Below are 137,748 nucleotides of genomic sequence, written 5' to 3'. Positions count from 1 at the left end.
GATGGAAGAAAAACCACTCACATCTGAGGAAAAACTATTTGCATCTGAGGAACAGATGGGGAGAAAGGATGGATGGACATTTCAGGAGGTAGAAAGGCTGATATAATGATTTTTTGTTCCATTTTTGTTTCATTCTGTTTCGGTTTTGTTTGGTGTTATCTTGTTGGGTTGTGTTATAGTTATAGTAGAAATATGGGATCAGAAATTAGTAAAAAACAAACCAAAAGAGTGTTAAGTAAATTGTTAGAGGAAGGAGGTATCCCAGTAAAATCAAGAGCAGTCAGGGCATACGTTGATACAATACAAAAATGTAGCCCATGGCTTTTTAAGGAGGAGTTGTTAAATATATCACAATGGAACCATCATGGTGAAGATTTAAAAAGAATAGAAAAGAAAAGCCCAGGAACTCTGCCAGTTGGCACATTGCCATTGTGTATGTTGGTATCTTGTTTGCTTAGTCCAAAACCTTCAGTTCAGACAATGGTAGAGGAAGGAGAAGACATATCAATTCAAGTAAAAGAGAAGGTCTCTAAAGTTAGTCAGACAGAGGAAAAGATTCAAGTAAAAGAGAAGGTTTCTTGAGCTAGTCAGAGGAAGAAAGTTTAGAGCAGAAAAAGCCATCAGGGGAAAAGTTACAACAGGAGACTGCTACTAACACCTTTCTATCACCAGAGGGTGTAAGTGTCCAACCAACAGTGCCAACTCCATATGCTGGGAGGCCCCCATCCCCTGTAGTTGATAGATGGGATCCTGAGACAGGACCTCAAATATTAGCATGCTCTGTATTTGAGCAGGCAGGAGGGCAGAAAATTAACCATGCTTTAAATTTCAAAACAGTGAAGCAGCTAAAAGAGGCTGTAACAATCTATGGTCCTCAAGCAACCTTCACTGTAAGCATGGTTGAATCCATTACCAACTTGAACATGACGCCAGCATATTGGACTAGTATGTGTAAAGCTGTGCCAAATGGAGGACAATACCTGTTATGGAAGGTTGCCAATGAGGAATTTTGCAAGGAGACGGCTAGGTGAAATGCAGCAGCTGGTTATCCTCAAAGAAATCTAGATATGTTGTTAGGAAAGGGACCTTATGAGGGTCAACAGCAACAAACTGCATATGATCCTGCCATATACTTACAAATTGCTCTAGATGCGGTTAGAGCATAGAAGACTTTACAAGGACATGGAGGTTTACAAGGTCAATTATCTAAGGTAATACTAGGAGCTAATGAATCTTACGCTAAATTTGTAGATAGGCTTATTCAAACAGCTACCAGAGTTTTTGGGAATACAGAACAAGAAATGCCATTAATAAAACAACTGGCTTATGAGCAAGCGAATCGTTGGTGCAGAGAAGTCATTAGACCATGGAAACATGAAGATTTAAATACATATATTAAATTATGTAGAGACATTAATGAACAAGGGCAAGTCTTGGCAGCTGCAGTACAACAGGCTTTAGATGCCAGGCCAAAAACATGCTACAATTATGAACAAACAGGATATTTTAAAAAGAATTGTCCCATAGGAGGAGGGTTTAACAAAACTAGGTATCAAAGGAGTAGAATACCGGGTATTTGCCCATGATGCCATAGAGGGAGACATTGGGCTAATGAATCCCGTTCTCAAACCACCATAGAGGGTACTCCATTATCAGAAAATGAACAAGGACCAGGTGTCTATCCATGATATCATGGAGAAAGGCATCAGGCTCCATTGCCAAAAAATGGACAAGGGGGCCCAATGCTCCGGGGCCCACGACCACAAATATACGGGGCACTGGAGGAACCCAGCAACACCCTCAGTGTAGTGCCCAGGACACATTATCCATTAGATCCCTCACTAGACAAACCAGAGGAAGCACAGGATTGGACATCTGCGCCTCCGCCAGAACAGAACTAACTCCAGAGATGGGAGTTCAAATCATTCCCACAGGGGTAAAAGGACCTCTTCCCAAAGGAACAGTAGGCTTATTATTGGGATGCAGTTCTTCTAGTCTAAAAGGACTTATGATAAGTCCTGGAGTAATTGATCCCGATTATGAAGGTGAAATAAAAATTATAGCCAGTTCTCCAAAGGGTATATCAGTAATTTCACCAGGAGATAGAATAGCACAGTTATTAATAATACCCAGCCTACATGATAAATTTTCCAGTCATACTGTAGAAAGAGGTTCCAGGGTATTAGGCTCCACAGGTGTAGATTGGGCTATGCTTTCTTTAAATTTAGATTCTCGCCCAATGCTAAAACTAAATATTCAATGACATGAATTTAATGGGCTACTGGATACAGGTGCAGACCTTAGCATCATCTCTCGTTGAGAATGGCCAAAACATTGGCTGTTACAACAAGCCACTCAAAAATTTCGAGGCCTAGGAGTGGCGACTAATCCACATAGAAGTGCAATGGTATTAGATTGGAAGGATCCTGAAGGATGTGAAGGAACTATACAGCCATATGTATTGGATCATCTTCCCATAAATTTATGGGAACAAGATGTCCTAGATCAATTAGGACTAACATTAACAAATAACATCAATTCAAATGTGTCCACTATTATGGCTAGACAAGGTTTTAGGAAAGGAAAAAGATTAGGAGAACAAGAACAAGGTATAGCAGCACCAATACAAATAGATCAAGGAACAGACAGACATGGATTGGATTTTCAGGAGGGGTCACTGAGACAATCAAAATTACTTGGAAATCAGAAAGACCAGTATGGTTTCCTCAGTGGCCCTTGACTAAAGAAAAGATACAAGCAGCCCATGACCTGGTCAAACAACAATTAGCAGAGGGACATATACAACTTTCTGTATCTCCCCATAATACACCCATTTTTGTCATTAAAAAGAAATCTGGTAAATGGAGATTATTGCAAGATTTAAGAGCCATTAATAATGAGATGGTTATTATGGGACCTGCTCAATCGGGGATTCCCCAATTGTCTGCTTTGCCAAAAACCTGGTATGTTTTAGTTATAGATATTAAAGATTGTTTTTTTTTTCAATTCCAATTCATCCTGAGGATAGTCCACGTTTTGCATTTACTATCCATGCACTGAATCATGAAGGTCCTGATCAGAGATATGAATGGAAAGTACTCCATCAAGGATGGCTAACAGCCCAACTATGTGTCAAATTTATGTTAACAAAGTAATCCAGCCACTTAGAAATCAAAATCCTGAACTACAAATATTTCACTATATGGATGATGTATTATTAGCACACAAAGATAAAGACACATTGCTAGAATGTTATGCCACACTTACAAACTTATTTAAAAATTATAATATAGAGATAGCAAATGATAAAGTACAATTAAATTTTCCAATTAATTATTTAGGAGTTCTATTATCCTCAATAATCATCCATCCACCAAAAATTCAAATACAAGTAGATCAACTTAAATCACTTAATGACTTTCAAAAGTTATTAGGAGACATAAATTGGATAAGGCCTTATCTAGGTATACCAACATGAGAGTTGGGACCTTTATTTGATATCCTAAAAGGTCCATCAGATCCAAATTCACCCCGAATGTTAACGCCTGAAGCAAGAAAGACATTAAAAATCATTGAAACATATATGGAAATATGCATTTGGATAGAATTGATATAAGTTTGCCTTTATTATTTATTGTACTACCAACAAAAAATATTCCTACAGGAGTATTTTGGCAAGAAGGTCCATTAGCATGGATACATTTATCTTATTCTCCTAACACTATTCTTACTAGGTATCCTGAGGCTGTAGGACAATTAATACTCAAAGGAATAAAAGCATCAAAGGGAGTGTTTGGAATTTCTCCCAATAAAATTATTACTCCATATACTGTGGATCAATTTGATGAGTTAGCTAATGAGTTAAATACTTGGGAAATAATCATGTGCAAATCTAATGTTTCATTTGATAATCACTTACCATCTAATCCTTTATTGTCTTTTTGGTCGTTGCATCCTGTAATTTTTCCAAAAATGACAAGAAAAACCCCTATCATGAATGCTGCAAATATATTCACTGATGGGTCAAATAATGGTACAGCAGCAGTAGTTACACCCGATCAAACTTTTACATTTTTAGTACCTAAACAATCAGCTCAAAAGGTAGAGCTTAATGCTGTATTGCAAGCTTTTGTGATGTTTAAAGATTCTGTATTTAATTTATTTTCTGATAGTCAGTATATAGTTAATGCTATAGTATCCCTTGAAGATGCTGGTAGGATTTCCCCTTCCTCTACTGTTTTCTCTTTGTTTTCCACTATACAAAGTCTAATCTGGGACATAAAAAATCCATTCTTTATAGGACATATCAGGGCACATACAGGATTGCCTGGAGCCCTTAGTTTGGGCAATAATTTAGCAGATAATACTACACATGACATACATATTTTCTCTACACTAGAAGAAGCTACAAATTTTCATAAAAGTTCCATGTCAATGCTAATACTTTACAAAAGCATTTTAAAATAACTAAGGAACCAGCTAGATAAATAATAAAATAATGTCAGAATTGTGTGACCTTTTTACCACAAGTTAATCTTGGAGTCAATCCTAGAGGACTGATACCTAACCATATTTGGCAGATGGATGTCACACAATTGCCAGAATTTGGAAAATTAAAATATTTGCATGTTATAGTTGATACTTCTTCCAGATTTTTGATGGGCTCCCTTCATGCTGGAGAAAAAACTAAAGATATTATAGCTCATTGCTTACAAAATTTTGCCACTGTGGGTGTTCCAAAACAGTTAAAAACAGATAATGCCCCTGGTTATACTTCTACCTCTTTTAAACAATTTTGCTCATCATTTGGCATTACTCATATAACAGGAATCCCATACAATCCACAGGGACGAGGCATAGTTGAAAGAGCTCATCAAACTATTAAAATGTACTTATTAAAGCAAAAAGAGGGAATTGGGAAGGGGTATATATTCCCCAAAGATAAACTTAAAATAACCCTTTTTACTCTAAACTTTTAAAATTTGGATTCATCAGGGATTAGTGCTGCGGAAAGGCATATGCACCCAAAAAATGTACATAAGCCCAAGGTACTTTGGAAAGATATTCTAACAGGACAATGGAAAGGTCCTGACCCAGTAATTGTCTGGAGTTGGGGGTCTGTTTGTGTGTTTCCACAGGGAGAACAGCAGCTGATTTGGATTCCAGAGAGATTAACTAAAGCGATTTCTACAGACGAAAAAGAAGATGATTTGGCTCAAATCCGTAACAGCTGATATCCAGAACTCCAGTATGACTATCCTTACATCTGCAACAGTGGTTCTCCCACCCCTGGAGGCTGATGAAACTAAAATGCTTTTTTCAATATCTATTTTATTAAAGCCCTTTCCCACATCATGAAGTTCTATTTTGTTTTTTGAGCTCAAACAGACCTAGGTTAATGTTTTGCTGATCAGTTCTATTTTTTGATTATGGAGTTTTTAAACATTGCATTGGAGATTTCATCTGTAAAAAGTTAGAAGGCCTTTACTATTATGTTATGTGTTGTATGTATTATATTATGTGTGCACACTTGTGTTTTGTTTTGTATGTTTATATGTGCGTATGTCCATATATCATATACGAGCGCTCATGAAAAATGGATCCAAATTTTTTTTTCTTATTCACGTGATTTAAATGGTTTAATTTAAATTGTGTAAACAGCTGTTGAGGATTGTTTTAATATGTGAACAAAAATGGAAGTTAACAGATCTGTTTGTTTACTTTCACCTTTCCTTTTCATTATATTTAATAATTCTGTTCAGGATAATGTAAATTGTTCAGAAAATTGTTTTCTTTTAGTGACTGCTGGAATGTTACATAATTTTTTCTTTAGCCATTATTGCCAGAATTCCTATCTTCATCCCAGTGCCAGTGAAGACAATGGTAAAACCAAACTACAGCTTCTGCAATAGCTATCACTGAACTGCTTGCAGAACTTGTCTCAACTATGTATCACTTGTATGCATTGTGAACTATCTGTTGGTGCAGCGACTTGTGGTAGTGCTGGGGTATTTTTGCTGATGGTGTCATTGGTGGTACAATTTTTCCAAAAGGAGCCATCAATTGGCTTGGTGTATCCTCCTCCCTTCTGCTTGTGATGGTTGTTCAGCTAAAATTTGGGGGCCAACAGAGGTGAGGCCAAGAACCTCACCCCCCCCACACTGGTACAAAGGCCTTTCCACAGGTGTGGCTGTATGCTGGACTGGTAGTCAATAATGGGTAAGATCCAATTGCAATGGTACCAACCTAAGACAGGAGGCTGACGCCTTGAGGTCAGCTCATCCGATGACAGGTAAGGACCATATTTAGTATTGGACAACCTAAGACAGGCACGGTCCCTAAGCCACAATGCTTGTTGTTTAATTAAACAGAAGGGGGGAGATGCTAAGGGCCATAGCTGAGTTGGGATGACACATGGCATTTTTGCCAGAAGTAGTGGTTGAGAGGTGACGCCAGCGAGCCATTAAGATGATGACATTTGAGTTCTTGTGGAGTTCCCATTGAGTTCTGGTTGAGCTCTTGCGGGGATTCCTGAAGAGTTCACATTGTTTGGTGAAGTTCGGGTGGTGGGAGTTCTGGTTGGTGTATGGTGTGTTCCTGGAGGAGCGGCATGGGTGGCGTTCGGGAGAGTACCCGGGGAGCATGTGTGGAGTGTGCTGGTGGAGTTCAGAAATAAAGTTTGTTCCTGCTTGAGTGGCTCATGATTTGTGCCCAGCCAGACTGCGGCAACACTTCTCAGTCCCTTTCCTTTCTCTCTACCCCTCCCCCAGGGTTAAAGGAGCATCTAAATTTAGCAACTTTCCTTAGTCTATAAATGTATCTATCTGTCCCTCCTGAAGGTCTTCTGAGCTCCCACCAGACTCATTCTACCACACTCTGAAGCTTTTCCAGCCTGTATCTATAAACTATCCCAAACTCCTGTGAACCAGTTCTGAAGGCTTCTGACCACATGGTCATGCTGGTTACAGCGACAACCTCACTTCTTGGTAATAATTTCTGTCTTAGTCAGCGTTGTGTCACTGTGCTCAAAATACTTGGTCAGAACAACTCAGAGGAGGGAAAGTTTGCTGCGGCTCATGGTTCAGTGGTTTTGCCCTGGGTGGGCTGACTCCTCTGCTCTGGAACCATGAAGAGGAGAATGCTAAGGCAGAGGGCATGGGGAAGATCTTTGCTCCATTCATGGCAGCCAGGAGGCCTAGAGAGAGAGGAAGGACGGGCCACAGGGAAGAAGAACCCTTCCAGCACATGACTCCAGTGACCCACCCTCTCCAGCCTCACCCCTCCTGCCTACGGCTACAACACAGTCCATCCACTCATACTGGTATGGTGGGAAGAAGTGACAGCTTTCACAATCTAATCATTTTTCCTCCAAACTTCCCTGCATTGACACAGGAGCTTTGGGGTGGGAGCATTTCTTATCCAGACTATACCAACATCTGTTCACCATATGTTTTTCTAGTTAGTAAATTGAATGTTTGAGATGGACTTAGAAAAATTAAGGACTCAATACACAGCACAGTTGGAGGTTGGAAATCACCTCCCTCTCCCAGGTGAAATTACTTCTAGTTATAAGATGTGAATTGGCTAGAATATTGTAGAGACTCTACCCAGCTTTGAGGTGACGCAACATGAGGCAGGCCTTTGGAGCCTGTGCCTTTGGGACTGGCACATGAATGCACTTGGTGTGGCCAGCCTCTGGTTGGATTTCCAGTTGCTCAATGCTGATTTGGAAGACAGCATCTTGCACTGAGTGAAGCTTTCATGTAAGGTATGGATACAGCACCCAGAAGGAGAGAGAATTGTGTCCTCATTCAACTTTCAGGACAGGATGCATGAGTGGCCCAGTGACTCCTTGGTGATCACCTGCTTAATAAATGTGTGATGTGTGTGTGTGTGTGTGTGTGTGTGTGTGTGTGATGTAAATTGCTCTAAAAGATGGTTTTACTAATAACTCAGTAGCAGAGTGCTTGCTTAGCATGTGAAAGGCCCTGGATTCAACCCCCAGAACTGCAGAAAAAGAAGAAAAAAATGACAGAACTGGTTCTGCAAACACAGTAGTCACAGGAGCTGGTCTCCTTTCCCCCACACCAGAGGCACAGACAGAGGAGTCTGGCCATGGGAGATGGGCTGGAAAGGACATAGCACTTTTGCTACTTGCTGCCCAATCCTGATACCTGTTAAGAAAATGGGCAATTTATCCATGAAAAAATTAGTAAAAGGTTTGATTTACACATTTTTAAATTTTACAAATAACAGTGTTATATTGGGGAATCAGATCTTATGAGTAATGTGAGCTCCAGTTGCTAATTCCAGACAATGGATCTCCTCTGGTGCAAGATCCAAGCTCTCTGCAGTTCTTGAAGGGCCAAAGTTGGAGCCAGGTTTGCCCCCACATATCATTCTCCACTGCACCTGAACCAGAACCTTCATTCACGGACCTGGCCTGACCTGCAATCCTCTGCAAGTGAAACTGCTTCGTGGCCATGTGGGAATTATGTGATGGACCCCATTGGGCAGAGCCGATTGGCCCAGTGGGCCATGTGATGAAAGGGCAGCCAATGGGTAGGCCAAGCTGTGTGTTGCACTTAGCCAAACAGATACTCCCAGGAACTAGTGTGGGAGCAGGTAGCAGAGAACAGTGGTGTTGAACTGAGGGAGAAAGCAGAGCAGAGGGGAATATGGGATCAGAGATGAGAGGCAGTGCCAAGCAGATGTGGTGAGGAAGCTGGAACTCTGAGGAGGTGGAAGAGACAGGCAGAAATAAGACATGGAGAGCAGAGGGAAGGAATGATTCAAATCACTGTTTGCATCAAGAGTGGCCAGAGGAAGGCAGGTGGGCACTAGTGACAGGTTCACACTCAAGGTCAAGACTCTTCCACACAACTCAAACCAATGAGATAACAGCCCTGGCTGACCCGGTGGTTTCCCTTCTTACCCGTCATTCAGGTCAGTCTCCTTGCTGTCCTGTGTGTGTCCTCACACCACTTAAATAAAAATAACCTTGAAGAGGAAGGAAGCAGAAAAGTTGAAGGTCCAGGAGTCTGTGTGTGCCAGCACAGGCAGTGACAGCAGGCTGCAGTTGGTGTGGCTTAAACCACAGACTTCTACTGTGCATAGTTTAGCTCTGGAGGCTGGTATCTTAGTCTGTTTTCTGTTGCTAAAAATGAAACACCACAGACTGGGTAAGTGATAAAGAAAAGAAGTTTTGGCTCATGGTGTGGTCCAAGGTCAACAGGCCAAACCTGGAGAGGGATTTCTTGCTGGCAGAGTCTTGAGGCATTGCAGGAATCACAGAAAGAAGGAACACCTAAGACATGGAGCCAAGGTGCTTTTTATAGGAAACCCATCCTGAGAGAACCCACTAGAACACCAACCCACTAATCTAGTAATTATCTAACCACATGAATGGATTAATCCTTGTCCTGCCTCTTAAAATTAACCCTGGTCCCACATCTTTAGGGGAATTGTGTTACAACATGGATTTCTAAGGGACAAATTAAATTGAAACCACAGCAGTTGGAATATCTGAGTTCCTGACATGGTGTAGAGAGGTTCTTCCTGGCAGGCAGTGGGCCCTGTTCTCAGTAGGGCTGCACATGGCAGAGGGAGGGAAAGAGAGCTCTGCTCACTCTTTTTCTTCTTATAACCCCACATTAGGGGTCCTACCATCCTTACCTCCTCTAAACCTAGTGACCGCCCTATGCCACCACCTCTGAACACCACACATTATTGGTTAGGGAATCAACATATGAATCTGGGGTGGGATGGGACACAAACATTGAGACATAACATTGTGCAACCAGGTCTTTAATACCATTTGTGCTGTGAAGTGTTTCCCTCAGATGAAGGCTTCCTGTGCTTTGATTCAGCTCCACTAACCCAAGTGCTCATGATTACAAAAGAGAGTGAAATCTGTAAACCAGCTTGCTCAAATTCCCCGGTTAACTGGTGCTGCCAACATAAGGCCTTGGACTTATTGGTTGTTCTGTGGTGTTCTGGCCCACATCTCAGAGAAGAATTCTGTAATAGCAGATAAATCCTTAGTAATAATTGTGTTGATTCCATTAAGCACCTGTAACAGAAGAGAAGAGGGCGGGGTGTTACACTCGACCTCAGGAGTCTGAGCAGAGATACTGGTACAAGGAACCTGCAGCTCAGGAAAGACTCATGATCCCTGTCCTTGTCCTCTTCACCACATCCCAGAGGGAAACACTATGGGCAGGGAGGTGAGGGGTGTTTCGAAGGGAGATGGGGAGCCGGTGGGGGGAGGGGGGCAAGTGGGTGTCTCTAGAGTCAGGGAGGTAAAAAATGCTGAAGGGTGATCCAGTAAATGCAATGAGGCAGCTTAGTGTTCTCCCTGGCAACTATTGAAGTTCAGATCATACTATTCTGTGGAAATGGCAGGAGGCCCTGGTTTTCTGATGAGTACATTCCAAAGGCATCACTCTCAGACTTGGAGAAAGACCCTTCTGAGTCGTAAGGCCACTATCTGTGTCTGTGTGAGCTTCCTATCTTCCATTCCGTGTCTCATAGTCAGAGGAAGGATTCCTAGTTAAAGCTTGTTTCAACAAATGTACTAAGACAGGGAGGTCTTGCAACTATCATCTGCTTGGAAAATATAAACATGCCAGGCAATTCTTGACCTTAAGTGTGATCCTGTCACTAATTAATGCCCATCTGCTTGGAAAAAAATAGAACTTTCCTAAACAGGGATTTGAAAGGGGATTGGGAACTTTTTCAGACAGAGCTTCATGTTCCAGGGGCCATGCTAGAGGTTAGTGGTCTATCAGAGCAAAGTGTGGGCAGAGTCACTAGGGGCCCAGAGTTCTGTAGTGCCCACAGCACACTGTGTACAGAGAGAGAAGGAGAAAGAGCTGGAGACAGGCAGAGGGGGAGCTTCCTATGGAGACAGGGCAGAAGACAAGGAAGGAGGGAGAGGGAGAGGAGGTGAGTCATTGAGATACCTACAGAAGAGGTTCCCAAAGGGGAACCCCAGGCCAGGGAGAAACTAAACAGCACAGCCATCACTGAGTGCCCCAGTCTTGCTTGAATTGAACCCTTAGAAGCACAGCAGAGAGCCAACCACCCCTAAAACACCTGTGGGTGGGACGTGATCCTTGAGGCTTTTGTACAACCTTTAGGAATGGGTTTAGATGCACAATGAGGCAGTCCCACCCAACCCCCAGAACACCATCCCTGGGTCCAGACACATGTTTACCCTCCCAGTTTATAGGATGGGGACTGACTCAGTCACAGCAAAAAGCAGGTCTCACTCACCCCAGTGCCCCATGCTGACTGGCAGTTCCCAGTTATTAGCCTGAGGCCCTCACATCCAGGAGGCATGGATTTTTCCTGCCCGTCTTTCCCCTCTTCACCACAGCCCTTCTCCTACCTTACCAAAGAAGAGACAGTGCCTCCCCTGTCCTGAACCTGTGGGGCACAGGCCAAGGTACAAACATCCCTGGACACCAAGGAGCGGGGATTCAAGAACACATACCCTCAACAGAGAGGGCTCAGTGGGGCATGGTGGCACCTGCCTGTACTCCCAGTGGCTATGGAGGTTTAAGTTCAGCCTCAGTAACTTAGTAAGGTCCTAGAGTAACTTAGAGAGACCTCATCTTTAAATTAAAAAAAAAAAAAAAGAGCTGGGAATGTGGCTCAGTGTTTAAGTACCCTTGGTTCAATCTCTGGTACCAAAAAAAAGAAACAACCCAAAGCCCAAACACAAAAAACAACCCAACCCAACCCAACAGAGAGGCCTCCTGAAACAATGTGAGGTGATGTTATGGTGATGGGCATTAACACCTTCAATGTGAACTGAAAAATTGTCAGTTTTTGACTAGAAAAATTTGTCTGATTTGATTGACAGTTTTAAAATAACACTGGGAAGATCCAACATGGCGGCGGGTGTGGAGAGATCAAGTCTCTGACCTCTTCAGCTGTGTGGGCATAGGGAGTCGTAAACCATCTAAATGCTGTTTGCTCAGGATTACTAGGCAATGCTGAGCTGATGTGGATCTGGGGCGAACAGTCTGCGCCTCTTAGAACTCACACCGAGCCCAGATCGGCTGAATTGAAGCTCCCGTTCACCTGCGTCTCGCAGACAAACTGCTGTGACAAAGCACTAAATGATCCTGCTGAAACAACTGGTCGGCCCTTCTGAACCTGCGGAGATTAATACCAACCGAGCCTTCATAGGCAGTGGCCACAGGATTGAGACGGGGCATGGGAGAGCCAGTCAGGACCCACCTGTTGCATTGTTCACCCGACAAAGGGAATGAACTGTCGCCATTTGCATGGGATACCACCATGGCAGAGAACTGACGTCACCAGAATGCAGCAGAGGAGATAACTTCATTCCGGCAGCGACAGGTGTGTAACCCCCTACCCCTTCCTCTCCACACAGCGGGGAAAGCTTAAGGGCCCCCCCAGTTCTCCCGTAAGGGCCCCTCCCAGCTCTCCCATGAGCGTGATAGTCAGACCAAGGGAATCAGGAGTGGTGCAGGACCCGCGGCGCGGAACCCCTGGATACCGCTCCCACCAGTGCTGACAACTGAGGTCTCTTGCACTAGCTACTGGGGGCGTGGCTACTGGAGGGCAAGCAAAATTCGCTGAGGGTTCTCAGCCCCAAGCTCCACAAACTTAGGGTCTGAGGGAATGGCAAACGGGGAGAGTGTGCCCAGTCATTCATGAAAATAGGGCTCCCGGGAGCAGCATACCTGGCGTGTAGCCAGTATTGTGGTGAGCATCACCAATGAGCGGGGCCTGGCTTGAGGAAAAGTGGGGAAGTGACTAGACACAAGAGAAGGCCCTACGCACCCAGGATTGGAGACCCGCCCAGACTGGGAGGAGGAGCTGCTGCACAGTGATTGGTTCCTGCATATTGAGAGGAGAAGCATGGCCCAGTGGGCACAGCTCCACCTACTGGAAGAGAAGTTAATCAAACTCTAAGACTGCATTTATTAAATTTTTTTTCTTTTAATTTGTTTTTTTTTTCATTTTCATTTTTAAATATTTTTAAATTTTTTAAAAATATTTTTTATTATTTTTTATAATTTTTATTTTTTTGATTTTTTAAAAATTTTTTTCTATTTTCTTTTCTATTTTTTTCCTTTGTCTTTTCAATTTCCTTATTCCCCCTTCCTTGAATTCTATCTGCTTACTTTCATTCTTTTTAGTGACTTCTTCCCTTCCCTTCTAATACCTTTCCTCCCAAGCATCAAATAAATTTATAGGAGTAAACAGTAACTCAGCAGTTAAACAGAACAAGAAGTAACATGAGAAGCATGAAGAAGCAAGGAAGAAAAGGAGTACAAACAATGCAGGACAGCCTAAATATTCAGGAGGACCTGGAGTCATCAGAAAAATGGCCAAATAAAGAACTCAAGGAATACCTTAGACAGATGGAATGGAATCTTAAAGAGGATATGAGACAACAAATTCAAACAGTGAAAGAACTCATTGGAAATGAATTACATAAACAGATAAAAGAAGCAAATAAGCATCTTTATCAGGAGACAGAGATTATAAAAAAATCAAACAATAATTCTAGAAATGAAGGAAACTATAAACCAAATTAAAAACTCAAATGAGAGTATCACTAACAGAGTGGAGCAAATAGAAGCCAGAACGTCAGATAATGAAGACAAAATATATCATCTTGAAAAGAGTCTAGCCAACTCAGAAAGGCTGGTAAAAAATCACGAGAAAAACATCTAAGAGATATGGGATAACATAAAAAAACCAAACTTAAGAGTCATCAGGATAGAGGAAGGTATAGAGGTTCAAACCAAGGGAATGAGCAACCTACTGAATGACAACTGAGGTCTCTTGCACTAGCTACTGGGGGCGTTATATACTTATAGAAAACTTTCCAGAAATAAAAAAAGGAAATGGATATACAAATTGTCAATGCATACAGGACACCGAGCATACAAAATCACAGTAGACCAACACCAAGACACATTGTTATGAAGATATCCAATATACAGAACAAAGAGAAAATATTAAAAGCTACAAGAGAAAGGAGGCAGATTACATTCAGGGGTAAACCAATAAGGTTAATGGCTGATTTTTCATCACAGACGCTGAAAGCAAGAAGATCCTGGAACAACGTATTTCAAACACTGAAAGACAATGGATGCCAACCAAGAATTTTGTATCCAGCAAAATTAAGCTTCAGGTATGACAATGAAATAAAAATCTTTCATGATAAACAAAAGTTAAAAGAATTTGCAGCCAGAAAACCAGCACTGCAAAGCATCTTGAGCAAAACACTACACGAGGAAGAAATGAAAAACAATAACCAAAACCAACAGTGGGAAGTACCTCAGTAAAGACAGAGGGAAGGGGGAAAGCTAATCATGGAGAAACAAACTAAATTAAAAAAAGATAAATAATCAAACATGGCTGGAAGTACAAACCATATATCAATAGTAACTCTAAATGTTAATGGTTTAAACTCTCCAATAAAGCGACATAGGCAGGTAACATGGATTAAAAAAACAAATCCAACAATAAGCTGCCTCCAGGAGACACATCTGATTGGAAAAGACATACACAGGCTGAAGGTGAAAGGTTGGGAAAAAATATACCATGCACACGGTCCTTGTAAGCAAGGAGGGGTGGCCATTCTCATATCGAATAAAATCGACTTCAAGACTAAGTTAATCAAAAGGGATAAGGAAGGACATTATATACTGTGAAAAGGAACCATTCACCAACAAGAAATAACAATTATCAATATTTATGCACCAAATACGGGTGCTGCAACGTTCATAAAACAAACTCTCCTCAAGTTCAAGAATCAAATAGAACACAACACAATAATTATGGGTGACTTCAACACACTACTCTCTCCATTGGACAGATCCTCCAGACAAAAGCTGAATAAAGAAACTATACAACTCAATATCACAATCAATAACCTAGACTTAACTGACATATATAGAATATATCAACCATCATCAAGTGGATATACTTTTTTCTCAGTAGCACATGGATCCTTCTCAAAAATAGTCCATCTATTATGCCATAGGGCAACCTTCAGTAAATATAAAGGGGTGGAGACAATACCATGCATTTTATCTGATCATAATGGAATGAAACTGGAAATCAATGATAAAAGAAGGAAGGAAAAATCCTACATCACATGGAAAATGAACAATATGTTACTGAATGATCAATGGGTTACAGAAGACATAACGGAGGAAATCAAAAAATTCTTAGAGGTAAATGAAAATACAGACACAACATATCGGAATCTATGGGACACAATGAAAGCAGTTTTAAGAGGGAAATTCACCACCTGGAGGTCATTCCTCAAAAAAAGAAAAATCCAACAAATAAATGAGCTCACACTTCATCTCAAAGCCCTAGAAAAGGAAGAGAAAAACAACAGCAAATGTAGCAAAAGGCAAGAAATAATTAATATCAGAGCGGAAATCAACAAAATTGAACCAAAAGAAACTATTGAAAAAATTGACAAAACTAAAAGTTGGTTCTTCAAAAAAATAAATAAGATCGACAGACCCTTAGCCATGTTAACGAAGAGAAGAAGAGAGAGAACTCAAATTACTAACATACGGGATGAAAAAGGCAACATCACAACAGATACTACAGAAATACAAAAGATAATTAGAAATTATTTTGAAAACCTATTTTCCAATAAAATAGAAGATAGTGAAGACATCGATTAATTTCTTAAGTCATGATTTGCCCAGACTGAGTCAGGAGGATACACACAATTTGAACAGACTAATATCAATGGATGAAATATAAGAAACAATCAAAAGACTACCAACCAAGAAAAGCCCAGGACCAGATGGGTATACAGCGGAGTTTTACAAAACCTTTAAAGAAGATTTAATACCAATACTTTTCAAGTTATTTCAGGAAATAGAAAAAGAGGGAGCTCTTCCAAATTCATTCTATGAGGCCAACATCACCCTGATTCCGAAACCAGACAAAGACACCTCAAAGAAAGAAAATTACAGACCAATATCTCTAATGCACCTAGATGCAAAAATCCTCAATAAAATTCTGGAGAATTGGATACAAAAACACATCAAAAAATTGTGCACCATGATCAAGTAGGATTCATCCCTGGGATGCAAGGATGGTTCAATATATGGAAATCAATAAATGTTATTCACCACATCAATTGACTCAAAGATAAGAACCATATGATCATCCCGATAGATGCAGAAAAAGCATTCGACAAAGTACAGCATTCCTTTATGTTCAAAACATTAGAAAAACTAGGGATAACAGGAACTTACCTCAACATTGTAAAAGCTATCTATGCTAAGCCTCAGGCTAGCATCATTCTGAATGGAGAAAAATTGAAGGCATTCCCTCTAAAATCTGGAACAAGACAGGGATGCCCTCTATCACCACTTCTATTCAATATAGTTCTCGAAACACTGGCCAGAGCAATCAGACAGACGAAAGAGATTAAAGGCATAAAAATAGGAAAAGAAGAACTTAAATTATCACTATTTGTGGAAGACAAGATTCTATACCTAGAAGACCCAAAAGGGTCTACAAAGAAACTACTAGAACTAATAAATGAATTCAGCAAAGTGGTAGGATATAAAATCAACATGAATAAATCAAAGGCATTTCTGTATATCAGCGACAAATCTTCTGAAATGGAAATGAGGAAAAACACCCCATTCACAATATACTCAAAAAAAATAAAATACTTGGGAATCAACCTAACAAAAGAGGTGAAAGATTTATACAATGAAAACTACAGAACCCTAAAGAGAGAAATAGAAGAAGATCTTAGAAGATGGAAAAATATATCCTGTTCATGGATAGGCAGAACTAACATCATCAAAATGGCGATATTACCAAAAGTTCTCTATAGGTTTAATGCAATGCCAATCAAAATCCCAATGGCATTTGTTGTAGAAATAGATAAAGCAATTATGAAATTCATATGGAAAAATAAAAGACCCAGAATAGCAAAAGCAACTCTAAGCAGGAAGTGTGACTCAGGTGGCATAGCGATACCAGATTTCAAACTATACTACAGAGCAATAGTAACAAAAACAGCATGGTACTGGTACCAAAACAGGCGGGTGGACCAATGGTACAGAATAGAAGACACAGAGACTAATCCACAAAGTTACAACTATCTTATATTTGATTAAGGGGCTAAAAGCATGCAATGGAGAAAAGATAGCATCTTCAACAAATGGTGCTGGGAAAACTGGAAATCCATATGCAACAAAATGAAACTGAATCCCCTTCTCTCGCCACATACAAAAGTTAACTCAAAAATGGACCAAGGAGCTTGATATCAAATCAGAGACTCTGCATCTGATAGAAGAAAAAGTTGGCTCTGATCTACAGATTGTGGGGTCGGGCTCCAAATTCCTTAATAGGACACCCATAGCACAAGAGTTAATAACAAGAATCAACAAATGGGACTTACTCAAACTAAAAAGTTTTTTCTCAGCAAGAGAAACAATAAGAGAGGTAAATAGGGAACCTACATCCTGGGAACAAATTTTTACTCCTCACACTTCAGATAGAGCCCTAATATCCAGAGTATACAAAGAACTCAAAAAATTAAACAACAAGAAAACAAATAACCCAATCAAAAATGGGCCAAGGACCTGAACAGACACTTCTCAGAGGAGTACATACAATCAATCAACAAGTACATGAAAAAATGCTCACCATCTCTAGCAGTCAGAGAAATGCAAATCAAAACCACCCTAAGATACCATCTCACTCCAGTAAGATTGGCAGCCATTATGAAGTCAAACAACAAGTGCTGGCGAGGATGTGGGGAAAAGGGTACACTTGTACATTGCTGGTGGGACTGCAAATTGGTGCGGCCAATTTGGAAAGCAGTATGGAGATTCCTGGGAAAGCTAAGAATGGAACCACCATTTGACCCAGCTATTGCCCTTCTCAGACTATTCCCTGAAGACCTTAAAAGAGTGTACTACAGGGATACTGCCACATCGATGTTCATAGCAGCACAATTCCCAATAGCTAGACTGTGGAACCAACCCAGATGCCCTTCAATAGATTAATGGATAAAAAATGTGGCATTTATACACAATGGAGTATTACTCTGCACTAAAAAATGACAAAATCATGGCATTTGCAGGGAAATGGATGGCATTAGAGCAGATTATGCTAAGTGAAGCTAGCCAATCCCTAAAAAACAAATGCCAAATGTCTTCTTTGATATAATGAGAGAAACTAAGAACAGAGCAGGGAGGAAGAGCAGGAGGAAATGATTAACATTAAATAGAGACATGAGGTGGGAGGGAAAGGGAGAGAAAAGGGAAATTTCATGGAAATGGAAAGAGACCCTCATTGTTATACAAAATTACATATAAGAGGTTGTGAGGGGAATGAGAAAAAAACAAGGAGAGACATGAATTACAGTAGATGGGGTAGAGAGAGAAGATGGGAAGGGAGGGGAGAGGGAATAGTAGAGGATAGGAAAGATTGCAGAATACAACAGTTACTAATATGGCATTATGTAAAAATGTGGATGTGTAACCGATGTGATTCTGCAATCTCTATTTGGGGTAAAAATGGGAGTTCATAACCCACTTGAATCTAATGTATGAAATATGATATGTCAAGAGCTTTGTAATGTTTTGAACAACCAATAAAAAAAAATAAAAAAACCCTCAAAATCATAGATGACATGTATTCAGCTCCATGCACCCTGATAAAAATGTGTCAAACGTGAAAAAAAATAGCACTGGACTTAGCTATTTGAATTATGTAGAAGACATTTTTTTCACACATTAAATAAGCTAGTTGTGTAACTCCAAGATTGTTAAGAAAATTTGGAATGAAATCATGGATGAAAATTCACAAAATTACATCATCTGTAAATATTTTACATTTATGATTTTTGAAATGTTTGTCACGTAAAAATGTATAATGTAATATTTCATAGTTTTTTTTTTTGTGTGTGTGTGTGGTGTTGGCAATAGAACTCTGAGTCTCATGCACACCAGGCAAGTGCCCTGCCACTGAGCTACAGCTCCAGTACTTCAAGTTCTTTTAAACCAAGACTTGTTATCCAATGTCCCATTGGTCAAATCTTGCCTGTCACCTATTTCTACAAAAGTAAATAAATGTAAACAATCAAGCTTTATTGGAACACAGCCTCGACTGTTGGTTTACAGAGTCTATGGCTGCTCTCAGGCTACAGAGTGACCCTGGCAGATTAAGGAGAGGGACGAGCTGGCCCACAAAAGCTGAATTGTTTCCTGTTAACCCTGTGCAGGAAAAATGGGTGCCAAATGACCAGGGTCCCCTTCTCCTGGACCCTACTGATCTCTCTGCCAGCTTCCCTGACCCCCGATCACAGGTAATGTCCAACTCAGATTGCACTGCCAGCCCTCAGCAGGTTCCCAGCCCCTATGAGCTGTGAGAAGGGGACACAGGCTGAGGGCACACCTGGTCACTGCGGGAAACTCCATAGTGCAGCTTGTTCGCAAAGTGCTCACAGTTGTTGATGATCAATGAAAAGAGCATGTATTTCCCCACCATTTTCTCTGCCTGATGGACAATTTCGTTGGGTGGCAGTGGCTCATACTTGTCATCATTCTTGTTATTGACCCAGTATGTGTCTACTCCTGCCACCACCGACAGCAGCTCCTTCTTCACTATGGCTCTGTTACCCAGGACGGAACTGAAGAAGCTCATGCTAGGTCCTGACACTTCACCTGTGGAAACAGTGGACCCAGGCCTGGGCAGGGCCATAGAGGCACAGAGTGTCCCTAATCAAGACAGCCTCACTGCAAATTGGGACAGAACTGGTTTCCAGAAAGTTTTGTCCTCCTCCCCTGGACAGCGTCCTCCCCCAGCGCTCATTCCCAGCTGGAGCAGTGCTGTAAGCAGCCCTCCACCCAGGGGTGGCTCAGGACGGCTGCAATATTTTCACTGCCTCCCTCTACCTGGGAAATCTTCATGTCCTGGGGCCTGACTTGGGCATGGACATTTACTCTATTATTAATTCCTTTCATATGGGAGATTCTGGAGTCCAGTGTTGAAGGAATCAGAACTAAAATGAGAAAGTGAAAATGATACCTTCAAATGTGCTCTTAAGAAACTCACTGGAACCATAGTTGAAATCAGTGGAAACTCTGTGAGTACATGGAGTGTTTGTGTAGTAGCAGACCAATACTCAGGGCATGTCTGCAGAAGGAATCAATCATATTTAATTGGGGGTATAACTTGTGGAAATTTCTATCAAATTGGTAAGAATGTGTTATACTTTTACCCTGGTTTAAAGCCCAGTCATTCAACCTAGCATCATGCCAATGCCAAGGTGCCAAAAATAATCATTGTATTCATAAATACACTTGGTGGTGGGTAATGAGATCTACCTGCAAACACGCACACTTTCTCTCTGTCTCTTTCACATTGGATTATTCATTATTTGTAGTAAAAAGATATACAAAGATTTCCAATCTAAGGGAGCTGTATGCTGCAGCCTGGGATATCTCTCACCCCCAATAACCACATATGACTTTTGAAATGCCAATCAAATTCTCACCTTGAGATCATTATGCATAAAATAGTCCTCCATAATTGAATTTTTCAAGAATTTCCAAAGCCGATCATGAAGAGAAACTGGGTATTATTTTTTTTTTTTAGCATGCTTCTTATTTAAGTGGAAATCTCTGAACTAGAAAACACCATGACCAATATTTCTACAAGGCCTGAAAAAGGTTCTAACAATGCATTAAATTCTCTTTTGTATAAAAAAACTTTAATTTTAGTTTTAAGTGGATACAATATCTTTATTTTACATTTATGTGTTGCTGAGGATCGAACCCAGTGCCTCATGCATGGTAGGAGAGCACTCTACCACTGAGCACAACCCCAGCCCATCACTAAATTCTCTTTAGGCAGCCTGACATAGAAGTTTAGCTTCAAACCTCCACAGGAAAAAGGTTTTCAATAGCCTAACTGCTCCACAGAAGGAACTGAAGTTCTTACTGTGGAAAATGCTGCTTCTAAGACAATGAAATTGGGGCAGTAACCCAGGCTCTGAAAGATCTAAAGGATGGATCCAGGTACTTCATGGGACCAAGAAGACCTGATCAGGAGACATGCCTCCCAAATCAACTGATTAAGTCTGGGCTCCTGGAGACCTGGCTTTGGAAGGTTCCCAAGCACCTAGTATTCTTCTTCACCAGTTGCACTAACAACATTCTGTACATGTGGTGTACTCTCAAGGGAGGTGAAGTTTGTTAGAAGACACACCCTTACAGATGACCTCTATGAGCACTAAGCCACCAAAACTTCATTCACATAACCCTGTGAAGGATCTGCTGAGTCCTCGTTTACCATCTACGAGGTCCCCTGAAGGACAAACATTTGGTGACCAAGAGTAATCTTGGGGATTTTTAAACAGATATGGAAATGAGGCCACAGACTGAATGTAGCCCCAAACCCCATAACTAGGCATGGTGTGGAGGCACCTTCCAGTATTCTCAGACACCCCGGAGACTGAGGCAGGAGGAGGCCATACTGTGGCCAGCTTAAGTAACTCAGTGAGAGTCTGACTCAAAATAAAATTTTAAAAGGGCTGGGGTATACCTCATGGTTAGAGCACCCTGGGATCAATCCCCAGGGCTTCAACCAAACAAACAAACCAACAAGAACAAAGGGCCCACCACATGCAGCCCTAACTGGACACTGTCCTGATTTCCCCAGAGCCAGCTCTAACCCAGACAGACCTCCCTCTCCTGCTGTGAGCAGGACCTTGCTGCTGTCCCAGGGGTTGGACACCAACCAGGGAGCACCCGCAGCAGCACAGCCTAAGGAGGGCAGGTTCCTAGTGGCCAGGCTCAGGGACAAATGCACTCCCTTAATGACGCTTTAACAGCTGAGTGTGAGCACTGCTGTGAGCTGAGCTCTTTGTCATTTTCTGTTCAAAGTCTCTGAGTTTGTGAGCTGCCGTAGGTGCCACAGAAGGTCTCAATGTCTCTCACTCGACTGACTTATGTGCACACAGGTGCATGTCCACACCAGCTCTACTAGTGACTTGAAGGACTGGACAGTGTTCCTCTGTGTGCAGGTGAGTGGAGTTTCCAGCATGTCAGCGTGTCCCTTAAAGCTATGGTGCTGGGACAGAGAGGGAGGAGGCCCCACACCTGGCCAGGCCCTGCACAGGCTCTCCCTGCCCTCCTTCATTTCTCTCCCTCACGGCCTGGGAGACAGGAATCCCTATCCCTGCTCTTCTGAGGTAGAGCTCAACTGACTGAGGTGAAGCCACAAGCTCAGGTCACACAGTCAGGAGGCAGAGGAGCAGGATTCCAGACTGGTCCTGGGGAGGTTGGAGGCCCACACCTGTCCATTGCACTCTGCAGCCAGGTATAAACTCTTGGAAGGATCAACTCCTTCTACTGTTGTTTGACCTTGCAGAACTCCACAGACACAGGGTACTGGACCTTTGGAGGGATGCTCATCAACTACAGGGATCAACTGGGATTGAACCTGCTCTAAAATGGAAATAGGTCAACAATTTCTCCCTGAACTCACTGATAATGAGGACTAGCAGAGATACAGCCAGAGAAAAAGAGTAAGTGCTGATTGAGAGACTGCTCTGCCAGGCAGTGTGAGGACCAACACATAATTGTGCCTGCGTTCTTACCCTTGTTCTCAGCCCTTGTGTTTAATAGAGAAACCATGCTTACTTGGTGAGCTCAGATGCACCACATAGCCCTTTCCCACATAGACTGCCCAGTGCTGATAGCCGAAGCGAAAAATTTCAATAAGGTCTCCAGGTTTTGCTCTTGTTCTCTCCTGCAACAGAAAAATCAGACACAGATAAAGGGGGCCTTTGTATGGCATGTTTTAAAATCTGATCTGCAAGAAGTCACAACCCAGTCCTACAGAATCCCTGTGCTCATGACCTGAGGAATCAGAGAGGAGAGACTGCTCCATACACAGGTGGGAAGCCTCTCCCCTCCATTTACCATGTGCATGCTAGCCTGGAAAGGTCTCGGGACAAGGAGGAGATGGGAAGGGGTGTCTCTGAGGGACCATGGCAGTAGGTCTGCAGCATAGGTGTGTGGGGCAGTGATGTGCACCAGCTGTAGAGAGCACATATTTTGCACAGAGAATGTTTGTATCAGCAAATTATGATATGATTCCCAAGAAGGTTCAAAATGTATCTTAAGGACCACCACCAGCCATGCTCCTGGGCTTCAGTGATACTTATGAGGTACAGAGTGCCCATGTTCAGAGCCCAATGTGCCAAACACTGCAGAACAGTTGACCCCACTCTCCATCATCCTAAGAAGTACCATCACCGTCTTCCACAGATGAGAAGACTGGGTCTTAGGATGGTTAGGTGACTTTCCTAGAGAGCAGAAGATCCAGAAGAAACTGAGTCTCAGGGTTTCCAACATTTATGCCTGAACAATCCCAGATAGTCCCAGACAAACTGGGGCAGCTGGAGCCCAGACTCCAGGCCAAAATTAAGAGAGAGAAAGACAGGATGTGTTTGGGAGTCAGAGGTGGAGGGGTTTTCTTTGAAGTTCACATGAATGAGTTGTACCTCTGGAGTACACTGAGGCAACCAGCTGCCCTCCCCAACTCAGCTGAGCCCGGCATCTGGCCCAGTGCACCCTGCCAGGGAGCTGAGCTGCTGCACAGAGAAGTGAGGGTGCAGCTGCCTGGAGGAGGTGGGAGATCTCCTGGGAGTTCAAGTCCTTGGCAGCAAGGATCAGGAGTCAGCTTGACCCAAGGGGGGCTGATTTTAGCATCAGAAGGGTAATACCTGCTGGCAGTGGTCAGGCATGCCTGTAGTCCCAGTGACTTGGGAGCCTATGGCAGGAAGATCACATGTTTGAAGCCAGCCTGGGCCACTAGGAGACCTGGCCTCATAATGAAGATTAAAAAGAGCTGGGAAGTAGCTCATTTATAGAGAGCACTTGCCTAGCTTGCACAAGGTCCTGGTTTCAATCCCTAGTACTGGAAAAAAAATCAGCATACATGTTACTGAAATATAACAGATTGGTTCTAGGAAACACGTTTAAGTAATGAGAAAGATTCAAGTATATCTAGATGAACTGTACTCAGGGAACCCAGTTAAAAACCACCATAAAACATAAAGCCATGGGGCTGGGGATGTGGCTCAAGTGGTAGCTATGCTTGCCTGGCATGCGCAGGGCGCTGGGTTCGATCCTCAGCACCACATAAAAATAAAAAAATAAAAGATGTTGTGTCCACTAAAAACTAAAAAAAAATATTAAAAAAAATTCTCTCTCTCTCTCTTTAAAAAAACAAAACAAAACATAAAGCTACAAGTCAGCACTTATAAGGTAGCTATATACATGTAAATAGAACCATCTGGCAGAGTGCACCCCAAGTTGCTTCAGGGGGAAAAGAGAACACAGGGAGTCTGGGAGAAGGGCTGATTCTTCATATTCAGGGCTTTGACTTTGATTTTGGTTTCTTTCTTTTTAAAAATTCTCTTTCAACATCCTTTTATGAGTGCATTATATTTGTACATAATGATGAGTGTTCTGTTGTCTATACACACCTGCATCAATATAGCAATATAATTTGCAGTGTCACTCCCTAACACCTCCCCCTCACTTCCCTCTTTCCACCCCATCCCTTTCCTCTATCGATGTCCCTTGGACTTTCTGCTTTTTGTTTCTTAAACAAGGCAAATACATCCACATATTACTGTGAATAAATTAGAAAACATAATTAAATTAAAAAACAGAACTAAATGCTTTGGAATATAAATGCCCTTCTATCATTTGAGAATTCCTCTGATCTCAAGTAGAAGATCATTGCCCATTTTCTTCTACTTCTTTTTATTTTATTTTTAGTCAGAGATGGACACAATACCTTTATTTTATTAATTTATTTTTATGTGGTGCTGGGGATGGAACCCAGTGCCTCACGTGTGCTAGGCATGCTCTCTACCACTGAGTCACAACCCCGTCCCAATTAGGTGTTTCCTGAAACCTGGTTTGGGTAAAGTAAAGCCTTCAGCGAGATGCCAGGAGGCAGCCAGCACTCAGGAGACCAAACCCTACACAGCAGCTGAGGCAGGGAAGCCTCTGGGCCCTTGGACCCAACCATGGTTCCTTTCCTGCTGTGTGAGATCCCCAGACCTGCAGCCCACCTGCCCCTCCTCTCCCCTGTCCCCTCTACACCTGAGCTGGAGCCAACAAGGACAATACACATATTTCTGATAATAGACTGTCACTGTTGCTTTGAAAATCAAAGGTTCAAAACCCTTTCTGGGGACTCACCAAAGACATGCTTCTGTCCAGAAATGCTGTGTGCTGCTGGCTGGATGTCCAGACTTCTTTTATTTAGCTTTTTGTCTTCCTGTAACTCCACCTACCCAAGCCTTCAGTTAGGTGAAAACAAAGGTCAAAGTTCACATTAAATTTTTATCTTCCAACCAGTGCAGGGCACACTTCCAGGAGATGATTAGACATGGAAATCAGTTGGAAGGGTGAGAGATTCAAGCCCAATGTGCATTCAGGAGGATTTGATGGCCCAGGGAACATTCCAATGTCCCCAAGTTTCAGAGAGAGAAGAGAGAAAGTGAAACAAGCAAATATGCTGATACTGGAAAAAATAATAACCACCCATGTCTTGGTGGGTGTGGGGAAGGCAGGAGGGAGGGGCATAGCCAGAGGGAAGAGTTTCAAGGAATGGGGCTCTGAGGACACAGACACACCTCCCAATGAGGAGCGAACATCTCCAGAACAGGCAAATATTTCCACCAATTTCCAAACAACCACACCACCTGGAACAGGCCACCAGAGGCATTTCCACACCCTGGGAACCCAGGGAGCCTGCGTGGCCAGAAGGATGGAAAGAAACCCTCCCCTTCCTCTCACCCCCAGGTCCGAAGCGCATTCATTGTAGCCCAACAGGAAACCCAAACCCCTACTCCCTGGTGTGAAGAGGCTGCTGCTTTGAGACACCAGTGTGCTACCCCACCCAAGCCCCTAATTAGTCTCTCTTCTGACACCAACTTCTTAACATCAAGGGGCAGGAGAGAGTGGGAGCAGCTCAGCACCCTCACTGTGGGGTTGTGGAGGAAGCAAGGACCAGCCGGATGCCCTCTTCTGGCTCTCAGGAAGACAGGGCTGTGGGTGAGCACACAGGGGGACTGGAACCACAGCTAGGAGACTCCAACTTAAGGGTCCACAGCGTCCCTGTAAACGTGCTATTCCACAGCCCATGCTGCTCCTGTGGACACAGGGCCTCTCTCAGCATCTCCATGCCAATGTCCTCGGGGATGCGTGGGACCCTCCTTATGGACTTTCCCAACCTTATTCTGGAGGGAGAGAGTGGGGGTAGGTTCAGCTGATTCCCTCAGGTCAGGGGAACGTTCAAAAATCCCCAAGTATCAGGGGGAAAGGAGAGAAAGTGAAACAAGCAAGGGCTGATACCAATGTCCAGAGCCTCATGGGCAGTCCCCACATCTTTGGGTGGATGACAGTGAACCAAGGGGTCTCATTTTGTGGATGAGTGCTAGCCACTTTTAACAATATCACAGCCCCATGTCCTGAGCAGTAGGCTGGGTGGGGGCACTGCTGGCCAAAGGGATGGCAGGTGAGGTGGGCACAGGGACAACTTGGGGTGTGCAGGGTGGTGGTGAATGCAAGTCCACAGTCCTTGTGCAGGACGGTTAGCTCTTCAGCTAATCCCATGTGATCAGTGCCAGAAACTCAGGCCCAGGAGCCACGTGAGAGGAGTCAGCAACCAAGGTGGGTCCAGCTGGAATGCTGCCTGTCCCCAGCTGGTGCTTACAGCCGCTGAGCTGGCCAGGGGGCCAGTGTGTTCCTCCTGGGCAGAGAATGGGGCAGAATCAGAACCCAGGCCCAGCCTGGTGGGAACACTGGGCACCGCATCAAGGAGCTGCAGACCCAGCACTTTGTAGTTTTCATTATTTTGAGATACGTTCCTGCTAAATTGCCAAGGCTGGCCTCAAACTTGAGATCCTCTTCCCTTAGCCTCCTGAGTTGCTGGAATGACTCCTGTATGCTACTGTGTGCAGCTGTGCTAGCCTGGACTAGGAAAGCCTGTACAAAAATTCTACTATTATATGAAAGAGATTTTCCATGAGAGACAATGGGTTCTTTTCAAGGCACATCTATCTTTCTATGTCCATGAGGCTTGAGTACGGGTCTTGGGCTGGGGAGGGGAGGCACTGAGAGTGGCCTGTGAAGGGAGACAGGTCCCTGCTGTAGAAGGCGTGTATCTGGGCCTTGGGGGCTGGGCTCACACTCCGTCCACACTCAGCCTGCATTCTGGGCTTCTAGGTGTTGAGCTTCTTCCTTGCCTGCCTCTCTGTGAGGAGAGTTTGGGTCTCTCCAAGCCTCAGAGAACACCCCTGTCCCTCTTCTTCCTTCCATAGTCTTTTCCTCCTAGTTCAAGATGATTCTTGCCTCACCCTTTTGATCTACAAAGTGTTTAGTCTCAGAAACCATGACTTTCTGTTAGAGAAGTTCTAAGCAGGGTTGAGTTCAGCCCTATCATGGGAATTAGAAAAGGAAGAAGTTCTTATAATTATAAGAAATGGAACAGTTCCTGGAGGGCATGTTTTATAATTTTGAAAAGGGAGGTTGTGGGGGTTGTGTTCCCCTGTCCCCAGAAAAACTCCTGCCCTGTGTCCTCATGGAGGCATAGGCTCAACCTCAGAGCTCAGATCCTTTCTGTTCACAGTGCCCTGGCCATGACCTTGGGTGATGGAAGATGAAAGAGAAAATATCTCCTGCTGTCTCAGCCTTGCTGGGGCTTGATAGACAGGCTGACTCAGGCTGGGGGGTAGCAGGTGTTGGACAGGAGGCCTGGCTCTGCTCCAGTCCAAATCAGGCCCCGAGATGGATCTTGGAGATGCAGGGAGGGAGGCCAAGCCCTCTGAATGTTTTCTCCTTGATGCTGGAAGAAGCTCATACAGGCACAGGGAATTGTGGCCCATCCTGTTCCTTGCACAATGGGTTCCAGGGTCTAGGTCCCAGAGAGGTGCAGTTGAGCTAGAAGGGCAGTGAGGGCAGCCTGGTGGTAAGGTGTGTGGATGGGAATGGGAAGAGGGGGAGTGGGCATGGGGAGGGGGTTGGGGAAGGGAGACCCAGGAGTGCAGAAGAGCAGAGGCCAGAGGGAGCACTAGGTGAGTGGAATTCGAGGCCCTGGGTGGACCTGGGGGCATAGCTCAGGGAGGGGAGGGAGGGGAGTAAGTGTTGGTGAGGAAGGGCATGTGTGTCTCAGGGACTGGGTATGGGGCAGCAGGGACAGGAGGTGGGGAAGCAGGCAGGAGGCTATGGGGGTCGTGGAAGCAGGAAGGGAACTGCCCTGAATTAAGTTAGTAGACAGGAGATGGAGAAGGAAAGGAATTCCTATCTTCATCCCAGTGCCAGGGAAGACAAAGATAAAACCAATCTACAGCTTCTGCAATAGCCATCACTGAACTGCTTGCAGAACTTGCCTGGACTATGTATCACTTGTATGCATTGTGAACTCACGTGTATGCATTGTGAACTATCTGTTGGTGCAGCGACTTGTGGTAGTGTTGGGGTACTTTTGCTGATGGTGTCATCGGTGGTACAATTTTTCCAAAAGGAGCCGAGAATTGGCTTGGTGTATCTTCCTCCCTTCTGCTTGTGATGGTCGTTCAGCTAAAATTTGGGGGCCAACAGAGGTGAGGCAAAGAACCTCACCCACCGCTGGTACAAAGACCTATCCTGTATGGCTGTATGCTGTACCAGTAGTCAATGATGGGTAAGATCCAATTGCAATGGTACCAACCTAAGACAGGAGGCTGTCTTAGTGGACCCAATAGTTTTAATGCACAGTGGAGCCAAACATGGGAGCAATGAACAGGTTAACAGCAGAATACTCACTACACCAGTTAAGCTTTTAAATCTACCAAGAATTGAAAACCATCTCCCAAAATCATGTTTGGGACCTAAACTTTAATGCCCTTCTAGGTATAAACTAGCACATGTGCTAATTCTCTTGTGTTGCTGGCTATATTCTTAACTGTTTGTCTTTGTTATCCATTTGGATGCAACAATCTGAGCTTTTGAACTCTCCACATATTTCTTTTTCCTCAGCCAGTAGGTTATCTAATGCCAAGCGATTTTGATAATTAGCCACTCACATCTGGTCTGTTGTGTGGCTAGGAGGTCAAAGGCTGTGGCAGTCTGATTAACAATAATTTCTAGTACAGCTTGTAAGTGAATAATTCTATTTAACATGTAAATAGGAGATCTATAGCTCCAATTGTCATTTTGTGCCCACGTAGCTGGAGCATAAGTGGCAATAATCCTCTGGGGATGCCAGTTACCTTCACCCCAAGATTGGTGACCTCCTAAAGCAAGTTTCTTTCCAATGGACCTCTTTTTCCTTTCCAAACAGCCATTCATCTATAGCATTCCTCTGGTGGGACAGGTCCTAAATATATGTTTTACCACCTCTTGGTTATAGTGGATTGTCTTGACACATGGTTCACATGATGTCCATGGTTGGAATAGGAGTAGGGCAGAATCCCTTAAGGTTATCAAAGGAAACCAAATTAAATAATAGACTAACATTTTGGTTAACATAGGTTAAACAGCATGAATTAACAAAGCCAAACTAATAACACCAAACAAATTCTAGAAAATTTATATAAGCAAGATGAAAAAGTGTAAGTGAAATTTTGTTACCCAGAGTCCAGTGAGTAGATGTTACTGTTATCAAACCAGTAGCAAAAACCAAACAGAGAATTATGTATATATCTAGAAGCAAGGGGTGGCAATACATTATAGTATAAGAACTATCTTAGAAGTTAAAAGAGTTCATTAGGCCTGTGGGAAGTTTATCTTTCACTGTGCATTGATCGGCCAGCCAGTCCTTCCTGTATGGCTGAAACAGGGCTGTAACCTCCTCAAGCTTTGGCTGTGCATAGACCAGTCAGCTTCTGCTGAGAGCCATAGCCAAGTAGGAATGACGCATGGCAATTTCTTTGTCAGCCTACCCAATGTTGCTTAGAGGGAGGACTCTCCATTGTGAAAATGGCTTTGCCTTGGACCCAGGTCATTTGCAGTGACATTGCATGAATGTTTGAGAAAGGTGACCCTGCTCAAGGACCAGGGTGGATCCGGGTTTAGGGAGGATCCTGCTGGATTAGGGTGGGTCCAGGTTTAGGGTGTATCCTTCTGGGAATAGGGAGTATCCTGCTGCCTCAAGCACCCACTCCTTGGGTTTAGGGCAGTTCCAGGTTTAAGGTGGACCCTGTTGGGAATAGGGCGTATCCTGCTGCCTCAGGATACCTAGTAAGAATAGTGTTAGGAGAATAAGATAAATGTATCCACAATAATGGACCTTCTTGCCAAAATACTCCTGTAGGAATATTTCTGCTGGGAATAGGGTGTATTTCTGCCTCAGGCACCCGCCCGCTCCTTGAGTTCCAATTGAGTTCTCACAGGATTCAGAGAGTATTTGGTATGCAGAGCCCGGTGGAGTGTGTGGATTTCCCCAGAACGTGCGTGTAGAGCCGGTGAGAGTCTGGAATAAAGAGTTGCTGTTTGAATCTACAAGGCTGTATGGTGGCTCGGTTATTTTGTGCCCAGCCAGACTGCGGCAAGCTTCCAGAGTGACTGGAGCAGGGCTGTTGTCCTTCTGATCCTCAAGCTTCTCTGGTACTCCTTTTTCTTTGGAATGGTCAGCTTCAAGGGCATAGCAACATCTGGAGCGCATGCCATCCACAGCTGCAGGCATGAGTCTGGTGTACTGAATCCAGGACCTATCTCTGCAAACTTGACTGCAGTTGGGGTGAATAAAACAACGGTGAAAGGGCCCTTCCAAAGAAGTTCAGTGGTTGAATATTTCATTCTTTGACCCAGACTCAATCTCCAGGCTTGAAGGAGTGTGCACCTGTGGTCAAATTTAGTGGCAATCTTTCTCTAACCCATTGGTTGTGAACCTGTAAAGTTTTCCCTAAGGCCTGAAGCTGTCATCTCAGGGTTAATTTTCCTACCTCTCTTAAGTCTCCCTGTAGTCCCCTAATAAGAGGGGGGCTCCCATATATTATTTCAAAAGAAAAGAATCCAATCCTCCTAGTGGATCTAATCATCAGCAGTATAATAGGGAGAAGTTCATCACAATGTAACTGAGTCTCCTGACATAGCTTACCCAATTGAGCCTTAAAGTCCTGTTCATCCTTTTAACTTTACCAGAACTCTGCAGCCTATAAACAGTATGTAACTTCCATCTGATGTTTAAACTCTTGATCAGTAATCGTATCAATTCTGCCCAAAAGCTGGCTTGTTTTCTGAGCCAATAGTTATTGGGACACCAAATCTGGGAATAATTTCCCAGAGATGCATCCTAGTATCTCCCTAGCCTTTTCAGTGCAGGTGGGAAAGGCTTCCATCCATCAAAATATGAACACATAAAAACCAAAAGTTATTTATAGCCCCGTGAACATGGTAGTTCAGTGAAGTTTACTTCCAAGCCTTCAAAAGGTGCTCCTCCTATAGTTTGGATTCCTGGTGGGAGCTTTTGCCCCTGACAAGGATTGTTGTGAGCGCAAACCTCACATTGTTTGCAGATCATCCAGGTGCTGCTTGTGAGCTGGGGGACATATAAATGTCAACTCAGAACTGTCTCAAGTGCTGTATGTCCAAATGTATTCCTGTGGAACTCTCTGATAAAAGCTGGGGCTAGAATCTCCAGAATGGCTATTCCGGCCATCAGAAAATCTCCACTCTCCACCTGGGAGAAAATTTTCTTTTTCAGTCTTAAATCACTTACTTTAATGTTGGGAGTGTGTTGGCTCCCATTCTGTTAGCTAGTCAGCCAGGCAGAAGGGCAGCATTAAAACCTGGGACTGGATTTTCTTTCCGTTTCTTGCAGACAGCTAACCTGGCCTCTCTGCCAGCTCTCTAGTTGCCCTCAGAAACCATAGTGTTTCCCTTCTGATGACCTTGGCAACATATAATCACAGCCTTCTTGGGAGCCCACAGTGCATCCAAAAGTTTAAGAATTTCTTGCCCATACATCATGTCCCTTTTCTTTTCTCTCCTGAGTTAATTAGCCTACATAAGGCCATATGAACAAGAAGGGTAGTGAACCCATATTTTGAGTCTATGTAAATATCCACACAGATTCCTGCTGTCAACTGAGGTGCTCGAGTCAAAGCAATAAGTTTTAGTTTTTGAGCTGAAGTTCCCTGAGGCAGAGGTTCTGCCTTGACAATGGAGTCCAGAGTGACCATTGCATATCCAGCAAAACATACCTCATCTTTTATAAAACTGCTTCCATCTGTGAAGCAGTTTGTATCAGTGTCCTTGAGAGGTCTGGTCTGCTGGAGAACACTTCCCATGACCTCAACACATTTGTGATCAGGTTTTCCAGGTCCAAATGGGCAGCAAACTTGCTGAGTTTAGAGTTCTGATGACCTCAATGCAGATACATGGGTTTTCACATAACATGCCCTGATATTTGATCATTCTTTTATTAGTCAACCAATAGTGTCCTTTATATTTTAACAATGTCAAAATTGAATGAGTAACTCTGATAACCAATTCTTGTCCCATGGCCAGTTTATCATCTTCCAAGACCAGAAGAGCTGTGGCTGCAAGGGCTCAAAAAAAAAAAATGTGGCCAGCCCTGGGTTACAGAGTCCAGCTGTTTGGATAAATAGGCCACTGGATGGTGCCAAGTCCCCAGCATCTGAGTCAAAACTCTCACAGACACTCCAGACTGATCATGGACATACAGAAAGAAAGGCTTTGTGAGGTCAGGGAGCCCTAATCCAGGTGCACTGGTGAGTGCTTGTTGAATGTCCTCAAAGGCCTTTTGCTTAGTTGGCCCCCACATCAGAAGATCTCATTCTCTCCCCTTTGTGGCTTCTTAAAGGGGTTTTTCCATGACTGAAAAGTTAGGGATCCATATATGGCTGAACCCAGTAGCCCCCAAGAATTCTCTAGTCTGATGGCAGGTTGAAGGGACTGGAATTGAGCAGATTTTGAGGCCCAGTTGTTGTTCTGTTCTGTTGTTAAGTAAGATGGTAACCAAGGTATTTGACGTTTTGTCTTGATAGATATAGGCTTTTAAGTCAGAGTCCAGTGCTGTCCCAAGGATGGTGTATTGAAGTCCCTGGGAGGAACTGTAATTTAGGGAAGGGAGGCATACATAGAGCCTCAGGTGCTTTAAGATGCAGGATTTTTTGTTGTTGTTGTTGTTTTCTCCTAGTGAAGGATCTTGGCTGTTAGGATTCTTCAACTCTTAAATATAATGTAAATACTAGCAGAGACTGATGACCTGAGACATTATTTGTATAAAAGACACCTATGTAAATCTCACCATGGGTCGTCTGCCAAGGTTGGAGGGCAACGGTGTGGTCCCATGCAGGTCCCAGTGTGGCAGCCACATTGTTTGTGCCTACCTAGGTGTTTCTCTTTGTTTGCATGGCTTTATCGTCCTGCCAGGTGGGAGCCTGCTCTAATTGTATATAGTGACTGCCCCACTTGTGTTTTTGTTCAGTATGCCTGGGTGCATGGGGCTCTGTGGCCCTTCCTGTTGGTGGCTCACAGCGTGTGGCTTGGAGCCAGGGTGGCATGTCCTTTTGGAGTAAGCACCCTATGGCCCACTATTGGCTGTCAACATGAACATATTCCGGTTCATTTGGGGGCTTGCAGCAGCTGAGCCCTCTTGAGGCGCTTGGTCCCATGTAATCAGATGCAGATGTATGTGTCTATGGGACCCCTGCCATATTCGTCAATCATCAACTTCTGAGCAAGTGGGAAGAAACTGAAAGGAGGGGCTGGGGCCCAAACATTCATTCCTTCTCTGTTCAAGGCTTAGCATTTGAACATGGCAGTGGGTACTTTTCTGCTGGGGCCACTGGAGGCTTCCCCTTTTGTCTGGCCATGCTTTTTTTCCTTATAAACATTTGGACCATTGGCTTTGTTCTAGTGAGATGCCCCTTTGAGTGAACTCTGGGTTTGTGGTGAGGGTAGCTGTAAGGAGATCCATCCTCCTTTTTATCTTTCTGGTCTGCCTGTCTTTGAGTCTCTGGATCTTGATTGATGAAAACAGTGGTGGCCACCTTAATCAACTCAGGGTACACTTCTCAGTAAAGTCCTCTAGGATTGTAATTTTTGGTAAATGGGTCTCTGAGCCTGTCCCACAAAGGCTGCATTGATCACCTGTTGCTTGCGCCTGTTCATTTCTTCACTGACAAACTTGCACTGTGGCTGCAATGTTTGTATGGTGCCCCTCCTCTCCCGGGCACCTCTGGGCAGGGAGAGGGGCAGCAGTGGTGGTGGCCTGGACATTTAGTTCTGAGTCAGTTGGGCACATCTCTTTTGATCATCGCTTCCAGTTTCATAGGGCAGAGGGGCCTTAGGTAGATGTGGGGCCGAGAGAAATGTTCAGAGCTATCGAGGGTGCGAGAGGGAGATGCTGGAGCATCGGGAGGCTTATCTCAGCTCTGTTTGTCTGAAGATGCGCTCGGCTTAGGCTAGGGCTCAGGGCTGGCTCCGATTCCTTCTAACTCTTGGGCACAGACAGTGTGTTTTGTTCTCTCTCTCTCTTTTTTCTATTCTTTTAGACTTTCTATGAGGGCTTCTTGACATTTTATCTTTAGACCTTCTTCTTTGTTGGGGCCCATCCTAGGTCTGGATAATGGGCTGCATCAGATCAGTCATGGCCCAGGGTTTCTCCGTGTAGGAGGGAGTATGATTTTTCCAGCTTATGAGCACAATGGTGGTGAAAGGCTGGCACACAAAACTGCCTTTTCTCCCTCAGGTGTTTTCCTCTGGTTAATATGGGCAGGTCCTTTAGTCCCTTGCAGGGGCATCTGGAGAGTTCTCATCTGAGTTGTGGCTCTAGTCTTGGGACGTGAAAGTGTTTTTGGCCTTAGGAAGACTTTGGCTCTGAGGACATAACAGAGGAAGGAATAGCCAGTATTGGGGGGCCATCATTTGTTGCCTCTGAGGACAAGGGGGCTAGGGGACAGTCTGTTGTCCCTATGGTCTTGGCAAAGTTGGGTAGAGTGGAACATAAGGTCCTGCGTCCTCTTCTGGCTCACGGGAAAACTGTTTCCTTTCCTGTCTTTCGTAGTCAGGTTTTCTGTTTAGCTGCTTTCCGCTAAGTCTTAGAGACCACTATGCACCTGGCAAACATCAGCTTGGACTGTCCATCTAGACAGGCTCTCAATCAAGGGGGCTGTTTCTGTACTATCTCTTGCCAGCAATCAATATAAGAGAATTGGTTCAGGGGTTCCAACAACAATCAAATGGACCTTGGCAATGACTCTCTCATCTAAAGGTCCTTCTGGTGGCCAGCCCACATCTTGGGTGAGCCACTGCAACATTTGTGGAGTGAGTCTCACCCCACAGTTACCAGGAAAACCTTCCTAAAGGTTTCTAACACACATTTCAGATGGCTCAGTTTCCTTAGTGTGCCTCCCATGTTCCACCCTGCATCAGTGTCACACAGTTAGAACAAAACACACTTAGGACAAGACTCGCTTTGTCCATCTCCGGCCGCTCTGCATTTGCTTCGGCCCTCGGGTTGGGTCGCAACCCTTCCCTTTGTCCATCTCATTCACACACTTTCATACAGACATGGCCAGAACAAAATTTCTATACCGCCCCAATTCCAACAATTCCAAACCAAACTAAAAGGGCACCACTGTTTCCCCTCCTGCTCGCTGGCCCCGATCAGGGGCTACTCAGGCGACTCCCTGTTTCAGCTCCAACCACTTTGGAGGGGTACTTGGGACCCAACGGAGGTTGATCAAGGCTCACTTCCACCCACTTAGGCCTCAAAGGGGAAGTCAGGTGGGCTGCAAAACCAAATGGACCTGGGTCCTACCTGTTCAGCAGGGCGGTGCTCCAAAACCCTAATTCTGATTCCTGCTGCCTTTGGGTTCTGTTGTGCTCCGAGGTGGCAGCCCCAGGGCCCTGGGTGAGTTGATCATCCTTCAAGCCAAGAGTGGCCTGGGTGCACCAAGGGAACTGCTGTCCCCCCATCACCCCAGGGAAGCTGGTCTCCGGAGACAAGAGAGGCAGAATAGCCTTCCTTACCTCCTCTGTCCCATCTGAGTTGCCAAAAATGTTGTAGGGACAAATGAGGCAAGGCACAGAAGATAGCAGGAAACAGTTTTATTTGGCTGCAGCCAGGTTCAGAGGGCACAGCTTTTGCTGTAATCGATCAATCCCCTGAACCCCGAGTTCAGGGAGTTTCAGAGTTTTATACCCAGTGTGTAAAGGGAGGGGCTCAGAAGTTCACTGTCTGCAGAAATTCACATAAAAGCAGCTTTTTCTTTCACTGTTCTGGGCAAGTTAACACTTCAAGGACAACACCTGAGAAGGGGAGAGCTTCTTTTTCCCTTTCTTTCCTCCCCCTGCAGCTGTTACCATGTAGCCCAATTGTAACTTATCTTAAAAACGTAGACATCTCTGTGAAGCCCCAGCTCAAGGCCAGAGGCCTTGTTTGCACATTTCTTCAAGGTACTATACTGGATATGTTTGTGAAAAACTATAAGGGGGTGTCCAGCACCTGGAGTGCTGGTATCTTCTCCACTAGTAGCCAAGTAAATAGGGTGACATGAAAATAGGAAGTTTATCTACAATGGACTCTTTTGCTGACAGTCTTAAAATCAGCCATGGTGAAGAGGGCCTTTTTTGTGGAGAAAGGGGGTGCCACTTCATGATGAGCTGGGCTGAGAGTCCTCTATAGAAGGTGAGGTAGCCTTCCTCCTGGAACACCAGGCAGCTGTCTGGAAGAAGGACTTGTACTTGGTTCCCTCCTCCTGGAGCCAAGTTCTAATGACCTTGTGTGGATAAGCAATGCAGGAGGCACATCCCTTAGAAAGAGCAGCAGCTGCCATGAGTCCAAAAAAAACTTGTGGAATGTTGGAGTCTGTAAACAAGTCAAAATAACACCTGGCATTTTGCCAGGGGAATGTTAGAGTTTGTAAACAAGTCTGGATGGTGCCTGGCAAAATGCCAGAGGGAGTGATTTGAGAAGTAACAAAACCGAGCCATTAAGTGTAGAGATTCCTGATTGGTTGACTGATGTATCTAGTTTATGCTAATTAGATAAGCTGTGTGGAATGTATAAATACTGCTCCTGTCCTGCAATAAGCGGCTCCCACTCCTGCTGTATCAATGTACACAAGTTGTTCGTCACCCCCCGGTTATTTTGCTGCAGCTGGACTGCGGCAGTGGAATTTTTCTCAGTTCCACTTGTGGAAGAGGCTAATGGATCTTCTTTCAGATACTTCTTTAAACTTTCATAAATAGCAAAACAGATGATAGTTTCTGAGATTCCTGCATATGAGGCAGTTAGTCCTCTATAGAAGCCACGGACGCCCTCTGTCTGGTAAACATATCCAGTGCACCGGAGTGTGTTCATCTGCTTGGAGCCCCTTATTTTTCCCTCTAGCTGCATCCGAGTTTTAGCCATCTATATAGGATTCATTAAGGAATTTGTGACAAAAGCTGCAGAACCAGCTGAGAAAATATGCACAATATTGCTATTAGGCACGAAAATGTCATTAAATTGCTCTTTGGAGTAACATGCAAAGTACACAGCCCTTGACGGTGCCACTCCAACCAAATTTTGACCCAATCCTCTAAAGAGTGACTTTGGTCCTTCCTTCTCCAAGATGGACTTTAGAACCTGTAGGAGTCCAGGTGTCACCAAGTCGGTCTCACCATTACAGCTCCATTAATGGTAGTAAAAGATACCATCACAGACATTTCTGAGGATCGTTAGGGATCATGGAATTATTTGCAAACTTTTGTTCCAATATGATGGCAAACCTAGAAGAAAAGGGAAGATTTACAGACACAGACAACCTACCAAATTTGAATGAAGAAGATAAAATAAACCTTAGCAGACCAATAACAAGCAACAAGACTGAGCAGTAATAAAAAGCTTTTCCCAAAAAGAAAAGTCCAGAAACCGATGAATTCCCAGCTGTGTTCAACCAGACCTTTTAGTTTTAATTGTATTGTTTTTTATTTGTTCTTTTTAGTCATACATAACAGTAGAATGTATTTTGACATATCATACATACATGGAGTACAACTTCCTATTTTTGTGGTTGTACATGATGTGGAGTTACACTAGTTGTGTATTCATATATGAACAAAAGAAAGTTATGTATGATTCATTCTATTCACTTTGCATTCTCATTCCTCCTCCATTGCTCCCACTCTCCCCTGTCCAATCTAGTAATTCTTAATTCCTCCTTTCTCCACCCAACCCCTTCCTATTGTGAGCCAGCATCCACATATTGGAGAGAATGTTCAGCCTTTGGATTTTGGGAATGGCTTGTTTCACTTAGCATGATAATCTCCAGTTCCATCCATTTCCAAGCAAATTCCATAATTTTATTCTTTTTTATGGAAGAGTAGTATTCCATTGTATATACACCACATTTTAAAATGTATTCATCTGTTAAAGGGAACCTAGGGTTGTTCTATAGCTGAGTTATTGTGAATTGAACTGTTATGAACATAGATATGGCATATTGCTATGGTATGCTGATTTTTTATATATGACAGTGAAATGCATTACAATTCTTATTATACATAGAGAGCACAATTTTTCATATCTCTGATTATATGCAAAGTATATTCATGCCAATTTGTGTCTTCATACCTGTACTTTGGATAATAATGATCATCACATTTCACTATCATTAATAATCCCATGCCACTTCCCTTCCCCTCCAACTCCTCTGCCCTATTTAGAGTTTTCTCCCTCTTCCTATCCCACTATGAACCAGCCTCCTTATATCAAAGAAAATATTCAGCATTAGGTTTTTTGGGATTGGCTAACTTCACTTAGCATTATCTTCTCTAACTCCATCCATTTACTTGCAAATGCCATGATTTTATTCCCTTTTGTTGCTGAGTAATATTCCATTGTGTATATATGCTACATTTTTTTTCATTCATTCATCTAATTGAAGGGCATCTAGGTTGGCTCTACAGTTAGCTATTGTGAATTGTGCTGCTATAAGCATTGATGTGGCTGTGTCCCTGTAGTATGCTGTTTTTAGGTCCTTTGGGTATAGACCGAGGAAAGGGTTAGCTGGGTCAAAAGGTGGCTCCATTCCCAATTTTCCAAGAAACCTCCATACTGTTTTCCTTATTGGCTGCACCAATTTGCAGTCCCACCAACAGTGTATGAATGTGTACTTTTTCCCCACATCCTCACCAACACATACTGTTGTTTGTTTTCATAATAGCTGCCATTCTGACTGGAGTGAGATGAAATATTAGAGTGGTTTTGATTTGCATTTCTCTAATTGCTAGAGATGTTGAACATATTTTTCATATATTTGTTGATTGATTGTATGTCCTCTGCTGAGAAGTGTCTGTTCAGGCCCTTGGCTCATTGATTGATTGGGTATTTGTTTTTTTAGTGCTTAGCTTATTGAGTTACTTATATACCCTAGAAATTAGTGCTCTATCAGATGTGTGAAGGGTAAAGATTTGCTCCCAAGATGTAGGCTGTCTATTCACCTCACAGATTGTTTCTTTGCTGAGAAGAATTTTTTTAGTTTGATTCCATCCCATTTATTGATTCTTGATTTTCATTATTGCACTATAGGAGTTTTATTAAGGAAGTTGGGGCCTAATACCACATGATGGCGATTAGGGCGTACTTTTTCTTCTGTTAGCCACAGGGTCTTTGGTTCAATTCCTAGGTCCTTGATCAACTTTGAGTTGAGTTTTTTGCATGGTGAGAGATAGGGGTTTAATTTCATTTTGTTGCATATGGATTGCCAGTTTTCCCGGCTATTTGTTGAAGAGGTTATCTTTTCTCCAATGCATGTTTTTGGCACCTTTGTCTAATATAAGGTGATTGTTATTTTGTGGGTTAGTCTCTGTGTCTTCTATTCTTTACCATTGGTCTACCAGTCTGTTTTGGTGCCAATACCATGCTGTTTTTGTTACTATTGCTCTGTAGTATAGTTTAAGGTCTGGTACAGTGATGCCACCTGCTTCACTCTTCCTGCTAAGGACTGCTTTAGCTATTCTGGGTCTCTTATTTTTCCAGATGAATGTCATGGTTGATTTTTCTATTTCTATGAGAAATGTCATTGTAATTTTGATTGGAATTTCATTAAATCTGTATAGTGCTTTTGGAAGTATGATCATTTTGATAATATTAATTCTGCCTATCCAAGATCAAGGTAGATCTTTCCATCTTCTAAGGTATTCTTTGACTTCTTTCTTTAGGGTTCTGTAATTTTCATTATATAAATCTTTTACCTCTTTTGTTAAGTTGATTCCCAAGTATCTTATTTTTTTGAGGCTATTGTAAATGAGGTAGTTTTTCTCATTTATCTTTCTGAGGAATTGTCACTGATATAGAGAAATACTTTTGATTTATGAGTGTTGATTTTATATCCTGCCACTTTGCTGAATTTATTTACTAGTTCTAGATATTGAATCATATCATCAGCAAATAGTACCAATTTGAGTTTTTTCCCCCATGTGTATCCCTTTAATTTCTTTCATCTGTCTGATTGCTCTTGCTAGTGTTTTAAGAACTATGTTAAATAGAAATGGTGAATGAGGGCATCCCTGTCTTGTTCCTGTTTTTGGAATTTCTTTTTTTTTAATTTTTATTTTTTTTCTGTTTTTGGAATTTCAATTCAACTTCAATATTTCTCCATTTAGAATGATGTTGGCCTGGGGCTTAGCATAGATAGTCTTTATGATGTCGAGATATGTTCCTGTCATCCCTAGTTTTTCTAGTGTTTTGATCATGAAGGGATGCTGTATTTTGTCAAATGCTTTTTCTACATCTATTGAGATGATCATATGATTCATATCTTTAAGTCTATCTATGTGATGAACTACATTTATTGATTTCTGTAGGTTGAACCAACCTTGCATCTGTGGGATGAATCCCACTTGATTGTGGTGTATGATCTTTTTGATGTTTTTGTATTCAATTTTCCAGAATTTTATTGAAAATTTTTGCACCTATGTTCACTAGAGATATTGGTCTAAAGTTTTCTTTTTCTGATGTGTCCGTCTGGTTTTGGAATCAGAGTGATATTGGCCTCATAGAATAAGTTGGAAGTGCTACCTCCTTTTCTATTTCCTGAAATAAATTGGAGAGTATTGGTACTAGTTCTTCTTTAAAGGTCTTGTGAAACTTGGCTATGTATCCATCCAGTCCTCAGCTTTTCTTAGTTGGTAGACTTTTGTTGAAGTCTTCTATTTTGTCATTTGAAATTGATCTGTTGAATTGTGTATATCATCCTGATTCAATTTAGGCAAATTATATGACTAGAAATTTGTCAATGCCTTTGATATTTTCTATTTTATTGGAGTGCAAGTTTTCAAAATAATTCCTAATTATGTTCTGTATTTCTGTACTGTCTGTTGTGATATTTCCTTTTTCATCACATATGTTAGTGATTTGAGTTTTCTTTCTCCATCTTTTCATTAGCTTTCTAAGGATCTATCAGTTTTATTTATTTTTTCAAAGAACAAAACTTTTTGTTCTGTCTTTTTTTTTGTTTCTTTTGTTTCAATTTCATTGATTTCAGCTCTAAGTTTAATTATTTCCTGTCTTGTACTGCTTTTAGTGTTGATTTTTTCTTCTTTTTCTAGGGCTTTGAGATGTAATGTTAAGTCATTTATCTGTTGACTTTTTCTTTTTTTAAGGAATGAACTTTATGCAAGTAACTTTCCTCTTAGAGCTGCTTCCATAGTGTCCCACAGATTTTGATATGTTGTATCTGTGTTCTCATTCACTTCTAAAACTTTTAAAATCTTTTCCTTGATGTCTTTTTTAACCCATTGTTCAATCATTAACATATTATTTAGTCTGCAGGTGTTGGAGTGGATTTTATTTCTTATTTTATCATTGGTTTCTAATTTCATTTCATCTAATCTGATAGAATTCAGGGTAGTATCTCTACATTTTTATATTTTCCAAGAGTTGCTTTGTGGCATAATATATGGTCTATTTTAGTGAAGGATCCATGTGCTTCTGAGAAGAAAGTTTATTTTCTCCTTGAAGGATGAAATATTCTATATATGTCAGTTAAGTTTAAGTTATTGATTGTAATATTGAGTTCTATAGTTTATTTGTTCAGCTTTTGTTTGGAAAATCTATGTAGTGATGAAAGAGATGTGTTAAAGTCACACAATATTATTGTGTTGTGGTCTATTTGACTCTTGAAGTTTAGAAGAGTTTGTTTGATGAACATAGATGCTCCATTGTTTGGGTCATATATATTTATACTTATTAAGTCTTGTTTGTGTATGGTTCCCTTGAGCAGTATGTAGTGTCCTTCTTTATCCTTTTTAATTGACTTTAGTTTGAAGTCTGCTTTCTTTGATATGAGGCTGGAAACCCCTGCTTGCTTCCACAGTCCATGTGAGTGATATAATTTCTCCCAACTCTTCACCTCAGTCTGTGGATGTCTTTTTCTGAGATGAGTCTCTTGGAGGCATCATATTTTTGGATCTTTTTAATATCCAATCTGCTAGTCTATGTCTATTGATTTGTGAGTTTAGTGTATTAACATTTAGGGTTATTATTGAGACATGATTTGCATTCCCAGTCATTTTTATTTTTGGTATTTAACATAACTTGTTTTCTCCTCTAAGTAGATTTTCCTTTAATGTAATACCTCCTTCTGATGATTTTCATCATTGTTTTTATTTCCTCTTCTTGGAATATTTTGCTGAGGATGTTCTGTAGTGCAGGCTTTCTAATTGTAAATTATTTTAACTTTTGTTTATCATGGAAGGTTTTTATTTCATCATCAAATCTAAAACTTAGTTTTGCTGGATATAAGATTCTTGATTGGCATCCATTTTCTTTCAGAGCTTGGTATATGTTGTTTTACAATCTCCAGGTTTTGAGGGTCTGTGTTGAAAAATCTGCTGAGATAAAAATTGGTCTTTCCTGATATGCGATCTGTTTTCTCTCTCTTGCAGCTTTTAAGATTCTATGATTATTCTGTATGCTAGGCATTTTCAGTATAATGTGCCTTGGTATAGATCTGTTTGTAATTTGGTACATTTGGTGTCATGTAAGACTCTTGTATTTTATTTTTTCCAATTCATTCTTCATGCACGAGAAATTTTCTGATATTATCTCATTGAAGAGATTGTGAATTCCTTTGATTTGAAATTTTGTACTTTCCTCTATCCCAATAACTCTTATATTTGGTCTTTCAGTGCTGTCCCATAATTCTTGGATGTTCTGTTCATGGTTTCTAACTGTCTTCACTGTGTGATCAACTGTATTTTCCAGGTTTTATACTTTATTTTCATCATCTGATGTTCTTTCTTCCAAGTGATCTAGTCTGTTGGTTATGCTTTCTATTTAGTTTTTTTATTTGATTTACATATGCTTTATTTGAAGGATTTATGACTGTTTTTCTTTCAGAGTCTCTCTCTCTCTCTCTCTCTCTCTCTCTCTCTCTTTTGAAGTAATCTTTTGTTACCTGTGTTTTCTCTCTTATCTCATTGTTGGAGTGATCAATTTTTGCCTGTATTTGCTCATTTAGGTCATTCTTTAGTTCACAGATCATTTTAATTATGAACCTTCTGGATTCTTTCTATGACATTTCATCAACTTTGCTGTCTGTGGGTTCTGTTATTATAGTTTCCTGGTTTGTTTGGGGCACTTTCCTCCCTTGTCTTTTCATGTTGTCTATGTGTCTTCCTTTCTTGCAGTGTGGATCTGAGGTATTACAGTTTCTTCTCCATATTCATATAGTACTGTGCAGATTGTCTCTATCTCACTTTGATGTTGGTCTTCCAGACCCTGCTGGTTTCCCTCAATGAACGCTACTGCATTCTGATTCTGGTTCCTGTGCAAGTTGGTGTGGGTGGTTCTGGGTCACTGGGTTTGACCTCCTTCAGTGGTCAGCCCATCGGAAGGGGCAGTCCTTCACCAGAGCCTAAACTCTGGTGGTGTCTGCCCTGCCAGGGGAGGGGTGAACAGAGCCTGCTAAGCATCTGGGACCCACACACCTGGTGTTAGTTGATCTGGTCCACAGGACTTGATCTCCCTCGGTAGTCTCTGTTATGCTGATTTTTAAGTTCTTTGGGTATATGTCAAGAAGTGGGATAACTGGGTCAAATGGTGGTTCCATTCCAAGTTTTCTGAAGGAGCTCCATACTGCTTTGCAGAGTGGTTGCACCAATTTGCAATGTATGAGTGTACATTTGTCCCCATATCTTCTCCAACATTTATTGTTAATTGTATTCTTGATAATTGCCATTCTAACTAGAGAAAGAAGAAATCTCAGTGTAGTTTTATTTTGCATTTTTCTACTTGCTAGAGACGTTGAACATTTTTTGACCACTCATATTTCTTCTTCTGTACAGTGTCTGTTCAATTTCTGTAGCACATTTATTGATTGGGTTATTTGGATTTTTGGTGTTAAGTTTTTTGAGTTCTCTATATATCTAGAAGATTAATGTTTTATCTGAGGTAAAGGTGACAAAGATTTTTTCCCATTCTGTATGCTCTCCCTTCATGTTATTGATTACTTGCTTTGCTGTAAAGAAATTTTTAGTTTGACACAATCCCATTGTTGATTCTTGATTTTAATTCTTATGCTTTATGAGTCTTTTCAAGGGATTTGGTTCCTAAGCCAACATGATTCAGATTTGGGCCTACTTTTTCTCTCATAGGAGCAAGATCTCTGGTCTAATGCATAGATCCTTGATCCACTTTGAGTTGAGTTTTGTGCTGGGTGAGAGGTAGGAGTTTATTTTCATTTTGCTACAATGATTTTCAGTTTTTTAAGCAACACTTTTTGAAGAGGCTATCTTTTCTTGAATGTATTTTTATGGTGCCTTTGTATAATATGAGATAACTGTATTTATATGGATTTGTCTCTGGTAAGCCAGACTTTTTAAGAAAGAAGTGGTGCCAATATCTCTTGAAAAATTTTACAAAACCAAAAGGGGAACACTCCACAGTTTATTCCATAAAACCAATATCACCCTGATACCAAACCCAGGTAAATACACATCAAAGAAAGAAAATTTCAGACCAATATTCTTGATGAATAAGAATTCAAAAACCCTCATTGAAATATTAGTAATTATTCTTCAAAAACACAGTTAAGAAAATTGAACATAATGATTCTATGGATTTCATCTCAGAGATTTAAGAATCATTCAACAAATGCAAAACAATAAATGTAACTCAACACATGAGAAATAAGAACAAAAATCATATGATTATCAATTTAGATGCATAAAAAATATTTGAAAAAATAAAGCACCCATTCATTTTAAAAACAGTGAAGAAAATAAAGATAGAAGGAACTTACCTAAACATCATACATGTATACATAACAAACCAAAAACCAACATCATATGGAATGGGGAAAAATTAGAAGCATTTTTTTTTCTAAAATCAGATCAAGACAAGGATGTCAAATCTCACCATTCCTGTTCAATAAAATACTTGAAATTTTAGCTGGAGCAATTAGAGAAGAAAAAAATTAAAAATTTCTTATTTTTTTCCTCAAAGGAAATCTAAACAAAAAGTGTAATACTGGTGAATCATAATACGAGATTTGAAATTATACTACAGAGCTATGGTAAGAAAACTAGCATGGTACTGCAATAAGAAATGGACAAATGGACCAATAGAATAAAATAAAAGATAGAGAACAAAACCTACACAGATTATGATCATATGACCTTAATAAAGGTGCCAAAAACATACATTGGGAAAAAAAGAGAATTTAAAAAAAAATGATGCTAGAAAAATTGGATATCCACATGTAGAAGACTAAAACTAGATCCTTATCTCTAGTCCTGTACTAAAGTCAACTCAAAGTGCATTAATGCTCTAGGATTTAGACCCCAAACTTTGAACTCCTAGGAGAAAACACAGAAGCATCACTCCAACATATAACCACAGGGGAAAATTTTCTTAATAAAGCCCCTAAATGTCAAGAAATAAAACAAAAAAATCAATAAATGGAATTGCATCAAACTAAAAAGCTTCTGCATAGAAAAGGAAACAACTAAGTGTATGAAGAGAGAGCCTACAATATGGGACAAAACTGTTGCCATTATTCTTCTGAATAATTAATATCCAGAATACACAAAGAACACACACAGGAAAACCAATTTAACACCAAAATAACAACAACTTATTAAAAATGGGAAAATAAACTGAATAGACATTTTTCAAAAGAAAAAATCAAATGGCCAACAAGTATATGAAAAAGAGTTTGATATCTTTAGTTAACAGTGAAATTCATTAGGCTTTTATTTCACTTCAGGTACAATGGACTCATCAAGAATACAAGTAATAGTAATGGCTTACCAGGACTTTGGGGAAAATGTACAGATATATGTTGTTGGCAAGACTACAAATTAGTACATACACTGTGGAAATCAGTATGAAGTTTCCTCAAAAGACTAGGAATGAAACCACAATATGACCTAATTCTACTACTCCTCATAAAATTTCCAAAAGAAATAAAGTCAGAATACTACAGCAATATGTGCATACCCATGTTCACAGCAGCACAAATTAAAAAAAGCCAAGTTATGGAACCAGTTTATGTGTCCATCAATTGATGGATGAATAAAAAAGTGTGGGATATGTACATAATAGATTTTATTTTTGTTCTTTATAAAGAAGAACAAAATTATGTCATTTGCAGGGAAATGGATTGAACTGGAGAGCATTATGTTGAGCAAAATAAGTCAGATATAATGGATCATAAATTCTCTCTCATATGTGGAAACTAGACAGAAAAAAGTAGGAAAAAGGAACATCGTGAAAATAGAATGAAGAACCAATATCATGGAACATGGAGATCAAGGAAAAGGAGGAGGGGAGAGGAATGGAGAGTGGAGGATGTAATTGAACAAATTATATTATGTGCCTATATACATATGTCACAATAAACTACACTATTATTTGAAATTATAAAAAGACTATATTACACTAATAAGTGAACAAATATTTGTTACAGAAAGATAAAAATGGAAAAATGCATAAAACCCATATGTAATGAAATGATAGTTGAAAACTTACCAAATCTTATGAGAGATATGGACATCCAGGTTCAGGAAGCTCAAAGAACTCCAATTAGATTCAGCAAAAAAAATAGTATTCTCTAAGGCATATTATAATCAGGCTATCCAAAGTATAAGAGAAAAAAAAGGAATTCAGAATACAGCATATATAAGGGAATCCCCATTAGACTAACAGCAGATTTCTCAGAAGAGACCTTACATAGCAGAAAATAATGACATGAATCATTGAAAATCCTCAAAGACAAAACATTACTTAACAAGAAAACTATACACAAAGCTGTCCTTCAGAAATGAAGGACAAATAAGGACTTTGCATCACAAGCAAAAGCTGAGAGATCTACTAACCACCACACTAGCCTTAGAAGAAATGCTTCAGAACAATCCAGCATCAAGAGACAAAGGATAATAACCATCATCATGAGCATGCAAAGGTGTAATTTAGAAGAGCAGAAACTCAAAAGAGAAACAGAAAAATCAGGCAATATCTATATAGAAAACTGTAAAATCACAAAATCAAGCAATAAGAGAGGAAGAAAGAACACAGGATTAGAAAAAACACAACAACCAGAAAAAAGTGAACAAAATCACAACAGTTCTTACTTGTCAGTAACAATCTTGAAAATGAATGGATTAACATCTTCAATTAAAATATTTAAACTATCTGTATTAAATGTAAATTGATAAAAAAATTACCTAATGATTCATTAGCTACAATTAAAACTCACCTCGATGATGAAGACATGCACAGACTGAAAGTGAAGTGACGAAAAATGATATTCTATGCTAATAGAAACCAAAAGTGAGCTTACATGTATCAGATAAAGTGGTCAAAAATTGTAAAAAGAGACAAAGGACAAGTGGCTATATAGTGGTACAGTTGTCAATTCCATAATCAAAAATAACAATTGTAAATATATATGCATTGAATGACAGAGCACCCAATTATATAAAACTAACATTACTAAATCTAGAAGGAAGGGTAGACATCAATACAGAAGGATTTGGGGATTCCAGTACCCCAGTTTCACCAATAGATCTTCCAGATGAAAATATCAATGTAGAGACTTAGGAATTATACTATACTAAAGGCCAAATGGACCTAACAGAATCTATAGAACATTTAATAAAAATGCAGAATATGTGTTCTTCTCATAAGTGCATGGAAAATTCTTCAGGATAGACTCTCTGTTAGGCCACAAAGAATATTTTAGCTGATTTAAAAAAAATGTTATATCTTCTCTGACCCCAATAGAATAAAATTACAAATCAATAACAAACATGTATTGAAATACCACACTGTACCCCAAAATATGTACAATCACAATGCAACATTTAAAATGTTTTTAAAAATTAAACAGAAAAAATTTAGAAATTGTACAAATACATGAAAATTAAACAACATACCTATGAATAACAAATGGATCAATAAAAGAATCAATATGGACCCTTAAAGAATCTACTTACTCCTACCCAAAAAAATAGATGATCTCTGATACCCAACCTGACAATGCAACTCGAGGAAGTGGAAAAGCAAGAGCTCATGTGAAAGTCACAGGTTCAGCACCAGCCCACACAGCATCACAGAATTTATGGAAGCAGCTTGGATTGTGCATTATAAATGCACAGGGTGCTTAAAAATTTCCCCTGTTAAATTTGTTTCTAAAAGTTTGTGCCCATTTCTTGTCCTTATATCAACACAGAATAAACCTCAGGAGAAAACAATCAATTGCTTCTTTAGGTATTTCCTGATATAATGGTCAGGTGTGTGTGCTCCTATGGTATGGATACTCTTAATTTGTCTGTATAACTGCCCCACAGTCTAAAGGGCCTTGGCCTTAGCTCATATTCAGATGTGAATTTTGTTGATCTTATTGCCATGGCCTGGGCCATTTTCCAGAAATATAAGAGAATACAAAGTTATCTAGACTTCAGGAGAAGTTATAATGTCTGGTGGTCCCAGTTGAAAAAACTGATTCATCTAACTACAAGAGAATGGCTCACCATGGAATCTGTTTTTCTATTAGGAGGCTCATGACCAAGAACTTGCAATGTCCTGAAGGGAAGTCATAGCCTCCCATATTTCAACCCACAGGTATATATTGGAGGACGTAAACTCATCTCAGGCAGGACACTGGTTCATTACAAGTGTAAAGACACATTGAAGTAACACTTAATTTTCACATACAAGTTCTTTGCCTATGTCCATATTAAAAGCCAAATTCAACACACATACAAACAAATTCTAAAATACTGAAATAGTGTTTGTGGGGCTTTTTTGTTTGTTTGTTTGTTTTTGAGAACACACATTTAATCTCTTTGATGGTCTTTTGTGGCAATATGTTGATCAATATGAGATCTTCTCAAATAATTAACATACTCCAAATGATTGTGATATATATTCATGCATATATACCAATCATTTGGAGTAATTGGAGTGTGTTATTTATATTTATTTATATATAAATGTTATACTTGGTAATAGCCTCAGTTTGATCTGTCTTCAGAACCCAATATTGAGTTACATCTGTAAGCTGGAAGAATATGAAACCATGGGTTTCTTTCCCCCAATACACCAATTAAACAATAACTTATGGGAAAATTTCTTTTCTGAAAAATATAGAAACTAATTGATAAGGTTCTGCTCCTTAAGCAACTGTGAAACCAGACACATCAAAGTTAGGAGGTAAATTAGCAACACCCTCTCTCCAGTATCCCGACCTCTGGCACAGTACCATATGATTAAGAGGAAACTTTCTTGGTTTTATATTTTCCAAGGACAGAAAAGTTGGGGCTTAGTGGTAGAGCACTTGCCTAGCATGGATGAGGCACTGAGTTCAATCCCTGGCACCACATAAAAATTAAAACAACTGACTCAACATGGCGGCGGGCGGGGAGGCAGCGCTTTCAGTACCTCCTCAGCCACACCGACAGAGAGACACATCAGAACGTTTGGATTCTACCTGCTGAAAAACTCCCAGCAAAATTCTGCTGAAGTGAGACCTAGGTGGGGAATTTGGGATTATTGGAGGTGACAGCTTGCCCCAGACGGGTGAATCTCGGCCACCCTGTGTGGAGGTCCGGGCCGCTGCTACCTGGCGACCTGCGCAAAAGGACGTGTTTCAGCACTGCCGGATACCATGTGTGGCGTAGAGACCCTTTGAAGAGGTTGCTAACCAAGCCTTCATGAAACAGCGGACCAGAAGTGAAACTGAGTCTTGGACATACCAGAGACAGGCCAGACCCACTCCTCTCATCAGACACTCTGGCAAGGAGTCTGGAGCCCACCATAGCAGAGAGCTGATGTCACCAGAGTTTGGCGGACGGGATCCCTTCCCAGCAAAATTGCTTCAACAGGTGTGTGACTCCCATCCCCACCAGATACATACAGCTGGGAAACCTCAAAAATCTCACCCCAGAGCTCTGTGGGCATGACTGTAGGGGCTGAGGGAAGCAGAGGGGACTCTGGACCCCCAACTCCCCCTACCACCAGTGGCGACAAACAGTTCCCGGGGGCATGGCCACTGAAGGGGTCCAGACAAATTAAACTGATGGTTCCTAGATCACCCGCTCCACAACCTTGGGGTCTGGATGAATGACAAAAAGAGAGAGTGCTTAGTCATTCGGGAAATAAGACCTAAGACCAAATAGCAGATCACTCAGGGGGGGCTGCAAGTGTAACTAGATCTGTGGAGATCGCCTCCAGGGAGCGGGGCCTGGCTGGCTGGCAGGAGAAAGGGGGGAAGGGCCGGAGACGAGAAACGGCTCTGGACTAACAGGATTGGAGAGATGCCCAGTAGGGGAAGAGGAGCTGCCTTACAGCTGCTGGCACATAGAGGGCAGAAGCTCAGCTCAGAGGGCACAGCTCCACCTACTGGAAGAGAAGAAAATAGAACTCTAAGACTTCATTTATCATTTTTTTCTCTTCCCTTTTCAATTTTTATTCTTCTTTCCATTCTCCTTTATTCTACCTATTTTTCTCTCCCTCTTTCTCTTTAAGGACTCATTCCTTCCCCTTCCCCCTAATTTTCATTCCAAGCATTATGACTTTCATTACGTGTAATTTTCTAAATGCAAATAGGTGAATGTTCCGAGGCTGTCTATAGGGCTCCTAAGTACCTAGCTATTACCAAATACCCTGATCCATTCACCTATTAATATCCCCCTTCAGTAGAGCAATCTTCCAAAGCAGCCAAGACATACTAACCTTCATACCATCATAGCACCCAACCTAAACATAAAGTCCTAAGACCAAACAACAGATCACTATATGCCTACAGAATCTGTAAGCCTTTTATGAATCGAATGAAGCAGCTTTAAATTACAATAAAGCCCAACATCTCTAGACATAGTCTCCCACCACAAAGGAGAGACCACAGAGATATACAAAACCAAAACAAATTTATAGGAGAAAACAGAAACACAGCAGTTAAACAGAGTTGGAAAGTAATGTGAACACCATGAAAAACCAAGGGGAAAAAGGATTACAAACAATGCAGGACAACTTAAATTCACAGGAGAACCTAGAGGCATCAGAAAAATGGACCGAGAAAGAACTCAAGGCATATCTGACTCAGATGGAATGGAATCTTAAAGAAGTCATTAGACAGCAAGTCCAAACAATGAAATAATATTTTGAAAATGAATTACATAAACAGATTCACGAAGCAAAAAATGAACTCTACCAGGAGATAGAGATTTTAAAAAAATCAAAGAGTAATCCTAGAAATGCAGGAAACCATAAACCAAATCAAAAACTCAAATAAGACTATTACAAATAGACTAGATCAAATAGAAGTCAGAACATCAGATAATGAAGGCAAAGTTTATCAACTCGAAAAGAGTATAGTCAATGCAGAAAGGCTGGTAAGAAACCATGAGCAAAACATCCAAGAGATATGAGATGTCATAAAAAAAACCCAAACTTAAGAGTCATTGGGATAGAGGAAAGTATAGAGGTCCAAACGAAAGGAATGAGCAATCTGTTGAATGAAATAATTTTAGAAAACTTTCCAGACACAAAAGATGAAATGGATTGCCAAATCCTGGAAGCCTACAAGACCCCAAACATACAAAACCATAATAGACCAACTCCAAGACACATTATTATGAAGATATCCAACATACAGAACAAGGAGAGAATATTAAAAGCTACAAGAGAAAGGAGGCAGATTACATTTAGGGGTAAACCAATTAGGTTAACGGTTGACTTTTCATCACAGACGTTGAAAGCGAGAAGATCCTGGAACAACGTATTTCAAATGCTGAAAAATAATGGATTCCAACCAAGAATACTGTATACAGCAAAATTAAGCTTCAGGTATGACAATGAAATAAAAATCTTTCATGATAAACAAAAGTTAAAAGAATTTGCAGCCAGAAAACCAGCACTGCAAAGCATTTTGAGCAAAACACTACAAGAAGAAGAAATGAAAAACAGAACCCAAAACCAACAGTGGGAAGTAACTCAGTGAAGGGGGGGATAACCAAAGAGGAAAAACAAGCCAAATTAAAATAAATAAATAAATAAACATGACTGGAAGTACAAACCATATGTCAATAGTAACCCTAAACGTTAATGGCTTAAACTCACCAATCAAGCGACACAGGCTAGTAACTTGGATTAAAAAAACAGATACAACAATATTCTGCCTTCAGGAGACTCATATGATAGGAAAAGACATACACAGGCTGAAGGTGAAAGGTTGGGAAAAATCATACCACTCACATGGTCCTTGGAAGCAAGTAGGAGTGGCCATACTCATATCGAATAAAATCAACTTTAAACCTAAGTTAATCAAAAGGGATAAAGAAGGACACTATATACTGTTAAAAGGAACCATTCACCAACAAGACATAACACTTATCAATATGTATGCACCAAACAATGGTGCTGCAACATTCATAAAACAAACTCTCCTCAAGTTCAAGAATCAAATAGACCACAACACAATAATTATGGGTGACTTCAACACACTGCTCTCACCATTGGACAGATCTTCCAAACAAAAGTTGAATAAAGAAACTATAGAACTCAATAACACAATCAATAACCGAGATGTAACCGACATATATAGAATATATCAACCATCATCAAGAGGGTATACGTTCTTCTCAGCAGCGCATGGATCCTTCTCAAAGATAGACCATATATTATGCCATAGGGCAACCCTTAGTAAATATAAAGGTGTGGAGTGTGGGAAGCCATTCTCGCATGTGATTGGGCACCTCCCGGATTGGGTGTGAGGCGTTCTGGCCAAACTGTGTTGGAGCTATCCCCATCCTCTCTAGGTGCGAGAGCCTGTCCATGTGGGGGTGTGACTGAACACTGACCCTGAGGCCAATCACTGACCCTGACCTTGGAATGCTGCCGGCCTTGACCTTCATTGGATGGAATTTTCCCCTGAATTTCTTGTTCCCCAATAAAAGGCCACTCCCTGGCATACTCTCTCTCTCTCTCCTGCTAGCCCTGAATAAGCCTTGCTGCCCTACCGGGTGGTTTGAGGTGAGAGCCAGAGAGGTGAGAGTCATCTCGGACATGGTCATAGAAAAAGGTAATTGAGTCTGTGTGTTTTATTTTGATCTCACTAGTTAACTTCTATGCCACAAACCTCTTTAATGAAACCAGCGTGCTTGTTGCCTGGTGGAGTGGAGATAATACTATGCATCTTATCTGATCATAATGGAATGAAACTGGAAATCAATGATAAAAGAAGGAAGGAAAAATCCTGCATCACCTGGAAAATGAACAATATGTTACTCAATAATCAATGGGTTACAGAAGACATAAAAGAGGAAATAAAAAATTCTTAGAGATAAATGAAAATACAGACACAAGATATGGGAATCTATGGGACACAATGAAAGCAGTTTTAAGAGGGAAATTCATTGCCTGGAGTTCATTCCTCAAAAAAAGAAAAAAAACCAATAAATGAGCTCACACTTCATCTCAAAACCCTAGAAAAGGAAGAGCAAAACAACAACAAATGTAGCAGAAGGCAAGAAATAATTAAAATCAGAGCAGAAATCAATAAAATTGAAACAAAAGAAACCATTGAAAAAATTGACAAAACTAAAAGTTGGTTCTTCGAAAAAATAAATAAAATCGACAGACCCTTAGCCATGCTAATGAAGAGAAGAAGAGAGAGAACTCAAATTACTAACATACGGGATGAAAAAGGCAATATCACAACAGACACTACAGAAAAACAGAAGATAATTAGAAATTATTTTGAAAACCTATTTTCCAATAAAATAGAAGATAGTGAAGTTATTGATAAATTTCTTAAGTCATGTGATTTGCCCAGATTGAGGCAGGAAGAGATACACAATTTAAACAGACCAATAACAAAGGAGGAAATAGAAAAAGCCATCAAAAGACTACCAACCAAGAAAAGCCCAGGACCGGATCGGTATACAGCGGAGTTTTACAAAACCTTTAAAGAAGATTTAATACCAATATTTTTCAAGTTATTTCAGGAAATAGAAAAAGAAGGAGCTCTTCCAAATTCATTCTATGAGGCCAACATCACCCTGATCCCAAAACCAGACAAAGACACTTCAAAGAAAGAAAACTGCAGACCAATATCTCTAATGAACCTAGATGCAAACATCCTCAATAAAATTCTGGCGAATCGGATACAAAAACATCAAAAAAATTGTGCACCATGATCAAGTAGGATTCATTCCTGGGATGCAAGGTTGTTTCAATATACGGAAATCAATAAATGTTATTCACCACATCAGTAGACTTAAAGATAAGAACCATATGATCATCTCAATAGATGTAGAAAAAGCATTTGACAAAGTACAGCATCCCTTTATGTTCAAAACACTAGAAAAACTAGGGATAACAGGAACTTACCTCAACATTATAAAAGCTATCTAAGCTAAGCCTCAGTTAAGCATCATTCTAAATGGAGAAAAACTGAAGGCATTCCCTCTAAAATCTGGAACAAGACAGGGATGCCCTCTCTCACCAGTTCTATTCAATATAGTTCTCGAAATACTGGCTAGAGCAATTAGACAGACAAAAGAAATTAAAGACATAAAAATAGGAAAAGAAGAATTTAAATTATCACTATTTGTGGATGACATGATTCTATACCTAGCAGACCCAAAAGGTTCTATAAAGAAACTACTAGAGCTAATAAACGAATTCAGCAAAGTGGCAGGATATAAAATCAACAAGCATAAATCAAAGGCTTTCCTGTATATCAATGACAAATCTTCTGAGATGGAAATGAGGACAACCACCCCATTCACAATATCCTCAAAAAAATAAAATACTTGGGAATCAACCTAACAAAACAGGTGAAAGATTTATACAATGAAAACTACAGAACCCTAAAGAGAGAAATAGAAGAAGATCTTAGAAGATGGAAAAATATACCCTGTTCATGGATAGGCAGAACTAACATCATCAAAATGGCGATATTACCAAAAGTTCTATAGGTTTAATGCAATGCCAATCAAAATCCCAACAGCATTTCTTGTAGAAATAGAGAAAGCAATCATGAAATTCATCTGGAAAAATAAAAGACCCAGAATAGCAAAAGCAATTCTAAGCAGGAAGAGTGAATCTGGTAATATAGCGATACCAGACTTCAAACTATACTACAGAGCAATAGTAACAAAAGCAGCATGGTACTGGTACCAAAACAGGCGGGTGGACCAATGGTACAGAATAGAGGACACAGAGACCAATCCACAAAATTACAACTATCTTATTTTTGACAAAGGGCTAAAGCAATGATAGCATCTTCCATAAATGGTGCTGGGAAAACTGGAAATCCGTATGCAACAAAATGAAACTGAATCTCTTTCTCTTGCCATGCACAAAAGTTATCTCAAAATGGATCAAGGAGATTGATATCAAAACAGAGACTCTGCGTCTGACAGAAGAAAAAGTTGGCTCCGATCTACATACTGTGGGGTCGGGCTCCAAATTCCTTAATAGGACACCCATAGAACAAAGAGTTAAAAACAAGAATCAACAAATGGGACTTACTCAAACTAAAAAGGTTATTTTCAGTAAGAGAAACAATAAGAGAGGTAAATAGGGAGCCTACATCCTGGGAACAAATCTTTACTCCTCACACTTCAGATAGAGCCCTAATATCCAGAGTGTACAAAGAACTCAAAAAATTAAACAATAAGAAAACAAACAACCCAATCAATAAATGGGCCAAGTACCTGTTAGACACTTCTCAGAGGAGGTCATACAAATAATCAACAAGTACATGAAAAAATGCTCACCATCTCTAGCAGTCAGAGAAATGCAAATCAAAACCACCCTAAGATACCATCTCACTCCAGTAAGATTGGCAGCCATTATGAAGTCAAACAACAACAAGCGCTGGCGAGGATGTGGGTAAAAGGGTACAATTGTACATTGCTGGTGGGACTGCAAATTGGTGCGGCCAATTTGGAAAGCAGTATGGAGATTCCTTGGAAAGCTGGGAATGGAACCACCATTTGACCCAGCTATTCCCCTTCTCGGACTATTCCCTAAAGACCTTAAAAGAGCATATTATAGGGATACTGCTACAATGATGTTCATAGCAGCACAATTCATAATAGCTAGACTGTGGAACCAACCTAGATGCCCTTCGATAGATGAATGGATAAAAAAAAATGTGTTAAAAATGTGTTAAAATGTGCTCAAATAACATGCTTAAGAAATAAAAGTAAGATAATGACTCATGAAATTTCTTGTGAAGATGTAGGTATTCCAAAATATAGCCATATGGAATTTGGGAGTTGAAATGGAAAATAACTGTATAAATTGTATAAATTGATTAAGGTTCAGAGTAGCAGATTTGAATTGGCAGAAAAAACAGTTGATGTGTGTGAACATAGAACAATTCAGGTTATGAAACAGGAAGAATGGGAAAAAATAATGAAAGAAGAATGAATAGAGCAGATAAAACAGATACAGGGTGTGGGGACAAGTGCGTGGAGTACTGCATACATGCCATACGTTAAGGGCATGTGAGTGGCAGGCCACTCCCCTTGTGCTAGGCATGTGAGTGGCAGGCTGCTTACCCCATAGGTACAGCCCTGGGCATGAGGCTATGAATTGCCTTCCTTGCATTTACTCCATGGCCCACTCCTTGATTAGTCGCTGCAAGGATGGTTAGCAGACATTGTATTGGTTACTGCCTGTATTCTGTTTGGCTACTGCCTGAGTATATATACATGGCAACTGCGCAATAAAATCAGACCTGCTTCCTGCTTAGTCTCCGGAGATCTTGATTAGTGATTTTGCAGCCACACTCTCCTTACCCTGTTTTGTGGACCTCCTTGCTGGATGAGAGAGAGCTCATGCAACAGGGATTATCGTGGAAGAGGCTGACAGTTGAATGCTTCCCATAAAGTTCTACAGAAATGTCAGCTCTCAAAACTTCTGTTTGAAATGAATGCCCCCAGTGATCTGCTTCTTCCATCCACACCCTACATTACCACCCAATAGCCATTCATTATTAATCCATCAAATGATTGAACCCACTGGTGAGGTCAGAGCACTCATAAACTCATCACAGCCCCTCTGAACGTTCCTTCATTGCCTAACATATGAGCTTTTCTGGAATATTTTGCATCCAAACCATAACACCTCACTGCATTAATTTAACTTGGGATGATTTCTACAACCTCTGTCAATCAAGGGTTAGTACTAAACAAACAAAAATTTCCTCTTTCCATGTCTCCTAGAAAAATCAAACAGATAATGTGTAGGCAAACTACATGTTCTCTAAAAAAATCACAAAGCATGTAACAGAGTTACTCTGGTTTGTTTTCAGAGTATTTGCAGATCAATGTCCAATATTAACTACATTCATTGCCCTCAACAAGAATCTTCACAAAGTAGATCATTAACATATTTAATTGCAGAAGGCACCTCAGCAAAATCTTTTTCTCTCAGCGATTGAAAGAAAACAGCCACTCAAATAACCTGAGGATGACTCGGGGATATTAGCTTCATGGAATTGCCTCAGAGGTGAAGAGGGGGCCATTAAGAAGGAAGTGAGGTCAGGGTCAACAGCCTTTGCTGTGTCACAGTGAGAGAGGATAAAACACTTTGTTCTTTGAACTCATCTAGATACAACCACTTTGCCTTCAGTTGGTGAGGGTCATTCAGCCACCATGGCCTTTCAGGACCTCCTGGATCAAGTTGGTGGTCTGGGGAGGTTCCAGATAATTCAGATGGCTTTTCTTCTTATCTACAATGCCATGGCACAGACTCATACTTTATTGGAGAATTTCACTGCAGTCATCGTTGGTCATCGCTGCTGGGTCCACATACTCGATAATGCCACTGTCTCTGACAATGACACTGGGACCCTCAGCCAAGAAGCCCTCCTGAGGATCTCCATCCCACTAGACTCAAACCTGAGACCAGACAAATGTCATCGCTTCATCCACCCACAATGGCAGCTCCTTCATATGAATGGAACCTTCTCAAACATGAGTGAGGTGGACACGGAGCCCTGCATGGATGGCTGGGTATATGACCAGAGCTCGTTCCTCTCTACCATCGTGACTGAGGTAAAAGGCTTAATATTCCAAGTATTTGACTTGGGTGTGTGGAAACAATGAAAATAATGAACATGCTTTGAGCCTTTAATTGCTGTGTGGGTGCTGGTTATTCTTTGCCTTTTTCAGAAACTACTGATATTTTTATGCAATTCAGGGCACATACTTAGTGTAATGATAAAAAACAAATAGGAACCTACTGTCATGGCACTTTGATTCTTGTGAATATCACAGTTTAAGCAAGTAAATCATGTGTCTTGTTAAAAATGTGATGCTAAGTCAGTAACACCCTGCCTTGATTGCCAATTAAATATGTATGGTCAGTTGATCAAAATCCACATACCCAACTGAAATCTTAGAGTAATCATGTGGGAAAGTGTGCAGTGATATTCAACATTAAGTAAATTCTTCAAGGTCCTTGAATGATGATGGTCTGTGGCCAGATTTGAGAACTTCTCAGTATGGGTTAAAAGTAATCATTAATGTAACCCATAGGTATAAGTCAGTCTTCCTAGATAAAATTATTTTACACTGAGAACAGGATGATATAATTGAAATGTTTTTGAAAACAGAAGCCACAAAAAGAAGACAGGGGCTTGACATAAAGAAAAGTACACATCATGTGAAGGTGTTTTTCTTATGCTGGTTTACTTGTCTTCCAGTGGGATCTGGTATGTGAAACTCAGTCATTGAATTCAGTATCTAAATTCTTCTTCATGGCTGGAATGTTGATTGGAAACATTGTATATGGCACTTTGTCAGACAGGTGAGTGTCTCTGGTTCACAGATCTCTCTACCCATGGGTACTATCATCAGCTTATGAATCATTTATGCATGTGAAAAAATTATTACAAATTACACTACCCTGGTTGTCCTTTGTTCCCAGGGATCTACAAACACAAATGCAAAATATCATTCAGTGTGGTGAGTGATGTTTTTAAAAGATTGAGTCCTCAGTGTAGGAAATCAGTATAAGATTTGGAGCTGTTTGACCAGAGGGTTTGGAGAGAAGATGCCACCACATGGGGTTTTGAAAGATCACAAACAGTTAACAATGGGGACACAGAGGTGGATATGTCACCACATTGGATCCAGCCTGCTTTAATATGCAGGTAGGAAAAAGACATTGTCAGTGTCACACAGGGGCATCATGAAAATAAAATCTCAGTAGGTAAACTCAAAGGACTTCACTATTCTACTTTATCCTTAAAATGTTGAAGAATAAAAGAGTGAAGTCCCAACGAAGCAATAAAAAGTGTTTTTTATATACAATGGATCGTCAATGGAATATTGGATGATTTTTCTTCAGAATACATGGAAGCATCCCAACCTTTTCTTCTAAGTAAGGGTCATTATAGTATGTTACTTATGCATCCATAAATTCATATTTTACAAAATGAGATAGTTGGGTTTATGCACTTAATTTACATGTAATTTAAATGTGTTGTGTCCTTCTCTCCATTTGTGTACTTACCACTCTATTTTGGGAATACATACACATTTCTATTTGTACTTTTAGTTCACATTTCTAATTGCTACATAATGCTCCCCAGTGGAGATCCATAACAGTGTTCCTGAGCCACCTTTGGGAATGGGAAACCAGATTACCACCCAATGCTCACCATCCCAAACCTAAGAAAAGGTCAACTTTGTATGTTCTTTTGCTGTGAAAAATACATGTTATATTTTTACAAATATGTTTTGTTTCCCAAGGTCAACAAATCCAAACTCGGCAGATAGAGACTCTTACCCAACCCATTAGCAACATTGATGTTCTGCTTCATAGCTGTTCCTATTACATCATATTAGCCATAACCTGTGCAGTTCTAGAGTCTCAAGGGCTGACTTTAATACTTTATATAAAACGTTCACTCTCCACTATCATAAGTGTATGGCTCAGTGAAAGAAATATTTATGAGGTATTAATATTCCTAACACTGAAGCATGTCTTGTATAGCTTGAATTGGTGTTGAACTACTGGTAACAATTGAAGAAGTAGTTTTGGGGACAAGGTATCTATTTTAAAAGAAGAGAGTTGATTTGAGAATATCAGCTGTTGGTCTTTTAGAGATATTTTATAGGTGTGAATTGTTTTCTTTGTGCTAATTTTTACCGCAGTTGTTATTGTTCCCACAATCTCATCTTTCCCTTTTCCATAGGTTTGGGAGGAGGTTACTTCTGACATGGTGTCTTCTCCAGCTGGCCATTGCTGACACCTGTGCTGCCTTTGTTCCCACTTTCCTGGTTTACTGCTCACTACGTCTCCTGGCTGGCATGTCCACCACGACCATCCTGACAAATTCTATTCTTCTCAGTAAGTCAACACTGACTCTTGGACATTTACTGATATTTGACTTTGACCTTAATATTCTACCTTTGCTTGAAGTAATTATTCAGTGATGTTTTCTTTCAGTTGTAGAATGGACAAGTCCCAAATATCAGGCTATGGGAACAACAATGGCAGTCTGTTCTGCTAGTTTTGGGCAGATCATATTGGGAAGCCTGGCTTTTGCTTTTCGAAACTGGCATACTCTCCAGCTGGTTCTGTCTATACCGATGTTCTTCTTATTTATTTCCTCAAGGTATGAGCTCCCTTTTGTCTTTCTCTTCTAAAACCATGGGATGGGAATGTACATGGCATCAGGACATAAAAATTTATTTCTTCTTGGTTCTACACATGAGGATGTGCTCTCAGAACAGGTATCTTTGTACAATTTGAGAAGCAGGGCAAGTAGGATGGTCAGATGAAATTGAGGACATGGAATAAACTTTCAATTTATGATAACTAGTAAATATTTATTTATTTTTTTTAAAAAGAGAGAGAGAAATTTTTAATATTTATTTTTTAGTTTTTGGCAGACACAACATCTTTGTTTGTATGTGGTGCTGTGGATCGAACCCAGGCCACACACATGCCAGGCAAGCATGCTACCACTTGAGCCACATCCCCAGCCCCTTAGTAAATATTTTTGAAAAATTTTATCCCAAACTTTGCAAGTGATATACTGAAAGTTATTCATTGTTTATGTGAATTTCTCTTTAACTGTTATATACTGTATTTACTAAGGAGGAAAATACAAGATATCCCATTATATTCATATCATAGATAAACAACAAATAATGTTTTAGGCATGGGATTCACTTTTTAGAATATGATACACTATTTGGAATTCAAATGAACTATGCTTACTCTAGTTATATTTACTAAAACAAGAACCATGAAAACAAAATATCAATGAATCCTTACATGAAGTTCTGGGTCTTTTAGCTTACCCTTGATGTAAGCCTTATTTTGTAATGTGTAGAAAAAATTATTGCAAACATATTGGCCTTTAGATATTGGTAAATTAGTAGAATCCAGAGTGTCAGAGCAGGTCCTAAAGGGTTTGCAGTAGCAAACTGAGGTAGGTGAAGGAGGAGAAAGAGCAGGGAGGCAACTCAGTGACTAACAACCAGGAGTAAACAAAAATGATCAGTTTTCAGGACAGAAAGAGAATTAATAAAGGCAGTGGAAGAGTCAGGAATGCAATCCCTCAGTGGCAGAAGGAAAGCATTTCTCAAGAAGCCAAAAGTCTTTCTACCACCTAGCTCAAGAAAAACAGACACTGACCAATATATCCACAATCAGAACAGATAATAAATTCAGGAAAGCTGAACTGTGTTTACTCAGGAGAATATTCTAGATGTGTCTGCCTGGAGAGTAAACCACCATTCCTCAAAAAGGTCTTGGAGCCTTCCAGCAGAGGTGTTTGGATTAGGGAAGCCCTGACATATTACATCCATTTTGATGTAATTATGCTAGCATGGAATATATCTCATTCTATTTAGGATCCCATTCTAGTGTATATACATGATGGTGGGATTAATTGTGATGTTTTCATATATATACATGAAGGAACTTGTTAATTATCCTTCCTGATTCCCCAACTGGGAATTCCTGAATTTTATCCTTGTTTTTAGATAGCATTTTCTGTTTTATTTGTTTTCTTTCTCCCTCTTTTTTCTTCCTTTTTTGTCCTTTACTTGGTACACATGTATTTTGAATATCTGTGAGTGTCCATACTGAGAGCTGATTTGAGCATAAAAGAGAGAATGAGATTCAATGCGGGGTTAAACTCAGAGTGAACAATCAGTCTGCAGAGTGGAGAAGAAAGAAGAGGACTTCCCTTTGAAATTGACAGTATAATCTCTGAATGAAAAGTGTGACTGATGGGAGGGGACTGGAATAGATTATGATGAAACATAAAGTCCCATATCTTCAAGCCTAGGAGAGGCTGGATAATAGAGTGATGTTTTTACACACCTTTTCCTAGTACATGTGCAGTAACTCTTGGAAAGAGGGATGTAATTTAATTCAAGTCAGTCTATAGACAAAGCAAGTGGAGGAGCTGGTCAGGAGACCTGGAAGACCTACATTCCCACCTGCAGACACAACAAAACCATTTGGAGAGTGAAAACTCTCTCACCCCTCTGCAACCCCTCAGCAAGGGGGCCATGCAAGAAGCTAGCTCAATTTAGCATACAGACTAACCTAACAAGTTTGGCAGGTTTGGCTTAGTCCTGAAAACTACAAAGGGTGTAAAATCCATATAATAGAGATTTTCTTTTTTAAAGCTTTATTGGCTCTTTTTAGTTATATATGACAGTAAAATCCATTTTTATGTAATTTTGCTAGCATGGAATATATCTCATTCTATTTAGGATCCCATTTTAGTGTATATACATGATGGTGGGATTCACTATGATGTTTTCATATATGTACATGGAAAATTATGTCAGGTCCATCCAATGTCTTTCCTTTTCCCATCTGCCTTGCTTTCCCTCTAATCCCCATTGTGAAATCTACTGAACATCTAGTCTTCCCCTTGTTTTAATTTTGGATTGGCTTCCCCATATTAGAGAAAACATTTGATCTTTGGCTTTTGGAAATTGGCTTATTTCACTTATGATTGTTTCCAGATTAATCCATTTACTGGCAAATAGCATAAAGTCATTCTTCTTCATTACATTTGGAAATTTCTAAAATTAAAACACTGAATACAAAATACTCATTTCAAAAACTTCAAAAGAAGCAATCCAAACACTTTTATGAAAATTAGTGCCTTACCTTTACACATATACCTATACACAACATAATCTCTCATACACAATTTTGTTCTTGCCAATCTTTACTTGAGCCCCATCCTGCACCCATTATACTCTCCCCATTTTAACTCTTGTCTTCCATCCCTTCTCCATACTTTCTTTCTTCTTTTCTCTTTCTTCTTTCTTATTCCATCTTCAAATTCAATTGAGTCTATAATTGTTACCATGTAATATTTAGAGTTTATTCTGAATTACTTGTTGCACACATTCCTCCTGCGTTAATAGAGTTATAGAGGTCATTTTTAACTGAATGTGTGTGTTGATATATGGGTAACCCTTATGCTACCACTGTTACTTCTGGCATCGTTCCTTTCAAAGAGGCATTGGAAGTTGAAATTAACATTTTGATTATGCTGACATGATGTGTTGAAGCTAGCCTATCCCCCAGCACAGGGCTTATTATAAAGAGGTAACCACACTAAAGGACTCCTATTACCAAGGGAACCAATGTCAGGCTGGGGGACAAACCCAGGCTGCAACATGTCCGGCATGCCCCAGAAATATTCAGAATCAAATTGGTAGGAAAGTTGGTTTTATTCAAAGCCAGCTTTGAAGGAAGATAGAAAAAACTGTTTCAAAAGTTCATCTTTGAACTCTCTAAAGGTCAGCAAAGATGTTAAAGGATGAGTTGAAAGGAGTCAGGAGTCTAAATAGGTGGGCATGACTACAATTGGGGACTGAATGTAGAAAGGCCATATTCAAGAGTGCGGAGTGTATAAGAATTGTAGATAATGGGTTACCCAGTCCTATGTACAATTCTTGGGAGTCCCCTGAGACTAAAACTCCCAGCAGAAATCAGTATCTATCTGGCTTTAGGTGTGTGTGATCTAATATCTTCACAGCAAGTACTATTATAGAGCTTGGGCCTTCCAAGAAACTGGGGCAACATGAAGACCCCGCCTTCAAACTGAATTCTTGTGATCAAGTCAGGAAGATTTGAGATATGTCACTCAGAGTAAGCAGAATGACATTATTGAAGGGATAGGAAAGGGGAAACTCTCAAGGGAGAGAGTAGGTCCTCTGACACAGGAGAGGGACAACATGCCTCTCTTGCACTCCAGTTTTATTGGATATCTCAGAGAAGTTTCCAACAAATCCCTGGTCCATCACTTGATGGTTTATGGACAGCATCTGATATCAGACTTGGAAGTTCATACTGATGTGACAATTCTAGGTTACCTTGTCCCATGCTGACCAGTTCTAAGTGGATTCTGTTGTTTTAAAAAATTATTATTTGTTCTAATTTGTAATACATGACTGCAGAATGCATTTCAACTTATAGTGCACATATGGAGTACAATTTTTCATTTCTCTGGTTGTACACAAAATAGCCTCACACCATTCATGTTTTCATAAATGTACCTAAGGTAATGATGCCCATCTCATTACACAATCTTTTCTACCTCCATGCATCACCCTGTCTCTTCTTCCCTTTGCCATATGCAAAGTTTCTCCATTTCTCCCATGCTCTCCCTGGCCCCCACTATGGATAAACATCCACTTATCAGAGAAAACATTCAGCCTTTGGTTTTCTGGAATTGGCTAAATTCACTTAGAATGATATTCTCCAATTCCATTTATTAACATGCAAATGCTATGATTTTATTCTCTTTTAATGTTGAGTAATATTCTATTGTGTATATATACCAGTATCTTTATCCTTTCATGTATTGAAGGGTATCTAGATTGGTTCCACAATTTAGCTACTATGAATTGTGCTACTATAAACACAGTAGTATGCTGTTTTTAAGTCTTTTGAGTACAAAAGAAGGAGTAGGATAGCTGGGTAAAATGGTGGTTTCATTCCAAGTTTTCCAAGAAATCTCTAAACTTCTTTCCAGATTGGTTGCACCAATTTTCAGTCTTATCAGCAATGTATAAGTGCACCTTTTCCCCCACATTCTCACCAACAATTATTGTTGCTTGTATTCTTAATAACTGTTATTCTGACTGAAGTGAGTTGAAATCTTAGAATACTTTTTATTTGCATTTCTCTAATTGCTATATGTGTTGAACATTTTCTTCATATATTTGTTGATTGATTGTATATTATCTCCTGTGAAGCATCTGTTAAGTTCCTTAACCCATTTATTGTTTGGATTATTTGCTTTTTTGAAGTTTTTTGAGTTCTTTATATATCCTGAAGATTAGTGCTCCATCTGATGTGTGGGTGGTAAAAATTTGCTCCCTTTCTGTAGGTGCTCTATTCACCTCATTGATATTTTTTTCTTTCTGAGAAAATGCTTTTCAGTTTTAATTCATCCCATTTATTGATTCTTGATTTTACTTCTTGTGCTTTCGGAGTCTTGTTAAGTAAATGAGGGCCTAATCCAAGATGATGAAGATTTGATCCGACTTTTTCTTTTATTAGGTAGTATCTCTGGTCTAATTCCTAGGTCCTTGATCCACTTTGAGATAAGTATTGTGCATGGTGAGTGATAGGGGCTCAATTTTATTTTACTTCATATGGATTTCCAGTTTTCCCAGCACCGTTTGTTAAAGAGGCAACCCTTTCTCCAAATCATGCCTTTGGTATGAGATAACTGTATTTACATGGGTTTGTCTCTTTGTCCTCTAGTCTGTACCATTTGTCTACAAGTATAGTTTACTGTCAATACCACTTTTTGCTACTATTGCTCTGTAGTATAGTTTAAGGTCTGGTATTGTGATGCCACCTGCTTCAGTCTTTCTGCTAAATATTGCTTTGTCTAATTGGGTCTCTTATTTTTACAGATGAATTTCATGATTGCCTTTTCTATTTCTATGAGGATGTCATTGGGATTTTGATTGGAATTGCATTAAATCTGTATAGTGCTTTTGGTGGTACAGTCATTTTGATAATATTAACTTTGCTTATCCTAGAACAAGGGAGATCTTTCTATTTTCTAAGGTCTCCTTTAATTTCTTTCTGTAGCATTCTGCAGTTTTTATTGTAGAGTTCATTCATCTCTTTCATTGATTCCCAAGTATTTTAACTTTTTTCCGTGGCTATGTAAATGTGACAGTTCTAAATTTCTCTTTCAGATGTTTCATCACTGATGTACAGAAATGCATTTGATTTATGTGTGTTGATTTTATTTCCTGCTACTTTTCTTAATTCATTTATTAGTTCTAAAAGTTTTCTGGTGGAAATTTTTGGATTCTAAGTATAGATTCATGTCACAGTGCTAATTTGAGTTATTCTTTTCCTATCCGTACCCCTTTAATTTTTTTCATCTGTCCAATTGTTAAGTAAATTTCCACATTGTACTTTTTAAAGATCCAACAATATTCTGCCTTCCAGAGATGCATCTCATAGCAAAAGACATCCATGGACTTAAGGTGAAAATTTGGGAAAAAATATAGCACTCACATGGACTGTGTAAGCAAGCAGGGGTTTCCACCCTCATATCCAATAAAGTAGACTTCAAGCCAAAGTTAATGAAAATGAATTAAAAAAGGATATTTCATATCCAATAAAGTAGACTTCAAGCTAAAGTTAATGAAAATGAATAAAAAAGGATATTTCATACTTCTTAATGAAATCATACATGAACAAGACCTAACAATTATAAATATATATTCCCCCCAAAATAGTACATCTACATTCATAAAACAACTTCAAGAGCCAAATAGACCACAGCACAATACTACCCTGCATTCTATCAGATTATAGTGGAATGAAATTAGAAATCAATGATAAAATTAAAAAAATGCATGCTACTCAAACACCTGGAGACTAAATAATATGCTATTGAATGAACAATGGATTGCAGAAGACATCAGAGAGGAAATTTAAAAATTCTTAGAGGTAAATGAGAACACTAGTACAACATATCTAAATCTCTGGTATACTATGAAGACAGTACTGAGAGGAAAGTTGATTGCATGGAGTTCATTTCTTCAAAGAAGAAAAAGTCAACAAATGAATGAGCTGACACTGCATCTCAAAGCCCTAGAAAATGAAGAACAAATCAACACCAGAAGTAATAGAAAACAGGAAAATTTTAAAATCAGAGCTGAAATCAATGAAATTGAAACAAATAAATAATTGAAAAAATTGACAAAATAAGTAGTTGGTTCTTTGAAAAAAATAAATAAAATTGATAAACTCTTAGCCATGCTAATGAAGAGAAAGATAGAGAAAACTAAAATTACTAAAATCTTTGATGGAAAAGGAAATATCATGATGAGCACTACAGAAGTACAAAAGATAATTAGAAATTATTTTGAAAATTTGTAGTCCAATAAAACAGAAATTATCAAAGACGTTGACAAATTTCTAGTCATATGATTCACACAAACTGAATTAGGATGATGTACACAATTTAAATTAATCAATTTTGAGCAATGAAATAGAAGATGCCATCAAAAGTCTACTAACAAGAAAAGCCCAAGACCATTTGGATTCACAGCTGAGTTCTAAAAGACCTTCAAAGAAGAGCTAATACCAATACTCCTCAAAATATTCCATGAAATAGAAAAAGAAAAAAAAAAACACTTCCAAACTCATTCTATGAGGCCAATATTACCCTGATTCCAAAATGAGATAGACATATCAAATAAAGAAAACTTCATACCAGTATCTCTAATAAACATAGATGCAAAAATTCTCATACAATTCTTGCAAATTTGAATACAAAAGCATAGTAAAAAGATAGTGCAGCACAATCAAGTGGGATTCATCCCAGGGATGCAAGGTTGGTCCAACATATGGAAATCAATAAAAGTAATTCATCACATCAATAAACTTAAAGATAAGAATTATATGATCATCTCAATAGATGCACAAAAAGCATTTGACAAAATACAGCACCACTTTATATTCAAAACACTGGAAAAACTAGGGATAATAGAAAGGTATCTCAACATTGTAAAAGCTATCTATGCTAAGCCCAAGGCAAACATCATCTAAATGGAGAAAAATTCAAAGCATTCACCCTGAAAACTGGAACAGGACAGGGATGTCTTATTTCATCACTTTTATTTAACATAGTCATTGAAACTCTAATTGGATACTTATAATACATTCTTACAGATTTTAGGGTTAGAAGAAAGTATCCTTATCTTTAGGGTTTCAGAATTTGGTCACAAAAGTCTCCCTCTTCAGGGTAACTTGGGTTCCTCACATTGACATCATCTTGGGACTGCATTTCTCCTGCAGTTAACAGGTAGTTTGCTGAGGAATGTGACATATCCTGTCCACTTAGGCCAGATAGTGCTACAGATAAATTGCCTTTTGGAAAAGAAAGCAAGTCAGGGTGAGCACAGTGGGCCTTTTTATAGAAATATTCTCTTAACCTCAAGTTCCCACCATTTTCATCTGTCTGTCCCCTAACAGTACTACCAGGCAAAGCTCAGAGTTTGGAGCAGAGATAAACTCCAATCACTTCCTATTTTAAATTCTATGTCATATCCACCCTGGGAAAGCATTGACCTAATCTATCCAGACAAAATGCCACTGACAGTATTCTCTCTCTCTCAATTTGGTTCTACCTTATACTGGTGAGAAGAGACGATTAGAGCTATTTCACCCAGATTTTGTTCCAAGACAATCTAGCTGGCAGCTTGGTGAGTAACACAAAAAGGAAGATTTTATGTATTCCTTGCTTTTTGTAAGGGGGATATAGTTCAGGAAGTAATGGAAAGAAGGTCAGTCTGTCATAGGCAGAGAACATCTATCCTTGTCAAATTTTGACCCTCTTCACAGAGAATATTTCTTCAAGTTTCATGAGGATGTGTGTGTGTGTGTGTGTGTTATTTCTGCATTGGCCAATAAGTTTGTGAACATACACAGATATGCATATTTGCTTCTTTTTCCTTTTTCATGTTTATCATTTTTTAAAAAATATCCATTTGTTATTTTGCTTTGTTTTATTTTTTTGAGGATTAAGGTTTTTACTTGTTTCATTTGGTCTTTTTTGTTTTTGTTTCATTGTTACTCTTTGCTTTCTTGTCCATCTAATATCTAAATGCTCTTGCTCTATAGTATGTTATTTGTTTTGCTCTTTCTTTTCAGTTTTTCTTTTCCACCTTTTTAGTCCTCACATGCTATCTCTCTTTCTTTGCTCTGTTCATGTACTGATTATTCCCAGCTTTCTTCTTACTCAATTTTATTTCCTTTTAATAAAATGTATTATTATCACATTTTAGAATTACTTAGTTTACATAATTTCCAAGTCTGCTATGATTTCTGTTGTGGTTATTAGTAGGATGGATGGCACAGATAATACTGGCTCTTTACTTTAATAGTACTTTAATATAAAGAATAACAGAGTGAAACCCTTGATCTGATAATTAGGTCCTAAGTACAAATGGCTGGGGGACAGGGACCTAGGTCTCACTCTTAAATATCTGCAGAGAAATAAAAAAGACTGTGGATGCCACACCTCCAAAGGGCCTCCATATAATTTTCCCATACCTTTTTAGAATACACAGAGTTGTTAAATCTAGAAAAAAAATCATGGAGGTGTAACCCATGTACCCTGCTGTATACAACACCATTGCCAACTATAGAAGAATCTTCCTCTTGTGAGGCCTATAGAAAAGTGCAATTCTCAAGCCACGACACAATGCACACCATATAAAAGTACACAAATTACACCACTATAGAACTAGTAGGGATATTCTACTACAAAACTCTGGAAGCACATGGAAAAATTCACAACAACCTGATATTACAGAACCCTTTTTCAGGAGAATGCTGTGCTTTAAAAAGGCAAACACATAAGAGCATAAGAGAAGTCTATTTTAATAGATGCAAAAATCCAACACAGGATTACAAGAAATATTTAAAAATACAGGATAACAAGACACTGTTAGCATTCATAATTCACCAGAAAATGATCCCAAAGACATTGAAGTGAACAAAATACCAGGCAAATAATTCAAAAGAATAATTATAAAAATGATCAATGAATTATGCAAGAACACAGAAAAATAACTGAATGAATTGAGGAAAGCAGTAGAAGACATGAATGATAAATTTGGCAAAGAGATAGAGATATTTAAAAAGAACCAAACTGAAATCTTAGAAATGAAAGGCACCATAAATCATATAAAACATTCAGATGAAAGTCTCCTCAATGGAGTTGACTATGTAGATGACAGAATCTCAGAGCTGGAAGAGAAAGTGTCTGGCCTCAAACATAGATTTAGGGAAAATAAAATGGAACCATGAATAGAATGTACAAGAATTCTGAGACATTAAGAGAACAAATTTAAGACTTATTTGAATTGGGGAGTGTTTTGAGATGAAAGCTAATGACATGGAGAAACTCTTAAGGAAAACATTGACAGAAAAATTTCTAAATTGTGGAAATGAGTTGGACATTTATAACCCCAAATAGACAGGATCAAAATAGAATCTCTCCACAACATGTTATAATTAAAAGGCCTAAAATATAAAGAAAGAGTAGAATTTTCAAATCCTCAAGAGAAAAACATCAGGTCACTTTCAATTTCTTAGCATAAAAGCTAATATCTAGAATGACTTTGAAAATTTCAAATAAAATACCTGTTCACCAAGATTGTTATGTCCTAAGAAAGCTATTATTCAGAATTTTTTTAAAATTAAAATCTTTCAAGATAAGCAGAAAATAATTCATAACTACCTAGAGAGAACTGCAAAAATTCTTAAATAGTACACAAAGAAGAAATCAGAAACAAACTCAAGAGCTCACAAATGGACAAATCTCATTTAAAGAACAATTAAGAAAATGAGAAGTGAGATCAAATTGCACATTAGAAAAAATGGCAGAGGTTAACAAAAATCTCCGTATAATATCATTGAATGTAAGAGATCTCAACTTTCTAAGTAAAAGACATATATTGGCAGGATGGTTTACAAGACAAGACCCATCTATATGTTGTTGGCAAGAGACTCATTTTATAGGAAAAGACAGCAATATGCTTAAAGAGAAAGGATGAAAGAGTATATTCCATTCAAATTGAGCTCCCAAACAAGTTGAAGTAGTAATGCTTATATCCAACAAATCAGACTTCAAGCAAAAATTATAGAAGAGAAAGAAGGTTACTTCATACAGGTCAAATTAATCCAATAATAAGATATAATGATAATAAATATTTATGCCACAAATTCTAGTACATCTCACTATAAAAAACAGACACTACTGGACTTCAAGAATAAGAGAGACCCTAATATAAAAAATATACTGGGTGATTTCAACACATCTCTCTCTCCAATAGATATATCATTTGGACATCAACTCAGCAAAGCCTCTTTAGAACTAAAAAATATCATATAAGTAGAATGGACCTACCAGACATCAATAGACTATTTCACTCAACAATACCCAAATTAATTCTTTCCTCAAGTTCTCAATGTACTTTTTCTAAAATAGTCCATAATTTAGGCCACAGAGTCACTCTTATAAGATAAAAAAATGAATATGATTACTTCATCTTATTAGATCACAGTAGAATAAAATTAGAAATAAACACCAAGAAAAATACAGAAACACATAGATATTAAATACTACATTGTCAAATGATAAATGGGTCATATAAGAAATCCAGGAGGAAATTTAAAGATTCCTAGAATGAAATGAGAATAGATATACAGAATATCAGATCATCTAGGACATTATGAAGGCAGTTCTAAGAGGAAATCTTATAGCTCTAAGTGCCTAAAAGAGAAAATCTGAAAGATCCCAAACAATCCAATGATGCATCCCACAGTACTGGAAAAACAAGGATAAACCCACTGCAAAACCCAAAGAAGAAAGGAAATAATATCAGAGCCAATAAAAATAAAAAGTAAAAAGCATCCATGAAATTAATCATTGATTCTTTGAAAAGATAAACAATATGACAAACCCTTAGCCAAGCTAGCCAAAGTAAAAAAAATAGACACCAAATTAATAAAATTAGATGGAAAAAGAAGATATTACCAAAGATGTCACATAAATCCAGAGGATCTTTAGGTACAATTTTGAAAACTTATACTTCAAGAAATTGAAAGATCTAGAAAAAATAAATACATTTCTAGACACATATAAACTGCCACAATACTGAATCAAGAGCATATATAAAACCCAAACAGATCAATAACAACTAAAGGTATGAGGCAGTGGTAAAAGTCTTTCCAACAAAGAAAAATTCAGGACCAGAAGGGAATTCAGATGAATTCTACTAGATTTTTTAAAAAGAAAGAACGCCAAAGTCCTCAAATTATTTTATAAAGTAGAAATTGGTGAAACAACCAAGTTTATTCTATGAAGTAAATGTCATCCTGATAACAAAACCAAAGAACAACACACAAAGGAATGAAAAATATAGAGAAATATCTCAGATAAATGTAGAGAAAATAATCTTCAAAATATATTAGCAAATTGAATTCAACAACACATTCAGAAGATTGTACTCATGAACAAGTTGACTTCATTCCAGGAATAAAATGATTGTTCATATAGTCAAATCAATAAATGTTATCTACCACAGAGAATTAAGGACAGTCAACTCAATAGATGCAGAGCAATCTTTGTCAAAATTCAGCACCCATTCATGATAAAACACTAAAGTATTGATAGAAGAAATTTACCTCAACACCACAAAGCCTATATATGAATAATCCAAATGCAAAAATCATACTGAATGGAGAAAAATACAAAGCATTTTCTCTAAAATAAAGAACAAGGCAACGATGGCCATTCCCATAACTTCTATTTGATATAGCTCTTGAAACTATCCAGGTCAGTTAAGCAACAGGAGGAAATAAAAGGAATGCACACAGGAAAGGAAGTAGTCGAATTTTCACTGTATGAATATAATATAATACTCTAATTGGAAGATTCAAAAACTTCTATTAATAAAATAATTCAGTGAAGTTACTGGGAAATAAATCAGCATTTTAAAAATTAATAACTTTTCTAAACACTAATAATGACTTTGTTAAAAGAGATCAGGAAAACAAATCTATTTGCTATAGGCTCAAAAACAAAGCAAAATGAAAAAAAACAATCCTTAGAAATAGGCTGGGTGCAGTAATGCATGTCTATAATCTCAGTGATTTATTAGTCTGAAATAGGATAGTCAAAAGTTATAGGTCAGCCTGGGCACCTTAGTGAGACCCTGTCTCAAAAGAAAATAAAAAATGATAGTATGTTCAGTGGTAGATCATGCCTAAGTAAAATCTCTATTATTCCCCCTGACCAAAACAAACACTTAATCAACAACAAAACCCAATATTTGAAGAATGAATAAAACTAGATCTCTATTCTTTACCCTGCACAAAATTCAACTCAAAATGGATCAAAGACCCTAGAATTAGACCAAAAATTGTGCAGATGACAGATGGAAACCTATGGTTAACATTCAATCTATTGATATTGGCAAAGATTTTCTTAATAAGATTCATGAAGCTCATTAAATAAAACCAAAAAACAACAAGTAGGATTATATCCAATTAAAAAGCATCTGAATAGCAAAATAAACAATTTAAGATGAATAAAGAGCCCACAGAATGGGAGAAAATCCTTGCTACATCTTCTAACAGGGGACAAAATCCAGAATGTATAAAAAGCTTAGAAAACAACAAAAACAACCAACAAAACAAAACAAAACAAAAAACAGTGACTAAATTGCCAGTGATAAAACAAATATTTCTCAAGATAAAAATACAAATGATAGTCAACAAATATTTTTAAATTTTTGTACATCTTTAGATATCAGGGAAATGAACATCAAAAAAAATCAAATAAATTTCATCTTAGTCCAATTCAAAATGCAAATATCAAGAATGAAAATAATGATAAGCATTGGAAATTATTTCTTTGAATGGGTGCATTTATACATTGTTATTGGGTCTGCAAATTGGTACAATGACTATGGAAATTAGTATGGAGATTCTTCAAAAATTAGGAATGAAACCACCATATGATCCAGCTCTCACAAGTCATTGGATTTACCCAAAATTACTAAAACTAGTATTCTACATGACACATGCATACCAGTATTCATTGCCATGAAATTCACAGTAGCCAAGTTATTAAACCAGTCTAGTATCCATCAACAGATGAGTGCATAAAGAAAATGTGATTTATATACACAATGGAGCTTCACTCAACTCATAAAGAATAAAATTATGTCATTTTTTGGTAAATGGATGCAACTGGGAAACATCATGCTATGTTAAATATGCGACCTCAGAAAATCAAGTGTCATGTTTTCTCTCAGGTGTGGAGGATAAAGACAGAAAAAAGAAAAATGCAGGGGAAATATCAAAATAGAAGGCAGATAGTACAATAAAGGAAAGGGACCTATGGTAAAGAGGAAGGAAGGTATTAGCCAGTAAAATTGACCCAATTATACGTGTGTTTTATGGATGCATGAGCATGTTTTTATTTGCTCTTTTTAGTTATATGTGACAGTAGAATGTATTTTGACATATCATACATACATGGAGTACAACTATAATTTTTTTGTGGTTGTACATGATGTGGAGTTACACATGTAGTGTATTCATATATGCACATAGAAAAACTGTGTCTGGTTCATTCTACTGCCTTTCCCATTCCCATCTATCCCTGTTCCCTCCATTTATCCTTGTCTAATCCAGTGAACCTCCACTCCTCCCTCCCCACCACCAATGTATCACCATCCACATATCAGACAGAGAATTTGGCCTTTGGTTCTTTCAGAACTGTCATATTTCACTTAGCAAGGTGGTCCCCAGTTCCATCCATTTACCAGCAATTGCCATAATTTTATTCTTCTTTATGTAAGAGTAATATTTCATTTTTTATATGTACCACATTTTCTTTGTGCATTCATCTATTAAAGGGCACCCAGGGTGGTTCCATAGCTGAGCTATTGTAAATTGAGCTGCTTTGAAAATTGATGTGGCCATGTCTCCATAGCATGCTGATTTTAAGTCCTTTGAATATATGCCAAGGAGTGGGATAACTGAGTCAAATGGTGGTTCCATTCCAAGATTTTGGAGAAATTTTCTATACTGCTGTGCAGAGTGGTGGCACCAATTTTCAGTCCTACCAGCAATGTATGAGTGTACCTTTATCCCCATATCCTTGCCAACATTTACTGTTACTTGTATTCTTGATAATTGCCAATGTGACTAGAGTAAGATAAAATCTCAGTGTAGTTTTGTTTTGCATCTTTTAAAAAAATATTTATTTTATAGTTTTAGGTGGACACATATCTTTATTTTCTTATTTTTATGTGGTGTTGAGGATCGAACCAGTGCCCTGCGCATGTCAGGCGAGCGTGCTAACACTTGAGCCACATCCCCAGCCCATTTTGCATCTTTTTAATTGCTAGAGATGTTGTACTCTTTTTCATATATTTTTTGAGCATTCATATTTCTTCTTCTGTCAAGTGTCTGTTCACTTCTGCAGCACATTTATTGACTGGGTTATTTATTTATTTTTTCTCTGGTGTTAAGTTTTTTGAGTTCTTTTATATATCCTGGAGATTAATGCTGTACCTGAGGTGCAGGTGACAAAGATTTTTCTCCCACTGTATAGAGTCTCCCTTCATGTTATTGATTGTTCCCTTTTCTGTGAAGAATTGTTTAGTTTGATACAATCCCATTTGTTGATTCTTGATTTTACTTCTTGTGCTTTAGTAGTCTAGTTGAGGGATTTGGTTCCTAAGCTCACATGATAAAGATTTGGACCTACATTTTCCTTCTAGAAGATGCAGGGGTATAATTTCATTTTATTACATATGGATTTTCAGTTTTCCCACCACTGAGAGGCAAACTTTTTTCCAATGAATGTTTTTGGCACCTTTGTATAGTATGAGATAACTGTTTTTATGTGTGTTTGTCTCTGCATCTTCTATTTTGTACCACTGGTCTTCATGACTATCTTGGTGTCGATACTATGCTATAGCTCTGTAGTATAATTTAATGTCTGATAATATGATGCTTCTTGCTTCACTTATCTTGCTGAGAATGTCTTTGGTATTCTAGAGCTCTATTTTTTTTTCAAATTAATGTCATTACTGTTGTCTCTATTGCATGAAGAATGTCATTGGACCCTAATATAAGTGGGATTCAATTTATATTAATTTTATAGTTTTAGGTGGACACATATCTTTATTTTTTATTTTTTTGTTAGTATGACCATTTTGACAGAATAATTCTATTCTATTAAGCCAAGAATACGAAAGTGTTTCCCATCTTCTAATGCCTTCTTCAACTTCTTTCTTTAGTGTCCTGTAGTTTCATTTAAGAAGTGTTTTGGCTCTTTGTTCGATTGATTCCTAAATTTTTAAAAATATTTTTATTTTTTAGTTGTAGTTGGACACAATACCTTTATTTCACTTATTTATTTTTATGTGCTGCTAAGGATTGAACCAAGGTTCTTATACGTGCAAGGTGAGCGCTCTACCACTGAGCCACAACCCCAGCCCCTCCTAAATATTTTTTTGAGGCTAATATGAATTGGATAATTTTATGTTTCAGTTGATTCATCATTGATGTATAGGAACCCACTTGACTTATGGGTGTTAATTTTATATCTTGCTACATTGCTGAATTCATTTACTAGCTCTAGAAGTTTTCTGGTGGAGTGTTTTGGGTCTTCTAAATCTGGAATTATGTCATCACTACACAGTCATAATTTGGTTCTTCTTTTTCTATTTGTACCCTTTTAATGTCTTTCTTGTGTCTAATTGCTCTGGATAGAGTTCCAGGATGATGTTGGATAAAAGTGGTGAAAGGGGGCATCCCTGTCTTGTTCCAGTTCTTAGAGGAAATGCTTTCAATTTCTCTTCATTTAGAATGATGTTGGCCTTGGGTTTAGCATAGATAACTTTTATAATGTCAATGTATGTTCTTACTATCCCTAGTTCTTCTATTGTTTTGAAAATGAGTGGATGCTACATTTTGTCAAATGCTTTTTCTGTATCTATTGAGATAATCATGTGATTCTTGTCTCTAAGTTTATTGATGTGATTAATTATGTTTATTGATTTCCATGTATTCAAACAAATTTGAATTCCTGTGATAAACCTCACTTTATCATGGTGCTCTATCTTTTCAAAATTTTTATTTGTTTTAATTAGTTATACATGAGAGAGAATGCACTTTGATACATTGTATAAATTGGAGTATAATTTCTCATTCTTCTTGTACATAATGGGGAACCACACCAGTTGTATAGTTATATATGTACATAGGTTAATAATTTCTGATTCATTCTTCTAAACTTTTTACCCCCCATACCTCCCTCCTTCCTTCACTCCCCTCTATCTTAACTAAATCTATTCTTCCCTACCCACCACCTCTGTAGTGAATTCTCATCCACAAAGTAGAGCAAACCTCTAGCTTTTGGTTATTGGGGATTGGCTTATTTCACTTAGCATGATATTCTCCAGCTCCATCCACTCACTGGTAAATGACATAATTTCATTCATTTATATATATATATATATATATATATATATATATATATATATATATATCTTACATATTTTTATTCATTCATCTGTTGAAGGGGACCATTTGGTTCCAAATTGTGCTATTAGGCTGCTATAAAAGTTTGATGTAGCTGCATCACTGCAATACACTTGTTTTAAGTCCTTTGGGTATGAACTGAGAGGTGGGATAGATGGTTCAAATGGTGGTTCCCTTCCAAGTTTTCTGAGAATCTTCATACTGCTTTCCAGAGTGGTTGCACTTATTTGCATTCCCATCAGCAATGTTCCCCCCCATATCCTTGCAAACTTCTATTCTTGTTTTTATTCTTCACAATTGCCATTCTGTCTGGTGTGAGATAAATCTTAAAGTAGTTTTGATTTGCATTTCTCTAATTGCTAGTGATGGTGAACGTTTTACATATATTTGATGATTGACTGTATTTTGACTTCTGTGAAGTGTATGTTTAGTTCCTTAGCTCATTTATTGATTGGGTTACTTTTTTTTTTTTGGTGTTAAGTTTTTTGGGTTCTTATATATATCCCAGAGATTAATGCTCTCTCTGAGGTGCTGGTGACACAGATTTCAAAGATTTCTTCCATTCTCTAGGCTCTCTCTTCATGTAATTGAATGTCTCCATTACTGAGAAGAAGCTTTCTGGTTTAAATTCACCCCACTTATGGTATTCTTGATTTTACTTCTTGTGCTTTAGGAATCTTGTTAAAGAAGTTAGATCCTAAGCTGACATGACGAAGATTTGAGCCTACTTTTTCTTCTATTAGGCTCAGAGTCTCATTAATATTTTTTTTTGTGATTTGCCAGTATTTTCTTAAGAATTTTTGCATCTAAATTCATTAGGGATAATGGTCTGATATTTTCTTTACTTGATGGGTCTTTGCCTGGTTTTGGTATCAGGATTATAGAATGAGTGTGGAAGATTTCCCTTCATTTCTATTTTGTGGCATAATTTGAAGAGAATAGGTGTAATTTCTTTGAAGGTCTGGTAGACTTCATCTGAGAAACCATATGGTCCTGAGCTTTTCTTTCTTGATAGTTTTTATGGAATCTTCAATTTCATTACTTGAAATTGATTCATTTAAATTTTGTATGTCCTCCTGATTCAGTTTTTGTAGGTTATATATCTCTAGAAAATTGTCAATGTCATTAAGATTTGCTATTTTATTAGAGTATAAATTTAATAGTTTCTGGTTATCATCTGTATTTCAGTAGTGTCTGTTGTGACATTTCCTTTTTCATTAAGAATTTTAGTAATTTGAGTTTTCTCTCTCTTTCTATTTGTTAGCTTGGCTAAGGGTTCATCAATATAATCGATTTTTTTTTCCCCAAAGGACAAAGTTTTCCCTTCTGTTGATTTTTTGGATTTTTTGTTTTGATTTCATTGATTTCAGCTCTGATTTTAATTATTTCTTTTCTTCTAATGCTTTTAATGTTGATTTATTGTAGGGCTTTGAGATATAATGTTATGTTATTTATTTGTTGACTTTCTATTTTTAAGGAATGAGGATTATTAGGACTGCTTTCATAGTGTCCTGGAGATTTTGATAGGTTGTTTCACTATTCTCATTTACCTGTATTTTAAAATTTTATCCCTGATTTCTTCTGCTATCTGTTTGTCATTCAATAACATATTATCTTGTCTCCATGTGCTTCAGTAGCTTCTATTTTTAATTTATCATTAATTTATAATTTTATTTTATGCAAAGGATCATCTTTGTTTTTTGTATTTGCTAACAGTTTCTGTATGACCTATAAAATGGTCTATTTTAGAGAAGGATCTGTGTTCTGCTGAGGTAAAAAGTGATTCAGCCTTTGATGGATGAAATATTTTATATATGTCTGTTAAATCTAAATTTTAGATTGTATTTCTATAGCTTTTTTATTTAGTTTTTATTTTGATGATATCCAGTGGTGAGAGAGATGTGTTAAAGTCTCACTGTATTATTATGTTTTATTCTATTTCATTCTTAACATTGACAATGTTTTTTTCGATGTACATTGATGTTCCATTATTTGAAGCAAAAATATTTAGTATTATTATATCTTGTTGATGTATAATTCCTTTAAGCTGTATGAAGTGTTCTTCTTTGTCCCTTCTAATTAAGTTAGGCAAAGTTCACTTTATCTCTTTTGAGCATCTAAACTCCTTCTTGTCATGAGATTTGTGTGTATGATGTGTTTTTTCCCATGTTTTTATATTCAGTTTGTGGATGTATTTCCATATTATATGAGTATTGTGGAGACAGCACATTGTTGGGTCTTGTTTTTTAATCCAATCTGCCAGTCTGTCTTTTGATTGATGAGTTTAGGCCATTAACATTCATTGCTATTATTGAGAAGTGATTTTTACTATCTGCGATGTTGATTTATTTCTGCTTTTGACTTTGAATTAGTTTCTCCATTGATTCACTGTTCTTTTAGTGTACTTCCTCTATTTGCTGGTTTTCATTTTTTATTTTTGATTTCTTCTTCATGACCTCTCTTATTTAGTATGTTTTGTAGTGCAGGCCTTCTAGTTGTGAATTCCTTTAACTTTTGTTTATAATGGAAGGTTTTTTAATTCCAAAATCAATTCTGAAGCTTAATTGCTTAGTGTTTTGGGGCATAGTATTCTTGGCTGGCATCCATTTTTATCAGAGCTTGTTATATATTAATCCAGGACCTACTAGCTTTAAGGGTCTGGGTTGAGAGATCAGCTGAGATCTGGATTGGTTTTCTTCTAAGTGTTACCTTTAATTTTTCTCTGACAGCCTTTAAAATTCGATCTTTATTTCATATGGTAGGTATCTTCATAATCATGTGTCTTTGTGTGGGGCTGTTTTAATTTTGTATATTGGGGTCCTGTAAGCCTCCTGTATTTGATTTTTCCTTTTAATTTTTTAGGTTTTGGAAAATTTCTGATGTTATTTCAGTGAAAAGTCTGTGCATTCCTTTGGTTTGTATCTCCAAGCCTTCATTTACCTTAATAGGTGTTAAATTTGGTCTATTCAGATTATCCCATATTTATTGTAAGTTCTGTTTGTGGTCTTTTAACATCTTTTCTTCATGGTCAACTTTGTTTTCAATATTATGTGTTGCCTTTGTTGCCTGAAACTCCATCTTCCAAGTGATCTAGTCTGATTGTAATGTTTTCCAATGAATATTTAATTTGGTTTGTGGATTCCTTCATTTCACATGTTTCTACTTTTTATTTTAGAATTTCTATCTCCTTATTGAAGTGATATTTCACTTTTTTGCATTTTCTCTCTGATTTCTCTCCTTATATCATCCTTCACTTTGCAGATCAGTTTAGCTATGTACATTCTAAACTCCTTCTCTGGAATTTCTTTCACTGTGGTGTGGAATGGTTTCTGTTATTGGAGTATCTTGGTTTGTGTGGTGTGATTTGCTACCTTGTCTTTTCATTTTGTTTGTGCACCTACCCATCTAACAGTATGGATTTGAGGTAGTGGAGTTTCAACTCTGCGGACTTCTGGTGTCCCTGAACATTTACAGTATATCACTGCTTAGTGGGAAACAAATAATAACAATTACCAATAGACAGAAATCATATGATCAGTTTTGTCTACAATAAAAACAGCAAGCTTCCAAAAGGATTTACAATTTCAAATGGTGGACAGGGAGAGAACAGAGTGATATAGGATGTTTTGATTATGAAGGAGGAGGAGAGAAGATAGAAGTAAAAAAATAAAGAGTGAAAACAATGCTGATTGGCTGATAGTGGAAGAAAATAGAGAAAGAGAATAAAGGGGTTTCCTTCGTAAGAGAAAAAATACGTATAGAGTAAAAATTTAAAAAAATAACAAATACAAATAAAAGAATACAAAGCAAAACTAAATATACTAATCAAACATCCTAGTCCTCAAAAAACTGAACCATAAAATATAACTGGCTTCAAAATGCTAGAAAAGAGGGGGAAAAACAAATATGAGCATATATAAATATCTATGAATCACAATTAAACTGAAAAAAGAATTGAAGAAAACAAAAAGAAAAAAATTTCAATGAAAAGTTAATGAATTCTTTACATTAAACTTCAAAATATTCTCAGTTTCTTTTCTCAGCAGTTTTAGGTGGTCATCTGGAGCATGATGGTCCACCTTTGGGATTGCTGGAGTGAGAGAGGTAATCCCATAGGTGGAATGACTGGAGGGAAGGTTTAAACTTAAGCAGACTCAAGGCTCTTCACTGAATGCCAATTGGTCTGGCTATTTAAAAACAGTACACCTCCAGGGCCCAGCCATTGCTGGTGTACACTGGAAGAATGTACTCCAGGGAACTCCCCTGGATTCCACTTCTGTGGAGGAGGAGAAAATTCTTAGTGCAGTATGTCACCTTCAGACAACACATTTTCCTGTCTTGGGTTAAGTCTCCAAACTCAATCACTCTTGCCCCTGCCCTTCTGAATTTCTGGCCAGACATGTGTCTCTCAGCCAGTTCTGCAAGCAACCAGATTGTAGGGGGAGGGGTAGAACCAAGTTGGTTTCCACAACCAGTTGTCCTCTGTGTAAATCTCTCTCCATGTGTGATTTTCTCCCAGTCACTTAAGCACACTCTTTGTTGTGTAGTTTGTGTTTAATGGGCCTGTATTTCGGGCCAAACTCATGTTAGCTAAGAACTGGCTCCTGCAGCTGGCAGCTCCTGTACTGAGGCAGCAAATTGTTTCCTTCTTCTTTCCTCTACATGCTGCCAGGAAAGATGGGGGCTTCTTTCCTGCACAAGAATATTGTGCATCACACCTTTCAGTTTAGTGGGGCAATGTTCTTGATCTCTAAATGCTTCATACCCAGACATGCCTCACCCCTCTAAAATGTAGGCACTTTTTCCTTTCACTTTGCACATGGTGTGTCTGATCTGGCTGCTTCTTCTTGCCCAGCTATGGCAGTGGCTGGAATGCTGGGTATTTTTATTTTATTTTATTATAGCCAACCTCCTGGGTTCTTGATCTGCATTGAATGTCCAGATTTAAATTCCAGTCAATCCCCACTCCTCCCACCCTTTGTGCTGTTGTTGTTGTTGTCCTACCTTGCTGAGAAGCTTCTTGTCTGCTTTCCTGGTTTCATTTCTTGGAGCAGCCAGGAAATCAACCTCTTATATTCTGCCATTTGACAAAAACATGTATAAATATGTAAAAACAAATTCCACTGTGAAGTACAATGTAACAATAAAATGGAAACAGAAGCATAAGAAGCAAAGTTTTTTTTTTACATTATGTGAATTCAATCTTCACACTATTTTTTTCTTTTGCTGTGCAGAAGCTTTTTAATTTGACACCATCCAATTATGGTTTCTTGGTTTTATCTCTTGAGTTCTTGGAGTTTTATTAATGAAGTCACTGCCTCCTCCTGAATGTGGCAATGTAATCCTTGCATTTTATTCTCTCAGTTGCAACATGTCTGGTCTAATTCCTAGGTCTTTGATCCACTAACTCAAAATTTCTAAGTCTTTGATCCATTAACTCAAAATGGTAACTCAAGACTTTTGTGCAGGGTGAGAGATAAGAATCTAATTTTATTCTTCTACATATGGATATCTAATTTTCCTAGCAAAATGTGTTTAAAATGTTGTCTTTTCTCCAATGTATGTTTTTTGACAACTTTGGCAAGAATCAGATGTATCTGCATGGATTTGTCTCTGTGTCTTCTATTCTTTTCCATTGGCCTTCATGTGTGATTTAACAGGTTTGGTTGCATTTGAATAATTCTCTCACAGTTTGTAGGTTCTAACATTTGAAACAGATACAAAAGTCTGTTTCAAAAATTTCTAATTTGATATAACTTTCCTATGTTCATATACGAATATACCACCAGTGAAACTCCCCATCATGTACAACCAGAAGAATTGGGTCCTAAGTAGGATAAGTTACACTACATATATGTATAATATATCAAAATACATTCTATTTTCATGTATATATAAAATAACTATTTTTTGAAAACTTTATCAACAAATAATCTTAACTTCTCTATGATAATTTATTTAACAACTGACTGATAATAATTAATACCTACAATATCCCCTATATAACTATTTCACTGCAGTTTTCTTTTGTGCTCTAACCATTTGAACCTCTGTATCTCCTCCCTTACCCACCACCTTCCTTGATTGACTTCCCATTTTTCTGTATTTTCTTTATTTTGTATAACATCTTAAATTTTAATGGAATATAAAATTATGAATGTGTAGCTGTTTCATTCTATTCTCTATTGCTGTTCATAGACATTCTTTTGGGAGGGATCAGAGTAATAGAGATCTTTAGAAATTACATTTGTAATATTTGTGAACATATGGCCTAATTTAAAACTATCAGTCTTACTTTCTGCTTTCAAAGTGGCATTAAAGTTAAAATTAATAATGGAATTTTTCTGAGCTTATTTGCTAAAGCGAAGATATATCTTCAGATTAAGAGTTATTACAAAAAGATAACTACTCACCAAAATATCCTCCATATCAAAGAGGAAGAGGAGTTTATCTCAACAGATGCACAAGTCTAGGACTTCTCAACATGCGAGGAATGATGCCAGCAAGTCTCCATCCAAATTTACATTTCCTAAATAAAAAAAACCCACACATATTTAAAGGGATGAATTTCCAGAAGGAGACAATAAATGTTGATTATTAAAACAATTAATGAATTAAAAGAAGATATAAGGAACAGATTGAGAGAAAATATATTAGGTGGAAAATCATTTCAATAAAAGATTGATTAAGAAAGAAACTCAACCAGAACTCCTGGAAATTAAAAACACAATAAATAGAATAAATATGAATTTGGAAGAATCAACAAGAGATTAGATTTTGTAGAAAACAGAGCTTCAGACCTTGAAGACAGGTTATATAAACTTGAATTCTTACAAGCACAAAAATAGAAATAAAATCATTATCAGAATATACAAGAATTATGGGAAAATATTAAGAGGCCAAACTTGACTTTGTGAATTTGATGGTAAATGAATGGATCTGGAGATTATCATGCTAAGTAAAATAAGATAATTCCCCAAACAGCAAAGTCAAATGTTCTCTCTGATATGCAGATGGAAACACACAACAAAGGAAGAAGAATAGAAGTTCAGTGGACTTGACAAAGGGAAATAAAGGGAAGGAGAGGAGATAGGAATAGGAAGGACAGTAGAATGAATTGGACATAATTTTCCCATGTTCATATATGAATATCTGATCAGTGAAACTCCATGTCATATAACACAAAAACAATGGGTTCTTAATTAGAATAATTTATATTCCATGTACATATAATATGTCAAAATATACTCTAATGTCATGTATATCTTAAAAAAACAAAAGAGAAAAATATCATTGGAATTGAAAAGGGCATGGGGATACAAGCTAATGGTACTAAGAACTTTTCAGCTGAATAATAGAAAAAAATTCAAACCTTAGGTATTAGATGAACATAGACATGTAGAAGTCATATAGAACCAAACATATACAATAACAAAACAAAAATTTCTCTAAGACACATCATAATCAAAATGCTTAATATAGAGAATAAGGATAGAACTTTCAAACTTCAAGGAAAAATGTCAGAGCCAGGCACTGTGGTACATGTATAATCCCAGTGGCTCAGGAGGCCCCTACTTCAAAGCCAGCCTTAGCAACTTATGGAAGCACTAAGCAACTCAGTGAGACCTTGTCTGTAAAAAAAATACAAAAAAATGGATCACTGGTTAAGTGCCTCTGAGTTCAATCCCCAGGAGAGAGAGAGAGAGAGAGAGAGAGAGAGAGAGAGATTAGGACACATTAGAGCTAAACCAATACAGATAACCCCTTAGTTCTTCACACCATTTTAAATCCAGGAAGGCATATAATGAGGCAATCCAATCTCTGAAAGAAAATTTCCAACCAAGATCACTATATACAGCAACACTATCCTTTAGAATCAAATAAAAAATAAAAACTTCCAAACATGAGAATATACTAAAAAAATTCATGACTGCAAAGCAGCACTACAAAAAATACTTAAAAAAATACTACCCATATAAGAATTTAAAAACAACCCCAACTTGCCTCTAAATGTGGGCTGCCATTTTTTCTCTTTCAGCTTTTAAAATTTGATTTTTATTCTGTGTAGTAGATGGTTAATTTTGATGTACTTTAGGAGGGATGTTTTTTCATCTTATCTATTTGGGGTTTGAAATGCCGCTTGTATTTGGATTTCCACCTCATTATTACAGTTTGGAAAACTTTTTTATATAGTTTCCTGGAAATTTTATACATTTCTTTAGTTTGTATTTTGTTGCCTTCTACACAAAGAGTCTTAGATTTGGGCTATTAATGCTCTCTCTGATTTCTTGTATATTCTGGTCATGATTTGTTACCATTATTTTATTGTTATTTCATTTCTGGTATATTATCTCTTAGTTCATTTTATAGATATAATTTTAGTACACTGAACAATTTAATTATCAACTGGTTTAGTCGCTTTTTGCCACTGCAAACTAAAGACCCAACAAGAACAATATTAGAGGAGGAAAACTTGATTTGGGGGCTCACGGATTCAGAGGTCTCAATCATTAGATAGCAGGATCCCAACCTCAGGGCTCAAGGTGAGGCTACTCATCATTGCAGAGGTAAGCAGTTCACATGATGAGCAAAAGGCAGAGAGAGAGAGAGAGAGAGAGAGAGAGAGAGAGAGAGAGAGAGATCCACTTGCCAGATACAAATACATACCCCAAAACCATGTCCTCAAAACCCACCATTGCAGTTACCACTCAGTCAATGTCTATCAAGGGATTAATTAACTGATTGGGTTAAGACTCTCACAACTCTATCATTTCTCCTCAGAACCTTCTTGCATTTTCTCAAACATAAGATTTGGGGGAACACATCACATCCAAATCATACATAAACTTTCTAAATTCTTTTTCTGGCATTTCCTCCATTATGATATCAATGGGATTAGTTGCATTCTGAGGTATTTGGAGTGACTAGTTCCCTTGCTTTTTCATATTGTTAGAATTCCTTAAGGGGTATTTATCTCTTTTACTTTTACATAAAGAACAATTTCTTGTTATTCTGTGGATTGGGTGAATGTCTTGGTGTCCACATTTCACTCAAGTTAAACTTTCTATTATGTCCAGTATTTAACAGCACAATAAGAAGAGAGAGATTAATTTCAAGTAGTTACAACCAGTTCAGAACAATTTCAAACCAATAAATCTTTAAAAAATTTATTACAAATGTTCTTCAGAAATACACTAGTCTGAGTGGTAAATGGGGGTGATTTTATTTAATTGGTTGATAAATAAGTTAATAAGGAAGCCAAATTATTTTAAGACTATATTTGGCTTTGAACCTTTGTGTGGAGTCTTATCCTGCATGCTAAATTCTCATGCCCCTAGGATTGAGTAGATGAAGTTCTCGGGTAGGCATGTGGATTTCCAATATCACTGAAGTGTTCTACCCATACGTCATGGTAGCAGACCACTATGGGTAGATGGTGAATGGAAAGTTTTGTGTAGCCCCCCCACTGGCCACCAAATAATTGTCCATCCCTAAAAGAATTCTGCCCATCTGTTCAATTTTCCTGTCCTTTTCAACTGATCATTCACACCATAGAGTGCAAAGGGAAAGCAGGTTGTACTCTCCTTTGTTTCTGTCATGAATCCCCTGGATCTGCCATTCACTATGATTGTGTTGGGATCATGATTTTTCAGGTGAACTTGAGATAACACAGTAAGCACTGGCTGAGACAAAAAAAGTGGAAGTTTTTGTAAAGAACTCTCAAGTTCCTACAGGAAAATGATTCAGCTTAAACTCCTAGAGTTAGATCTCTATTTCTTTATTTACATGAAGCATATTTTGAACACCAGTTCACCCCAGGGCATTTGTATCTGCCAAGTCTAGACTGCCTTTTAAAGGTGTTTATGTGTTGAATTTGTTCACTGTGTTTCTCTTTCCTTTTGTGGTGATGCAGCATCTCTGCTGCTGCCAGGCTCTGGTGTGTTTTCTTATATCCTTTGTTCTCAACACCTGAATTTCTGGGCTTCTCTGACTCTCTGACAGACAAATATTGATTTATAATTACACCCACTTTGTAATTAAGACGTATTACTGTTTATTCACTTCCAAAAATCAGATAAGTGGGAAGTGCTTTCTTCCTCTACTCACCATTTGGGAGCCTCCAAACAACACACGGCTGAACAAGAACTGGATATGAGAAAAAGTCAGCAGAAATATTAAAAATTCTTAGAAAAAAACAAGAATAATTTTAGTCCACGGCCAGCGCAGATGGTGAGAACAGTTCGGTCACATGGGAAAATCCTCAGGGAGTTTAAATTAAAGACAGAGTCACCATTTTGTGAGGTTTTACTGAAAAGGGGAGTGGGGGAGAAAAAATGCAAGAGAGTGAGCATGCTAGGGAGAGGGCTTTAATAACTGGGAAACAAAAAATGAAAGAATTCTGGGTGAAAATCCCATCCAATGAAGGTCAAGGGGAGCAGTGTTGCAAGGTCAGTTGCGATGATTGGATCTTTGGGGCAGTGGCGAGACACTCCTCCACACAAACTCTGGAACCCAAGAAGGGTGGGGAAAGCTCTGCCACATTAAAAGTGACTGAGCACTTCACACCCAGCTGGGGAGGAAACTCAGTCATGTGCAAAGATGGTCTCCCACAAATAATGATACAACATACCAAGAATCTGGGATTCTTAGAATACAGATCTTAAATATATATATATATATATATATATATATATATATATATATATATATATATATATATATATATAATTAAATGCCTACATTTAAAATAGAAATATCCCCCCAAAAAATCTAATGCTACATCTCAAGGCCATAGGCAACCAGGATCAAACTAATTCTATGTCCATTAGATGATAGGAATTAATTAAAATATAAATAAATGAAATAGAAAATGAAAAAAACAAAACTCCCAAATTCACAGGATTAATGTAACAAATTGTTGATTATTGGAAAAAATAAAGAAGGCTGAAGGCTGATAAACCATTATCTAATTATAAGAAAAAGAGGAAAGAATCATATAAAGAAAATTATTGCTACATGGGGACATATAACCACAGACATTTTTGAAATACAGAGGACCATTAAGGACTATTTTAAAAACTTATTTTCATATACATTAGGAAATCTAGATGGTATTGACAAATTTGTAAAAATATGTGATTTACCTAAACTTGAGCCAAAGTGTATAGAAAAGCTAAGTGGATCAATAAAAAGCAATATGATTGAAGCAAAAATAAAGACCCTTGTGACAAAGAAAATTCTGGTGCTAGTTGGATTTTTGGCTGCATTCTATGAGATCTTTAAAGAAGAGACCTTCTCAAGACTCTCTAACTTGTTTCATGAGATAAAAAGGTGGATAATATTTACAGATTTATTCCATGAAGAGAATAAAACCCTGATATCAAAACCAGATACTGATAAATCAAGGAAGGAAAACTGCAGACCAACATCCTTGCTGTATCTCATATTAGATAAAGTGGACTGCAAGCCAAAATTGATCAGAAGAGACAAAGAAGACTATTTCATACTGCTTAATGGATCTACAGATTTAATGCCATCCCCATCAAAATGCTAATGAAATTCTTCACAGAACTGGGAAAACAGTCCTAAAATTCATTTGGAAGAATTAAAGATGTAGAATGTCCAAAACAATATGAGCAATAAACAAAATGCTGGAGGCATCACAATGTCCTTTAACTTATATTACAGAGCTATAGTAACAAGACCAGCATGGAACTGGCATAGAGGTAGACATGAGGACCAATTAAACAGAACAGAAGACAGAGAGAAAAATCCACATAAATACAGTCATGATCCTTGTCAAGGGGTGTTGAAAACATACAGTGGAGAAGATAGTCTTTTTAAGAAATGGTCCTGGGAAAGCTGGATATTCATATATAGAAGAATGGAATTATATCCCTACCTCTCATCCTATATAATAGTCAAGTCAAATTAGCTCAAGGACACAGAAGTTAGAACAGAAACTCAGCAACTGCTAGAAGAAAACATTAGTTCAACATTCCAACATATTGGTGAAGGTATAGATCCTACAGCATAAGAAATAAAACAAAGAACCAATAAGTGGGATGGTATGAAATTTTAAAAACAAATTGCAGAGCAAGAAAACAAGAACATGAAGAGAGATCCTACTGAATGGGAGAAAATATTTGCCAACTGCTCTTTCTACAGGGAATTAACATTCATAATACATAAGGAACCCACAAAACCTTAAAATCAGAAAAATTCATGATCAATAAATGGGCAAAGCAAATGAGACATATTTCTCAAAAGAAGAAATACAAATACATAAAAAGTTTAATATCCTTAGCAATCATGGAAATGCAATCTTGGGTTCCAGAGTTTGTGTGGAGGAGTGCATTTTTCTACACTGGGATTTAATCTCACCCCAGTGAGAATGGCATTCATCAGTATACAAATAGCAATAAATGCTGATGAGAATGAGGGGGAAAATACACTTATACAATGTTGGTGTAACTGTAAACTCCTACAACCACTGGGGGCAGCAGTATGGAGATCACTCAGAAGACTAGAAAAAGAATCACCACTCCTATCTATCTATCCACAAAAACTAAAATCAGCATTCTATAGTGATACACGCATACCTATATTTATGGCAACACAATTCACAATACCCAAGTTATGGAACCATCCTTAATGTCCATCAACAGATAAGTGGATAAAGAAAATGTGATATATACGCAAAGTGGAGTTTTACTTGATCAAAAAATTAAATTAAGTCATTTTCTGGTAAATGGATGGATCTGAAGCACATCAACTAAGTGAAATACATCATACTTTAGAAGATCAATGGTCAAATGTTCTCTCTCATATGCAGAAATGAGAGAGAAAAAAGAAATAAAAAAGGGCTATCACAAAAATGTGAGACCCATAGAGTAGTGACAGGAAATGTAAATGTAATGAAAGGGGAGGTATGTAAAAAATAAATTCAACTAAATTTTGGTATTGCCATGAAAAAAGGTACCACAATGAATCCATTTTTATATATAATTAAAACCACTAATTAAAATATAATAGAAGAGAGACCAGTGGAGGAGAGGAAGGGGATCATGGTGAGGGAGTAGGGAATGGAGAAGGGCAGATACTGGGGAATAAGATAGATAAATTATGCTGTATGCATCTATGAATGTGGCACCATGAATCCCAGTATCATATATAGTTATAATAGATTAATAAAAATTAAGTTTTAGTTTGACTCTGCCACTTCCTATTTTAGGGACTTGATAAAATTTATATTATTTTAGTACAATTTTTGGTAATGACCACTATTATGCTCTATCTCTGTACTTTTTTTGAAAACTGAAATTATATAGTGACTATGAAGATGCTTGATGAAAACTAAATGTATTCCATAAACATAAAACAATGAAACAATAAAGACATTTCCATCACATCAGGAAGCACTTGAAGATTAGATAGCCACAACTATGCCATGTAGTTTTGTGTGTAGCTTTCAATGAAAAATGCCCAACAGAGAATATTTGGGTGAGTTATAACTTTGGAAGTGATAATGGATGAGAGAAAGAACATATTTCCATCTATAGCTATTTAATGAAGGAGGAGCACTGTTTCTCCAGTTGGAAAATATAGGATGCCTGGACATCTTACATAATTTTTTCCATAGATCTTCTTCCTTTCCTGTCTTTAGAAAGCCTTAAGACAGGCTTTGATGTTCTTCCTCCCAAGAGGCTGGCTCAGTGGAGGAGGCCCATTTGGTGAGGAATGACTCTCAGACAGATGATTACAGATTGAGAGAGTGAGATGATTTCTGGCAGACAAGAGGGTGTACCCTGTGGTGCACTCATCCATGATGTCATTCATCCTCATAACAAATCTGCAAACTGATGACGTTGCTGTCCCCATTACATAGATGAGAGTGTCCAGGCAGACTGAGCTGTTTGTGTATCAGATTCCATCAGAGTGGCAGGAGCAGGAGTGCTTCCAGTCTGCATGGGACCTTCAGTAAGCAAAAATATTTTAAGGTGCTTATTTTAGGAAAAGAACACTTTATAAATCAACATTTCTTTTGCCTTTACAAGTAACTTGGAGAAGGTCTGAACAGCCAAGTGTCCCTCATGCTTCAGTGCTATGAGTGCCATAGTCAAGGTGTGTCCAACCAAGAAGGCTGCTAATAGGAAGGACTCCATGTCTGCCATCCCAGCTGTGCAGGTGTACTGCATGCAGGCATCATTTCCTGTTTGCCCAATTATGGTACCAGGCAACATGACAGTGTGTTTCTTGGCTTAATTGAGTAACTGGTAGGTATTAGATTGAAGGAGAATGAAGGTAATGTGGTAAATACCATGTTAGAGTTGACTACACTTCTATCATCTTTGATCAGGTGGATGTCAGAATCAGCTCGGTGGCTGATTACCAACAACAAACCCGAGGAGAGCTTACAGGAACTTAAAAAAGCTGCAAGGGTGAATGGAACGAAGACTTGTGCAGATGCCTTAACCATGGAGGTGAGCAGGATGGGAGGTGCTTTTGAGACAAGGAAGACATAGCCTGACGTATTATTAATAGGTGTCCAAAGATGCAATATGCAGTCACTGAAAAGGTTGAACACAGATATTTTATTCAGAGGAGGCAAAGAGCCCATTTTTTCTTTCTTTTGCTCCTCATAATCAATTCACATATCTCCTTCCACAGGATTTTATTCTTTATATTTGATTACTTTTCATTCTGACAAGTAACCCTGTATGTTTTTATATTTACAGTGTGATGTTTTGAAGAATATATACAGGGTAGAATGGTTAAGTCTAGCTAATTAAACCAATTAATTAAACTAATTAATTAAAAGTCTTAATAAATCAACAGTATAGTCAGCTTTTAGTGGCAGTGACCAAAATACCTGACAAGAACAATTTTGCTCAGGAAAAGTTTATTTTAGGCTCACAGTTTCAGAGGATTCAGTCCATTGTCAGCTGACTCTATAGGTCTGGTCCAGTGGCAAGATGAAACATTCTTTGCAGAGGGCTTTGCAGAGGAAGGCTGTGCACTTCATGCCTATCATGAAATTAATAGAGAGAAGAAGGAGTCTGAAACAAAGCATTATAATCCCTAGGGTATGTCCCGAGTGACCCACTTCCTCCAGCCAAACTGAACCTGCCTACAGTAACCATTGTAATAAATTCAAAATTTCTAATGCTTCAAAAGGATTAACCCACTCACTAGGTTATTCATCTCATCATCTAATTATTTCATCTCTCAATACCACAGGAAATTTGGGGGGACCCTTCATATCAAAAACCATAAAAACCAATAATTAGTTTAAATGTCACAAGTCAAAAATGCATTTAATACATGTCACCTACTGAATACTTTGGTATAAAAACACAGTACCTGGTAGAGTATTGGTTGTTACCCTAAAGATCATGTGGATGGTGGGAACTGTGGCTCACTGCAGGTGCCTAACATGTTGAAAGAATGTAATGGAGTACCCGGAAACAAAAGATCAAGGTTCAAAGTGTAGTTTCTATAAAATGTATATAACATTTGTACCTCGGCAAAGTTGAATAATTTTCAGTTGTGATATAATAAATTTTATTTTTTCAGTCATCTGTTAGCTATCTATTTATTTATCTTAATTTTGGAAATTGAACCTATTGGTGCTTTACCACTGAACTACATCCCCAGTCCTTTTATTTTTTTGAGACAGGCTTCTACTAAGTTGTTGAGGCTAGCCTTAAACTTGTGATGCTTCTGCCACAGCCTCATGATTTCCTGGGATTACAGACATGCACCATCATGCCCAACCTATTCATTCGTCTGTTAATGAACACTTGAGTTGGTTACATATCAGGGCTATTGTAAATGATGATATATAAACTTATGAATGCAGATGTCTCCTTGATATACTGATTTCATTTCCTTTGGACATATACCCTGAATATAGCAATCATATTTTTAATTTTTTGAAGAAACTCCATACTATTTCCCATAATGATTGTAATAATTTTCATTTCCATAAACAGTGTGCAAGTGTTCCCTGTTGTTTACATTCTCATCCACATTTGTAATCCTTTGGTTTTTTGATAATAGCCATTCTAAGTGGAGGGAGGTAAATATATCATTGTAATTATTATTCTGATCACCACTTGAAATCCTTTTTTTTAATAATAGTTTTTCCAAGTGGGGAGAGGAAAATATATCATTATAATTATTCTTTTCTGTTACTAGGGATTGAACCAAGTGTTGCTCTGTCACTGAGATACATCTCCAATATCTCTTGCACTTTCGTATTTTGTGAGAAGGGCTCATTCAATTGCCCAAGCTGGGCTCAAATTTACAATTCTCCTCCCTCAGCCTCCCAAGTATCTGGGCTTACAAGCACATACTGCCATGCTCTGCTTGATTGTAGGATTGATGTGCATTTATGGCATAATTAGTGATATCAAATATTTTTTGTACCTATTTCCCATTCACAGGTTTGGTTGAGATCTTTTGTCCATTTTTTTTTTAATTCAGTGGTTATACTCCTGACTGCTAATAAGAATCCTTGTTTGTGTTGGGGGATCAGATGCTGCAGCCTGTAGTTTGAAGTGTTCCAAGTGATTCTGAAGATTGTCTTCTCATTTTAATTTCAGATTCGTTTTATTACATTTTTGTATTTTCATTCATTTTTGGTTATTTAATCATTTGGATTTCTTGTACCTGTTGGGGATAAATGCCTTGTCAGAAGCATAGTTGACAAATATCTTCCTCTCTCTGTATGTTGATTCTTCAGTATGTTCCTTGCTTCCTTTTCTGTGTAGAAGTTTTTTAGTTTGACCTAATCCCACTTGTCCATTTTGACTTTGGTTCCCTTTTGTGCTCTCATCTAAAAAATGTTTGTCCACACCAAAGTCATGGAGTTTTATTGCATGTTTTCTTCTGGTAGTGTAATGGTTTGGGGGCCTTCCATTTAAGTCTGCAATCTATTTTGGATTGATTTCCCTATGTGGTGAAGATGCGGGTCTGACATCTATCTTCAGCATGTGAGTATCTAGTCTCCCTAAGACCATTTTTGAAGAGAAATTTTCTTCTCCATTTTTTTATACTTAGCACTTTTTTTTTTGAAATCAGTTCAGTGGAAATATGTAGATTTATTTCTGGGCTCTCTGTTCTGCTTCACTGCTCTAAGTCTTTTATCTTGCCAGTACCATGCTGTTTTGATTACTATGCCTTGATAGTATATTTTGAAGCCAAGTGGTGTGATACTTCCATGTTTATTTCCATATTTTTGGTTTTATTTTTGTGCCTTTTTTTGCACAAGATAATTTGACTATTCAAGAGCTTTACTGATTTCAAACTATTTTGGAAATATATTTGGAAAAATATTTTTCTGTTTCTGTAAAAAAATGTCATTGGTATTTTGATAGAGATTGCATTGAATCTGTGGCTACTTTTGAAGAACATGAACATTGTAACAATGTTAATTCTTTCAGTACATGAACAAAGACATTTGTCTATTTATTTGTGCCTTTTTCAATTTTTTTCACAAATATTTTAATTTTTGTGAAAAAATTATATTTTTATAATTTTATTATAATTTTTATAATACAGATTTTGCAACTTCATGGATAAATTTATTCCTAGTTACTTTTCTGTAGCTTCTGTAAATGCACTTACACTCTTGACTTCTTTTTTCACATTTCACAAATTGAGTTTTTCACAACAAATTGATGCCACCACTATAAATAACAATATGAAAATTCCTCAGAAACTTGAATAGAATTATTTGATCCACCTGTCCCACATCTTGGTATATGCCCATAAATGAATAAATAAATAAATAAATAAAAATTTTAATCTCAAGAAGATATCTGCATTCCCATGTTCATTGTGGAAATACATGAGTAAGTTCTAGAAAGCCGCTGAATGGAATGATGACAATAATACTGTATTATGTACTTAAAAAATTTCTAAGAGGGTGGATTTGTGCTAACTGTTCTTATCAAAATAAATAGTAAAAATGAATATAGAGGACTGGGATTGTGGCTCAATGGTAGAGTGCTTACCTTGTACATATGGGACCCTGGGTTTGATCCTCAGCACCATATTAAAAAACAAGTGAATGAATAAAATAAAGGTAGTATGTCCAACTACAACTGAAAAATAAATATTAAAAAATGAATACAGAGTGCAGGAAGAAATTTTTAAGTGATTATATATATGGATGGATATATTTTGGTGCCAACTTCACAGGTATGCAGTTATGTCCAAAATACTTAGATGCATTGTTAAATATGGGCAATTTTTAAATTATTAATTATATACTAATAAGGTAAGTTGAGAAGTCAAAAAATAGTTATCAACATCATCTGTCTATGATCACAGTCACAAACATCTACCCAAAGCTCATTTATTTTGTTTTATTTCTCTACTGGTTCTTTCATGTACGCTTTCTTGGCTTCCAAATGCATTCCATCTTGTGTCTGTGCCTTTTGCTCTGCTTCCTCGTATATTTTTTTCCTTCCTTGCACATCCTTTCTGAGTGTGTTCCATGATTCCCTGTGACATGTCCTTTGACAGGGGACAAAAACATTTATAGCTTCCACCCTCACAAGGATCAGTGGGCTTGATAAAGCCCCTGAACGGTCAAGTAAGGGTGCAAAGTGAATCCCAAGGATGGAAACCTAAACTTGATGTAGGGATGGGAGCTGTGAATGCATCTTAAAAAATGCAGTGTCTGAAATGTGCCTTTAAGGTTTGGGTAGAACTAGTCAGGTTTAAACATTCAGGGATTTGGTTATTTGAAGTTGAGTGCAGCCCAAATGACTTCAGAAGGGCAAGGTCAGTGGTGTCCTGGTAAATGTTTAACTTCAACATTTAAAGATTTTTCTTTTTAAATCCTAGAGTCCAAGAATTGTGGCAATCATTAATTTTTGTAGTTTGCTTACTTTCCCCAGAGTCTATTTTAGCCTAAACACATGATGTCAACAGGTTCATAACCATTTAAATGTTTAATAAAGAGTTCTTGTAAATCCGTATGAACTGACCCTGATGCACCTTTGTGGGCAAGACTGCAGAGATGAGACTGTTTCAGGATTTTCTAATGATGCGATGATTAGCATAGAATGAAATTTATAGAGAAAGATGCATTTGTAAAATGTGAACAACCAGCAAACCCTTATTTGAATATGTGCTGCTTCCTCTCAACGTAAGGGTTACCGGGGAGAATACACTTGTAGAACTGCCTTGTCAGCTAGCGTTGCCCACCTAAATATCTCTGGATGCACCACTCATTTCTGTTAGCTCATCAAGAATGAGTACCTGGTAACAAATTAAGCCAGCATGCCCTGATATTTTACTCTGATATTGGACGGGGTTGAAGGCCAGTCTCAGGCACTGCAGCCCGCATCTAAGACAGATTTAAGGTCTTCTTGCAGCCAATTCTTATAATACCATAATAACAATGGCCAGTGGTCATGGGTTTATGTGTTGGATGCAGAAGGTATTACCACAAATGTATCTCTAACAAGCATAAATCCTGTATTCCACTGTTGAAGCTAGAGTTGGAAGCTCCAAGGCCATTTCTGATGGTGCAAGTTTCCTCAGTCATGGGAGTAGGTCCAATTCTCAGCATTCCCTTCAACATGAAAACTTTCTGATTACATTTGTAGTATTATTGCATTTGTAGAGGAGGCATGACAATGGACTTAATCTTTCTGAATAACTAATAAATTAATAAGTCTAAGAGTTCTGCTAGAAGTAGATTGATATGTATATTATAACCTACTAAATGACATAGAAAGTGTTTGTGGGGAAGGCATTATTATTTTGTTGGTTTTCTTACTTCTCCTGATCCTAATTCTTTTATTTCTTCTTCTTTTCAATGACAAGGAAATTGAGGTATAGTGATAGCCATCACCTTGCCCAGGGTATACAACTAGCAAGTGGCAAGGCCAATAACACTTCAGTGTAAAAGCAAATCTGAGTTTAAATCAATTTAAACTAAAATCCCCTCTGATTCAAAACTCAAGTTTAATTCTAGGCTTCTCTTTCATGGAGAAACAACATGCAACATATTCTATAAAATAGGATGACTCAAAAACTAAAAACCAAAAAATGAAAAAATAAATTGCCAGGAAATAATTCTTCTTCCTGAGATATGAAATGTATTCTCCAACCATTAGTAATTAGTGGAGAACAAAACTCCATTTCCAACTCTTCTAGAGTCATCTGGTATAAAAGGGGCTTTGAATTGTAATCTCACTAACTCATCATTTGGTTTCCTTCCTCAGATAAATCTCTAACATAAATTCTCTTTTCAACGTTCTATACTCTTTTAGAGTTTACTTCTTAATATGTTCTCATTGTACAACTTCCCTGAGGTTCCTTGAACTCCTGAGTTCACCTATCACACCACTTTCATGCCTGCCATTGTTTTAATATTTATACTTTCCACTATTTAGGATGGTTATTGACCTTACCTTCTGTGGGTGGCCAATGCTTCCACACTACCCATTGTTTTCTGACAACTGAACAATTTGTTGTCTCTGTTATTATTGAAGGCTGTGAGATCCACCATAAAGGAGGAATTGAAGGCAGCACAGACAAAACCTTCTCTGTGCAACTTGTTCCACACACCCAACCTGTGTAAACGGATCTGTCTCCTGTCCTTGGTGAGGTAGGCTTCACATCATGCTTATAAAAAGAGTGGAGAATGAGTTTATTTCTTATTTCAATTGGGCAATATATGGTGAACACAGCTTTGGATATGAAAGATGAGAAGGATTTAACGAGCATTGCTATGGCCAGGGCTATGGTCAGAGTTATGAAAAGCTTGACACAGAACCATTATACAGTGAGTTCTATTTATCATATCACACTGCCAGACTCACACCAGAGACAGATGCTGCAAACTTCAATCATGTACAGACTTTGACTCGGATTTTCTTCATTGTTTGCTTTAATGGAGATAAAATTTGAAATAGTGAATTACAGACATATATGTAACCCAATGAGTAAATATGTACATATGTAAAGATATATCTATCACTCAGATCAAGAGCAGGAAAAACTCTAAAATCCTAAAGACCCATCTTATATTTACATTTCTGACATCTCTCCAAAATAAACATCTGATGGCCTCATCATATATTTGTTTTATTACAATTATAAAATAATCACTTGCATGCACATATTACAAGAAAAAGATAGTTTGCATTTTTAACACCAAAAAGTAACCGTTCTTATAATACCATCATTTAAAGTATATAAGTGTTAACTCTCAATGCATGTGTCTTTCCTGTGTGTTTGTTACAGATTTTTAGTATGGCTACCCACTTTTGGCTTGATTATCCACCTCCAGCACCTGGCAAGCAATGTTTTCCTGATCCAAATTCTCCTTGGTGTAGTCACACTCCCAGCCAATTATCTTTCACTTTGGGCCCTGAATCACAAGGGCCGTCGAATAAGCCTGTGTTTTTTCATGACCACGTTGGGAATCACCTTTCTGGTCAACACATTTGTGCCTGAAGGTAAGGAGAGAGACAGGGTAAAAAAGGAAAGATCTTTCCCACTTTCCTGAGGATTTTTCAGCTTGCACCTACAGGAATCAGAAGAATTGGGTTCTAAGTGTTCACTGACACAAGTTGGGCATTTAGAACAGATTCTGCCATCCAGTACTTGGAAAACACCTAAAGGTCAGTAAAGTTTGTTTCAAATGCATGATTATCTTCATTATGGTCAAGAAGTACCTGTAAAATGGTGCCACCGTGTTCTGAGCTTCTCTAAGTTTCTCTGAGCTTCTTCTCTTGGCCAATCACACTTCCTTGCAAACATGTAGGGTTTAGACTTATCATTATAAGCTAATGTGACCACACTGTATTGTTACTTTTTCTCGATGGCTCTGTCTTATTACTTCACCTTCAGTGACAATCTATACTTGAACTCTATGTGTCTACACATGTGCCTCATCTCAGGTCACCACAAATGCCATTCTGGTTTTCGGGAGTTATTTTGACTTAAGAAAATAAACCTTTGGGTTCCAGTAGAGAATATGTGACAGCAGTGACAGCATATCCATCACTGTGCTTTGCTGAACTCCTGTGTTGTAACTTATTTTACAAAATCCCACATTGGTGGGTTCCACTCCTCAGTCTCTCTCTTTGGTATCAGGGATTGAACCCAGTGGCATTGAACAATTGAGCCACATCCCCAGCCCGTTTTATTTTTAGCCACGGTCTTGATAAATTGCTTAGGCCCCTGATAAGTTGCTGAAGCTGGCTTTGAACTTTTGATCCTCCTTCCTTAGCCTCCTACAATGCTGTGGTTACAGGAGTGCACCATCACACCAGGCTACAGGCTTCACTCTTCTTGAGTTTGAACAATGATGTCATTTTCCTGGCTGTCACAAAGCCTCCTCCAAGGTTTAAAGCTCTCATGAGATTCTTTTTTTTTTTTTAAAGAGAGAGAGAGAGAGGAGAGAGAGAGAGAGAGAGAGAGAGAGAGAGAGAGAGAGAGAAGAGAGAGAGAGAGGAGAGAGAGAGAGAGAATTTTTTAGTATTTATTTTTCAGTTTTCGGTGGACACAACATCTTTATTTTTATGTGGTGCTGAGGATCGAACCCAGCACCCCGCGCATGCCAGGCAAGCGCGTTATCACTTGAGCCACATTCCCAGCCCCAAGAGATTTTCTTTTAATTGAGTAGAAAACCAACTTTATGAAAAGTTTCCAAAGTCTGTCATGTTTTCTATAATAGAAGTTTTTATTCTTGAGTCTTCAAACATTGATCTAGATCTGGCTACTCTCCAGCTTGTCCATTAATATGGGATTCCTGTCCTTTCATGACTGTCTTTTACAGTCTTTATCCCATGTCAGTACTGTGCATGGAGCATGGTTTTCAACCCCATGAGTGCCTGAGTGAGTCTGACACCCCTCAGTAAATCACACACGACAATCCTACCTTCCATTCAAAGGATAGAGACATTGTACAGAAAAAGAAAGTGATTTCCTCCTAAATTCAGCATCCTCTCTTCTCCTTTGACAAATCTGGAGAGGCAAAGAGAATGAATACAATTATTCAGAACTTTTATTCATCATAAATTGAACTTTGCATATAAGTCACATCTCGTCCTCACAAACTTCCTCGGTGCAGTTTTTCCACAGTATATTTTACACTGTGAACGTCTCCAACAGAAGCATTTTTTGTTTGTAAATTGGAGAATGAAGATTCCTTCATCTCAGATTTCCTAACTTTCCTGGCTCTTCCTCTTTCCAGAAATGCAGACCGTGCATATGATTCTGACAACTTTGGGAGGAGGAATTTCTTTTGCCTCTGTTACCTGTTCTCTTACCCATACAAATGAACTGCTCCCCACCGTCATCAGGTACAAAATTTCATAGGTTCTTCGTGAAGGTTAAAACAGTTCTTTCTCAGCTCTATGACTCATCAAGGGAAGAAAACGAAAGTAATCAATGGTGATGATAACAATTATAGCCAAAGTTTACCCAAAGTTAGCTTTTTCTAGGTATTTCTAGGTGTGCTAATATACCACTAATGTACATCTCCTGTATTCTTTGGAGTAACCTAAATTGAAGATGCTATTGGGCAACTCACAATAGATAAATTATAGGAACAGCCCAGATGCCCATCAACAGATAAGTGAATAAATAAAACATGGTACATATACATAATGAAGTTTTATGCCGCCATAAAGAAGAATAAAATTGGGGCTGGGGTTGTGGCTTGGAGGTAGAGTGTTCGCCTAGCATGCATGAGGCACTGGGTTCAATCCTCAGCACCATGTAAAATAAAATATTGTGTCCACCTATAACTAAAAAATAAATATTAAGAAAATTATAAAAAAGAAGAATAAAATTATGTCATTTGCACGTAAATGGATGGAATTGCAGAGGACCATGCTAAATGAAATAAGCCAGAATCAGAAACTCAAGGGTTTAATATTTTCTCATATATGGAAGCTAGAAAGAAAAACGTGAAGAACAAGAATTTTTATAAAAATAAAAGGGAGACCTCTAGAGCAGAGAATAGGCATTGGAGTGGAGGAACTGTACAATGAACTTGACCGGATTATGGGCCTATACAAATGTATCACAACAAATCCCATTATTTTGCATAACTGTAATGTACCAGTAAAGATAAAGTAAGTATGTAATAAAGTAAATGAGTAATAAAATAACATAACATAAATGATTAATGGAATTTTTAATAATAAAACATGTCTTTGTAGTCTGTGAACTTGATAAAGGTTGCTAGCAGATGAAACAAAATTTCAAAAGCAAGAGCAAGTCATCAATCTTCACATGCCCAAACACACTCCTTGTTGTCTCTCATAATTAATGAAAAAAGGTGACACAAATCCAACTGCATTCTTACCAGGTTAATTTTTTATTGTTGTTTGTGCTCCAAGGGCAACAGCTTTAGGAATCATTGGAGTTTGTGGTAGTTTGGGGTCAGCCCTGGCACCCCTGTTGATGATCCTGGAGACATATGCTGAACCCTTGCCCTGGATCATCTATGGAGCCTCCTGCATCTTTGCTGGCCTTGTTGTCTTCCTCCTTCCAGAAACCAGGAATCAGCCTCTGCCTGACTCCCTCCAAGATATAGAAAATGGGTGAGTGAGCCTCCTCATGGTCCCTTAGAGGAGTTATGTATCACAGGTCTGAGATGAGAAGACAAATTCCCCTGGGGCCATTATGGCTTGGCAATCTCAGACTTACTCTCTTTCCAAGTGGTCAGTGCCATTGGTTTAGTAAAAGCAACATCCTTTAACCAGTGATATCAGATGTCCCCCTGAAGATCTCTAGATCACACAAGCCAGTTCTTCCCAAACTGCCCCAGTAGGTTTAGTAGTAAATATGATACAATTAGGTCTGCTCAGTCCTCTCTGCTCCAATGTAGCACATACCACTGAACATATCTCACGAACATGCACAAATACAAATGCCAAGTCTCACCTGACAGGTCCTACTATTCTGCGACCCAATGAGTGCTGGTAAACTGTCTGGCATTGTCATTTTTTATAAGCTTGAGCTCTTCCCTGGTCACTGAAGAACCCAGGGGAGAACACATACAGAAATAGGACCCCTTCCACAGGTGACAATATATCTAAGGGGAGGAGTCTTCATGTGTTGCCTGTGAGATTCAGACCATCTGGTTTTCACGAGGAATGAAAGTGTTCAAAAAAGAAAAGAATGCAATAGTAAATAAAGACCTTTTTTAAATGATGAAGGATTAGGGAAGATATTTAAACTTTTGTGTACTTCCCTTGATTTATCCAAAGACTCCTTTGGAGAATGACATGATAGCCAAGGATGACAGTAGAAATTATCAAAGCTTCCTTCCAAATACTGCCAGGAATATTTGTCTTTTATTTTACAAGATTTACTCAGGTCCTTAAACAGGTGTCATGGTTTGTTTGTTTGGTTGTTTGTTTTTCACCAAGGTTGGTGGGGAAAAGATCAGCTTGCTCTAAGGAATGCAGGAGATATATTCTTTCTCCATGTCACTTTGTGTTTGTGTTTCTTTCATTGTGGTTTTTACTGTATTTGTTCTAGGGGGAAAGACTCAAGAAAAACAGAGCAGGAAGATACCTCCATCAAAGTGACACACTTCTAAGGAATTCCAGGAATTGACAACTGATCAAAGAGCAAGATAAAAGAAGAAATATCAAGATCACTCCTAGATACTAGCAAAACATATTTAAATAAATAGATGCAATAGTAATAATGAATCCCATTTACAATTGTGATGCTAAATTTTGTATACAAGATGCTTTATGAATCACAAGAAGTTCAAAGCAACTACAATACTTTGAAATACATGAGAAACTATTTACATGGTTGCAGATACCTAAAAGGTTTTGGATAGGGAGATGGAATTAGCTTAAAAACATTTTTCCTTATGAATTTATAGGAAGAGTATTTTATTGGATAATTATAATGAAGAACTCCACTTTCTGGAAACAACTTGAAACAATAGTTACAAACATCTAAAAATTATTCCTAGTATGTGAGTCAGTTTTTTGTCTTTGCAACAAAATACTGGAGGTAAGTGACTTAAATGAAGGATAGATTTACATTGGCAAACAGTTTCAGGATTCTCTTTCCATGGTTGCTTGGCCCTGTTGCCTTGGGTCTATGGAAAGTGAAAGTATTATATTGAGGAGTCCATGGTGGAACAAACCTGCTTACCTTATTGAAGACAAGAAACAGAGGAAGTCACCAGGATCCGGAATATCTCTTTCAAGATCACACTCCCAGTGACATAAATCACTCCAACTAGGTACAACCTCCTGAAGTTTCTACCACCTGTCAATCATACCACCTGTGGGGAGTCATCCATGAACTGTGCTTGGTGAATTCAAATGACTTGAAAGCCATTAAGCAGAAAAGTCTGTTAGGAATTTGCAGCAGCAACCCTGCTGGTTTGAGAATGCCCAGTTCATGTGACTTTCTACCTAGCTCTGTCAGAGGCTCACCATAGCACTGGAGATGGGCATGACCCCTGAAGAACTGAACAGACTGCCTCCTCCCACACCTATCCGTTTTTTTTTTTTTTTTTTTTGCAAAAAAAGCTCCTATTGATCCCTTTTGATCTGTATCACTATAAATAAAGCAAGTGGGGGTGGGGGAGAGTTGGGGGGTTCCTTTCTCTTGTTAGACGCTGTACCCTCTGGTCAGCTTAGCCCATCACTGCCCACTCTCTGAAAACTTATTTCTGATCTCTCATGTTTACTTCCTTGTACTATTTTCTTTGCTTTATTTCACACGAGTCCATCCCATTTCCTTCACCCACAAGGTATGTGAGCAAGAACTTGCCTAGAACAGGGACTGTTCACAAGGATTCCAAAATGAGAAAGAGTACAGGTGGGTGCTTAGTCCTCTCTCACAGGAAATTTTCATGATTAGCTTATTAAGAGAAAGAGGAGAGAGGATTTTTTTTTTTTATAGCGTGATGTTAAGCATGGTGAACTCACTCTCTACAGAGAGGGAGAGTTACTTAGCTATTCTTAAAGGTATCATGAAGCAAAAGGAGAAATCTGTGAAGTGAGCTCAACTTGCCCAGCTCCTACAGGTGATTAGGGAAGCTTGTCTGTGGTTTTCTGAGGAAAACTTCGTTTGATTTGCATACTTGGGAAAACTCTGCAGGGAGCGGCATGCTGGTTTTATTTCAGCTAATAGGCCTAGGAGCACAATCCAGAAAGTAGAAAGAATTTGGACTGTGATAGAGACTTGTTTATATTCAGACCAAGATATTGGACTATTTAATCACTGCCTTTGAAATGTTGTTATAAGTCTTAGACCTACTGGACAAACCTGCCTACCTTCCAGGTCTTCTCTGATTGCAGAAAACATAACACTTGGTAGATGAAAAGAAGACCTAAGGATGGAGGTAAAACGTGCTCCATTTGTAGCTGGTAAAAAGCAGAGAGAGAACCTAAGGACAGAGTCAAAGCACCCTGCATTTGTAGTGAGATAAAGGCAGGGAAACAGCCCAGAGGTAGAGCCAGAGCATGCTTCATTAGACAAAGCCATACAGGAAGATGGGGGAGGGATCACTTTGCTGGACTGTGAGGAAGACTCTGTTCTGAGGAGGAGGATGAATTGACAGCAGACCTCCATAATTTGCATTTGAATTATCCTGCTCCAGAGATCCACCCTGTCCCTTGGGGAAGACTAAAAATCAGGGTCCCTAATATGGTGGCTACAAAAGTTACCCTGCTTCAGCAGAACTTTAGTGCCACCAGAGTGGCAGAAGAAGATTTATCGGGATTTAAATTATATCCAATATTTGAGCAATTAGATCTGCAAAATCCAAATCAAAATATATGTATCCATGCAGCCATTCCTTTTAAAACATTAAAAGAAATAAAATTCACTTGTTCCATGTATGGCCCCAATTCACCTTTTTTCATAGCTTGATGAAATCATTGTGTAATGAAACCCTGCCCCCTAATGACTGGATTACCCCTGTGAAAGCTTGCCTTTTGGGAGATGAATATTTGCTGTGAAAATCTAGTTGGATGGATTTTGCTCTGAGCAGGCATGCATGGAGTACATATCACGTTGGACATGTTGACTGGGACAGCACCATTTGCAACAATTAAATTATGATTTACAAATGTATACTTAGATAAGTGTGTGTTCAAGAAGACCATGTAGAAAAGTGCCTACTAAGAGAGAGAAAAACTTATATTTCAGCCAGATCTTACAGGGGCCCAAGGAGAATTTCTTAGCCTTTGTAGCACATTTATATCCAGCTGCAAGCTGTATGATTGGGGATCCAAATGCATCTGAGATCTTAGTTAAACAACTGGCTTTTGGAAATACTATACAGTTTGTCAAGAGGTCTTCCAGCCCCACTGCCAAAAGGGAACTGTATCAGATTACATCCATCTCTGTACTGAAGTCAACCCAGTGTACTCCCAAAGCATAGCCAAGGTGGCCACCTTGAAACAAATTTTACAGCCTCCTTTAAAGAAGGCCAATTCTAAGAAGCAATGCTTTAACTTTGGCAAAACAGGGCATATGGCTAGAGACTGCAGACAGTCACAAGAACAAAGAAATGTACGAGGTATTTGCCCACAGTGCCAAAAGGTCGGCATTGGGTGTGGGAATGCTATATCCAGAATGTTGTAAATGGACCACCTCTGCTTATACATCAGAAAGTGGAGGGGGACCAACCCTGACCTCACTAAATAATGAGGGTGTCACCTTTTGCTCTTGGCTCGGGATCAACAGTCACTCACTCTGGTCTAGCATCCTCATGCACAGGCCCAGTCTTGCTATACTCAGGAACAAGAATCCTGGGCCTCCACCCCACCTCAAGATTCACACTGACTCCAGAGATGAATCCACAAATGATCCCTATGGGAATTTATGGACCTCTGCTGTCAGATACAATAGGTTTAATATTGGGTAGAATTATTTTAACTCAAAAAAGAATTCAGGTATTACTGGGTGTTCTTGATGTAAATTTTAATGGAGAAATTAAAGTTGTTGCTCAAACAAATTACATTATTCATCATTCTCCAGAAGATAGCATTGCTTTTTTTTTTTGCTTTATTATTCCACAGGGGAAACTTTATCCGATGAACCCCGCGAAGTTTAGACATCTGGATCCTTGGAAAGAGCATTCTTGGCTCCATTAGTTAAGCAAGAACGCCCCCTATTGGATCTTAAAATTAATTACAAAATTTTGAAGGGTGAGATAGGTACCAGAGCTGATGTTCCTGTAATTTCCAGTAAATTCTGATCCCAGGATTGGGCTTTTCACACACCGTCTGCAGACTTAGAAGGCATTAAACAGATCTCTCAGCCTGCTCAAAGTGCTCAATACCTCCAGTGGGAAGACAAAAATGGCAATATAGACTTTTTAAACCTTACATCCTCAATACTTTGCCAGTCAATTTATGAGGGTGAGATATTATGAGCAGCTTAGGAGTTTTGTCAATAACCCCTAATTTCATGATGACATCTACCATGCCTAATGAAGGATCTATCTCCACTAAAAGATTGAAAATGAATAAAAAGGAAAGGTATTCACCTATGCCTCAGTTTTCTCAGCAAAGACAATATGGATTACTTAATACATTTAATCAGCCTTTTAAATGGGGGCATTGATCTATGTCTTCTCCAGCCCAGAAAATGACAGGAAAAAATAATTGCTGTCTGATGATCCTTTCTGGGTTGATCAATGGCCCCTTACAGGAGAAACACTTCAAGTAGCCCACAATTTAGTCCAGGAACAGCTTCGAGTTGGTCATATTGAGCCTACTCTTAGGCCTTGGAGCACTTCAATCTTTGTGGTAAAGAAAAAAATCTAGCAAATGGAGATTGTTACATGATCTCAGAGCCATTTATTGAACCAATGGGGGCTGTACAGTCTGAACTTCCTTCTCCTATGGAGATACTACTTGATTATGAATTAATACTAATAAAGATTGTTTTTTCACTATACCATTACATCCAGATGATTGTAAGAGATTTGCTTTTATCATTCCAGCTATAAATTTTAAAGAACCAGGTAAGAGATTTTGCTGGAAGTGTTGCCTCAAGGTATGGCCAATAGCTCCACATTATGTCAGCACAAGCTGTTGCTCCATTATGAGAAAAATTCCTTGATGCATCTATAATCTATTATATGGATGATATTCTTTTGACTCAGGCTACTTCAGTTATGCTTTTAAAAATTTTTGCTCAATTAGAAACTTTACTTACTGCAGTTAGTTTATGCATAGCACCCAAGAAGGTACAAAGTCTTCTCCTTTTCAATATTTTGGCAATTTAATCAAAGGATGCATGATTCATCCACAAAATCTACAGAACAGAGTTTATGGTTTACAGACATTAAGGACTTTCAGAAATTACTGGGTGATATTAACTGGTTATGGCAACATTTAAAATTATCCACTGCAGATTTGAGCCTTTGTTTCAGATTTTACAGGGAGACCCTTCTCTAAGTTCTCACCAACTTACAGCACAGGCAAGGACTGCCTTAACAAAAGTTGCAACTGCCATTAAGACTGCACAGCTTACTAGAATTAATCTACAAGAACCTATATATTTATTAACATTTTCCACTATTCATATCCCTACAGGAGCAACATGACAGTCCTTGGGAGTTATTGAATGGCGTCACCTAGCTCACTCTCCTCAAAAGTCTTTGACTTTATTTCATGATCTTATTGCTCAATTAGTTATTAAATGTAGGACATGAGTATTACAATTGGTTGGATCAATCATAATAGCCTTCTATTATTGTAACCCCCTTTTCTATCCAACAGCATAGTTGGCTCTGACAATCTTCCAATACTTGGCAAATAGCTTTTTTTTTTTTTTTTTAACCTGTCCAAGATTTTATTAGCAGGACCATAGCGGCCAGTCAAAGAGAAGGGGGTGGAGAGAGAGAGAGAGAGAAAAGAGGGAGAGGGAGAGAGAGAGAGAGAGAGAGAGAGAGAGAGAGAGAGAAGAGAAGAAGAGAGGGGGGGAGAGCGCAAACAGGGTGTTGATATTTATGGGCTCAATGCAGGATGAGGAGGAGTAGGGCAAGTGGGCTATTACTTCTTTATTGGCAGAGAGCTTGTGCCACTTCAGGGATTGGAGGTGCGCCATTCACAGGGATTGGAGGTGATGGTTCACATGCCATTCAGTGTGTCATGGACCTGAGCTCCTGGAAGAGAAGAGCTCTGGGCGCCATCTTTGCCAATATTCCTCCCTTTTTTGTTTTGGTTTGGGGGCACCGTTCTTGATCTGGCTACTTACTGCTGAGTAGGGGCGTTGTTTAGAGGGAGGGAGGGAGGTCAGTTGGTTGGAGAAGGAGGGCCAGGAGGCCCCATATCCATGCACTGAAGGCATGGATTTCCTCCAGGGAGAAGTCTATGAACAGGCCCTGCAGCTATGAAAAGAAACAACATTAATTTCTGGTATGTTGTCCAGTCTGTAGGGCTGGTAGAAAAGGCCTATATCCAGGAGAAGGCAGATTAGAACATATATAGCTGAAAACCAAGGGCTTATTTCTTTGGAATGGTGGTGTAGAGATGGCCCTTCAGCGGAGTTGTCATTTGGTATCTTCATCTTTCAACACTTGGTGGAGGTTTCTTGGGATGAGTGGATGTGAGTGTCACCCGGCTTGTTGGCAAGTAGCTGGTAATCCCTGAGAAGGAACTGATTGAAAGTTTGGTTAGAGATTTTGTTAATTTGTCCTTGAAGGAACTTTAAAATGCAAGGAAGGAAGGCACAGAATGAAAAGACCCCAACTAGATGTCCTAGTATCGGTAGACTCCAGTGGATGATGGTGTTTGTGAAGAGGTCCCAATAGGATTGTTGTGCCAATTGCAGCTTTCTTTTTTTCTAGTTGTTCCTGTAATTGTTTCTAAAAAGGGTGTGGGTATACTGTGTTGCTGTGGGTTCCTAGATTCTATCGGGAGGCCCATTCTTATGTGTGTTCCTCTACTCTGGAATGGAAGGGAGGGTGGTGTGTGACTGTGAAAAATGGAGCTTAAGAGAATTATCTGGGGGCTGGGGATGTGGCTCAAGTGGTAGCACACTCGCCTGGCATGTATGCGGCCTGGGTTCAATCCTCAGCACCACATACAAACAAAAGATGTTGTGTCCGCCGAAAACTAAAAAATAAATAAATAATATTAAAATTCTCTCTCTCTCTGTCTCTCTCTTTTAAAAAAAGAGAATTATCTGGAGATATCTCACAAGTAAATCTGGGTGATCGTGGGGGTCTTGTAAGTTTGGGAGCTGTGGTGGGATTGTCCTATGGAGGGCGTGCCACTGGTTTTAACCTAGAAATATGAATCCAGCGGGTTAGTTTCTTTCCTTCCTGTTGGAGTTTTGCAGCATTGGGTGTACACAGGACTACTTGTAATGGCCCTTCCCATTTTGGGGTTAGAGGGGATTTTTCCCCTGGGGAAGAAAAATAGACCCATTCTCCTGGTTTGAGGGGAAAAGAGGCAGCTGAGTTCTCTGGATCCGGAAGCAACAAATCTTGTTGCTTCCATAGCTCAGAGCATATAAGGAAGAGGAGGGGAAGAGCATATTGGTCATGGAGGGGCCAAGGCATTGGTGAGATTCTGGGGGAAGAGGACGACCATACATTATCTCAAAGGGGGAGGTAAGGGATGGCTTTTTTGGTAAAGCCCTCTGGTGTAGTAGGGCAAGAGGGAGGAGTTTTATCCAATCCAAATGAGTCTCTAAGACAGCTTAGTTATGATGTCTTTCAGTGTGGAGTTGGCTCACTCAACCTTACCTGAGGCTTGGGGGCGATAGGGACAATGAAAGTGCCATGGGATGGACAATGTCTTTGCCACATCCTGGGATACTTGAGAGACAAACTCAGGCCCATTGTCAGATTGGATTGAAGTGGGCATCCAAAATCAAGGGATTACTTCAGTTAGGAGGATGTTAGCCACCATGGTAGCCTGCTTATTTGAGGTGGGGAAGGCCTCTACCCAACCCAAGAATGTGTCTATTAAAACTAGTATGTATTTGAAGTTTTTTACTCTGGGCATGTTGGTAAAGTCGATTTGCCAATCTGCCCTGGGAGTATGGCCCCTAGCCTGATGAGAAGGGAAAGTTCTGGGTTTTAAAGATATATTGGGATTCACTCTTTTGCATATTTGGCATGAGGCTGTGATTTGCTGTATCACTTCTTTATCCTGGAGAGTCAGAGTAAAGAAAGAGTGGAGAAAGGCTTTGAGAGTCTGCGACTAGTGTGGAAAATGGAGTGGAGGTAAGTAAAGAGGGCATGTTTTGGTGGGTCTCCATTATTGGGTAATGTTGGAGAGTACGTGGCAATGAGAGATCCGGTGGGGTCTGAAAGGGCTGCTGACTTGGCTGCCTGATCTGCTTTTGAATTTCCCTGTGTGATGGGGGAGGAGTCATTTTGGTGTGATCTGCAATGGACAGCTCCAAGTTTTTTAGGAAGCTGGGAGGCTTGTAGTAGCTGGGTGATATATGTGGAGTTGTTATAGAGGTGCCCTTTGAGTTCAGGAGACCTCTCTCTGTCCAAATTGCTGTATGAGATAAGAGAATGTGGAACACATATTTGGAGTCAGTGTAAATGGTAAGATTTTTCCCTGATGCCAACTCACAGGCTCGTGTTGCAGCTACCAGCTCAGCCTGTTGGTTGGTGGTATTTGCAGGCAGGGGATTGGCTTCTATTACTCGTGATAGGGACACTATGGCATATCCAGTTTTTCTGATCCCCTCATTTATAAAGGAGCTGCCATCAGCGAACCAGATGTAATCAGATTGGTCTAGAGGTCCCTCAGTGATATTAATTGGGCATGGGAGAAAGTTTTCTAGAATTTTCCTGCATTTATGTATTAGGGATTGTGTTTGACCTTGAGCCTGAGTGGGTAACAGAGTTGCTGGGTTGAGAAGGGGGGAGATTTGGAAGGATATGGAAGAGTTGTAGAGGAAAGAGACCAAGAGAGAGAGAATTCAACAGGGAGGGATGGTTTTCAGTCCTCTGTACGTTAGCAAGTCCTTGAGGTGATGAGGAGAGGTGACAGTGATTTGGGCTCCAAAGGTAAGCTTTTGTGATTCTTTTAATAAAACATAGGAGGCTGCTAGGGCACAGAGACAAGAAGCCCATCCCCGGACAGTTGGATCTAACTGTTTTGAAAGGTATGCCACCGGAGCAAAGGTGGGCTCATATATTTGTCCCAGCACCCCTAAGCCTTGACATTTGTTTTCATGGACATAGAGAGTAAAAGACCTATTAACATCTGGCAGGTGTAGAGCTGGTGCTTGTAAGAGGGCCTTCTGGAGGGTTCTGAAATGTGGCACAGCTGAAAGTAACAAGGGCTCATGCTTGTTCCCCTTTGCTAGATCATATAATGGTCTGGCAAGTAATGAGTAATTTGGTACCCATGCCCTAAAATAGCCTGCCAGACCCAGAAATGAGAGAATCTCCTCTTTAGTTTTTGGTACTGGAAGGCTTTCAATAAGGCCTTTTCTATTGGTTGTGATAGCTTTCTTTCCTTGGGAAATGTGGAACCCTAAGTAAACAACCTCAGAGAGAAAGAGCTGCATCTTTTGCAGAGAAACCCTATATCCTCAGTGAGCAAGAATATTCAGAAGTGTGGCTGTGTCAGACTTTGAGGTTTCTAAAGAGGGACTACAGAGGAGGAGGTCATCAACATATTGTAGGAGGACTGAGTTGGGACATAGAAGGAAAAAATCCTCAAGATCTCCAGCGAGGACTTGTCCACAAATATGTGGGCTGACTCAAAACTCCTGGGGCAGGAAAGTCCAGGTTAGCTGTCAGGAATGTCTAGTCTCTGGATCAGTCCAGGTGAAGGCAAATATGTCTTGGGATGAGACAGAGAGTGGAATCGAAAAGAAGACATCTTTAAGATCAATAACTGAAAAACAGGGGGAGTTTGCAGGAATGGAGGAAAGGATAGTATAAGGGTTTGGAACTAGGGGATGTATGGGCCTGATTGAAGAATTTATTAACCTTAAGTCCTACACCAAATGGTATGTTCCGTTAGGCTTTTTTACTGCTAAAATTGGGGTATTGAATGGAGAGTGTGTGGGATGGAGGAACCCCTTTCTTAGTAAGCTCTGAATGATTGGCTTTAGGCCCTTAAGACTGGCCATTGGCAGTGGGTATTGGGCCTGGTTTGGGCAGTGGTTAGGATCTTTAAGATGCACTTCCACAGGAGAGCAATTTGCAGAGGATGGGGTTTCAATGTCCCATAAATTGGATCTACTATTTTACAGGGGAGGGTAAAATGTGTGTTCTGGTGGTTTTTGGGGTCTCCACACCAGACACAAAGAGATAAAGTCTCTTCTTCATTGGGGAGTAAAGCCATGATGAAGATATGAATAGGGGAGGACAATAAGGGTAAGGTTATGGAGGCCTTCAAGATGTATAATATATCTCTTCCCAGCAAGGGGACCAGACACTTAGGCATAACCAAAAATGGTGTGAAAAGAAGAACTCAGATAAGGAGCAAGTGAGGGGAGGAGTTCTGCATGGGATGATTGTTTGATCTCCTACCCCAACAATAGGATATTCAGAGGGATAGGTAGTTCCCTAGAACTCTCTCAGAACTGAGAATGTGGCCCTGGTGTCTACCAAAAAGTTTATGGGATGCCCATCCACTCAGATAACCACCTTGGTTTCCTGCTTGGTGATTGAATAGGTCAGGACAGAAGACCCAGGGCCCCATCAATCCTCAGCTGCTAGGCCCAGCAAGTCTCTGGCAGGGTGACTGACCTCAGCTCCCCTCTGGGAATTGGGGCAGTTCAATCCCCAGTGGCCAGGACGTCGGCATCTGGGGCATGGTCTGGGTGGTGCCCTGGGGTTAGGGCAAGCCTTAGCCAATGTCCTTCATTACCATACTTAAAGCAGGGCCCAGGGGGTCCTTGTTGTGGGAATTGTTGTCTCCCCCTTTCCATAGTTTGGAAGGAGCCCTGTAACACCTGAGCCAACATCTGGCATTTTTAGCATTTTGCTCTTTCATCTCTGTTGTGATAGACGTTGAAGGCCATGGCCAGCACCTCCATCTGGGGAGTCAAGGGTCCCTTCTCTAATGTTTTTTAGCTTTGCCTGGATGTTGGGGTAGCTTTGTGAGAAAAAATAGGTCATAAGAAGTTGCCTCCCATCTGGGGATTCAGGGTCCAAATTGGAGTACTGAAGGAGAGCCTTTGTTAGTCGGTCTAGGAAGGCTGAGGGGTTTTCATTCTTCTTCTGGATGACTTCCTGGAGTTTATCAAAGTTAATAGCCTTTTGTGCTGCCACCTTTGGGCCAGCTATCAGACAGGTAATAAGGTGGTCCCTGCGTCCCAGGTCTTGGGGGTCATTAAAATCCCAACAGGGGTCTTGGTCTGGAACCACCGGGGCCGCTAGGGGATGGTAGGCATCAGTCTGATTAATCTGGTCTGTATAGGCCCTAGCCTGGTCCCAGACCTTCTCCTTTCCTTATGGAGGAGAATATTGGACAGAATCATATAGATATCATGAAAGGTGAGGCTTTAGTTTTGAGTTAAGTACTGAAACTCTTTAATATAAGAGACAGAGTTTGCAGTGTAGGATCCCAATATTTTTTTCTACTTGAGAAATGTCAAGCATAGAAAAAGGAAAATAAATCCTTAAAATCCCATCTGGCCTGGTGACCTCTCCAAGGGGGGGGGCACAATATGTGAAGTTTGAGTCTGGTGATGAAATGTGGTGACTTGTGGGTTAGGTGCTGTATTAGCACATGAATGGGTGGCTGATCAGGTGGCGGGTGGACTAAACTGAGGTGGAGGGCCTGGGGTGGAAGGAATGGAAGCAGGAGGAGATTGTGGGGAAATGTTGGGAGGAAGAGAAGGAGGAGTGTTCCCAGAAGATGCCACAGATGTAGAAGATGGGGGAAATGGGAGGGGGTAAAAGTGGGGAAAGCGGGGCTGAGGGTGGGGGAGAGTGGTATGGACGTGGTTCATCAGCAGGGTGGAAAGTGGAGGCTGACAGCAGAGAAGAGGAAGAAGGGGGAGAGGGTGTGGAGGCAGAGGGTGGAGAAGAAGAGGAGGAAGGAGGCTTGAGAGCAAGGAGTAGATGTTAAGGCTTGCACTGGGTGCAGAGATTTGGATGAGATTGAAGCAAGGAAAAAGCCTCCACATAGGAAATCATATTCCACTTCTTTGATTGCTCACAGTAATTAAAAATATCCTGGAGTAAATTGGGATCCAGAGACCCACACGTGGGCCAAACCTTTTGGTTGTCCAAGGGGTATGTAGGCCAGTCCTGGGTACAGAATTTTATGAGCCTTTTTGGTTTAATATCAGGGGCCAGGCTCAGGATTTTCAAATTATCTAAGTGGCACCACAAGGGAGAATAGGCCGGGAGGTATGAGGAATTTTCCACGCTGGAAGGGCAAGATGGGAGTCAGAGAAAGAGTAAGAGAGAGGGAGAGAGAGAAAACTGGGCCAGAAAGAGCTTCCTGGAAGCTCCAGAGTGGACAGAGGGTCAAGTGGGTGTCCCAAAATGGCCAACCGCCACAGGGAAATAGTCAGAGGGAATTGCCAGGTGGTCAACAGGGTAGTGCAATCTGTGAGACCCAAATAAGGCTGGGGCCATGGGCAACCTGACATCAGGAGAGTTTTTCAAGTGGAACAAAAGAGTCAGAAGGAGACTGTTGGAACGGAGGCAGAACTCTGGTGAGACGGATTGCAGCAACTGCGCTAACCCATCCATGGGAGCCAAGAGTGAGGGGAGACAGAGAAGTTAGAAAGGGAGAATTGATCCTAAGTCCCAGGCAGTCAATTCCCAGGGGTAACCTAGCAGAGCATCCGGGGTCCACCGCGACCCTGATGGGTCTGGGTGGGGTGCATTCCCCTGCTAAAACACCCAGAGGGATTGCTGGACACTCAATGGACAATTCTCTCATTCTGGTGAGTTAGCATTCAGGCACTCATGGGATGGGGAACTCACCAATCTTCAAGGCCAGTGGTGGATGTCAGGTGGGCGATCAGAGGAGTGGACTATGACAGGAATGGTTGGGCTCAAAGTTTGGGAACGGGGTTCTGCCTTGAGCGATGGGGATCCCCATCCCAGGTTTAGGCACCAATGTAGGAATGGTGGAAAAAGCTCTGTAAACTTAACAAGCCAAAACAACTGTTTACCTGTCTGAGATTTTATTAGCAGAACTGTAGCAGCCAGTCACAGAAGAAAAGAGGGTGGAGAGAGAGAGAGAAGGGACAGAGGGGAGAGAGAGAGAGAGAGAGAGAGAGAGAGAGAGAGAGAGAGAGAGAGAGAGAAGGGGAGGGGAGGGGAGGGGAGGGGAGGGGAGGGGAGGGGAGGGGAGAGGAGAGGAGAGGAGAGGAGAGGAGAGGAGAAGAGAAGAGAAGAGAAGAGAAGAGAAGAGAAGAGAAGAGAAGAAGAAGAGAGGGTGGAGGAGAGAGAGAACGGCAAATCGCTTTTGCTAATTTTCCTGGTCATCTAGAAAGTCATTATCCTTGTAATAAGGTTGTTCAATTTGCTCTTGTACTTCATTTATTTTTCCAAAAATTATGTGATCAACCAATAGTCATAGCAATGACGGTGTTTACTGATGGCTCAAGTTCAGGAAAAGCAGGTTTCTATAGCCATGCTCATACTGAAATAACACAGACTTCATATACTTCTGCAAAATGAGCAGAGCTTCAAGCTCTCATTTGTACTTTACTTCATCTTACTAATGAGCCAATTAATATTTATAGCAATAGTGCATATATGGTTGGATTCGCTAAACATATTGAAACAGCTACTGTTAGAAATAAACCATCAAAAGAACTATTCCATTTGTTCCATACTTTGCAAAAGACAATTCAAATGCATCAATATCCTAGTTTCATTAGTCATATCAAAGCACATTATAATATTTCAGGTTCTTTGGCATCAGAAAATGATAAGATTGATAAACTTGTTGCTGCCTGTCAACAAATGTCTTTATATGATTGTGCACAAACCTGACATTCTTTACATCATCAGAATGTTTCTAGTGTACATAAAAAATTTTTATGTTATAAGGGAACAAGCTTATCAAGTTGTTTGCAAATGTCCACAATGTGTTATACATATTCCATCTTCACCAACTGAAGTTAATCCCCATGGTTTACCACCAAATCAGCTGTGGCAAATGGATGTAACTCACATCCATCAGTTTGCAAAAATTGTTATGTACATGTTATTGTTGATACTTATTCTAGATTTATCTTTGTGACTGCCCATGTAAAAGAGAATATTCAACATGTCATTTTTCATTGCATAGCTGATTTTGCTTTATAAGTCTGTCCTTTACAGATTAAAACTGATAATGCTCCAGTTTATACTAGTTCTTTTCAGCAGTTTTGCCACCATTTTCTATTGATCATTAAACAGGCATTCCTTATAATCCTCAAGGTCTAGCCATTGTAGAGCACACTAATTTATCTATTAATCTACAAGTACAAAACAAAAAGGGATAAATAAGACCCCACAAAATAACCTTAATCATGCCTTGTTTGTTTCTAAATTTTTAAAATTGTGATTCTGAAGGTTGCACTGCTGCTCAAACATGTCTTCCACTGTAACAGGTCCATTGGGCCTAGTTTGGTGGAAAGATTTACAAATAGGATAGTGGAAAGGACCAGACCCAGTGATAATGTTGGGTAGACATCATGCTTGTGTTTTCCCAGAAGGTGTATTTTGTTCTATTTGGGTACCTGAACATGCCATCAGACATGGAGGACCTGGAGCCAAAGTTCAAACAACTGAAAATCAATCCAGATGTTCCTCCAGCAGGAACAGGAAGCTATCATGGAGGAAAAGGATGAGGAAGGCCCCAAGGGACCAAACATCCAAACTGCCATCATGGAAACAACTGAAGAATCTGAGGCAACAGGCTGTGCAGTGCAACAGGTTGTACACATGGTTCGACAACAAAGAGATATTAAGTCTCCAACCACAATGTCTGTGGCCATGATAGCTCTGTTGAACTGTCAGGTGGGTGGGGTTCATGGAGAAACTTATTGGACCTATTTCCTGGATTCACCTGTAGTGGATCCAGTGATGTGGACTGGAGAATCCATCACAGTACTTACTAATGATTCTCATTACATAGAATACAGATACTCACATTACATCCATCCATGTGACTGATTTTAATTATACTGGCTACAGTGGGAAACTACCTATATGTTGGTCCCATGATAAACATGTTCGCTGTTTAAAGGTATCTGTTGAGGAAAAGACAGTTTATGGGGAACCTAGGCTAGCCAATTATACTGGCCCATGGGACTTAATATTATATGTATGGACAGTTATTACAAGGGTTCATTCTCATAACAAGCCAGTCATTTCCACAGAATGTCCACAAACACCTTACTGCCTTCATCATTCTGCAATAGAATTTTGCACCTTTCCTAAATGGATGGAATGTGCAAATGTCTTGCCAGGACAACATAAAGTTTCTAGAAGTGGTGGATATATTTTGGATTTGTCTCCAAGAGTAGATAAAAGACAACTATATAAAGATGCCATGACCTCTGGAGGTATTGTTGGTAATATTCTAACATTCATCAAAGGTGGTATCCAAAAAGATCTCTGGCCCTTAATTGCAGCCTCAACTTTTCTACATAATACAGATGGCCCTATCACTGAGTGTGTAGGCAGGAATTGCAAAGAGGGTTCCTGCTATGGCCTGAGAACCTATGTTCAATCTTTTTATGCCTTAACTGTTGGAAATGTAAGAGTTAAGAAAAAAGGTAGTAAATATCTTGTAGCCTTTAAAAGATGCAATCTAACTAATTGCATCACTAGATTTAACAGACAGAGAGGAACATTATTCTTTCACCAACCATCCTTCGTCTTAACTGAGAATTCCACCATGCGGCCTGTGCAATGGTTTCATTAATGAGGTTCTTGGCATAAAGTTAGCTAGAAGAGATCGAAATAAAACACACAGACTCAGTTACCTTATTTCTATTGCCAGGTCCGAGACGGCTCCCCTCTCTGGCTCCAACCTCTAACTGCCCAGCAGGGCAGCAAGGATTACTCAGGGCTAGCAGAAGAGAGAGAGAGAGAGAGAGAGAGAGAGAGAGAGAGAGAGAGAGAGAGAGAGAACACACCAGGGAGTAGCCTTTTATTGGGGAACAAGAAATTCAGGGGATAATTCCATCCAATGAAGGTTGAGGGGGTACTGCACTCCAAGGTCAGGGTCAGTGATTGGGCCCCCGGGGTCAGTGGTCAGTCACACCCCCACACGGACGGGTTCTCTCATCAGGAGAGGGCCGGGAAAATTCCGACACAGCCAGAAGCCTCAGACCCAAACCGGGAGTCGCCCAGTCATGTGTCAGGATGGCTTCCCACAGAGAATCATTTTTAAAAAATATTTTTTAGTCGTTGGACCTTTATTTTATTTATTTATATGTGGTGCTGAGAATTGAACCAAGTGCCTCACCCATACAAGGCAAGGACTCTTCCGCTGAGTCACAACTCCAGCCCCCTGAGAATCATTTTTAACACTCATTTCTGGCAACAATATTTTCAAGGCAGTTTAGGTGTTTAATAATCTGCACATCAAAAATCTTCCTGCCTGTACTCACTACATGATTCTATGGATGCATCCATATTTTAAGGAAACTTAATGCATCACCCCACTTTCCAGCACCAAAATCTGTACTTGAGCCTTGTACAGATAATAGCAGAAATTGAGCCTCTGCATGTGACCAACAGCATTAGCTCCCATTCTTCAAGTCAGAAACAGTGACTACCTGTGCTGAAAGTCAAGTTGCAAGCAACAGGAACCAATTCTGGGTCATCAATAGAACACTATTCCTTAGGAAGACTAGCCAGTACCTTGATGTCAAATTGGTCACATTAGAGCCTGGCATAGTTGTGCATACCTTTAATCCCAGTGACTCAGGAGACTGATGCAGGAGGATCACAAGTTCAAAGCCATCCTCAGCAATTTTGTGAGGCCCTGATAAATTAATGAGATCCTGTCTCAAAACAAAAACTAAAAAATGCTGGTATGTGGTTCAGTGTTTGAGAATCCCTGGGTTTAATCCTTGGAACCAGAAAAAAATCAGTTCCATTAGACAATTTTCTGCACGTGACAATAATTTTTTGTCAACTTTTTTGCTGATGTGACTAAAGAACTGACCAGAACAACTATAGAGGAGGAAAAGTTTATTTGAGAGATCACAGCTTAAGATTCTCAGTTCATAGATAGCCATCTCCTCTGCTTGTGACTTGAGGTGAAGCAGAACATTCTGGCAAAAGAGTGTGGCTAAGGGAAGCAGCTCACATGATTATTTTGAAAGAGCCAGAGATCTCCACTTGCCAAGTATAAGTATATATCCTAAAGTTGTGTCCCCAATGCCCACTTGATTTAGCCACATTTTGCCTGCCTTTAGTTACCACTCAGTTAATACCTATAAGGGTTTTAATTTACTGATTGGTTTAAGGTTCTCACAACCTAAACATTTCTCCTCTGAACCTTCTTGCCTTGTTTCACATGTGAGATTTTGGGGGACGCCTCATATCCAAATCATAACATTCTGTTCCTGGCTCCCCAAAAGCTCACAATCATCTCACAATTAAAAATACATTTTGTCTATTTCCAAGAGTCCCCATATGCTCAACAGATCCAAGTTTTCCCAAAAGTTCAAGTCCAAAATCTCCTCTGAGAATCAGGGCAAGCTTGCATTGTGAGCTCCTATTAAAAAAACAAAAGCTATTTATAAATATATAATATATAAAGGTACAGAATAAACATTTCTAGTCACAAAGTAGGGGCACAAAAAGAAGACACAGGACCAAAGTAAGACTGAAATCCAGCTGGGAAAACAAGTTGTAGCTCCACATCTTGCATTTAGGGTACATGTCATAGTGATAATCTGATCAAAGGGCTTGTGTAGCTCCACCCCTATGGTCTTGTTTATTGTAACCCAAATGACCTTTCTGTTCACATGTCTACGCTTAATTCCTTCTGCTTTCCTATGATGATGCCCCATATTACTAGTATGTCTTTTTTTTTTTTTTTGCTGGGAATTTAACCCAGGGCTCTAAACCATTGAGCCATATATCCAGGCATTTTTAATATTCTATTTAGAGACAGGATCTCACCGAGTTCCTTACGTCCTCACTAAGTTGCTGAGGCTAACTTTGAACCCACAATCCTCCTGCTTCATCCTCCAGAGCTTCTGGTATTACAGGTGTGTAAGTTTCTCCATGGACCCCACCTACCTAGCATTATTGGCATTTCTTAATCTTGGGGAGGGGTCTCCATTACTGCTTTGGCTTCCTTCTCACATCTTCATGCATTGCCCTTTCAGAGAATACCTGTAGGAATCCAACCCTATTGCACTTTACCTGGCCTGAATTCTTATGGAAGCTTCAATGACACCCTAACTCCAGTATCCTGCCTTCCTACAGAACCGCCATAACATGGTTGATGCCAAGGTCTGTTGCCATCTAAAGCAGTAGCCAAGACTCCAGGAATCTTTGGTGAAGCAGCTTCTGAATGCCTGTGTGGCTGAGCATGCTGAAATAAACCTTCTTAGACCAATTAACTTGGCAGCAACTAGGAAGGTAGGGTGTGATTGGAGGAGGTGGATCCCTGGAGGCATACATTTGGGGTATATATTTTGTCCCTGAACAGTGAAGCATTCATATTCTCTCTCTCTCTCTCTCTCTCTCTCTCTCTCTCTCTCTCTCTCTCTCTCTCTCCTCTTTTTTCTCTCTCATTCTTTAATTCTCTCTCTCTGGTGGCCATATCTTAAGCCATTTTTTCCCAACACACTCTTCTGCCATAATTTTCTGTTTCACCTTGGGCCCAGAGCAATGTAGTTAGCCATTTGTGGACCAAGACCTCTGAAACCGTGATTCCCTAATAAACTTCTTCTGCTTTAAAATTATTCTTGTCATATATTTTGTTCACAGCAGCCAGGAAAGCTGGGAAAAATGAAAAATGGAGTGGAAACCTCTATTCTCTCAGAGAATAGGCCACTCCTCCTGGTATGTTCTTTTTCAGGTTTGTGTTAGCAGGGGTCCTGAGAATCTGAGAGGTTGTGTTTTGTTTCTAAATGCTTGTATTCTCTCAGGAGAAAATTTCAGGCAAAAAATATAGTAAAAGTTTACAAAATTTATTAGGAAGAAAAGGAAAGATGTTGTTATGGGATTTGGTGGGTCGGCAGAAAGAAAAAGGGTGATGAAACCTCTTTTCCCTAGTTTTGTATTGGAATCTTGGGGAAGTTTCTAGAGAGTCTTGGTAGGTACTACTCTCAACTTTTGAGTGACAGGAGGTTTGTCTTAGATTTTTAAGTCCCTACTGTGCAGATTTTTTACCCAATTGTACCCAAGCAAAACCCATGGAGGTTAACTACTAGAATGAGATTAACATGACAAGCTAAATATTCAAAGACAACTCTCAGTAATATTCCTACCGTGCACGTATATCTGATACCTATCAGTATGAATTGGACTTTCCTCTTTTCCTCTAAGAACTCATGTGTTGAAGTCTTGGTACCCAGAGTTGCAATGTTCAGAGATGGTGCTTTAGGGAAATGATAAATCACAAGAATTTGGACATCTTCACTGATTGCTTAAAGGATTACTACCAAATGTTGGAACCTGTAGGCAGGTGTCATGGTCAGAGGAAACAAGTCATTGGGGGTGTACTCTTGGGGATTATTATGGTTTGGATCTGAAATGTATCCCTTAAAGCCTATGCGTCCAAAGTATGGTTCACAAAGTAGAAAGGATCAGAGGTGGGCTTTTCAGAAATGTTTGGATCATCATGGCTATATTTCATCAAATAATTTGAATTGACTATTGATGGTAACTGCAGACATGTGAAACATTACTGGAGGAAGCAAATCACCAGGAGCATGCCTTTGGGGACTGTCTTGTCCCTGGCCTCTCCCCCACTTGGCTGCCATGTGCCAAGCATCTTTTCTCTGTCTTGCCCTTATTCCATGATGTTTCTGCCTTGGAACCAGCTGACCACAAAAAGAAATCTTGGACCAAAATAAGTTTTTCCTCCTCAAAGTTCTTTATGTCAGGTTGTATATCACAACAATGAAAAACTGACTAACATTGTCTGCTAGACTTGGATTATGAGTACATCAAACTGATTTTAGCAGAGAATGATGATGAGTAGCAATTACAGACTTGAGTTCACCTTTAGTAGTGAAATAAGTGGTTTATTACACAAACTCGTCTTGGAAGTTTTCCTTGAAGGTGCCATCCCCTACTGAATTGAACATTCTATACTAAGAAAATGTATGTATGGAGCATAAGGGGTAAAACACATGAGGAATAATGAAGCACAACCTTCTTTCCCCTAACTGCTAGCCAAGGACTGGCCCCTCCCTGCTCTCTGCCTTCTTGTCTCACCATGTGACTTCTCTCTCTGGAATGTGATTTCAGTATGATGCCATCTGCATGAAAGGACACAACCTGAGGGATACTCACTAGAGCTGGAACCATTCAGTTAGGATTCTCATTCTCCAAATCCATGGACTGAATAAACCAATTTTCCTTATAAATTATACATCCTTGGGCATTTTTTATAGCAATGGGAAAAAAAAAACTAATACACTTTAATGGCCCAAAGCCCAAATTATACACTATAGTGTTCCTTGGGACTAAAACACTCAGGGTCACTCCAGGGGAACTGGGCCACGTGAAATAACCACACAAGAGACAGAGATACCTTTTTTTTGAGTGGGGGAGGGGTGTCCTGTGACAGTCCTCCAACCTTAAGGGTCCACAGAAAGAGAGAGGGAGAGCCCACACATGCTGACCCTTTTATTGAGAAGAAGCCATTCAAATGAGGCCAGGGGTCAGGTTTCAGGGGGCTGAATCTAGCTTCATGATGTCTTCTGTCAGCAGGTTGACTGACATCTAGGAAGGCCACATCCAAAGGCAGAGCAAGAGAAGGGGACACACAAAGGGCATTTCCATGGATCATTCTGTCCCAAACAGGGCAAAGGGTTAATATCACAAAGGAACAGGTAGGTGAGTGTAGCTTGACCCCTGGGGCTGCAGGAAGCCACGCCTACACATGAAGACACATTTTGCTGCATTTTTATGACTTTCAAGATTGGGGCCACCATCTACAGCCACTTGGATGTGGCCAGATCACTTGGAAGTGAGTGACAGAATCTCAACCAATCAGGAAAGGAAAATGCTGGTCACATGGCATGGCAGCCTCTCACAATACATCATCACTTTTAATAGGCAAGATATTCTGAAGAGTTATATCCCCTACAAAGCAGTAACAGGGCTCTCCTTTGCCAGGAATGGGAAGGGTTTGAGGATCCCAAACTACTGAATTAACACTTCACTGCACAAAATTAGAACCTGAATATTATTGCTTCATTTTGTGTTGAACCCATATCAGGTCAAAAAATGCTACAAATTTTATTCTGATTTTACCATGGTAGACAGAATTAACTGATTTTGCTGGAGTAAATTTTTGAGTGAATATAGAAAGTTAAGGGCTCAACTCTAAGTATATTTCTTGGGTGACTAGATAAACAGGAGTTCAATTAATAATGATATCAATAAAATTAAGCAATAATAAAGGACAGAGTATCAAAAGAGGTTAAAATCATTGATGATTCTCTTAAAGTCCTCTATATATCTATTTTTGTCACATATATACATGCAAAACAAGAATATGGGTACACATGTTAATAATATCAAAGTATATTTATGTACCTTCATCTTACTGACCTATAAGTTCCTTGAAATTTCTCTTCTACTTACCATGTTTCTGCTATTAAAACAGAAATGAGGCTCATAAATACTATCTGACTGAATCAGCAAGGCAGTAAAACTGTGAGGTTACCACTGACTGACTCCTCTGTGAACCATCACCTTCTCCATTTCACAACTCTGAGAAATTTACTTTCAGTAGTAATTGGTAAAGTGATTTTAAAAGTCAATTTATTTTCATTTTATTGTAATTATTAGTGTGTATTAATTATACAAAATAATGGGTTTCATTGTGACACTTTCATATATGACTCTAACATACTTGATCATATCCATCCTCCCTATTACCTTTCCTTAATCCCCTCTCCCCGACTCCCTTCCTATTCCCTAGCAATCCTTCTACTCTTTATTTATTCCACATAAGAGAAAACATGTGATGTTAGTCTGAGTCTGACTTATTTCACTTAACCTAATGATTTTCATCCGTTTTCCTAAAAATGACATGATTTTGTTCTTCTTTATGGTTGAGTAATACTACATTTTGTAGCTTCAAAATAAAAACATATTTTTACCCATTCATCTGGTGATGGACATCTAGGCTGGTTTCATAACTTGACTATTTTGAGTCGTGTTGCAATAAAATGGGTATGCATGTGTCTCTTTTGTATGCTGGGTTCATTTCCTTCAGATATACCCAGGAGTGGTAGGTCTGGATCCTATGATAGTTATATTTTAAGCTTTTGGAGGAACCACCATAGTGGCTACACTGATTTACATTCCCACCAACAGTGTGTAAGTGATCCTTTTTGGAGCACCCTCACCAAATTTTGTTGTTTGGGGCTTTATTTTTTGTATTTGTTTTTATTAGTTATACATTACAGTAGAATATGTTGATATATATATATATATATATATATATATATATATATATATATAGAGAGAGAGAGAGAGAGAGAGAGAGAGAGAGTATAACTTCTCATTATTTTGGTTGTAGATGATGTAGAATTACATTGGTTGTGTAATCATATGGGCACACAGGAAAGTAATGTCCAATTCATTTTATTATTTTTCTATTTCCATTCCTTCTCCCTTCCATGTATTCCCCTTTTTCTAATCCAAAGAAATTTCTGTTTTTTTCCCTACTTCCTTCCTTATTGCAGACTCATTTCTCCAATCTCTGCCTCCACAATCATATGACATTCTCCCCAGGTCTGTATCTAAATCTGAGGTCTAGTGAAATGAGCACTTTGATATGCAACCTCATACAAATTATTCCTTTCCTGAATTGCTATTTCTCTTGTAGTTGGACCCTGCCTCTCTTTATAGCTTTATGCTACTTGTCTCTGAGCAACCCACACACTGGTAATACTTCTTTAAATTTTTCACATTTACTTGGCTCACCCTCATCCCAGAACCTGCATCCAGTCTCTTCTTCCCATGTGACTTTCACTTGTGTTTCTCATTATACCTCCAACTCCCTTGATTTCATTAATTGATACACATTCTTTTGGTTTTAGCATAAAAATAATTTCATCTAAGAGAGATTTTAATGAACTGATGTGTTAGTTAACTTTTCAACTAACCTATGTGTTAGTCATCTATGACAAAATACCTGACATAACTTAAAGGAGGAAAGGCTTATTTTGGCTCATGGTTTCAGAGGTTTCAGTTCATGGCCATCTGGCTCTGTTTTTTATGGGCATGTGATAATCCATGAATGTCATGGCTGCACACTTCTGATAACTAGGGAATTATTTCAGGATATACATCTAAAATTGCAAGCCCTCAGTAGAGAAATATTCAAAATCATGAAAATCGCAGATTAAGAAAACTGTTTGATCTCTAATTGTTAAACATATTAAGTTTCACAATTACTTTTGTTCTTTTCTATTCACATCATTGTTTACTTTTTATTCTACCTAAAATAGTCTTGGGCCTGGGGATATAGCTCAGTTGGTAGAGTGCTCACCTCACATGCACAACACCCTGGGTTCAATCCTCAGCACCAAAAAAACAACAAAAAAGTTATTAAAATAGTCTTTCCTCACTCTTTCACCCAACTTTTGTTTCATGAAGTCACTTTCATCCTTCAATGCCTGACTCAAAGTTCATTTTTATATTAGATTGTCTTGTATCCTTTGTCATTTACACAGGTTACATTAAATATTTTTTTCTAGTACCCTTTGGATATGGTGAATTCTCCATATATAACCCTCATGACTATTAGTTATCTTTCAATGGGTATGCATTTGTAAGGACAATGAACTTCTTCATGTTACTCTGTCTCTGAGTAGTTTAATATGTTCTTTGAATGAAAACCTGGAGAATTAAATTTTCATATCAGTTGAATTATTGTCTTACCATGACCTTACTTGGCATGACTCCTATTCTTGTTTTCCAATTTATTGGAACTCAAAATCACTGAGTTAGCAGTGGTTATATTGGCAATGAAGCAGAACCTCTGTTACTAATTGAGTCAGTTTTTTCATTTCTGTCTCTGCTCCACATTCACCCATTAGTTTTGATTTGTGATCCTGGTGCTGGAAATAAGCAAAGCAAGTTTCTGTTTTGCTGGTTGGGTCCTGTTAGGCATTTCCAGAAAGGAACTCAGAGGGCTTCCTGACTTCTTTCTGTGGGGTTACTTCCTGTCTGTTGCCCTTTGGTGACTATTGCCCTAGTATGGCCCCTTCACACAGTGGCTATAGTTCTTCTAGAAGTAACCAACTCCTGTTTAGATATTTTCCCAACAAGTACAGAGTCAGCCTCATCACCCAGTGTCCTCTCTTCTTCAGAGAAACTAGCACCAGGTGTTATAAATGCTTCTCTTTATAGATCAGGTCTTGGTGAGTGTCCTCCATGCTAAGAGGAACAAGCACTATGTATAAGGGCCCACCTTAGTAATTCCAGATCTTTCCATTTTAATTCTCAGCACTTGGGGTGGCAGCATCTTCTTTAAATTGTTCTTTTTTTCTCTTTTTAACTTTCTGATTATATATGACCTTTAACTTAAGAATTCTTCATGATAATTATCTGGTAAACCAACAGGAATAATTTGTCTCCATTATTGGAACTTAATGAAAAACCAGAAATTTACAATGCTTTATTTTAACTCAATGGGTTTCATAAACTTTAAAAAAAACAGAATAAAGTGTAACCAACAACTGATTTGGGTTTGTTATACTCTCAAGTGAAAATCCCATGTCTTTCACACTTGTATTTCTTTTTTTTCCTTAAAATTTAGGTTTTATTTATTGCATATATTTAAGGTGTTCTGCACAATGTTTTTGATGCATATGATGAAATGATTGCAAAATAACATATCCATCACTTTCCAGGGTTACTCCTTTATTTCCTGGGATAAATCCCACTTGAGCAAGGTAAAAATCCCTGCACTGTGCTATTGGATTTAGTTTTCTATCATTTTGTTGAGGATTAGTGCACTGATGTTCATCAAGGTTGTTGACCTTAACCTTCTTTCTTGTTGTATTCTTTTTTGTCTTTGGTGTAGAATAATGATGGCCTTGTAAATTGAGTTTTGGGGTATTATCTTTTCATCAGGTTTTGGAAAATTTTGAGAAGTTTTGGTGTTATTTCTTTAAATGTCTGTTGAATTTAACAATAAAGACTTCAGGTTCTGGACTTCATTTTGATGAGATGTTTAATTTTTTTTTTCATTTCAATCTCCATATTCATTATTGGCCTATTCAGACTTCCCATTCTTTCATAATTCAGTCTTGGTAGGTTTCACATGTCTAAGATTTAATTTCACTTCTTTTAGGTTATCCAAATAGTTGGCATAACTTAGTAGTTTCTTATGCTTCTTTTTATTTCTATATTATCAGTTTTAACATCTCCTTCTTTATATCTGATTTTATTTGAATCTTTTCTCTTTTTATTTGTTTTTTGTCTAGTTAAGAGTTGTCAATTTTGTTTGTCTTTTCAAAAACCAACCCAAACCCATCATTTTTTTCTATTGTTTTTCTAAATTTTACTTTATGTATTTGTATTCAGAACTTAGTTATTACATCTTTCTATAATCCTTAGCTTAAATTATTTTCCTTTTGCTTGTTTGAAATATTTCCTTTCTCCTTATAAAGAATGTATTGCTAAAAACTTCCCTTTAAGTATGTCTTTTTCTGCATCCCATAAGTTTTGGTATTTTGTGTTTCCATTTTCATTTCTCTCAAGATTTAAAAAAAAATTTCTGGTTTAATTACTTCTTTAACCCATTGGTTCTCGAAGAGCACATTGGTTAATTTTTCTTATGTCCTACCTCTTCATCTTGACATCCCTAAACTCCTAACTCAGATACAAAATCAACATATAAGAATCAAGAGATTTCTGATTGCCAACTAGAAATCCACTAAACAAGAAGTAGCTAAAAACAGACATGTATAATTGGAATAAACTAGATGACACAGAGACACAAACTGATAGTTATTTGATCCTTGATAAAAGGGCCACAAGCACACTTTGGAGAAAAGATAGCCTTTTAAACAAATGGTGCTGGAAAACTGCATAGCTATATATAGAAGAATGAAACATGATTCCTGCCTCTTAGTTTGCACTAAAGTTAACATCAAGTGGATCAATGACTCAAGAATCAGACTAGAAACTGCAATTGATAAAAGAAAAAAAGGGTCAAAGGTCCAACATGTAGGTGCAGGCATCAACTTCCTTTAAAAACTCCTAAAGCTCAGGAAATAAACCCCAGGAGTAATAAATGGGATAGCATGAAATTCAGAACCTTGTTAACTGCAAAGGAAAAAAAAGAATGAAGAGAGAACCCACAGAATGGGAGAAAAATCTTTTCCAGTCAACTTTTGAAGGGGATTAATATCCAAAATATAAAAAGATCTAAAAAGAAAATGCCACCAGAAAACCATATAATCCATCAATATATGGACAAACTAAACAGACATTTTTCAAAAGAAGAAATAGAAATAAGTGATCAACAAATAAATGAAACTATGTTCAATATCATTAACAATCAGGGAAATGCAAATCAAAAGTACACTGAAATTTCATCTCACTCTAGTTAGAATGGTAATCATTAAGATTACAAGAACCAATACTGATGAGGATACAGAGACAGAAAGGGGAACTTATTCAATGTTGATGGAACTTTAAATTAATATAAGCATTATAAAAGTCAATATGGAAGTTCTTTGTAAGGAAAATAAAAGGAGACACAGAGACAAGATGCAGAGGCAGGAAAGGATAGTGGCAGAGTGGCAGAAGGGCCAAGCTGCCAAGTATTATTTATGTCAATCAGTTATTTTAGGTAATTGGCATCATTAGTACATATTGTTCATTGTATTATTAGGCAGCTTACAGACTTAGCAACATTATGCAGGTTATTGCTCAGTGACATACTAAGTTGCAATTTGCAATGTTAAGAGGTTTGTGTAGCTCTCAAGAAAGTCCATTGTATAAAGTTCCTGTTATGTGGACAAATTTAAGTTCTTTGAAACATTGTGGTTTTCTAACAAGAGAGTTCCTATATTCCCAGGAGATATGTGCCTGAGATCAAAGTTGAGGCTGATAGGACTCTTACATGGAACTTTATCATGAAGGACATTGCTACAGCAGTCAGGCATCCTGTGTCTTTTCACAGAAGTTTTTCCAGCAGCCAGGCATTCTGTGTCTTGCACAGAAACTTCCCAGCAGCCAGGCATTCTGGATCTTTGCACAGAAACTTCCTAGCCACCAAGCATGCCACAGTCATGAAGCTATCAGAGACCTCAATTGTCAGAACCCGCTGACAATCTGTAATTCCTGGTACAGCAGAGATGCTTAAGAAAGACACACGCACACACACGCATTCAGTAGAAAATGAGCACCATCTTTACTTTTTTCTCTCCTTCTTTTATACAGCATTGTTAATTAAAACAAGGGGAAAGAAAAAACATCCTTTCGTCAGCTTAATCCTTACAAGCGTAGATAAACATTCTCAGGAAAACTTTGTTTATGGTCACAGTGCTACATATTTCTTATCAATTAACTTGTGGTTAGTTATTCTCAGGCAAACACACACACACACACACACACACACATATATAAATTTTACACTTGGCAAAACATTCTTTTCTCCTATCTTCTTAAGACAGCAACAAGGACACAGTTCAAAGAGTTCATACTTTCTCACAGAACTCCTTGTTTTGCTAAGCACAGTAAAACTTAACTGTTTGTGTGTGTGAGCTCACACTCAATCCCAAACACAGAACCCCCACACTTCCTCAAAAGATTAGAAATGAAACCACTGTGTAAGGCAGCTATACTACTTGATATTTATCCAGAAAAACTAAAGTTAGGATATTATAGTGATATTTGAATACTTTTGAATACTCACGTTTTAGCAGCACAATTCAAAAAGCCAAATACCAAAGCTTGGGACTGAGGCACATCTACCCCAATACTGATACAATGCCCACATATGATTTTCATTTCAGACAAAGGTGGGCCTTTAAAATTAATTTCAGTAGATGTCCATTTACCGAGCAAACTACTAATGGATATGATAGTCAAGGCCAAAAATTCTGCCAGAAAGAAGAGAGAGCAGTAAATGTGAAGTGTGGAAATAAAGGTCTCAGTGATGTCCAGATGGAGAAAACACCTTTTAGACATCAATTTCTGTCCATTGCTCAGAAAAAAGCAAACACAATAATTTCAGTAATATTCTACCTGTTCTTCCTTCTGTCTCTCTTATTCTTTATTCTCAATAAAGCAGCCAGAGTAATGCTTAAAACATTATATCATAAACTTTGCAGCAGAAATCTTTTGGTTTTCCAGTCTGCTTAGAATAAAACTTGGACTCCTTACCATGCCCTGCACTGCCTTAGTATTCATGCATTTGGCCTCCCCATTCATTTGTCTCATCATCTCCTCTTCCACCCTCCTCTGTTCACACTTTCCCTTTCTGCCTAGATCATGAAGCTTGTCCTTTCCTTGGAGAATGTCCATCTGCTGTTTCCTTTGTCCCTTGTTGTTTTAAGCTATAAAGTTAATAGTGCTTTGTATAGTAGCACTTAGGAAATCAATGTTGAACTTAGTGGTGGGAATGCTGTTATAAAAATACCTAAAAATGTGAAGGTGAAATTGGAATTAGTAAGAAGTAGAGGATATAAGAGTTTTGAGGAATATAGTAGGAAAAGTCTATATTCTCTGGGAGAAAAACACAGATATTAAATTTGGTCTTGATGAAAGCTAAGACAGATGTAAAAAGAACAGAGAAAGCTTCCGTCACCATAACCAGAATGTTGGTATCTAGAAATATGAATAGTAAAGCTTCTGCATGGTGAGGTGTCTTCTTTACCTGGTCAGTCATGTAGTGTTTCAGCTGGTAAAATTATCAAAAACCTTCTTGGGTAGAGACTCTATAAGTGTAAAGGAGGGCCATATCATTAGACATTATCCATAGACACTGTTTAGATAATGCTATTTCTATTTATGTCTTCTGCTGAATGTCTAATGGATCCATTAATCACAATCAATGCTGAACTACTACAAGGCAATCCTTTTTTTTTAAATAAAAATTGGCCAAGTTGAGTTCTGCTGTCGGGTCCAAAGTAGAATTTGTAAGTGATGGACTTGGATATTTAGGAGAGGAAATTTCCATGCTATGAGAAGCTTGTTTTGTTTTTGCTACTTAAGGCAAAATGTGAGAAGAAAGAGTCAAATCAAGGATTGAACTGTTAACCAAAAAGGAACCAGCACTTGATAGTTAGAAAAATTCTGAGCTTGTTCAAATAGCATGTTCTGGAAATAGAACCCAGGATGTGGCTGAACAATCTTTGTTAAAGAGAATATGTATGTGACTTGTTGTTATAATCAGCCTTTCAGCAGAAGCCAGGAATAGAGATGTAGTTATCTGGGCAGGATTTGTGAATAAACCTTTTGTCTGCTGATGTGAATCTTCTTGAAACCTGTGAAAAACCACAAGGGTTTTTTTGGGGGTGGATGGGTGGAGGATTTGACCAGCAGGAAAACTGTCAGATTGGAGTCAAAGGAACAGGAGCAGGAAACAAAAGAGAAGTGAACAAAGGGAGAGCCACTAATGTGAAAGTTAAAGTTTGGACTGCTGCAATGAAGGGCTCAGAGGACAGAGGACGGAGCCACAGAGAATTATTCTCAGGCCTTAAATCCTAGGAGAACTTACTCTTCTGTATCCCAAATATACTTTAGAGTAGTTATACCTACATTCCTCTCATTCTCTACCGTTTAAAAATTTTTTAGTTGTAGAAGGACCTTTATTCTATTTATTTATATGTGTGCTGAGGTTTGAACCCAGTGCCACACAGATGCTAGGTAAGTGCTCTATCACTGAACTACAATCCCAGCCCCTCATTCTCTTCCTTTTGGAATGAAAATATCTACCATGTGTCTGGTTCATCATTGTATTTTGGAAGCAGATACCCCTAGTCTTTCAGGTCTCTCCCCCATGTCTAATTTAGATGATTAAATGATAAAGTTTGGAACTTTTTGAGTTGATGTTTAGTTAAAATTTTGGAATTACAGTTGATTCTGTAATGGGTTGTGGCATTTTGGGAATGCCAAAGTGGGGGATGAATGCACATGGAAAGAATATGAATTTGGTGATGTCAGAGGGTGGGTTGTTGTCAATTTAACTGTATAATCTAAAGATATATGTTGAATCCTAAACCTGGGGACCTATGAGTGTGGCCTTGTTTGGATATAGGTTTTCTGCAGATATATCAAGTTAAGAAGTCAATACTGATTAGACTGTAACCTTATAATTACTGGTGTCCTTATTGGAAGAGAACTTTGGACACTGATATATAGGTAGAATATCATGAGGTGATGGAGGTGGAGATTTGAGGTTTTTTACAAGCCAAAGAAATCCAAGAATTTTCAGCTAAGAAGAGGCAATGAGTGATTTAAAAGCCTCTAGAGCTTTTAAAGGGAGCATTGCCCTGATGACTCCTCAATTTTTAACTACTCAACTCCAAAATCGTGAAAAAAATAAATTTACATTGTTTAAAGTCACTAAACCTGTAGTACTTTATGACAGCCATAGGAAACTAATATGGCCCCATTTCTTCCCATCCTTTTCTTTGGTTTCTTTCTTGGGAATACCACACTCAAAAAATTACTGAAATTCTATCAGTTTTTAAACTGCTCCAGACTCTTTCTCACCTACTGGGTTTTAAGCAATCTTCCTATATCATCTGAATAGCATATTTTGTTAGTTATTACACAACCAACTCTCAGTAGTTCAACAATTGATAAACATCCATTAAGTGATACCTGAAACATAACTTTCTCCAGGATGCTCTCTTGATATCTGTACATTACAGTAGAACTCCTGCTTCACCATCCTTTTACTCTCCTTTCGTCATTTAGCACAGTGACTCTTAACTTTGGCATATGTCGATCACTCAAGTAAATTCCCAAAGTGCAAATTCCTGGGCCATGCACAGAATTACTTATTTAGCTGGTCTGTGTGGAATGATCTGGTTCCTTTTACTCACTTATACTGTGTGTGAAAAATCCCCAGCTGGGCTGCGTTGTGGCTCAGTACTAGAGCACTCGCCTGGCATGTGTAAGGCCCTGCTTTCAATCCTTAGCACCACATAAAAATAAATAAATAAAATAAAGGTATTGTGCCTAACTACAACTAAAAAATAAAATATGAAAAAAAAAGATGTAGGAGCTGCTCCTGAGTGTGGAGGATATTATAACAGTCACATGACTCCAGTTTTGTATTGAGTGTGATGCAAATTCACTTGAGGGCATTTGGGATTATGATCCCTGGGACATTAGCAAAAAAACACCATGGTCCAGGAAGTGAATTCTGTCAGAAATAACTAGGAAAGTTTTTGTTGCAGTTCTTCTAAAAAATGTGAGGGCAGATTACCTTGATTGAGGTAAGAAGAAAGCCATTTGAAGGGTTTGGAATTTTCCTATGCTTCCAGCTTGATTTAAGGGCTCCTTAAAGAGGAGTTATTGCTGACAAAGAATGTCTTTATGGAGATAGAACATAACTCCTGCCATTAATTTACACACCCAGAATTAATCCTAACTTCACTATCCATCAACATTTCCTTCCCCAATGCTTTATAAAAGTAGTTTTAACAGTTTCTTAGGGTTTTGTTAGTTCAGGCAGAGACATTTTTCAATAGAGTCACAGGGGGAATTATTTAAAATATTTCTTCTAATAACTGATAAATGAACATATTAAATTCCTCTTCTGGAAGTGTCCCTGACTTCAGGGACAACTAGAAAACCAGAAGGAACTTGTAGTTTAATAAAATAAGTAAACAAAAGTATACCTGCTTAAGGGTCTATAGCGGAATAGAAATTTCTGTGCCAGGGCACCCCTGGTCCTAAGAGATTCTCCTCCTACCCTGTCTGCAATAAGTCTTATTTGGGCTGGAAGCAGGCCTCCAGCTTTCATAGCAGCTTCATGGACTCCAAATTCCAAGATCATAGAGGAAAATAAAGCCTGTTTCTGGCTGCTCTGTGACATGAAACCAAGAAAGCAGACAGGCAGCTTCTCCACAAGGTTTTGCCTAGGTAGAATACAACATCTCAGAGAGTGTGAGAAGACCCCTATACAGTGGATTTGAGCAGAAATCACCAGTGCTGCAACCACCTGCACAGAAATCAGAGCCTCTGGGCTTAAGTAAGTCTCCAGACTCCAGACCCAAAGCCTACAGTTCTAGCTCACACAGCACCCCTAGGCAGATTAGAAGAAACACCTATCAGCACCTCTGCAGAACTCCAGACTGTGCTCAGCTCCCATGCAGGTCACTCGGATGCTACCTATCCACAGCACAAGTCCATTGTCCAACTACTCCCACATCACCAGACACCCGGGTACATAAACAAATACAAGAAGGAAAAGATCACCTCAACAGGGAGATAGAGGTTCTTTAAAAACAAACAAACAGAAATCCTTGAAATGAAAGAACTAATAAACCAAATTAAAAACTCAAATGAAAGCATCACCGAAAGAGTAGACCACTTAGAAGATAGGACGTCAGACAATAAAGATCAAATAGATCATCTTGAAAAGAACATAGACCACACAGCCAAAATGATAAGGATCTATAGCATTTTTCCTCTAAAATAAAAATGTTGATATAGGTTCAAACTTTTTGTTTGTTTGTTAGAAAGAATAAATGCTAGGTTATTTAGCATTACATTTTGGTTAAAAGAGTTAGTTAAAACAATCAATTATGTTAGTGTTACATTTTGGTTAAGAGTTAGTTAAAACAATCAATTACGAGTTAAATCCAGATGGAATGTTCAATATAAAATATTAATTTTATTAACTAAAGATTTACCTCAATGGACATCTAACCAGGAGTTCAGAATGATTTTAAATTTATAAAAATTGGGAAATGGATTTGGGGCTGAGTGGTGGCATGGGAGAATTAGTATTCCTTCTGATAAAGCAGTTTACTTTCTTTACCTTATTTTTCATTTATTTAACATATTTTCAGAACATCATCTGTGCTTGCTAGGAACACAGAGTTCAAAGAACATAATAAGGATTCCTAATGGTCTCATATTTCTTCAAAAAAGGAAGAGTTTAGTTTGTGAGGGCAGGATGTACAACATGCTGTAGAAGAATCAATAAGATGGTGTTTGTAGTACTTAGTAAATGCAAAGTAAGGAAGTCTCAGCTGTAGGTATCAACTTTGTGCAGGTATCAACCAGGTATCCGAGGATGAGTGAACCCTCCAGAGTTAAAGAAGGGTAGGTGGAATTAAACACTAGGAAAATATCATTCCAGGCTGAGTAATAACAAGCACAACTATGAACAGAGGGGTAGTGGAACATGGGATCATTGTGCAATCAGTGCTTTCTTAACATGGTCAGATATTAAAGAGGGTACATAACTATAGAAGAGATTTTAAAGGAATAAACAAAAGAATCAACTTTATTCTGAAGATCAAATGTTGATTCCTCAGTTGCTTAATAACAGCCCTTGAGGAAATGATAATGAAACTCTGTTCTGGAAGTGATCATGAGGCTGGTGGCTCAAAACTCAGATGTGAAGAATCTGTGTCACGAATTGGCAGATGTTTTCTGTAAGGTCTAGGAAATGACCTTTAGATAATAAATAGTTTAAGATCTGTAGACCAAGATGCAAAGTTGAAGCTATTACATAGGTATTTATATAACAAAAGAAAAAGCAAATTTTTATATTTTTTTGTTATTTTCCATAATTCATTACCCTAATCAGTTTTAAAAATTTATTTATTTATTCTATTTTGTAACATATGACAGCAGAATGCATTTCAATTCATTGTACCCATATAGTGCACAATTTTTCGTGTCTCTGGTTGTACGCAAAGTAGAGTCACACAATTTGTGTCTTCATACATATACTTAGGGTCATGATGTCCTTCTCATTCCACCCTCTTTCCTACCCCTTTCCCCTACCTAAAGTTCCTCCATTTCTCCCAAGCTCCCCTCCCCTTCCCCATTATGAATTAGTATCCTCATATCAGAGAAAACATTCAGCATTTGTTTTTTGGGTGATTGGCTTACTTCACTTTGCATAATATTCTCCAACTCCATCCATTTACCTGAAAATACCATAATTTTATTTTCTTTTAATGCTGAGTAATAATCCATTGTGTATATACACAACATTTTCTTTATCCATTCATCTACTGAAGGACATCTAGGTTGGCTCCACAATTTAGCTATTGTGAATTGTGCTGCTATAAACATTGATATGGCTACATCATTATAGTATGGTGTTTTTAAGTCTTTGGGGTATAAACCGAGGAGTGGGATAGCTGGGTCAAATGGGAGTTCCTTTCCAAGTTTTCCAAGGAATCTTCAAACTGATTTCCAGATTGGTGGTAACAATTTGCAGTCTGACAAGCAATGTATACATGTGCCTTATTCCCCACATCCTCGCCTACAATCATTGTTGCTTGTATTTTTAATAA

At 38.8% G+C, this 137,748-nt stretch overlaps 2 protein-coding genes, 1 long non-coding RNA gene and 1 pseudogene across 4 annotated transcripts; 1 reads left to right on the top strand and 3 right to left on the bottom strand.

Moving 5' to 3' along the window:
- Nucleotides 1-19,392: 19,392 nt before the first annotated feature.
- Nucleotides 19,393-25,466, bottom strand: LOC124092704 (phospholipase A and acyltransferase 2). Its single transcript, XM_058579554.1, has 3 exons — nt 25,278-25,466; nt 22,698-22,806; nt 19,393-19,715 (listed from the first exon to the last, which is right to left on the bottom strand). Exons 1-3 carry the CDS (start codon nt 25,284-25,286, stop codon nt 19,408-19,410), a joined length of 426 nt encoding a protein of 141 aa, XP_058435537.1. The 5' UTR covers nt 25,287-25,466; the 3' UTR covers nt 19,393-19,407.
- An 8,652-nt stretch (nt 25,467-34,118) lies between these two features.
- On the bottom strand, nt 34,119-37,736 carry LOC124092703 (solute carrier family 25 member 33-like; annotated as a pseudogene).
- A 20,241-nt stretch (nt 37,737-57,977) lies between these two features.
- Nucleotides 57,978-106,014, top strand: LOC124093176 (organic anion transporter 7). Its single transcript, XM_046445463.2, has 10 exons — nt 57,978-58,601; nt 59,252-59,355; nt 60,749-60,903; nt 61,003-61,171; nt 92,513-92,636; nt 98,670-98,785; nt 99,424-99,638; nt 101,381-101,489; nt 102,534-102,737; nt 103,681-106,014. Exons 1-10 carry the CDS (start codon nt 58,200-58,202, stop codon nt 103,739-103,741), a joined length of 1,659 nt encoding a protein of 552 aa, XP_046301419.1. The 5' UTR covers nt 57,978-58,199; the 3' UTR covers nt 103,742-106,014.
- Nucleotides 99,632-119,453, bottom strand: LOC124093183 (uncharacterized). 2 transcript variants are annotated; one of them, XR_009226872.1, is made up of 3 exons: nt 119,065-119,453; nt 101,066-101,151; nt 99,632-100,550 (listed from the first exon to the last, which is right to left on the bottom strand). It is a non-coding gene; the product is annotated as an uncharacterized LOC124093183 (long non-coding RNA). The 2 variants fall into 2 exon arrangements; XR_006851873.2 differs by lacking the exon at nt 119,065-119,453 and adding an exon at nt 102,500-102,629 and having other exon boundaries at nt 101,066-101,541.
- Nucleotides 119,454-137,748: the final 18,295 nt, after the last annotated feature.

The sequence above is a fragment of the Marmota monax genome, unplaced genomic scaffold (genome assembly GCF_021218885.2).
Source record: "Marmota monax isolate L192 unplaced genomic scaffold, Marmota_monax_Labrador192_F-V1.1 WCK01_AAM20220418_F8-fsc00038, whole genome shotgun sequence".
NCBI lineage: Eukaryota > Metazoa > Chordata > Mammalia > Rodentia > Sciuridae > Marmota > Marmota monax.
Note: the sequence above shows the minus strand (reverse complement) of the source record. Positions and strands in the feature narration are given on the sequence as shown.

Excerpts from the sequence above, each read along its gene's own strand:
- LOC124092704 (XM_058579554.1), bottom strand. Across the intron at positions 19,716-22,697 it reads GGTGCATCTGAGCTCACCAA|GTGAAGTGTCAGGACCTAGC; the intron begins GTAAGCATGGTT and ends CTGTTTCCACAG.
- LOC124093176 (XM_046445463.2), top strand. The coding sequence starts at position 58,200 with ATGGCCTTTCAGGACCTCCTGGATCAAGTTGGTGGTCTGGGGAGGTTC. Across the intron at positions 98,786-99,423 it reads TGTCTCCTGTCCTTGGTGAG|ATTTTTAGTATGGCTACCCA; the intron begins GTAGGCTTCACA and ends TGTTTGTTACAG. Across the intron at positions 101,490-102,533 it reads CTGCTCCCCACCGTCATCAG|GGCAACAGCTTTAGGAATCA; the intron begins GTACAAAATTTC and ends TTGTGCTCCAAG.